This window comes from Mesocricetus auratus, unplaced genomic scaffold (genome assembly GCF_017639785.1).
Source record: "Mesocricetus auratus isolate SY011 unplaced genomic scaffold, BCM_Maur_2.0 Super-Scaffold_100006, whole genome shotgun sequence".
In the NCBI taxonomy this organism is placed as follows: Eukaryota; Metazoa; Chordata; class Mammalia; order Rodentia; family Cricetidae; genus Mesocricetus; species Mesocricetus auratus.
The window spans coordinates 41,603,399-41,747,577 of record NW_024429190.1 but is presented as its reverse complement, the minus strand read 5'-3'; the positions used below and the strand labels follow the sequence as shown (position 1 = coordinate 41,747,577).

The 144,179-nt window shown below is 38.0% G+C and overlaps 1 protein-coding gene across 2 annotated transcripts; it reads right to left on the bottom strand.

Moving 5' to 3' along the window:
* Positions 1 to 72,028: 72,028 nt before the first annotated feature.
* On the bottom strand, positions 72,029 to 142,040 carry Dthd1 (death domain containing 1). Of its 2 annotated transcripts, XM_005074390.4 has the most exons (11): positions 141,637 to 142,040; positions 139,330 to 139,942; positions 134,373 to 134,703; positions 131,837 to 132,016; positions 130,434 to 130,669; positions 121,893 to 122,057; positions 114,870 to 115,159; positions 107,295 to 107,533; positions 81,851 to 81,908; positions 75,853 to 76,130; positions 72,029 to 72,775 (listed from the first exon to the last, which is right to left on the bottom strand). In XM_005074390.4, the coding sequence occupies exons 1-11, from the start codon at positions 141,905 to 141,907 to the stop codon at positions 72,758 to 72,760; spliced, it is 2,679 nt and encodes an 892-aa protein (XP_005074447.4). In that variant the 5' UTR covers positions 141,908 to 142,040; the 3' UTR covers positions 72,029 to 72,757. The 2 variants fall into 2 exon arrangements, with proteins under 2 accessions (XP_005074447.4, XP_040603029.1); XM_040747095.1 differs by having other exon boundaries at positions 72,029 to 76,130.
* Positions 142,041 to 144,179: the final 2,139 nt, after the last annotated feature.

Sequence of the window (144,179 nt, the reverse complement as noted above, 5' to 3'; positions counted from 1 at the left end):
TTTGATCATCACGTGTTGTGGGGACTTTTTTTGTGGTGCACTCCATTTTGTGTTTTGTAAGCTTTTTGTACTTCCATAGGTATGTCCTTCTTTAGGTTGGGAAAGTTTTCTTCTATGATTTTGTTGAATATGTTTCCTGTACCCTTGAGCTGTATTTCTTCACCTTCCTTTCTATATCTATTATTCTTATGTCTGATCTACACAGTGTCCCATATTTCTTGGATATTTTGTGTTATGGATTTTTTGGACTTAATATGTTCTTTGGCATACCAGTGCCTGGGGATTGTCTGGGGACTGGCACAGAGCTTCCCATCCCAGGGGGAACCAAACAACCCACATCCCAGGTCTTTTCTTCCACCAGGAAGACCAGTGGACGAGCTGGTCCTGCAGCACCAGATAAAACAGGCCCTGCATCTAGGCCTGCATTCCAGTGCATGGGGATTGCTTAGGGACAGCCACAGAGCTTTCCATCCCAGTGGGAGCCAAACACCCCAGATCCCAGGTCTTCTTTTCCACCAAAGGAAACAGGGACCCAGGTGGGAGACTATGGGCCCCAGATTCCTGGGCTTCTTCTCCACCCACGACCAGAACTAGTACAAGGAATAGAAGAACTACCAGAGTATTGGACTTGCTTGCACCAACCGAAAGAAACTTTGGTCCCCTAACCACCAGAAAGTAAGGGACTCTTTCTGCACACACCAGAAGAAGAGATGGGAAAGAGACAATACAAAAACACACTCAGCAACAGAAAAAAAATGATACCACCAGATTCTAGAGACTCCACACCAGCAAGACATTCCAATGCAAATGAAGCAGAAGAGAATGACGTTAAAAACAACTTCATGAAAATGATAGAGGCCCTAAAAGAGGATATAGGAAAATCCCTCAAAGAAATAGACAAAAAACCCAAAAAATGCAAGAAATGGAAGAAAATACAAATCAAAAAATGCAAGAAATAGATGAAAAAACAAACCAAAAATGCAAGAAATGGAAGAAAAAACAAACCAAAAAATTTAATAAAATGCAACAAATGGACTAAAAGATAAACCGAAAATTGCAAGAAACAATTCAAACAGTGCAAGGGTTGAAAACTGAAATAGAGACAATAAAAAAAAACACAATCTGAAGAAAGGCTGGAAATAGAAAACCTGGGCATATGGTCAGGTACAACAGATACAAGCATTACCAAGAGAAAACAAAAGATGGAAGAGAGAATCTCAGGTGTTGAAGATACACTAGGAGAAATGGATTAATAAACCAAAGAAAATCTTAAGTCCAATAAACCCCTAACACAAAACATCAAGGAAATATGGGAGAGCATGAACAGATCAAAACTAAGAATAATAGGTATAGAAGAAGGTGAAGAAAACCACCTCATAAGGGCATAAAAAATATTCAACAAAATCAAATAAGAAAACTTTCCCAACCCAAAGGAAGACATGCCAATGAAGGTACAATAAGCTTACAGAACACCAAATAGAGTGCACCACAAAAAAGTCCCCTCTCCACATAAAAATCAAGATCCCAAATATACAGAATAAAGAAAGAATATTAAGAGCAGCTAAGGAAAAAGGCCAAGTAACACATAAAGGCAAACCTATCAGAATTACACCTGATTTCTCCATGAAAACTCTGAAAGCCAGAAGGTCCTGGATAGATATTCTACCAACATTAAGAGACCATGGATGCCAGCACAGACTACTATACCTGGCAAAGCTCTCAATCACTATAGATGGAGAAAACAAGATATTCCATGACTATAATAGATTCAAGCAATACATATCCACTAAGCAAGCCCTACAGAAAGTTTTGGAAGGAAAACTCCAACCCAAGGAAGTTAACTACAACCAGAAAAACATAGGCATTAGAGAATCCAACACTACCAACAGCCAAAAGAAAAAAGGGGTGAAATTCCACACATAATTCCACCAACAACAACCATTCCAAATCAAAGAAGAATGAGCAACCAATGGTCATTAATATCCCTCAACATTAATGGCATTAACTCACCCATAAAAAGACACAGACTAACAGAATGGATTCAAATACAGAACCCATCCTTCTGCAGCATACAAGAAACACAAATCACCCTCAACGACAGACATTACCTCAGAGTTAAAGGTTGGGAAAAGACTTTCCAATCAAATGGATCCAAGAAATGAGCGAGTGTAGCAATCCTAATATGTAACAAATTAGACTTTAAAATGAAACCAATCAAAAAAGATGAAGGAGGTCATTAGATACCCATCACAGGCAAAATCCACCAGCCTGAAATGTGTATCCTGAACATTTATGCTCCAAATACAAAGGCATCAACATTTGTAAAAGAAATATTAGTAACTTAAATCACATATAAAGCCCCACACACTTATAGTGGGAGACTTCAACATCCCACTCTCACCACTAGAAAGGAATACCAGACAGAAACTCAACAAAGAATCAAAGGGTCTAATAGAAGTAATGACCCAATTGGGATTAACAGACATCTATAGCACATTCCATACACATAAAAATAATATACCTTCTTCTCACCACCACATGGAACCTTCTTAAAAATCGACCACATACTTTGCAACATATCAAACCTCAGCAGCTATTAAAAAATGGAATAACTCCATTAATCTTATCAGACCACCATGAGTTAAAATTAGAATTCAACAACAACACAAACTGCAGAAGCCCTACAAATTCATAGAAATTGAATAATGCACAACTGCATCATTCCTGGTCAAAGAAGAAATTAAAAACTTCCTAGAATTCAATGAGAATGAAGACACAACATACCCAAACCTATGAGACACTTTGAAAGCAGTGCTACGGGGGAAGTTCATAGCACTAAGTGTCCACATGAAGAAACTGGAGAACAGTTATACTAGAGAATTAACATCACAGCTGAAAGCTCTAGAACATAAAGAAGCAAACTCCGCCAGAAGGAGTAGACCTCAGGAAATAATCAAAGTGAGGTCTGAAATCCATAAAGTAGATACTAGAAAAAGAATACAAAGAATCAATGCAACGAAGAGTTGGTTCTTTGAGAAAATCAACAAGATGGACAAATATTTGTCCAAACTTACCAAACAGCAGAGTGTGAACATGCAAATTAACAAAATCAGAAATGAAAAGGGGGACATAACAATGGACTCTGAGGAAATTCAGAGAATCATCAGGTCATACTTTGAAAACCTGTACTCCACAAAATTCAAAAAATTTAAAGAAATGGAAGACTTGCTGGATAGCTATCAGTTGCCAAAATTAAAATAAAAAACAGATAAGCAATTTAAATAGACCTATAACCGAACCAAAAAAAGCCTAGGTCCTGATTGTCTCAGTGCAGAATTCTACCAGAAATTCAAAGAACAGCTTATACCAATTCTTCTCAAAGTCTTCCACACAATCAAAGCAGAAGGGTCTTTTCTGAACTCTTTCTACCAGGCTTCAGTATCCTTGATTTCAAATCCACACAAAGACACAATTAAGAAAGAGAACTTCAGGACAATATCTCTCATGAACATTAATGCAAAAATACTCAATAAAATACTGGTAAATCAGATCCAAGAACACATCAAAACAATTATTCACCACGGTCAAGTAGGATTCATCCCAGGGATGCAGGGATGGTTCAACATATGAAAATCCATCATTGTAATCCACCATATAAACAAGCTGAAAAACAAAAATCACATGATCATCTCACTAGATTCAGAAAAAGCCTTTGACAAAATCCAACACCCCTTCATAATAAAGGTCTTGGAGAGATCTGGGATAACACGAACATACTTAAACATAATAAAAGCTATATACAGCAAACCAACAGCCAACATCAAGCTAAATGGACAGAAACTCAATGCAATTCCTCTAAAATGAGGAACAAGACAAGGCTGTCCGCTCTCTCCATACCTTTTAATATTGTACTTGAATTTCTAGCCAGAGCCATATGACAACAAAAGGAGATCAAGGGGATACAAATTGGAAAGGAAGAGGTCAGCCTTTCACTATTTTCAGATGATATGATAGTTTACATAAATGACCCAAAGAACTCTACCAGGGAACTCTTACAGCTGATTAACAACTTCAGCAATGTGGCAGGCTACAAGAACTCAAAGAAATCAGTAGCCCTACTGTATACAGATGATAGAAGGGCTGAGAAAGAAATCAGGGAAACACCCCCCTTAACAATTGCCACAAACAACATAAAATACCTTGGGGTAATGCTAACCAAACAAGTGAAAGACCTGTATCGCAAGAACTTTGAATCTTTAAAGAAAGAAATTAAAGAAGCCCTCAGAAAATTGAAAGATCTCCCATGCTCTTGGATAGGTAGGATCAATGTAGTAAAAATGGCAATCCTGTCAAAAGCAATCTACAGATTCAATTCAATCCCCATTAAAATACCAGCACAATTCTTCACAGACCTTAAGAACAATAATCAATTTTGTATGAGAAAACAAAAGACACAGGATAGGTAAAACAACCTTACTCAACAATGCAACATCTGGAAGCATCACAATCCCTGACCTCAAGCTCTATTTTTGAGCTGTAGTCCTGAAAACAGTTTGGTATTGGCACAAAAATAGACAGGTAGAACAATGGAATCGAATTGAACACCCTGATATTAACTCATACATGTATGAACATCTGATCTTAGACAAAGAAGCTAAAAATATACAATGGAATAAAGAAAACATCTTTAACGAATGGTGCTGGCATAACTGGGTGTTGGCATGTAGAAGAATGTGGATAGATTCATGTCTATGCCCATGCACAAAACTTAAGTCCAAATGGATCAAACATCTCAACATAAATCCTGCCACACTGAAACTCTTAGAAGAGAAAGTGGGTGGTACCCTTGAAGGAATTGATACAGGAGACAGATTCCTGAACATAAAACCATTATCACAGACAGTGAGATCAACAATTAATAAATGGTACCTCCTGAAACTGAGAAGCTTCTGTAAAGCTAAGGACATAGTCAACAAGACAAAAAGGCAGCCCATAGAATGGGAAAAGACATTCACTAACTCCACATCTGACAGAGGGCTGATCTCCAAAATTTACAAACTCAAGAAGCAAGTCTCCAAAAAAAAAGGATCCAATTAAAAAGTGGGCTACAGAACTAAATAGAGAATTCTCAATAGAGGAGTCTAAAATGGCTGAGAGGCACTTGTGAAAGTGCTCAACGTCCTTAGCCATTCGGGAAATTCAAATGAATACAACTCTGAGATACCATCTCACTCCTGTCAGAATGGCTAAAATCGAAAATACCAAGGACAATTTATGCTGGAGAGGATGTGGTGAAAGGGAAACACTCCTCCACTCCTGTTTGGAGTGCCAACTTGTACAGCCACTTTGGAAATCAGAATGGAGTTTCCTCAGAAAAATGGGAATAAACCTACCACAAGACCCAGCAACTCCACTCTTAGGCATATATCCAAAAGATACCTATTCATACAACAAGGATGTCTGTTCCACTATGTTCATAGCAGCTTTATTCATAATAGCCAGAACTTGGAAGCAACCTCGATACTCATCAACCGAAGAGTGGATAGAGAAAATGTGGTACATCTACACAATGGAGTACTATTCAGCCAAAAAAACAATGGAATCCTGAAATTTACAGGTAAATGGATGGCACTAGAAGAAACCATCCTGAGCGAGGTAACACAGTCACAAAATGACAAACATGCTATGTACTCTCTCATATATGGATTTTAGACATAGATCTGGGGAGTGCCAGCCTACAATTCCATGGCCAGAGAGTCTGGGAAACAGAACCTTCATTCAGTGGCTGATGGAAGAAGAGGCAGATTCCCATGGCTAAGCACTGAGCTGAACTCAAGAAATCTAGTGACAGAGAAGGAGGACTGATGACCAAAGGGGTTAAGACTGGGCTGGTTTTACCCCCAGAAACAGCTGACCTGACAAGGGTTAACTCTTGCATTCCCGACTGATGCCTCGCAATCCAGCATAGGACTGATCAAGACCCCCTGAATGTGGGTGTCACTGAGGAGGCTTAGGTTATCTATTGAGCCTTGGGTAGTAAGTAGATCAGTATTTATCCCAGGTATAAATGGTCTTTGGGCTCCCATCCAACAATGAGAGATGCACTCTCACTCTGGACTCTTGGGGGAGGGTCTAGGCCCTGCCCTGGATAAAATGACAGACCATGGACACCCCCATGGAGGGCCTAACCCTCCCTGGGGAAATGAGGGGATATTGGGGGGGGGGGTTGGTGGGAGTGCACGGGAGGAGGGGTGGGAAAAGGAGAGGGACCTTGTTTCTAATTTAAATTTAAAAACAAAACAAAATAAAATATTAAACACAATAAAAAAGTTGTTCTTTGGTTGCTGACTATTTATTGTAGTGAATCTTCAATACCTGAGATTTTCTCTTCCATCTCTTGTATTCTATTGGTTATACTTAAATCTGTACTTCCTGATAGTTTATCCAGCTTTTCTATTTCCAGTATTTTCACATTCTGTGTTTTCTTTATAGTTTCTATTTCAGCTTCCAAACCTTGATCTGATTGAATTATTTCCTTCATTTGTTTGTTTTGTTTTGTTTTGTTTTTTGCTTTCCTTGCTTTCTCTAAGAGATTTGTTTATGACTCTGGAGATCCACCATGGAGGGCCTCATCCTCCCTGGGGATCAGAGTGGAGTTTGGGTGGGGAACTGGGCAGGCTGGTGGGGAGGGACTGGAAGGAGGGGAGGGAGAGGGAGCTGGGATTGACATGTGAAACAAACTTGTTTCCAATTTAAATAAAAAAGGGAAAAAAAAGAAAAGAAGGGAAAAAGTTTAAAAAAAAAGAGTGCAGTGCTGAAAGAAAAAAAAAGATGTAAGTAAGCAGCTAGGTCCAATGGTACAGCTGTGTAACTCTAACTGCTCAGGAGGGTTAGGTCCAGTATCATAGTAGTACAAAGTCTATGTGGGATGAACAGATTCAAGGATGGCATGAGTGACTTAGTGAGAAAAAAAAGATTCAAAGAAAAAGGAAGTGTTTGTGGATCCTATGAAACTAGATGAATACAAAGAGAGAAGCACTATATGATGCCGAGTTACTCTCTCTTCAGGACACATATACAAACACTGACTGTGCCCCTCTAGTGGGTTGGCATCATTATTAAGGAAACTCTTGGCTGTTTGTGGAGATAGTCTGGCAGTCCTGGGAACCTGCCTGGACAGGACAGTGAGAGTTTCCCACACTCAGCATGTGCTTGCCTACCTCCTCTCCTTTGGTATCAGAGTTCTGTAAACCTGTGATTGGCATCTTTTGGTTCGAAGTATCTTTATTACTTCATTGTTGGATGAAATTCCATTCTTTTGGAAGCTATCAGAAATAAGCCAGTTACAGGCAGCAGGCTATTTGTTACTAGAATGCGATTGATTTTATGCAGATTTATCCAGAGGTTTCACCTGAGGCCTGGGAATCATTGGAGAGATATCCAGTGCTGTTCATGGCATCAGACTTCTGTCCCTTTTACCATGTCTGTATCTGGTCTTCTGCACATTCCCACCAGTTTTTTGAAACACTCAGTTTTCGTATTATCCATATTTTCTCATTCTATATAGACTCCTGTGAAACTACTCATTATCTTAAAAACAAAGAGGCAAAACAAATCAGCCAACGTAATAGCACCAACAAAACCAAAGATGAAGACATGACGTCTTTTCCTTCAAATGGTCAGCTTGCTGGCTTCTTAAAATAATCGGCTGCTTTATCTCATCCAATATGCTTGCTGTTGCTTAGAAAGATATTGTTTCTGTCACAAAGTAATTTACGTACATGGTGTGAAACTTTTGTGATATTTGTTAACAGAAATGCACAGAAGCTACAAATGATGAAGAGGAAGCCACAAGCCTTAGTTAGGTTGAAAGTAATCCAGTTACAGCCAAGGACGCGATCAGGTAGATGTCAGCAAGTTAGGATCAGCATGTGAAGCAGCAAGACTAGTGGAAGTAGATGCTGAATGCTGACTACATACAAAGGTGTAGTTAAAATGTGTGGTAGGGAATTACAGATGTATTTCTACTTCATGCAATGAGATTCTACAGCACCATTAATTATCACAAACTGAAATAATATTATGTTATAGCATCATCATAAATTATGTTGCTATCTAAGAAATAATTTAATACAATATGAACAAAATATAACATAACCAATTAAAAGAATATATTAATCTGAAAGAATATTTTAATCAAAATATAATTATTCCTCTTTCACCTTTCCTTCTCTAGCCTCTCGCATGGACCCCATGTCTTGCTTTCTCTCAAATTCATGGTCTCTGACCTCTTTATTTCTTAAAAAGAAATTACTATTAGTAACCTGAGAGAAATAAAGGAAATTGCTACATTTTTCTAAAATGAAATATAATTAAAAAGTAAAGCAGAGGTGGGAATAAAATAAAAATGTAGAGAATAAGAAATAGATAAAATATGATAGGAAAAAAGACTCATAGGATATTGAGGAATAAATTTGAAGAAAACTGTCAGAAAGTAGAGTCAAGGTTGATGAGATAAAAGAGAAGATAATGAGAGAACAAATCCAGAAAAATCCTTTGCAGGACTGCCAGAAATAAAGAACAGGGAAGAAAAAAAATGCAGAGAACACAAAGTCATCAAAAGAATTTCAGGATTATTTCCAAGAACATGAAATTTTAGTTTCACAGAGCCCTTAAAATGTTCATAAAAATGGAAGAAAATAGATCTAACCCAAAGAGCCTATAAAAATGGAAGAAAAAGGTTCTCAAGGGAAAGTTTTATGAGTTGAAACAAAGAAAAAAAAGGAGGGAGAGAAGGAGAAGAGGGAGAGAGGGAGAGCACTCAGGGACCTTACAGTCTATAATGACATTGTCAGTCACATGACATATTTCAACCTGATGTCTCACGACACCATTCTTGAGAAGAGTAAAAGAGCCCTCCCAACTCACAGAGTGGAAGAGGAAATACTGAAAAGTGTGGATAACCCAGAGAGAGAAAAGAAATTTCCAGGAGAGTGATGGATTGACCACCCATGGAAACAATGGCAATCCATGTTGCCACCACAGATGAATACCTAGTCTTCAGAAGTGATAGATCATTGCACTAAATATAAAGAACAGTTGATACATATGGGTATGTTTTGATAAGCAATAGGAAATATCTACTTCAGAATACTGATCTTTGATGTCCAAATTTTTGGGAGTAAAGACTTTGGATAGAAAAAAACATCCTGGGTGAGGTAACCCAGACCCAGAAAGACAAACACAGTATGTGCTCACTCACAAGTGGATATTAGAAGAAAAGCAAAGGATAACCAGACTACAATCCACACCCCAGAGAAGCCAGGTAAAAAGGGGGCCTTAAGAGGGACAAACCTGAAGGACCTCAAGAAGGCAAAATAGTTAACATCTCCTGGGTAAAATGGGAAAGGAGTAGAAAGGAGGGAATGGGAGACGGAAAAATGAGGGATTAAGTAGACCAAGTTGGGGGAGAGATTGAGTGGGACAACAATGAAAGAGATATATTGATAGAGGGAGCCATTAAAAGGTTAGGGAGAAACCTGATACTGCGGAAATTCCCAGGATTCAACAAGGATGGCCCCAGCTAAGAATCCTAGCAATAGTGGAGAGGGTGCCTTCATGGGCCTTTCTCTTTAATCAGATTCGTGACTGCCCTGATTATGACCATAGAACCTCCAGGCAGTAACTGATGGAAGGAGATGCAGTGACCCACAGCCAAGCCCTGTGCTGAGCTCCTGGAATGCAGTTAAAGAGAGGGAGAAGGGATCATATGAACAAGGGGGCTCAAGACCATGATGGGGAAAACCACAGAGACAGCTGACTCGAACTAGTGGGAACTCATTGATTATAGACTGACAGCTGGGGAACCTGCATGGGACCAATGTGGGTTACAGTTATGTGACTTAATCTATGGGGGCTGGTAGTGGGACCAGAACTTATCCAAAGTGAATGAACTGACTTTTTGGTTCCCATTCCCTATGGTGGGATAACTTGCTCATCCTGATAAAGGGGAAGGGGGTTGATCTTGCCTTGTGGTATGCCAGACTTTTCTGACTCCCCAAGGAAGACCTTAACCCCTCTGAGGAATGGGTGGGGGGTTGGAAGGGGAGAGGTATGGGTGGGAGAAGGGGAACAAAGGGGAACTGGGGTTTGTAAGTAAAATGAAAAACATATTTAAATAAAAAGAAGGTAAATAAAAAATTTAAAAATGCTAAAACTGCTTGTCTGTATGACGTTCTATAAATCATGGTACAAGAAATAATAGAGAAATGGCAAACTAAAGATGACAAGAGAATAGCAAATAAATGATATAAAGCATGAAATGGAACAATCCATAAAACCCATTTACCATATTTGGTTCTGAAAAAAATGAGAAATTTCAAAATTAAATTTATTTGAGGCAACATCTCTGTTAAGTGCCCCAAAGAAACTTTATTTCTGAACAAAGTCCAAGCATGTCCGGCGTCATTTAGATGGTGTTATCAATGGTTAGAATACATGGAGGAGTGACAAATAAAGAAAGCAAATTAGAATAGATTAGAACATTAACTTTCCTTAAGAAATGATCTCATTATTTTAACAGATTATATAGAAAACAATGAAATTCCAGAATTAGTGTCCTGATTTACTCATCAATGGAAGGTGAATATGATTAAAACCACTATTTGCCTGGCAGTGGTGGCACATGCCTTTAATCCCAGCACTCGGGAGGCAGAGGCAGGCGGATCTCTGTGAGTTCGAGGCCGGGCTGGACCAACAGCCTCCAAAACAATACAGAGAAACCCTGTCTTGTAAAAACAAAACAAAAACAAAAACAAAAAAACACATTTATGAATTCTACAAGTCACTCTAAACACTGAGGAAGAATCATGTAAGAGTCTTAGTATAATCATCATCTCATTTCTTTTACTTTCTGTCCTTTGTATTCAAGGGAAAAGAGGATCAAGGCTTAAAATACTTGCAAATGATTAGCCACATGTGGAGATGGAGAGATGGCCCAGTGACAGAGTGGACTTGTTGATCTTACAGAAGACACAGGTTTAGTTTCCAGCACCTATGTCAGGCAGTTCAAGAACTAGAGTAACTCTAGTTCTGCAAGATCTTATGCCCTCATCTGGCCTCCACAGGCATTGTACACATGTGGTGCAAATAGAATCCACACAAACACAGTAATAAAAATAAGTATTTTTTTATTTAAAACAAGAGACTAACTACATAGGAGCTAAGGAAATGATGTGGTACTTAAGAATGCTTACTGCTCTTCCAGAGGACCTAGTTCAGTTTTCTCATCCCCTGTCAGGTAGCTCACAACCACCTGTACCTCAGAGATTCCAACACCCTCTTCTGCCCTCTACAGGCAACTGCGCTCACTTGGCATACCATCACACACACACACACACACACATAAAAATGACAAAAATAAATCCTTCTTGATTAGGTACAAGGCAGAATAAATTGTCAGTCACAACAGGTATTAACAATATGTTAATTATCCATTAAAAAGAAATTTCATAACACTGATATGTGTTATGAATCAAAGATAATATAAACAGCAAGGTGTCTTTCTTTCAATAACTAATGAGATGTTGATGAAGACTTTTTAACAGGAAGATACATGATAATTTGTTTGTTCCAGATATTAGCAAAATTTGGTGCATGAACACATAATGAAAGCAGCTATCTAACAGCATGTTTCCTTTTATAAAAATGACACATGATTTTGCTAGCCTAAGAATAGTGTACCCTTCAAGCTTAACCCAATTCAGGATGAGAGAATTCTCTTCATTTTCCACAAAAGCACTCAAATTTCACAACTCAAATCAAAATCATGGAACTAATGAAAACAGTTCAGACTGTGGGGAAATATAAGATTTTATATGAATATAAACCTTTATGCCAAAAGGAAGAAAAACTGAACACTAGGTAAATCTCTTTGTATAAAAATTCTGGAGTTTAAAGAAGATGAGGGAGGTAAACCATGTTTTTACATGTCTTCAAAGTTGACAAAGAAGTGTACTCGATCAGTGGGCAATCTCTCTAGCCCAATATGTGGTTAATCATTTGCATGTAAAAATAATATAAATGTAAATAAGATGTCTTTCTTAAAAAGAAAACATTAAAATCACCACAGGCATCCATTCTTTTTTACTTAATTTTTATTAAATTTATTTATTTAATTTAGAAACAGTCTTATTTTACATATCAATCCCAGTTCCCTCTCTCTCCCTCCCTCCCATGCCCATCACCGATCCCCCCATCCCACCCCTCATCCACTCCCTAATGACGGTGAGGCCTTCTACTGGGGAATCATCACAGTCCAGACATCCATTCTTTCTGTTACAAAGTAAAGTTGAAATCTGTTAAGCACAGGAAACAATTTCTGGGTTCTGGAGTGCCCCCATGTGGAAGTAAGTAACCATTACTCTCTTACAATATAGGTCCATTTGCTTCTTCTCACACCACTGCCTAAGGACTTACAAAGATTTCTTTTTGTGCATGATTTCTGTTGAATTTACTCAATGTCAACTTCATGCACATACAGTGAACTCTAATTTTTCTCACTCTCCCTCTTTTCTCTGTCACCTTGACAAATCCCTCCCACAATTACCTCTTCCATACCCATGCTTTGTTTTGTTACTTACAGTGATTAACCAGAGTCATCTGTGTAATCATGGCTTTAGACTATTAACGGAAACTGTCCAAGTCATCACAATGAAATTATTGCAGCTTATCATGATTTCTCTTTTATTTGATTAAACTCTTAGTAGGTGCACACTAACAATATAAATAAAATGAACAATCATTGTGTGCATCACTGAACCACAATGTTTATCATAATTCCTGGCACAAGGCAGTATCTTAGTTTCCTTTCGGTTGCTGTGATAAAATACCCTGACCAAAACAAATTAAAAGGCAATTTATTTAAGCTCACAGTTCTAGCTGACGGTCCATTATTGTGGGGGAAGTCACAGCATCAGAAGCTAGTCACAGGGCACTCAGAATGAAGACCCAAAGAGCAAAAGCTGAATGCATGCTTGCTGCCCAAGCTCCCCTTCTTTACTCATACAGTTCAGAATCCAAACCAGGGAATGATACCACCAACGGTGATTGGTCATGCTGATCAAGCATTCATTGGCAGCAGAGGTTATCTGAGTCAGAAAGCCTACTAATGTTTCTCCTCAGGAAATAGAATTGAGGGCCTGGGAGAGTGTGAGAGAGGAAGTTCTGTGAAGAATAACATTTCTAGTTTGCTGGCATATGAAGTATGGTACACTTTTCCTCCCCCTTCCCAAATAGCTGAAATTGTGTAAAATGTTTAAGATGGCTAAGACGCAATGAATGGCAATAAGATGAAATGCCTTTCTCATGGCTGCCAATGCTTCATGCTGAAGTATTCATTCTGGTACAGATTCGTAGAAATAACCAATAATAGCATGGGGTCAGACTGGAATTTCCTAAAGTATTTACTCCTGTTTTCATCAGCTGTTACTTTGACAATGTTAAGACCTAAATATTTTGATAATTTTAAGTCACAAAAAGCATTTAAAAACTAAAATTATTTCTAATAATAAAACTGAGGAACAGTAAACTAAAACTTTTGCCTGCCTTCAATGACAATAGACTCCTGAGAGGCCTCAGTCAAGGCCACATCTTCACCTTGCTTCACTACATCATCAGATAAATACAAACATGAGGACATAGCTCATTCTTCACCTCACCCGGCTCTACTGACCTTAGAGGGTAGTTAGAGTCAGTTTGCTCTTTTCTCTAGAGAAACTATCCTCCTTTTCCCACCTCACAACTCTTAAGCCAGTGATGACTCTTTCCAGACAGTGGGCCATAGGCCTCTGTAACTCATGCTGATTTCTCTTCATAACTCCTTTCTCTAATTCTCACTGTATTCTCTTTTACCTTCCTGTTACTATATCTGGAAAATTATTAGTACACAGGTCCCCTGTAAGGGATGTATAACTTCCCACTCAGGGAAGAACCCATTATACAGTACTATGCCTGTAGTGTCTTGTCCATAGGACTATTACCATTCTCATAGTTGATGCATTTGCTTATACTTCTATCTCATAAGGCAGCTAGGAAGCCATAGAGATAAGGAACAACACAACCAACATTTGGCAAACATCCTGAGATATGAGACATTTGGGTTTAAAATAAATGTTTAGAGAAAAGAAAAAGTACAGAACTTTTAAGCACAGAATCCCACAGAGGTTCCCATGTAGGAACTAAGCAGGAAGGGCTGATTTCTTTTGGAAACTGCGTCTGTAGTCAGAATGAACCAACGAGGGCAGAACAATATGAGGAAAGATGGACACTGGATCCTGGAAATTCAAGAGGCTCCATATGGCTACTCAGCATAGATTGTTTCCCTTTCGTATGTTCCTTACTTTAGTCATAATCGTTTCTAGTGCCTTTACTACATTTGACAAGCATACATATAAAATATTTTCATAATACACTTGCTTAAATTGACTCATATTTTCATTACACTTAGTATAATAAGAACTTTGTGTCATTACTATATAGAGAAAATTAAGGATTATCTCAGTAACACAAATTACATATAAGCATAATGGGAGTTCGGTTGTCGTTAATTTCATAGTAGGTAATTAGGAACAACTAGAAAAGCTAAAGTAGATATTTTTAAAGTAGCTTGAACACATGAGAGATCTCCCAAGGCTAGGACAAATTAAAAAGAAAATCTTGGAGAATGCAGGAAAACAAGGAGCTGAGTCTCACACCAAAGTGCCCCTCCAAACCCCTTCCCCCTGCAAATCTCAATTCTGACATGCTTGGATATTCAGATGTTGTTGTCTAATGAAGAAAAAGAAATTAAGTAACCTTCCATTTTTATTCCACTGCTGTGATAAAGTCCTTAACCAAAAGCAACTCGTGGAGAAAAGGGCTTATTGCAGCTCACAAAAGCAGACCACACTCCATCACTAAGGGAAAGCAGGGAATGTATTCAAGGCCGGAACCTGGAGGCAGGAAGTGAAGAAGTGACGTGGAAAAGTGGTACTTGTTTTGTTTTTGGCTTTTTCAGTTTCCTTCCTTCCTAGGGCAACCTGCTCAGGCAGTGGCGCTGCCTACAGAGAGTCTGACACTTCAACATCAATCAGTTAAAAAGAAAATGCCCCCACAGGCTTGCATGCAGGCTTCTGATAGAGGCAATCCGTGGATTAAGGTTTCTTCTTAACTGACTCCAGCTTGTGTCAAGTTTAAAGAAAAAAAAAGCAACACACAGGCTTTGATAGAGACGGAGTCCATGGCAACAGCAAGCTTTCACAACACATAATCTCTTCCCATAGCAAAACTGCTCAGAGCTGCCCAAATTAAAACACAGCCTTATTTGGAATGGTACTTTCTTCCTTTGTCTGCATATATTCACTCACTGTTTCTCCCACTTTCTATTGTGTTCACACAGTAACACCGCCTGTCTCTCACAGTTCGCCCTTCAGTAAAGATAAGGTAGAACCACAGAGGTCCAGAGGAGATGGTTTCAGTTCAAACTCTTCAGAGTTCCAGAACTTAAAGAGGACAATATTCTCTTTTACAGCAGTACTAATCTCTGGACTATGTGAAAGTTTCTCAGTCAACTGAATCTATCATAAAGGAGGAGAAAAATTAAAAAGTTGACTTTAGAGCCTTAACAATTCTAGAGGAGCACGTATGGTAATTGGTTTATGGAGATTAAAACACTGCCCATAGCCACTCTTACCTTTTCAAGGATTTTTGTCAATGCTTTCCTCTCTAGCATTTGCAAATTTTCAGTTCTTACATTAAGATCTCTTATTGATTTTTCATTTAGTTTCATTCAGGGTGAGGAAAATATGACCTTGTTTTAGTCAACTACATGTAGAAATGAAGTTTTCCAGCATCATTTGCTAAGGATGCTGTTTTTTTTCTCCCAATGCATGCTGTTTTGAGTCTTCATTGAAAATTAGGTGTTTGTAATCATGTGTACTTATTTCTAGACATTCTATTTCTACTGGTCTATATGATGTTTTTGTGCCAATAACAAACAGTTTTGTTACAATGGGTGTATAGTGTAATTTCAAGGAGATGTTATGATGGCTCCATCCTGGTTTTTCTGCTTTGGATTACTCTGGCTCTTTGTAGTCATTTTGTGGATCCATAAATCCAATTTTTGTCTAGTTGTTTGAATACAATAGAAATTTTGGTAGAAATTGTTACAAATCTGTAAATTATTTTCAAACTATATATATTTTTACAAAATTGATTATGCTAATCCATAAATAAGAGATTTTTTCATCTCTCAGTGTCATCTTTATCATTTAGTTTTTTTTAATAGTACAAGCTTTTCTATCTCCTTGGTAAGGCTTATTCCTAGCTATTTTTCTAATTTTGTAGCTATTATGGATGAGGATTTTCTTTTAGCAATTTTTTTTGGTTTTTCAAGACAGGTTTCTCTGTAGTGTTTTGAAGGTTGTCCTGGAACTCGCTCTGTATACCAGGCTGGCTTCGACTTGAGAGATTTGCCTGCCTCCAAATTATTTTCTCAACAAATTTAGTATTGTTACCTGGGATGGTTATTGATATTTGAATGTAATTATGGATTCTGCTGAAACTTACTTACTATGCTGAAAGTGTTTATAGGGTCTAAGACTTTTCTGGTGGAGCTTTTTGTACCTTTATGCAAAATCTCTTGTACTCTACATAAGAATAATTTAACTCCCTGCTTTCCTTTTTTGTATCTCATTTTACCCCTTCCTCTTTCCTTATTGCTCTAGTGAACACTTATATTGGGTAGGATTAGAATAACAACCAATGGCTGTCACTCAGTTATTAATGGAGACATTAATCCTGTACTGATCAGAATGCTTCATTCATATTGACAAGATTCCAATCGAACTCAAAGGTATTGTGCATTTTATTGTAGGTGAAATGCAATCATTAATCTTTCCCAGTCATGAACACTTTGAGCTACAATAATGACTCGTGTTGCATGACACATCCACTGGTGAATAGTGCCATGAGCATCACAGGAAGTAACTAACTGCATTCTGATTAGATTTACATTCCACTCCATTAATGAAACCTATCCTTGGTATCATCATTGGGCCAAGAATCTATGGCTAGATATATTATTATTATTTGCCAAATGGACACAGTATTAAAACCAAGTCTAATGACTTATTGTTATAATACATGATTGTATATTAATATATTAATGTACCCCTAAACCCTCATAAGAGAAGCTTTGTTTTTGGTAGATGATGCTTAACACAAAGACCCACAACTGTCCAAAGTACATAGAATAAGAGATTAACGAATGTTCAGCTCTAATTGGAATGTATACACTACACTCCTTTCTCCAAAGACTCCAGTATAATTGTACAACATGGGTGGCATAGAGTATAGGGCCAGGGATGGTGAATGACCACACGAAACAGTGTTTTCTGGACATAGCAGACATAAGCTCACAGCTGTTGTCCAAGTCTAAGCCAAACCAAATCTCAGCATGGAGAGGGGAATTGGTCATGAAACCCCACCCCTAGATGAGGAGCTATTGGCAATTATCAGTTAGCTTCTGGTAGAAGGAAGATAAGTTTTCTCTACTAGTGTAGTCTCTGATAAACCATGCATTCAAGAATATTTGGGGTTGCACAAATTAATCTTGATGGGAATACAAAACAGGTGTGAAGTTAAGTGGGTCAAAGGAAGAATGGATATGTGAAAACTTGGGAAAGAGAGAGAGAGAGAGAGAGAGAGAGAGAGCAAAACATGTTTTATAAAATACTCAAAGAACAAAGAATATATATGCTATCTTTAATTAAAATATTTAACAAAATGACTACATTTTTAATGAAATAGTGATTAAAACTTATTCCTGAATACCATAACTGATTTTGAGTACATGAAAATTATAGCATACAAAGAACAATTAATTACAGTGTTGTCATACCACTTCTTTAAAAAATTTTATCCTTGCATGTATAAGTATACATTTATATTTTTGTGTATAAACATACACTTGTATCAATGAATGCTAAATAAAAGTGATAAATTAAGTTTTACATGTGCATATTTTCTATAGAAACAAGTATACTCTTAAGAGTCAAAACTTTGCACTTTATTGTTATCCTCGAACATTACACAATATCATTACAGTTTATGTTCCCATAATATTACACCATAGCAGTAAGTAAAAGTCCTAATTATAACAGAAATTATCTATGAAATTGAAAATTATGGTATTATACAGCTAGTATTGCATGTAAGAAAAAAGGCTAGTGTTCGACTACATATTTCACTCAGAATATGAAAATGTGTGTTGTCCTGTATCATACAGACAACTATTTCAAAGGAGGTTGACAGTGTGCTTGCATTCTGCCTCTTACTGGTCTTTTAGGTTGTTTTAAATAAAGCAGCAAGAAAACTCCACTCCAAAAAATATCTAGAATTTTTAATGTGTGTTATGTTAACCTTTGTACATTAGTTTTAAGCACTGTATGAAGAAGCCAACCAAAAAATCCATTGTCTGATTAATATAAATCCAACAACATTTTTGATATTGCCTTTCCTAATTCTAGTCCAAGATTCACTGAAATGAAACAACAGTATTGTCTTTTAAATATCAACAGTGATTGGTGTTCCTTGGATGGCCTATGAGTAATCATAAATCAGTTCATTGAGATTTAGAAATGGCTATTTTTATTTCAGATTTTATTTAATGCAAGATAATTTAAAATTCTTTTGTCTACCAAATATAGGCACTTCAAAAAACCATCTGACAAACTAAAATAGATGAGTCTTCTAGATTAATTATATATAAGCAGCTTGTGTGTGCATGTTTGGTGATTATGTTCTTTCTAGACTGAAAATAGGCCTCTCATACTCATACAGGAAGAATTTTCCTGGGTACAGCATTAAAGTATATAAAAACAACAACAGTTTCTGTATTTGATAGTTGACAATAATCACACAACTTGTATTATGAGTGTAAGAAGAGTACCACCTCTGACATTCAAGGAATGGCACAAAATCAGGGATCCTTTCAGGAGCTATTGAAAGTTTCTCTTGTTTTTCCTTAGTATCTCACTCTTTCCACTCTCTCATCTTTCTATAATAACATTTTATTTTTGTTGTTGTTGAGAACAAAGAGAAAGAACAGATGATCTACTCAATGTGGTCACATTGGAAAGAAGGACATTCAGAGACAGATTGGGAAGAGGGACAAAGAGATCAAGGCCATCTCTGGGAGCTTAATGTGACATGTTGAGTACTGAAATTACACAGATAGAAACAGCCATTGTCAAGATGCTCTCCTACTCAGCCAGCAGTTCATCATTGTCTCTTTAGACATGATAGTCTAACAAGTTGCAAATATCTTAATTGAGAAGGTCCTGCTCTGTGCTAGCTCAGGCTTTATGCTTTCTCTCTCTCAGAATGAGATTCCTGAGAGAATTCTGATTTAGTGAGGCCCGTTGCTTCAACAGTCTGTTAGCCAAAGTGAAAGGTGTCCCTTCAAAACATTTTTATCCATTCTAGAACTGTTTTATTTCCCTGCTTTCTGTTTCAGGCCCTCAGTCTTGGGTTGTTAAACATCTATCATCAATGTCTGAAAGAAATACTACAAGAATACCAATAGAAACCAAGGTTGGAACACATTCAGTTAGATGCCAGCATTACAGAATCATTTTTCTATAACCACTTGGATTTAATTACTTTTGGAAGGGCTGTCACAAACAATTCAATCTTGTGAGGACAAGGTTTTCTCACAAAACCTAAGATAGTATCAACTATATGATTCCCTTGCCTCAATATCTTAGGTAAATTCTGGAATTCTAGACAAGTATGACTCATCATGTCTTCATCACAATTCTGCCAGCTTCCCGCCTTGTTTCTGAACAATATTCTCCAAAGACATTGCTGATTATCCATTTAGCACTTTGTTCTTTATTGTCCCTCCTTACAAGGATAAAATTTGTCCTGTTATAATTTTAAAACTCTTCACATAGGTGGAGAGTGGCAAGTACAAGAAATCAGTGCAATAAACCCTTTATGGCCAATTTCAAGCAACTAGGAAGTATAGAAGGAAAGACTCTTAGGCAAGTCATACCTGGAGTCCATTTCATTTGTCCTGTGGGTATTATTTCAAAATTATTGTTCAGGTTCCTTCGTCAGAGGCTGTGTTTCTCCAGAATATTAACAGACACTTATAAAAAAGAAGGTCAACAAGAAAATCTAAGGAGTTTAGAAGTGTCCTTTCTCCTTTTTCAAATAATTTAAGAAGTATTAGTTGCATATCTTCTGTGAAAGTGTGATAGATTTGTGGTACTAATAGACATGGGCTTATACCAGTTACAGCTGGAAGACGTGTTATTGCTTAAAACTAATTTAAAAATTAAGTATTGCTCTAGAGACTTAGCAAAGTTCAATACCATTTAGTTATCAGGAGTTGCTGCTAAGGGTCAGAGACTGTCTAGTTGTCTTTGCTGATGGGAGTAGTCATAATTTGACTAGGAATACATAATAAATAATACCTGGAAAAGGTTAGCAATGTTACTAATTCTAATTTAGAAGTTGTGATCTCTGCACAATCTTTACTTAAGCTTTGTATAATACAAAGATTATATACTGCATATTACAAAAGAGGCAGCAACAATAAACCTCAGTATGTAGAAGAATTGCTCAAATTTTCATATGTACAATAAGCTTCACAAATTGAAGTAATTTCAGCATCATTTTAAAGATTTCAAATTTTTAAACATGTTTTGGGGAACTTACATATATAATTACTATATTTATATCATGTTCTCTTCTGACTCCCCTGTCTTCTCCCACACCTCTCTCAAAGTCACTGTCTCTTCTTCTTCTGACATATCTTATGAATGTATATTAAATATATAATATATTACATGCATATATATGACCTACTGAGACCATTTTGTGTTACTTGAAGGTTATTGCTTTTAGTGCCGGCCACTTATTATTGAGTAACTAACTAGAGGGCTTATCCCTGAAGTAGACTGATTCTCCCTCTCTTAATAGAATCTTTAATAGGACTCCAGCATTTGCAAACTCAAAATATTTTATTATCTCCTACAAACTGACAGAATATTATTAGCTACTGCGAATGAGTTATTTACAAGACTGACCTATACAAATAATAACAAGATATTTTTCTTATTACAGCAAGCAGATATATACCAACATTTCAAATAGCAAAGTTGTCTAAAGACCAGGTTCTTTATTTGGGCACTTTTAGTCTGGATGATACTAAGAGGTCAGCATTGTATCCACATATGCAGTTAAACCTTGCCACAGAAGGTTAGTTGAATCTCTGAAGTCCCATAGTTAGCTAATTTAAGTAGACATCTGCTGGTTTCAGGAGTCAATAGCTAAGGGAACTAAAGAAGAATGTTTGCAAATGTCTAATACAAAGTAGAAAGATTCAATCACTTTTTGCAATTGTTCCTCTTAAAAAACAAAGTTGGGTACAACCCTGTAACTGAGAGGTGTCCACTGTTAATTCTTTATACCTTTCCACAAGTTGCCCCTCCTGTCTCCAAGGATGCTGCCATCAGCATATCACGTGCTTCTCCATTCTTTTTTTTTAAATTAGAAACAAGCTTGTTTTACATACCAGTCACAGTTCCCTCTCCCTCCCCCTCCTCCTCTGCCCCCACCAACCCCCTATCCCACCTACTTTCTGTTCCCCAGGGAAGTTGAGGGCTTCCATAGGGGATCTTCAAAGTCTGTCATGTCATTTGGAGCAGGGCATAGGTCCTCCCCCATGTGTCTAGGCTGAGAGAATTTCCCTCTAGGTGCAATGGGTTCCCAAAATCCATTCAACTGCTTGAGATAAATATTGATCCACTACCAGAGGGCCCATAGATCACCCAGGCCTCTTAACTGACACCCACTTCTAGGGGGTCTGGATCAGTCCTATGCTGGTTTCCCAGCTATCACTCTGGATTCTATGAGCTCCTACTTGTTAAGGTCAGCTGTTTCTGTGGGTTTCTCCAGACTGGTCTTGAATCATTTGCTCATCACTTCTCCCTGTCTGCAACTGGATTCCAGGAGTTCAGCTCAGTATTTAGCTGTGGGTATCTGCTTCTGCTTCTATCAGCTGCTAGATGAAGGATCTATGATGTCATATAAGGTAGTCATCAATCTCATTATTGGGGAAGGGTATTTAAGAAAAGCCTCTCCACTATTGCTTAGATTGTTAATTGGGGTCATTCTTGTGGATCCCTGGATATTTCCCTTGTGCTAGATTTCTCTTTAAACCTGTAATGGCTCCCTCTATTATGGTATCTCTTTTCTTGCTCTCCTTTATTCCTCCCCTGACTCAGTCTTCCTGCTCCTTCATGTCCTCTTCTCCTCTTCCACCTAACTCCTTCTCCCCTCTCCACATGCCCCCAATTTGCTCAGATCTTGTCCCTTTCCCCTTCTTAGGGGAACCATGTATGTCTCTCTTAGGGTCCTCCTTGTTCCTAGCATCTCTGGCGGTATGGATTGTAGGCTGATAATCCTTTGCTCTATGTCTAAAATCCATATATGAGTAAGTACATACCATGTTTGTCTTTTTGTGACAAACATTGAATCTGTAGATTGCTTCTGGCAAGATTGCCATTTTTACTATGTTGATCCTACCTATCCAAGAGAATGGGAGATCTTTCCATTTTCTGGTATCTTCTTTAATTTATTTCATTAAAGACTCAAAGTTCTTGTTATATAGGTCTTTGACTTGTTTGGTTAGCATTACCTCAAGGTATTTTGTGTTGTTTGTGGCTATTGCAAAGGGTGATGTTTCTCTAATTTCTTTCTCAGTCCATTTATCATCTGTATATAGTAGGACTACTGAGTTTTCTGAGTTAATCTTGGATCCTGCCACTTGGCTGAAGGTGTTTATCAGCTGTAGGAGTTCGCGTGTAGAGTTTTTTTTTTTGGGGTCACTTATATAAACTATCATATCATCTGCATATAGTGAAAGTTTGACTTCTTCTTTTACCATAATTATCCCCTTGATCTCCTTTTGTTGTCTTATTGCTCTAGCTAGAACTTCAAGTACAATATTGAAAAGATATCAAGAGAGTGGAAACCTTTGTCTTGTTCCTGATTTTAGAGCATTGAGTTTCTCTCCATTTACTTTGATGTTAGCAGTTGGTTTGCTGTATATTGCTTTTATTATGCTTGGGTATGTTCCTGTTATCCCTGATGTCTCCAAGACCTTTGTCATGAAGGGGTGTTGGATTTTGTCAAAGGCTTTTTCAGCATCTAGTGAGATGATCATGTGATTTTTTTTCTCAACTTGTTTATATGGTGGATTACATTGGTGGATTTTTGTAAGTTGAACCATCCCTGCATCTCTACTTGATCAAGGATTTTTCTGATGTGTACTTGGTATCTATTTGTCAGTATTTTATTGATCATTTTTGCATCAATGTTCTTGAGGGATATTGGTCTGTAGTTCTCTTTTTTAGTTGTAACTTTGTGTAGCTTGGGTACCAAGGTAATTGAAGCATTGTAAAAAGAGTTTGGCAATGATGCTTCTGCTTCTATTGTGTAGAATACTTTGAGGAGGACTATTATTAGTTGTTCTTTGCATTTGTTGTAGAATTCTGCACTAAAACCATTAGGCCCTGGGGTCTTTTTGGTTGGGAGACTTTTGATGACTGCTTCTACTTCATTAAGGGTTGTAAGCCTATTTAGGTTGCTTATCTTTTCTTGATTTAGTTTTGGTAAGTGAAATCTATCCACAAAATTGTCCATTTTCTTTAAACTTTCTAATTTTGTGGAGTACACGTTTTCAAAGTATGACCAAGTTTCTCTCTATTTCCTCGGTGCCCATTATTATGTCCCCCTTTTTATTTCTGCTTTCATTAATTTGTATATTCTCTCTCTGCCTGTTTGTAAGTTTGGATAAAGGTTTGTCTATTTTGTTGATTTTCTCAAAGAATCAACTCTTTGTTACATTGATTTTTTGTATTATTTTCCTAGTTTCTACTTTATTGATTTCAGTCCTTAGTTTGTTTATTTCTTGATGTCTACTCCTCCGAGATCAGTTTACTTCTTTTTGTTATAGAACTTTCAGTTGTGCTGTTGATTCTATGGTGTGATATTCTTCAGTTTCTTCATGTGGGCACTTAGTGCTATGAACTTTCCTGTTAGCACTACTCTCAATGTGTCCCATAAGTTTGGGTATGCTGTGTTTTCATTCTCATTGAATTCTAGGAAGTCTTTAATTTCTTTTTGTATTTCTTTTTTGACCCAGGAATGGTGCAATTATGCATTATTCAATTTCCATGAGTTTGTAATGTTTCTGTAACTTGTGTTGTTGTTGAATTATAACTTTAAAGCACAGTGGTCTGATAAGATACAGGGGGTTATTCCAATTATTTGTACTTATGAGGTTTGCTGTGCTGCCAAGTATAGAATGTTCTGTAGATGTCTGTTAAACCCAATTGGGTCATAACTTTCATTAACTCCTTTGTTTCTTTGTTATGGTTTCTGTCTGGTGGTCTTGTCTAGTGATGAGAGTGGGGAATTGAAGTCTCCCACTATAAGTCTATGAGGTTTTATGTGTAATTTGAGTTTTAGTAATTTTCCTTTTATAAATGTGGCTACCCATGTATTTGGGGCATAGATATTCAGAATTGAGACTTCATCTTGATGAATTTCTCCTGTGATGAATATGTGATGACCTTTTTCCTCTCTTTTGATAGATTTTTTAAAATTCTAATTTGTTAGAATTTAGGATTGCTACCCCCTCTCGTTTCTTGGGTCCATTTGATTTGAAAATCTTTTCCCAACTTTTATGTCTTAAATACCATCTGTCTTTGAAGTTGAGATATGTTTGTTGTATACAGCAGAAGGATGAATTCTGTCTTCATATCCATTCTGTAATCCTGTGTCTTTTATAAGACCATTAATATTGAGGGAGGGGATATTAATGACTATTGATTGCTCATTCTTGTTTGTTTTGGATTTGTGGTGGTGGTATTGTGTGTGGATTTCCACACTTTATTTCTTTTGGCTTTTGGTAAAGTGGGATTGTCTATTGCCTATGTTTTTGTGGGTGTAATTAACTTCCTTGGGTTGGAGTTTTCCTTCCAAAACTTTCTGTATGGCTGGGTTAGTGGATGGGTATTGTTTAAATCTGGTTTTGTCATGAAAAATATCTTGTTTTCTCCATCTATAGCTATTGAGAGCTTTGCTGGGTATAGTAATCTGGGCTGGCATCCATGGTCTCTTAGTATTGGTAGAATGTTTATCCAGGACCTTCTGGCTTTCATTCTGTATTCTGTATGTTTGGGGTCTTGATTAGTATGTGTCAAGGGGACAATTTTGTGGTCTGCTCTGTGTGGTGTTCTGTAAGCTTCTTGTACTTTCATTGGCATGCCTTCCTTTAGATTGGGAATGTTTTCGTCTATGATTTTGCTGAATATGTTTTCTGCACCTTTGAGGTGGGTTTCTTCGCCTTCTTCCATACCTACTATTCTTAGGTTTCGTCTTTTATGGTGTTCCATGTTTCCTGGATATTTTGTGTTAGGGATTTGTTGGACTTATGATTTTCTTTGGTTGATGAATCTAATTATCCTAGTGTATCTTCAATGTCTGATATTCTTTCTTCCATCTCCTGTATTCTGTTGGTTATGCTTGCATCTGTAATTTCTGATTGCTTACCCAGCTTTTCTATTTGAGTTTGTGTTTTCTTTATTGTCTCTATTTAAATTTTCAGGTCTTGAACTGTTTGAATTGTTTTCTTCATCTGTTTGATTTTTTTTCTTGACTTTCTTTAAGAGATTTGTTGATTTCTTATTGTTCTCGGTTTGCTTTTTCTTCTGTTTCTTTAAGTGATTTTCTCATATCCTCTTTGAGAGCCTCTATCATTTTCATGAAGATGTTTATAAGGTCATTCTCTTCTGCTTAATCTGCATTTGGTTGTTCAGGTCTTGCTGGTGTAGAGTCCCTAGACTCCGGTAGTGTCATATTGGTTTTCCTGATGTTGAATGTGTTTTTATATTGTCTTCTTCCCATCCCTTTCTCCAGTGCATGCAGGTTGTGTCTCTTCCTCTCCTGGTGGGTACTGGTCCAATATTCTTTTCAGGTGGGTACAAGCGGATCTAATACTCAGATGGCTCTCCTTTTCCCATGGGTGGAGAATCAAAATGTCTACATGTTAATTTTCCTGCTAGAGATAACAAGCAATTGATGTCAGATAAAGGGGAAAAACAGAAAAATGTACATGGAATGAAATTACTCCAGCAGCTTTTGAGATTTTCCAATCTTTCTTTCCCCTCTGGGATTGCCTTCCTGCAGGAGGCAGATACCACAGATGTGTCATCATGATTATTTCAGGATTAGGATCATAACTTAAACCAATAACCCAGGTTCAGGCATTCATCATCTATAAGGCAAATAAAACATTATAATTAATAGTGAAAAGCAGAAACAACATATTTACCCAATGTGACCATATTGGAAAGAAGGACATAGATGTCATGACTCTTAAGCCCATCTTCCTCTGTAATATTGTTCACTAAGTCCTCTTTTATTTCGTATATTCCCAATAGAGTAATCACACTAATCTTTATTTGTATAAGACAATGAACTTGGAATCACTTGTAACAGTGAACCAATCCCAGTTGATCATTTATGACTGTGAGTATCTGGTATGTCTTTGTGAGCTATGAAACCTTAGTCTCAGGAGTAAAAGCAGCAGGCAATGTGTGAGATATATTTCAAGGAACTGATTTATGTTATCATCATGATAAAATGGGAAAGACCAAAATTTGTTGGCCAGGTTAGCAGAAAGGACAGGATGGAACACTTGGGCTCATGCCTAGTTGATATTCAATGGTGTATACCTTCTTTATCATACGTTTTTCTATTGCCTTTTAGTAGATTGAATTGGGCTCATTCACATCATCTAAAATGTCTCCCTTACTTGAATTTAGCTAATTGTAACAATGATGACATCTTCAAAATGTCCTTAAGGCAATGTTTACATCTAGATTTATAGCCCAGTTAAGCTGAGATATTCATCAACACTGGTCTTTAAAGATTGAACATATGCCATGCTCCAGCTGAAAAAAAAACAGTATGCAATAATACAATACATTTGTCTAGAATCTAATCTAATATTTTTGCCTTTTCTAATGGCCTATGTTCACACTTGGTCCAGTCTCTACATGTTTAAACTATCAAAGACTGGGGTGTAGTATAGAGTGGAGTTCTTTGGGAGAAGTTCTAACTGATGCAGTTTCCAAAGATAACCGTGCTCCCCTAAAATGATAGTTTGCTCTTTCAGAATATTTTCTTTGAAGTCTGAAGAGTTCCACCATCTTTTATACATTAAAGTGATCAGCCTGGATCCTAAGATTTGGGTGAATAAAAAGTGTACCATGACTGATCAATATTATAAAGAAACATTCATGTTTGAATCAGTACAGGGATATTCCAGTTCTATACAACATGACACTGCTGGGGAAGTTCTTTGTCAATAAAGTACTGTTGAGCCAATAGGAATCTAGATAGGTGGGACCAGGAGTCCAGGAGGGTTCTGGGAAGGAGAAACACAAGAGAGTTCGAGATGTAACCGCCATGGGGTAGGAAACCCGGAACTATTCTCCGGTAAGAGACATACTTAGATTAACAATTATGGGGTAATTACTTAAGTCAGAGCTAGCCAGTAAGAAACAAGCAAGGCCAACAGCTTCATAATTAATATAGCCTCCTGTGTGTTTATTTGGGGACTACAATGCAGCAGAGCCCAGGCGGCTGGCGGGGGATAAACCAAAGTGGCTAGCAAGGAAAAGCTTCTCTTTATATAATGGTTGTCAGGAGCGGGATTGAATTTCCATGCAAAACAACAAAAGATTTAAAGGAATTTTAGAAACAGAAGAACGGAGAGAAGCACAGATTTTTCATAGCAGCATTTTCTCAGGTGGGCTCTGTTTTGCTATCGACAAGCCGAGATTCATGTGGCTCGCTTACCGAAGTCTTCCTGACTTGGCATAAAAAGAAAAAAAAAAAGCAAGGTTGTTTTAAGAGACTCTGCTAATGATTAAAAGGTGTGTACGTACAGCTGGAAGTGGCAGCTTTTGCTGGATGTCAGCATGGACTGAGGTGGTAAGCTGCAATCACGCTTACGCCCGCCATCTTGGAAACATCAGTTTAAAACAGCCGCAGTTTTACACGTGGCCAGAAAAACATAAAGATTTACAGTAAAGTCAGACTTGGATGAAGAAAATCTCTAAAGGTTTACAGTGTGTTTAAAAATATACGTGTTTACAGTGTGTTTAAAAATATACATGAGACAGAGAGAAAATAAAACGACAAAGTGGTAAATAAATAGAAAAGCCGGCATTGTGGTGGCCCACGCCAGTAGGATTTACTCCAGAGGCAGAGGCAGGCAGATTTCCAAAGAGAAACCCTGTCTCAGAAAAAAATAAAATAAATAAAGTAATAATAGATAAATAAATAGGCCAGGTAAAGATGAAAAATACACAGAGCGTCTGGACACTGTACGCTATTGTGTTTTTCAGTTTTTTCATTGCTCAGGAAGGAACTGCTGCTAAAGTACACTTCATTATAAATGCTGCTAAATTAATCCAACTTCTATCTTTTAAAAATGCCTTAACTTCAAAATTTAAGTATAATGATATGTTACTTGGGAAAGGAGATTTTACTTATGTTTCTACAGAAAATGAAAAGCTGAGGATTCCTTCCAGGCTTCTGTGGTTTGATGAACCAAGACCCCCGGAAGCAGTGGACCAGGTGTTCCAACAACTGAAACAGCTAAGATGATGGAGCTTTACAGACCAGGAAAATAAGGACTTATACAGGTTTCTGAGTTTTGTCATGGTATGAATAGCGCCCCCCTTCCAGCATGAAGCAGTTTGGAATGAACGACGTCCTAATTCCCATCTTGTTTATAAATCTTTGTTTTCATTTAAATGGGATTGTTTATAATTGGCTAGTGATCACAGCCAATCTTTTTTAATGGTAAAAAAAGGGAATTATGGTATGGGTATTGTTTTTCATTTATTGATACAAATTCAAGGTCAATTTTGTGGTGTGTATATTTCTCCTCTTGATTAAGTATTGTGCTTATACTGATCTTTTACAGCGTAATGCATAATTGAATAAGACTACAGGTAATTACTTATAATAGAATTTATAGTTTGGTAAGTTAGGTTTTCTAGATATACAGAAATATATTTGAGATAGATAAACAGTCTTCAAACCTCTCAAAGACCTTCAGAAAATGGCATTTAAAATGGTTTAGGGTTTTTCTTGACAATGAGAAATGTCTGCTCCTGGCAGCACCAATTACATCTGAGAGGAAGATGGGCATTTAAGAAACTCGTTATGGAGTTTGCTTTCAACATGGCAAGATTAGCCATTTGGGCAAGAAACTGCTCTTGCCTGTACTGCTTGACTGTTGTTGTATAATCTGGACATGCAGGACCCACAGGAAAGTGACTGCTGAACTCAGTCTTACAGGGTTCCTGCTTCATGGAAGAGTCTACCAGACTTTCTGCAGGACACAGAAAAATGACTGACAGACTGCCAATGCAGATGGACAGTTCGAAATTTCCTGCTTTGCTGAGAAGTGTTCCAGACACATTGTGGCCTATGGGCTGAAGATGGATGCCCCAACGTTACAGAGGAACTTCAGGTGACTGTCCAGACAGTAAGATATCTCTGTCAATCCTAGTGATTGTATATTATCCTTCTGTGGTCTTTGATGGAGTTGAAGATAGATAGTTATAATTATAGTTTTCCTTAGTTATGATAAAAGATAAGCTACATATAGAACTTTGGACTCACAAGGATGGGATAGATGATATTTTCTTTAAATCTTGCTAAATGTTAATAGACAAAATGTTGTAACTGTGTTCTTACTTGATAACTGTTCTGTTATATACAATTTGACTATGCTAAAGTTAAGATCTTTCTTGTTGTTTAAACAGAAAAGAGGAGATGTTGGGGAAGTTCTTTGTCAATAAAGTACTGTTGAGCCAATAGGAATCTAGATAGGTGGAACTAGGAGTCCAGGAGGATTCTGGGAAGGAGAAACACAAGAGAGTTCGAGATGTAACCGCCATGGGGTAGGAAGCCCGGAACTATTCTCCGGTAAGAGAAATACTTAGATTGACAATGATAGGGTGATTACTTAGGTCAGAGCTGACCAGTGAGAGGCAGGCAGGGCCAACAGCTTCATAATTAATACAGCGTCTTGTGTGTTATTTGGGGACTCCAACGCGGCAGAGCCCAGGCGACCGGCGGGTGATAAACCAAAGCGGCTAGCAAGGAAAAAGCTTCTCTTAACATGACACTACAGCAGTCTTTCTATTTTCTTGGAAGGAATTATTTCCACAGCAAATTCAATTATATTAAAGGCAAAAAAGTGAAGTCCCTTTAACATATTTTATATCAATTCATTTTGCTCTATAATCCTGCTTTGTGTATGTCATGTTCCAAATAGCTGAACAGAACGATTTTAAATCACTTTCCCCATTCACAGAGATTCATTTTTCCAGGAAATGTCTTTCCTTTCTCTTTTCATTATAAAAGAAATTACCAGCTATTCAACCAGCAATTTTCAGTGTTCTTGGAAACAAACTAGGGTGACTTCTTTTCAATAAAGAACCAAGAAAAGCCACATGTGCTCTGAAAACAAATTTATCTAAATTTTTTTAAAAAGAAAAAAAATGCCAGTCTCCTCTTTAATCATACTGTATAGAAACCTGTCAAAAACACAATAGAAACAAGCCATATTTAAATGAAGAAGTAATTTAAAATCAGGGAGAAGAGTCTACATGGCAAATAAGATAGAGGACACACTTATTTTTATTCAGTAATTATCAAACAGGAAGCATTTTACTCCTACTCCCAACATTGTTGGTTATCCTGTATAATATTTTCTTCATTGTCAAAAATTAAATGCACAATCTTCCTTGTGTAAAATTTGTTTCTAAAAGTCACTGATATGAATGGACATTTCCATACTTGACCTCAAAGTACTTGTGGGAGGAAACTGTATGTATTCAATTGGATTGTTTGTCTTCTGTGTTTGAAAGCACTGGGTGGAGTTTCCCAACTATTGAAGAAACTGATAGATGCTAGCTTGAGTCTGTAAAAGGGCACTACATTTGACTTTGTCTCTAGACTGATTATTCCTAGGATGGATGAGGTTAACCAAGAAGTCTTTAAGATTCCTTACAGTCTACAAATCTTGTCCTTGCTTCATTGTACTATTTAAATGCTTAAGCTTGATTTTCATACTACTGCTGATAATTCTATAGTGGTTGAATATTTTAAAAATTGAATCCAAGGTCCTAGAGTATTTAGCTACATTTCTTACTATGAATTCCATAGATGATTATATGAATGAATTTGTATTCCAAATTATATGTCATAATACTTCATTACAGAGATGTAATTGTCAACCTTGAGGCATACCTTAGTTGCCCCCATCCTTGGCTACTGGAACAGTACTTTACTCTCCACACAAGGCAAAGCAGTACCATAGCTATACACAGGTGCAAGAGGTCCCTTTAAGAGAGTAGCTCCACCTATTCCCACTCTCTCTCTTCTGTAGCTTCTTTGAAGAGGCAGACAGCTCTCTGTCTGTCTCTGTATCTCTGTCTCTGTTCTTGCTCTCTTTCTCTCTTCTCTCTCCCCTTTCTCCCTTCCCGTCCCCCAATAAATTTCCCACTAAGTTCTGCCTACATGGCATATTTGTCTCTCACCCACCATGGGATATGTCAAAGACCCCCTCACACCACATATCATAGCAGTAATAATTTACATGTTTGAGTCAGATGGCTTGGGGTTGGATAATCTACCAGAAGGCTCAACTTTGGGAAGACTGAATCTCCCTCTCAGAAACCATTAATTGCCTGTAGTTCTTTATTTGGGAGTATGGCCTGCGAGATCTCTCCCATCAATGTTAGAATATCAGCCAGTACTGTTACCATTCAGGTCATGTTTAGGCACCACACTGTTAAGATATGAACAGTAATAAATGTACTAATCAGTCTATATGTATAAATCTATGCACCTAAACATGTATGTATGTATGTATGAGCAACAATTATAAAGAAGTCATGAATTTGAGAGGGAACGGGGAGAATATGACATGGGAGGAGTTCGGGGGAGAGGAAAGACTGGAGAGAAAGGATGTAAATATAGGACTCATGAATGAGACAACATTTTTTTTTTGGTTTTCACGAGACAGGGTTTCTCTGTATTGTTTCGGAGGCTATCGGTCCAGCCTGGCCTCGAACGCACAAAGATCCGCCTGCCTCTGCCTCCCGAGTGCTGGGATTAAAGGCGTGCGCCACCACCGCCCAGCTGAATGAGACAACATTTAAGGAAACATGGATAATGTAAGAAAAGTTATATAAATCCTGGGAAAGAACCAAAAATTCTCCAAATAATTTAAATAAAAAGAGAATTTCCATGTTCCATGGATTTTTAGAGGTCTGGAGGAAATTCATTTTGTAGACAAATATAGATACAGAAAATAACAAACTAATGTGAAGAATTAAGACTAGACATCCATCTTCTGATATTCGTAGTAGTGTTGTAACCATTAAACTTTGTGCACCTTACAGTCCTGATTTTGGATTTCTCACAGGGAATTTAAAACAATACTCCAAAGACTCTAATAACCTAATAATGTAAAAGATAGAGGTGTCTAAGGAAGCTGGCAAAAGAAGAAGAAAGATGTAAAATCAGATTGGAATGCTAAAGAACAACAACAAAAACACTATGGAAGAAATGAAGATGTGATGGTTCATTAGTAGACTGCACATCAGTGAATAAGGAATCTGAGCTTGGGAACAGTTCTTAACGCATCTGATAGTAAAAAGTAATAGGGAGAAATTAAAGTATGTAGCATTACATCTAAGATGCACGATGCCATCACAAGGAAACAATACCTATGCAATAAGAATAGTATATGGATAAGAACAAGAGAAAAGAAACAAAGAAGAGAAGCAGAAAGGAAGTGAAGTAGGGAGAAAAGAAGGAAGGAAATATGTGAAGTAATGACTGAAAATATACCCAGAACACTGTCAAATCGAAGACTGTAGATTCAAAGAAGCTTGCTGTCTTGCAGAGGACTCAATTCCTATAAACAGCATACATGGCAGGTCACAACTGCCTATAACTTCTGTTCCAGGGGATCCAACCACACTGGACACATACTCTCCTCTGGTCTTCTTGGGCTCTAGGTAGGCATGCCATACATACAAGGAAAAACACTCAGATACAGAAAATATAAACAAATATTTTAGAAAAAAAGAGGAATAAGTAAAGGTAAAACAAAAGTCTTTTATTTTTATTTTCAGGAGTCTAACAAAGGACGCTTCACAAAATAAAAAAGGTGTATTTGGTGTTTGATCATAATTTACATGTAAATCAAATAAGTGACAGAAGTGGTATGATATGAGAGGGAGAAATTCTATGTGCATGGTTATTAAAAAGTATTTTACTACCCATGGAATGCACTGGTGCTACCTGAAAATACAATGGATTGGTTAGCCATTCTTACTCACTCTTTGCCTCTACTGAGAGCTTCTTCCCAATGCTAAAATTCACAGATGCATTGATATATCCCTTATGAATTCACTCTTGGTCTTACTTCCCAACTCTCTTACAATGTAGAAGTGCAGACTACTATTATTTTTATTTCATCTTGCAGATGTCTTTACTACCATGTTTATCCATATTCCATTTATTTTTTTAGAGGTTAAGGTATACATATTACCCTAATGCTATATGGAGGTAAGTTACATGACTGTGAAGGTATTATTTATTTTTATTTAATTGTCTTATACAATACATTTTATCATATTCTTTTTCATTCCCCAACTTCTTTCAGATTATTTTCACCTTCCTAGCTACCCAATTTCCTCTTCAGTGTATCCAAATAAATAAATAGTCAAAACAATCAAACTTCCATAAGACAAACAAGAACAGGAAGTTTGCAGGCCAACCACTCGGGGCATGGACCCTGCCCTGGAGTGCAGTTGATATACCCAGTGACACTCCAGTGAAGAAAACTGGATTTTCCTTTGCCCAGCAGCTATCAATTGCAATTGGTTAGGAGTAGGTCTTGGTTGTCTCAGATACTCAACATTCACAGTGGTAACTTTTCGTCACCAGAGGGCACCACCTACTCAGAAGTTGGTGTTCTAGTGCTGTCACCTGAAGCACATCTAAAGTTTCTTAACTTCTAAACGACAACTGAAGACAATGATTGGTCTGTCCCCCATTAGTAGCACAATTGATCCTGGTTGAACCCAGTGAATCTAAAAATGAAGGAGAAAGAAAAGAAAGGAAGGAAGGAAGAAAGGAAGAAAAAGAAGGCTAAGAAGAGCAATACTCAACCAAAGTCAATAGTGTGTGTGTGTGTGTGTGTGTCTGTGTCTGTGTGTTTGTGTGTGTGTCTGTGTGTGTGTCTGTGTGTCTGTGTGCATTATAGCTTTACATTGAAAAAATAGACCTAAGAGATTTCTATCCAAATCCATTTTGGGTGTCTATCTTAAATATAATGTTTTATTAAGATGGGATAGTTTTTCTTGTTTGTCTTTCTAAGAAAATTATTTTAAAACTAAACAAAATACAAAGAACTTGACTTAAAAGAGCTGGAGAAAACAGTAAAATAGCATAGAAGTAGCAGATCAATGGAATAGTAATATCTAATTAATATAATTATCATTTATCTAGTTCAATACTGGATTAGAAAATGTTACTATATTAAGAAAATATTGTCAGTGTTACATCACAAACATGTTATGGTTTTCATAGAGGCAGTAAATATGAAACTAATGAGGCAATGTGGTACATCATAATCAGGGAAGGGAAATTTAAGGAAAGACTGAAGAAAGAAAAGTAAGTAGGATAGGGTAACCCCCATTATTTTTGCCTCTAGTTCTTCCCACTGTTTTCTCTCATGAAAACATGTCAGATTATGTATTCCTCCCTGGAATCAAGAGGATGGCCTTATAGCTAAACCAACTGAACATGGCAATGTAAAACTTTATCACTCAGCCTGGTAATGTTTTTCTGTGAGCCAGTGAGCTAACTAACTTACCTTTTTGTGAACATTTTTTAAAGAATTATTTGCAAAGGCCAAAGTACTTATTTCACTGAGAATACTGAAACTGAAGTCACGAATTCATGATTTCTGATAGTCATTTATAAAGTCTTTTGTATGGACCAGACAAAATGAGAGAAACAGAATCTGATAGACTGGTAAGGCCTTGTTATCCCTGATATCAGCACAGGCCCATAACTGCTAAGTACTGTGAGGTCTTGTCCATCTATACAGATAAAAGAAATACTGTTGTGTAAGAGAGCATACTATAATGAATTGTTGGCATAAGCATTTTAAAGGTCTTGATTTTGAATCTCAAGTCAGAATAAATCATACTCTTTGCATTTTGGCCAACAAATATGGATTTTTCCCAGTGTTTACTAAATAATGCTAGATACATCATAAATGTAAAAATAATGGCAAGCTCATGAAACAGATTCCTGGGTATTCAAGATTATGTAAATAACACAAAGGCCTCTATCAGAATCTAAGGTCATGAGTTTGGCAAATAGACAAAAACACATGAAAATGAAGTAGGATAGTGAGTGATTAGAGAGAAAGAGCCATATATATAAAACCCATTATAAAAGTTACCTAAGAGCATTTAGGACACTAAACACTCAGTCATAAGAGTATCTTAGCCAATGACAAGACAAACTAGTGTGAAATATCTTGTCCCTAGCAGGAAGCTACTGCTGATGACATGTTCAATTTTAGTACTGAAGTTTAATGTCCTAAGCACAGCAGTAACTTAAGATACAAATAGAATATTTAGGAAATAGGAAAGATGAATGTTTAATTGAATTTCTTGTGCTATTTCATTTTGAATTTTTTGAATGGCTGGAAAGAAAACCTTTAATGTCTTTCTCTTTACTTTTTAAAATTATTTATCTTAATTATCTTCCATGTTGTGTCAAGCCATTGTCAAGACGAGGAGACAGGCTTAGAGCTTACTTTAAGTCAGTCAGCTACACATGAGGCCAAACGAAAAGGTGCCTGTCGTGTGTGTGGGGATCAATCACAAGTCAACGTCATAATGAAGGTATTGTTAATTCTCCAGGTCAACCAATCCTTGTCACACTAACATGGCTTGCATTTAAACATAACATATAAGTGAGAAGACATCAGTAAGCACCAACTAAACTTTAAATTTGCTGTTCTTCCATAAGCCAGGAGCCACCACATTTTGCCCCTGATACCCGTGTCACTCATCACAGCTATTCTACTCTTAAGACAAGCTTACTTAAAATCTTTGTTGAGAATTAGGAGGAGATGGGCTCTGGGGAGATTAAATCCTGTAGGGTGAGGGATCATATATGGAATTAGGGCTCAAAGAAAAAACAAGCGTGAAAGACAGTCTTTGCCTTTTCTAACATGTAAGGTTACAAAGAGAAGATAGCCATCTGTGAACCAGAAAAGAGATAAACTTCAAGATAACAGTCCATCAGAGGGATGTCAGGGCAGGAAGTTAAGGCAGGATCTGAAGCAGAAGCTACAGAGCCATGCTCTTTTATTCTCTTGCTCACCCTGCATTCTTATTACATCCAAGAACTCTTACCGAATGTGGCACCACCCACAATGGATTAGACCCTCCAACATAAATCATTATCAAGAGAATGCCCCACCAACTTGCCTACAGGCCATGTGATTGAGGCATTTTCTCAGGTGAAATTTCGCTTCCCAGATGATTCTAGCTTGTGTCATGTTGATAAAATTAACCAGGACAAAGACAGCGATTGTGAAAAAACACATGACATAAAATAACTTAAAGGTAGAAAGTTTTATTTTGCTCATGAGGTAAGAGGTCATAATCATGCTAACTACTGTAATGAAATAGCCACCCTGCCTACACCCGTTGCACTGACCAAGGCCTTTTAGGCGTAGTCACAGGTGCGAATGTGACAGGGGAAGGCTAGGTCTGGGGTCCCAGACCCCAGCTCTCTCTCTTGGTTCCCATTGGGTCACTGAGAGCAGCCTGGGTGTGGATCCTTGGATCAGGAACTTGCGGGTCATAGGTGTCTTATGTCAGTGACTTCTCCCTGAATAAATTTAACCTATATTTAACCTAGTCCCGAGTATCTTAATCTGTGCATCTACAAACTATTTTTCATCTTCCTTTCCTTTTTATCAAACTTATTCCATGGTTTTATGGAATACGTAACCCAATTTATGCAAAAATAAAATTAAATAAATTGAAAATTCTACTGATACAATATATTTCATGAAAGGAATATAAATTTTTACATGTAATAGTACAAATATTATGTTTCACTATATTTGAGATCATTAAGATTATATCATTATAACCTTTATGGCATCATGAGGGCTTTTCATCTCACATCAAAAGCTAGATAATGTAGGGAAAATATGTTTTGTGTAGCCTTGTATTATATAAAATCTTTATTCAATAAACTTTCTGTTTCTGAAGTGTCTATAATAAAATATTGTGACATTTGTGCATACAAATTATAGGTGTCTAAGTGTGTGTGTGTGTGTGCGTGCACGCACACGTGTGCTGTATTCATATATACATATGTATATATGTGGCAAGAAATATAACGGATTTTGTAATTTCCTACTGTGATTAGATTATGATTCTGATGTTTATGTTACTTGTTCTAATTGGGTAATGCATGTTTTAACATTGCATTAAACAAAAGTCACTTGTACTTCACTAATGGCTCTGTCCTCATTAACAATGATCCAGAGAAGAAATCATATTTCATAAATTTAGTCTGCAGCTATTTCTAGGAAATGTGAGCCATTATTGTGTGTAATTTGTGTAATTAAATATTTATAATTAGTTAATAAATATTTATAATTTGATAATTTTGTAGATTAAAAACAAATGAAAGCTGCTGTAAATGTGAGTTGGATGTGAACAATTAAGTAATGGGCGGCAGGTGGTAGGAACCAGGTTTCTTGTTGCATTGGTGGGGAATTACAAGATAAGAAAGAGGGGGCTAAAATAACCTACATGGGATACATAGAAAGTGGTGATATATTATTTATGATCTAATAAAATTTGCCTGAATATCAGAATGCAAAGCTAGCCATAGCCATAGAGGCGGCCCTGGTGGAACACACCTTTAATCCCAGTAACCACACTAGTTAGTCATAGAAACTGGGAATTGGTGGCACACACCTTTAATACAAGTAATAGAGAGGTATATAAGACAGGAACACAGGATCTCACTTCTGGCAGTTATTCTGCAGCCATGCTGAGGACAGGATTGCCTCAGCCTTGGTAGAAGTAAGACCTCTCTAGTGGTTGGTTGCTTTGCTTTTCTCATCTTCAACTTGAACTTCAATATCTGCCTCTGGTTTTTTTTATTATGTGTACTATGATAGAGTTTGTGACTTCAATGACAACCTATGCTATACTATTATAGATTAAAATAGGTATGTATTTAAAAATATGTACAGGTATGTGTATACATATACAGGAAACATATACAAATACAGCTATTTGCTTCTTTTGCTGAAAGGGTCTAAAAGTGGCCTACAAGTCAGGGTCATTAGCATAATGCTCAGATCTTATAGTGATTGAAGAAATGGTTGACTATAACACCGGATAACATGTAAGTTGTACCAAGAACATCTTAGTGTCTGACAGTAAGCAACTTCTGGGAAAGAAAAGTCAAAGGAAGCAATTCTATTATGGGGGTATACAGAAGCCAACTGATAACACTGTAAATAGACAAAGATAAATAGTTTGACTACAAAAGTCAATAAGAAAAATTTAACTACAACCCCAAATATTCCTTCGTACATACATAAATGACACATAACAGTCACATTTTTCATACAGTAGAATTAAAAATAACCTACATTGCCATTTTACTTTCATGAGATTGATCACAACTCTCCACTGGTAAGTATGGGAAATGATTTATAAATGTTATATATTACACTGAATCTTCCTAGTGTTTATCCATTGCAGATTTAGTTGCCAATACCTCAGAATATGACTTTACTTGAAAACAGAGTCTTTGCAAATATAATTAGTTAAGGTGAGGTCATAGAAAAGTGAGCCACTGGTGCAGTCTGACTCATGTCCACAAAATATAGACACATATACAACTATGTTTGCCATGTTGACCTGAAAGCAGAAACAGAAATAATTCATCTTAAAACCAATGAAATCTTAAAATTGGCAGCAAATTGCCAAAAGCAAGGTGAAAGTTCTAGAATAGGTTCTCATTCACCAAGTTCATGAGTCATCAATACGACTTGTTGGTCTTAGCTTTCCAGCCCAAGTGTGCATCTGTTTGATTTTCTAAAGACTCATGGGGTCAATATTTGTCCTCAGCTTGGTGGGATTGGAAGCAGATGAAATACGTATTAGCTAGGACTTAGTAGAAGGAAGCTAGGTCATCAGGATTTTGCTGTTTAATGGTATATGGGGTGTAAAGGGAAGCCTTTTCCTTGAGAGAAGCCTTCCCGCCAGCCTGGTTCCAGAGCTGCATCAGTCCCAAATAAACACACAGGAGGCTATATTAATTATGAAGCTGTTGGCCTTGCTTGTTTCTTACTGGCTAGCTCTGACTTAAGTATTTATCCCATAATTGCTAATCTAAGTATTTCTCTTACCGGAGAGGTTTCCAGGCTTCCTACTCCATGGTGTTACATCTTGACTCTCTGTGTTTCTCCTACCTAGAGTCCTCCTGGATTCGTAGTCCCACCTATCTTGGTTACCTATTGGCCAAAAGTGCTTTATTGACATATACACAGGACTTAGCCCATCAAATGGGATTTTGACTTCTCTTTCATTTCTGGGAATGTATAGATGAACATTTTTGCTTCTACCCAGGCTCCTCCTACCTTATTTGCTGACTCACAGTAGGTTCAATGGTGATTTATCAGCCTAACATGAACTGAAACATTAGAAACTAGGAGCCAAATTACGCCAATTATCCTTATAGTAACAATCTCAGACATTTTGTCACAATGCTGGGGACCTGAATCATATCCCAGGTGAGATAAATTTTTGTAAGCCACATATCATGTGGTTCTTTCTTGTATCAGTTCTAAGTAACTAATATATTCACTTCCAAAAGTTCTGGTATGAAAAGAAACAAAAATGAATAAATAAAACTGCCCAGTGGAGAAACCTGGTTTAAATAGGAATGGCCTCTATAGGCTCATATATTTGAATGCTTGATCACCAGGGAGTAGCACTATTTGACATGATTAGGCGGTATGGCCTTGTTAGAATAAGTAAGTCACTGAAGGTGGGCCTTGAGCCCAATTCAAGTCCAGTGGGTCTTTCTTCCTCTGCCTCTGGGTCCAGATGTAGTCTGACTGCATGCCAGCATGCTTCCCATCATGATTACATTGTGTTAATCCTCTGAATCTGTAAGTAAGCCCCAATTAAATACTTACCTTTACAAGACTTACCATGGTCATGGTGTCCCTTCACAGCAATAGAATACTAAGACACTTCGCAAACACTTCTCAGCTAGACTGTCACAGTAATTACAAGAGGGGTATGTCAAACAGAAAGCATGTACCTTTAATATGAGGTGGTAAAAGAAGAGGTTAGCTGAAGACCTCTTAGATATTTACAACTCAAGGGAAGGGAGAACCTTATAAGATTCAGAAAACTAATGAAATTTACAGAATTTGAAAGCTTATGAATCACGAGAATCATAAACCCTCTCCCCCAAATATATGTAAACTATAATGATTGCTAAAAAAGAGGAGATACACCCATGAGTGTGAGTTATACAGACAGCTCCAGATTTTGTGCTTTTGTGGGACCTTAGTCATGTGGAGGTAGGCCTTTGGTGATGCAGCTGGCTTTAATTCATCCATGTTCTTGTTAGTAGTTCCCTCATACCTGTAAGCACCTCCTCTCCCATATTCATGTAAATAACATCTTACACATTCTACAAAATACCTGATCAGAATTTCCTGCAACTGACAAGTCATGAAAATGTAGAGAAGTCTGGGGGACTATTGGAACCATAAGAAGGAGATGCAGTAACAGAGTGTAATATATTCTAACTAGAATCTAGGAACAGAAAATAAACATTAGGTAAAAGTAATTAAAATCCAATTGATAATAAGTCAATATTGATTAATTAATGTGTCATAGTAATATAATGCATTAATAATGAAAGCTAGGTGTGGAATACATAGGAATTCTGTTTTATATTTGCAGATTTTATGTAAATCTATTTTATAATGATAAATTTACTTCAAAATACATTTTTAAATGTGTGATCTGAACATAAATAATATATTTAAAATGCATAAGACAGGCTATTTAAAGCTTACGTATATTTCATATGAAATAGAGTTCACAAAAATCCCAACATGCTCATAAAAGTTAATGTGTATATTTATTAAAAATGCTATGATCATAAATACCTCACCCAAATCATGGTGTTTGATGAAGTACAATGTATATTTTCATCTTTTTGAAACCACAAGGAGTAAATTTTCTAGAAACAAAACAATCATTGATACATTGCCCTCAGAGAAGTAAGTAAGCAACTTGTGCCTCATTAATTTCAGTTGAGCAATATTTTATGCTCTATAGTAATGACAGAAAACATTAAACCATCAAAATTTCATCAGTAGGCTTTATCTTCTGTATTACATGCAAAATCAGAATTGCCTGAGGGTCTGACACTGAACTGCCCTGTCATACCTCCCCTTGGGCATGTCAAACTATCACTTCTTAAATCACTGAAGCCAAGGTAGACCACTTAGAGAAACATTTGAGGCATTAAAATTCCAAGTCATGTCTGGCATATATCCTCTGTCAGTAGGTGTGATGGTGTCTTGGTTAGGGTTTCTACTGCTGCAATGAAACACCAAGAACAAAAAGCAAGTTTGGCAGGAAAGTGTTTATTTGACTAATACTTTAGCCTTGCTGTTCATCCCTGAAAAAAGTCAGGACAGGAACTCAAATAGGCCAAGATGCTGGAGGCAGGGGCTGATGCAGAAACCAGGGAATGGTGCTGCTTGCTGGCTTGCTTCCCATGACTTACTCAACCTGGTTTCTTATGAACCCAGTACCACCAGCCCAGGGGTGGCACAACCCATAATGGGCGGGACCCTCCTGAATTGGTCACTAGGTGAGTAAATGCCTTACAGATGGATCTCACAGAGGAATTTCCTCAAATGAGGCTTCTTCCTCTCTGATGACTCTAGCTTGTGAAACACACACACACACACACACACACACACACACACACAAATGACCCGGTAGAGATTGCTATTCTTGATTGTCAGTTTAACTACATTTGGAATTAAGTAAAACTCAAAAATGGAGAGCACACCTGTGAGGGAATTTTGCATAATTTGAAATAGAAGATCCATTTCTCATTGGAATCATTAAGATAGAAAGACACCTAGAACTTTTTTTTTCTTTTTGCCCTGTAACTTGCCATATTTTCCTTTTTGCCACATTTTCTTTTTATCTTATAGAAAATTACATATCTGTCCCCCAATTCTCTCACCCTCCCATGATTCCCACCAGCCCCCCCCACCCTCCCACTACCCACTCCCTCCACAAGGGATCATCAAAGTCCATCACATCATTTGGGGGTGGTCCCAGGCCCTCCTTTCTGTATCTGGGCTGCAATAGTATCCCTCCATTGGGAATGGGCTCCCCAAGTCCATTTGTGGCCTGGGAATAAACCCTGACTCCACTGTCTGAGGGTCTATACACTGCCTCAGCCTCCTAGCTGGTACTCATATTCAGAGGGCTTGGTTTGGTGCAATGCTGGTTCCCCTGCTTTACACCTAGGGTCTGAGTGATCTCATTAGGAGCAGTCAACTGTTTCTGCAGGTATCTCCAGTTCTGTCTTGGTTCATTTGGTCATCATTCCTCCCCTTCCACAACTGAATTCCTGGAGTATGACTTATTTCTCAGCTGTGGGTGCCTGTTTCTGCTGTGAGACACCCAGATCTTTTGAGCTGGGAAAACCCATTAATCCAGATCTTTTGAGTTGGAAAAGCCCACCTCTAATTTGGGCTTCACTTCTACTGGAAGGCTATATAAAGGACCTGGAAGAAGCAAGAGTTTCCTCTTTGTCTGCTTCCTTTCACCTCATTAACAAAACCCTTCAGCCACTGACATCAGAGCCTACTTCTGGGATTCTATCTGAGAAAGAGAAGGAGTGCAATAGGGGGGAGGGAGAGGGAGAAAGAGAGATTTATTCTGTAAATTCTGTTGCTCTAGAGAACCCTAATTATTACATTAGGTAAACACTGCTTTAAAAGAGATTGGAAATGTTTTAACTTGTAATTCTATAAATTCTGCCTGGGAATAATGAACACATCACGTCCCATTTCACCAACTATTAGCATTCTTGTTTTGTTGATGAGTCAACCAAGATCTAATCAGTAAGGAAGTATCAGTCTGAAAGTTAGAGGAGAAGAAATTAGTACAAGAAATAGGCCTTGCATAATAGCAGGGAGTATGGGGCCAGAGCATAGACTCCACCAGAGATGAAATTTCAAGGCATGTCCTGCCAGATTCAGATAGTGAACTTCAAATGATAGTCCTATGGAGAAGCCATTATCCCCAGGGTGTTGTGGTGAGCAGTTCTAAAAGTTAGAGAAATAAATGAACAGAAAGTGAGTTGTCTGTGACCATCTCCCTCCCAAGAAAGTTTGTCGAAAAGGTTTTGAGAATAATGGGCACTCTCAAGTTTCTGCCTTACAAATTCACATAAATACTTCTAGGCAGCAGTAGTTTTGAAGAATGCGGTAAAAGGAGTCTCTCAGGCAGAATCAGCTTAACCACAGTAAGTGCTGTCTAAATGCACACCCAGGGAGCTTTGCAGGGTCCTTGCACCTGACATCATCATCTCCCCTTATCTTTTTATTAGACAAGTGAAAATCATATTTTTGAAAAGTTCTTACTAACTGGAGCTTCCCAATGATGTTGACTAAGATTCAACTTTACAAAAAAATATAAAAAATGAAATAGACAATGTCAGTGATGTGTTATGAGTGTGTGTGTCTGGATTGAATAAGTAGATACATGACATTTGGAGGCCAGATTTGTCATGGGGCAGAAACACCTTGGGAGAAAGCAGAGGTGACAAAACCAAGATAGTGGTCTGGGGTTGATGACACCGGGACAAAGAATTCACAGGACATGAAAGAACATAGCAAAAGACCACACAAGCACCTATCACAGAAAGCATCACACCCCAAGAGCTCTGAGCCATAGAAGTCTGGAGCACACAACAGCATTCAGCACTGGTGCTGTGGATCAGGAATTCAGTCTTTCTAAGCCTCATTCACCTCATTCTATAATTTGAAGCTACTTCACAATAGAGAAACCATTTCAAACTAAGAGAAACATTATTATACATTGAAATTATATTAATTAATTAGTTTATAATTTGAAAATTAATAAAAAATAAAACACATGGCTATGAAAATTGAGCACATGGCTATGAAAACTGTCAACGTCACAACAGTAACCCCATATTAAAAAATCCCTTTTGTTAATTTTAGGGACTCAACTCCTGACCTTGAAAACTAGCTTTTTGACAAATTAAATTGTTAATTACTGGCAGGTAATTGCATTTCTGTTATATATATTAATAAATTTGTTCACTGTGTGGTATTCACAACAGATATGATATTCATATGATATTCAGTTGATTTGTTGGATTCATCTATTACCCATACATACTCAACCCTGAAAATATTTAGGAAGGTGGATTTGCTGTTGATTTTCCAATGTTCTAGAACTCTCAACAGCTTGAGTATAGTCTCGGGAATTAATCTTCTATAAGATGCTCTTTTCTTAACAATACGTTTTGCCTACAAAACTCTTCACATGAATGTACCTTTAAAGGATTTTAGTGATCCTCTTTGATTTTTATTTTTGGCCTTGGGCACTGTACTGTATCTTTGCAGGACAAGATGCTGTAATTTTCCAGAATTGCTTTGTAACACTAAAAGTCATATGTCATGTTGCATCTGTTTTTTTCTTCTTAGATTCTAGAAGTAGCAAATGCCACTGTTGTTTCATGTAACCTTTGCAGTATCTTGCATATAAAGTGGGGGTGTAAAATGTACCCTGTTAAAGGCTAAGCCATCTCTAAATTCTAGGGTGAATGTCAACATCCTCTCCTTGTTTCTCTGGGGGAATATGCGGTGACCCTATTTGCCATATAGACTTAATAAATTGAACAAATGAAAATGCACAGGCCTCAGACCAAGACAGTGAGAATTTGATTTTATTATTTAATCACATAAGAGGTTCTATTGAATGTTTGAATTGAGTTTGTCTTTGCAGAGATAGTGTTGTTAAATATATTGATTTCTGTAGCTGAGAGCAGGTGATGAGGGCAAATAAAAAAAGGAATTCACAATAAAATATAGAGAATCAAGCCCCTAAATTTAGATAAAAGGCCAGAAGCTTTAAAAGATATGCCCTATATTCAGAGAACTCAAACTAATGAAGATGCCCAGCATCTGAGAGATAGAGAATTATCAACCACTTTCAGCTTTTCCTTGTCTACATTGTAATCCCCTTCCTGTTCAGAAGATAGATCCTAGAATGTGATGATTAGCATTTAAATCCTGGTTAATTACCTATAAGTTCAATATCACTTGGGGATTTATGTCACTTTTTAGCTCTTCACTGACACATCTATAAAATGTGGATAATCATTCACCTATCAAGATGGTCATAGGGTAATTAAGCACACATTGTTAGAAATCATGTTACTGCACTTACTATGTATTTGCTGCTTTTTTGTTGCTGTGATGAAAGACCATGATCACAGCAAACTATAAAAGAAAGTTTATTTGTGTATTTTGTTCTGGCAGGTTAGCATCCACGATGGCAGAGTGAATGCATGGCAGCAGGAACAGGGAGCTGAGGTCCCCTATCTTAAGCCGCAAGGACAAAACAAAGAACAAAGGGGAATGACATGAGTCTTTAAACTCTCAAAGCCCACTCCCAGTGGCAAGCTTTCTCCACAAGGCCATACCTCCTAAACCTACTCAAACAGAGCCAGGAACTGAGGACCAAGTATTCAAATTCCCAGGAATATGGGAAATATGAGGAAACATGAATTCAAACCACCACAGAGCAGGTGATTGTAATCGAAATCACAGTGAAGTTGCTGAAGTTAGCTATTTTTAGGGATAAAGTATGCTATGGAATGACAGTAGTCATTGGACACCCTGAGGTAACGTTAGGAATAAAAAGTAGCAAACAAAACAAGATAGGTTTCAGCAACATGTTAAAGGGGAAATCAGAAATCCTGAGACCAAAGAACTAGAGTTCCTGCAGTTACTTGCCGTGGGATCTCAGATTATGGTTGCTTGTGTGTTCGAAAGCAATAATCAACCCACAGATCTAGAGAACTTCATACTATTGGGACTGTCATTTTAGTTTAACAAAGGATTAATTATAACTTGTATTGGCGGTGTAGTCCTGTAATCCCAGCTACTCTGTGGTTTGAAATCGAGTTCCACAGTTACCTGGAGAATTTAATGAGATCTTTCCTCAAAAATCAACAGAAAAGAAGTCAGAGAACACAGCGTAGTGGTAGAACTCTCTTGAATGCAGAGTACCTTCTGAGCCTACAGGTTTCTTAAGGGATATCTGATGAACCAGTTAGAACAATATTTATATATAGGAGAAAGAAGAAGACAGGAAGAAAACAAATTATTAACATACTAGGCAGAGGTCAAAGTTCAAGTGTTTTGAATGAAACAATGCCAAGGTAATCTCAAGCACCCCGAATTTGGCTATATTCAAACCCCAGAGTGATAGAGTTAACACCAAAAGAAGAGCCCTAGGAGATAATAGATCAAAAGGAAGAGGGTACTCTTTCTCTTTCTTAAAGGCTGGAAGTGTAAGGACTCTGGTTTTTTTTTCTTAAATGAATGAGAAGAAGTCACAAGTTTCTCACAGCAAAACTAAATGAAGAAGATCTCCTCAAAGTACTGTGCAGCTATTAGTGAAGATGATAGACCAATCACTCCAAAAATCCTTCCCAAAACTTTCACTTTTGCAGCTTCCCTTTCATTTCCAATCATGACCTTTTTTCTCTTGGTTCTTTTTCCTCCAATAGTACACAAATATCATGCTGCCTTTCTAGCATATTTTAGAATTTCCCATGCTCCTCATGATGGTTGATCTTGTATGGCAACTTCACCTGATTTAAGATCAACTAAAAATTAAGGTTCCTGGAAACTCTTACAAGAGGTTTTTGTTTGTTTGCTTGTTTTGTTTGTTTGTTTAATAATCAGACCATGTGAAGTGACAAGGCCCACCCTGACTGCCTTTACTATTTCTAGAAAGTTCATCCATCCTGTAATGGCTATATACCTCCACTGAGAACCATCTTCTGTTGGGCTTCCATCATAGACTGAAAAACAGTCATTACACACACACACACACACACACACACACACACACACACACACACACACACACACACACACACACACACAGGCTTTCAGTACAATTCCAAACAGCTGAAACATCTATTCTCATGAGCAAGAGTAGAGAAGAGGGGAGTGTAGAGGAGAAAAAAGAGAAAGGATTCTCTTTCTCTCTTTCTTTCTTTCTTTCTTCCTTCCTTCCTTTCTTTCTTTTTTCCTTTCTTCTTTTTCTTTTTTAATTTTTTATTTAACTCTTTACACATATTACTCTCAGTTCTCTTTCCCTAACCTCCTCCCCCAGCCCTCCATTCCTCCCAACCTCCCATTCCACTCCATCTCCCTTCTGCTCCCCAGGAGGGTAAGCCTTCCATGATGGATTTACAGTCTGTCATATAATCCCAGGTAGGGCCTAGGTCCTCCCCATGTGTCCAGGCTGAGAGAGCATCCCTCCATGTGGAATGGGCTCCCAGAGTCCACTTGTATGCCAGGAATAAATACTGATCTACTCTCCACAGTCCCATAAGTTGCCGAGGCCTCTTCTCTTACATCCAGGTTCAGGGTGGTGACGGGGTGGGGGAGTGTGTGTCTGTATCAGTCCAATGCTAGTCTCCCAGTCATCAGTCTGGGGTCCATGAGTTTCCCCTTGTTTAAGTCAGCTGCCTCTGTGGGTGTCACCAGCCTGGTCTCGATTCCTTTGCTCATCACTCCTCTTTGCAACTGGATTCCAGGAGTTCAGTTAGGTTTTTAGCTGTGGGAGCCTGCCTCTGCTTCTGTCAGCCACTGAATGAGGGTTCTATGATGGCATATAAGGCAGTCATCAATCTCATTATCAGGCGAGGGCATTTAAGGAAGCCTTAATGCTAGTTGATGTCATTTTTGTAGATCTGTGAAGATCTCACTAGTGCCAGATACCTCCTCCAATTTATAATGGCTCCCTCTATTATGGTATCTCTTATCATTCTCTATTCTTACCCTGGCTCAACCTTCCTGCTCTCCCGTGTCCTTCTCTCCTCTCCTCTTCTCCCCCTCTCTTTCTCCCATTTCCTCCTCCCTCCCCCAGTTTCCCCCCCACCAGCTCCCAATCCATTTAGGAGGTCTCTTCCCATAATCCTTCTCCAGGTTACCATGCATATCTCCCTTAGGGTTCTCCCTAACAATCCCCTGCCCCATGTCTAAAATTCATAAATGAGTGAGTACATACTATGTTTGTCTTTTTGTGACTGGGTTACTTCACTCAGGATGGTTTCTTCTAATGCCATCCATTTGCCTGAAAATTTCAAGATTCGATTTTTTTCTGCTGAGTAGTACTCCATTGTGTAAATGTGCCACATTTTCTCTATCTACTCTTCAGTTGAGGGGCAACTAGGTTGCTTCCAGGTTCTGGCTATTACACATAATGCTGCTATGAACATGATTGAGTAGATGTCCTTATTGTATGAGTGTACATCATTTGGTTAAAATTCAGCAATTCTTTCTTTTCCTTTCTTCCCTTTTTTTTGAGACAGGATTTCTCTGTGTAGTTCTGGCTGCCTGGCTGTCCCATAACTTGTTATATAGACCAGGATGGTCTCAAAAACAGAGATCTGTCTCCCTCTGCCTCCCTCATGCTAGGATTAAAGGCATGTGCCACTACAACCCTTGAGAGATTTTTCTAAATTTTCCACATTCTCTGTCTGGAATTGGTCTCTTTTTATTTTCTTTAATTCAGCTCCTAATTGGACTTCAGGTGTACCACTCTCTAGTGAACCATGAGTGGCTATACCCACCTTTTTCAGTTGATCTATGAGAACTTTTGTCACTGCTTGTCACAATCTATCTGGGAAATCCTTTTATTGTTGACTTTCCCCATACTCCCTTCTACTAGTGTCCCTCCTCTTTTCTTGGATACTTTCTCATTTCTTGTTTCTTCTCTAGCTCCTTCACCTTTCAATTTAAACATTTGGCACATCTCTGCTCTAGATATTTTTTATCCTGTGTTATGGATTTAAATTTATTCTGTACTATGATGTGTCTCCGTCAGCTTTCAGTCTGATGCATTTAACCAAACAAGGAGACAATATAAAATGTGAACATAAAATCCCAGTAATTGGTAGGAGAAATATTTCATCAGAACCACTTGATTCCTGGAATCCTTGAAAGAAAATGAGTCTAAAAGTCTCTGGGGAGTACCAGGCATGGGTGCTCAGCTGATTCTGGAGATAATTTGGTGGAAAACCTCCAACCTAAAATGAAGCCTTTGTATAGGCCGAGTTTTTGTCAGATTTCCAGCTCTAATTAATATAAATTCTCTGCCAACAGCTTAGTTTCTTACTAACCAGCTGTTACAATTTAAATTAACCCATCTCTACCAGTCTGCATTCTGCCACACAGCATTACTTCTCTTTCGTCTTGTACCTCCTCTTTCCTCAGGGCTGTCTCTTACTGGTGACTCCTCTGACTCTGCCCTCCTTCTTCCCAGTATTCTCCCTGCCCTGAAAATACCACCTAGCCATTGACCAATGAGCTTTTTATTAACCATGAGAGCTACACACGTTTACGGTGTACAAAGATTGTTCCACAGAATTTTGTCCCTATTGTCTAATTAAAAAGGAAGGCTTTAGCTCTTTAACTTTAACATAGTAAAATTATATACAACAAAAACAGTTACCAAGTAAGAATTACAGTTAACAGTACCCAGCCCATTTGTTTTTGGCAAAATTATAGAAAGCACTCTATTATTTATCATATCATTTTGAGTCTAAAGTTTTATACCTAAATTTATCTTTTATCATAACTAAGGAAAACTTTCAGTTTATCTATTTATTTTTTAAACATCATCAAAGACCCCAGAAATGCAAAATGTTACCTAACCACAGGGACATCTGGCTGCCTGGACAGTCACCCAAAGTTCCTCTGTAGTGTTGGGGCATCTATCATTGGTCCACAGGCCTACTATGTCTGACAGTCTTTTCTGAGAAGCTTGGAGTTTTCAAGGACTGTCCTTAAGTTTGGCAGTCACTGTTTATTTATTTAATTATTTAATCATTTATTTGCATCCTATTGGTCCAGTTTGGACAGTATACTGTCAGCAATTGAGGCATAGGCAGTTTCTTTGCCCAAGCAGGTGCCTTTTGCCATAAAGAATACAAAACCTATATAGAGTTTCTTTGATACTCATTAATCAACTCTGAAGCAAATTTGTTATTCCAGGAGAGATATGCCTCACTATCAACAAAAGTATTATGTCATTAAAATAGTTTGAAATTAGTAGTTGTTTTTTTAGTTAAAGTAGATTCAATAATCTATGCTTTCTCATTATCATTACTATGTTATACCATCCTTTTTTGCTTAGAAAGAGATTTAACTCTTTAGTTTTTTCTGACTATGTCTAATAATAACCCTCTAAAGCAGTGACAGACATTCATAATCAAATTAACAAAACATGCCTATAATTCATCTCTTGGGAATGTGTGCATCATTTTCTAGACTAGTTCCTATTGTCTATGAATGGTAGTATTTTTGGGAGAATCTTGAGAAAATTAGGATAATTTTTAGGTCTTGGCATGAATAGTTTGTGAGGGTGGACCATCTCAGCTATCACCCTTGAAGCAGTTCTGGATACAGAACTCTGAGAAAACTGAAACAGAGGCATTTTGAAATGCTGCATCACCTAGGCCATTGTCTTCACTGGTGTTTGGTCCCCTTGCTCTGAAAATACATAAACTTTTAAAAATAATATGCTTATCTGTATTAGTACTAGTATAGACTGTGTGTTGTATACAAATTAGCCAAAGATGACTTTTTACTTTATGTTTGAGTAGTTACAATGTACATCACATGTTTTGTGGTTGTTTTGGTTTATTTCTTTATGATTGGAGCCAGGATTTTCAGGGGTCTTCCTTGATCAAACCTGATTATCTTTAACCTGGAATGAATCCATAGCCTTTTATTTACCGTGGAAATAAAAGTATAACCCCACTCCCAAAGAAACACACCTTTTGATTTCCATTTTGAAGTCAGGATACTTTTAAAATATATTTGTTTAATCCTGCAGATTTTGTAATCCTATGTGTCTTTGCAGAAGTTGTTCCTTTATTAGCAATCAGAAACTATAAAGACAATAGAATAGCAAAAAGAATGCAGACTCTCTGTGTATTTCCCATCTTTATTCAGCTCTTTTAAATTACCTTTTTCCCCCTTTAAGAACTTGACTTATTATTTTAAAGTTATATTTATACTTTTTTATAACTGACTATAGCATTCCTTTTTATCTCCCAAGCCTATGTTCAATTCAAAACACACTGTAGCCTATTTAGAACTTTCCCATCTGGATCTATCTTCACTATGAATCTATATGAGCAAAACACCCAACCTGCCACACTGAATGCTGGTGGGGTTCTCACTGGAATATCAAACACATAGGCAGTGGCTTGGAGAGACCTCTCTCTACAGTGGCCATGTGGGAACCTGTCATACAACTTAGCTCATGATATGCTGGCAGCTGCAAGGAGACAAGTCTCTGTACTATGCCTGGCATGAGAGACATGAGACTAGGAAGCCCTGCTTGGCTCCATTTTTGTGTGTTTGGAACCTCTTTTAAGCTTTCTCAGGTCTTACGTGGATGTTAGTGCTGGACTTTTGGGTGCCATTTGTAGGCAGAATTTTTCTGTGCCACAGCAGTTCCTCCCAAATAATCACAAGAGACCATATTAATTATAAATGTTCAGCCTACAGCTTAGGCTTGTCTCCAGATAGCGCTTATATTTTAAATTAAGCATGGTCTTGACCCCTTTGCTCACCACTCCTTCATCTCTGTCACTGGGTTCCAGTTCAGTTCAGTGTTTAGCTGTGGGTATTTCTTATCCACCCTCTGCCACTGGCAGTACCTTCTTTCAACAAGTGATACTAATCATCTTGCTTCCCTCTGAGTCTGTCCCTCTGAGACTCTACCCTTATTCTTCCCAGCATTCTCAAACCCTAAAGTCCTCCTTGTCTGCTGACCACCAGCTTTTTTTTTTTAATTAACAAGTTTACTAAAGTTCTTTCTTGATAAACGTGTTAGTATAAGATTGTTAAATAAGTAAAACAAAATAAGCCAAATTCCAGAACAGGAAAGTACAGGATGACAAAGAACGCATAACAAATAAGCACAGATGAGCTGTTTAAGAACAAAAAAGTACATAGAATACTAATTAATTTTAAATGATAGTTTTGTTTTGTTTTTTTCTCCCACCCCTCCTCCCTTGTCCCTCTCCAACACCCCCAATCCCCACATCAGTCCCCAGGAAGGGTGAGGCCCTCCTTGGGGGGGATCTCCAGAGTCTGTCATTTCATCCAGGGCAGGGGCTAGGCCCTTCCCCATGTGTCCAGGCTGAGAGAATATCCCTCTATGTGGAATGGGCTCCCAAAGTTCATTTGTACGCCATGGTAAACACTGCTCTTCTACCCAAGGCCCCAGAGATTTCTGAAGCCTCCTCACTGACACTACATTCATGGAGCCTGGATCAGTTCCCTATTGGCCTCTCAGCCATCAGTCTAGGGTGCAAGAACTTCCCCTTGTCCTGTCAGCTATCTTTGAGAATTTCACAAGCATGGTCTTGACCCCTTTGCTCACCACTCCTCCATCTCTATCACTGGGTTCCAGGAGTTCAGTTCAGTGTTTAGCTGTGGGTATCTGTCTCTGCTTCCACAAGTCACTGGATGAAGGTTCTAGGATGGCATATAAGGTAGTCATCAACCTTATCATCAAGGAGGGGCTATTAATGTAGTCTCTCCACTATCAGCTTTTTTATTAACAATGAGAACAATACATATTTACAGTGTACAAAAATTGTTCTGCGGAACCCAAGTTTTGTAAAGTAATGTAGTGTGACTGATGATCTCTAACTCTGAGGTTCTCAATAAATATAAGAAAACAAAGTAATAGTTAACATCCAAAACCTTTGGCACCACAATCTCTGTCTGCTTAGCAAGGCCCAACTGTTCTTCCATAATTGTTTATTCGCCATCTGTGTGATTAAAACCAAGGATTAATTGTGTGTTTTACAATAAATTCAATGAAAGTCCACTCAGAAGTATTTGATGAAAATGATGCACTGTGCTTTGTCCAGACATGCTGGGTGGCTAGCCGAGCATCACAAAACCCAGCATTGAGTCTGGTGGTGTCAGGCATGATGTTTGACACCTGAAAAAGAAATATGGCAGTCTTAATGCAATATATGTATGGCATAGAGATTGAGAGTGGTCATGCTGTTAACAAAGTTACAGATAGTGTGTTACTTATATAGAGTGAACAAAGTGGGCTTCCGTGTAGAAAACCCCCATCTCAAATAGCATAAAATATAAATTGTAAAGTAAGACATGAGCAGAACCAGATCAGATTGAAACTGAAATTTCATGTTCAATTGACAAAACAAATATTTGTATTTAATAAACAGATTTAGCAGTAAATAATAATGATTATCAGTTGTAGGCATTGAATCTTAAATCTTTATGATTTACTTAAAAAATAATCTAAACAATTTATCAATGGGACACACCCAGTGTTGGTGAAAGAGGTTCTAAACCTACTCTATCCTCTGCATTTAGGAACAACGCCATCATTAAACAATGATTTGCTAAACCAATGAGGTGCTAGAACCCAATGGAAAAAAATCAGAGAATATTATATGTAAAAAGAAGATACAAACCTGTGCATGTCAACTTAGGTACCCCCTGTGTTAAAAGTTACTTTTGTTAAGTTTGTGATTTAGTCATAATGACAAAGCTAGTTTTTGGTGAAAAGATTCTGTGAGAATTTCCCCCTGAATTTCATACTCTGTTCCACTGACAACAATAAGCAGAGAAGAAGCCCATGTATTGGACTTCACATGACATCTGGTGGTTAAGCATGTGCATGGTAGAAAAGTTTGTTTTCCTTTTCTTCAAATATATAAATATATAGCTTCCCCAAGTCCACCTGTGTAAGGACAATTTCTCAATAGCTTCCTTCTTTAAATAAGATTTTGTTTTCATAATTTAGCACTAACAAATTCTAGAATGACAGTACACTTGAGATGAACTTTTTCCTTGTGGAGGGCCCTGAATAAGGAGAGCATAATAAAAGCCATCTTACTATTCCTACTGTATTCTTAGAAACTAAAACTTAGTTGAGTTTCTATTTCTCTCTGTCTGCTTATCTTCCTGTAGAGCATATTTTCAAGGCCTGCTGTCCAGGCTGTCCCACCCTTCTGCCACATGGGCTGCAGTCCAGACTCCCCCAGCTGCAGACTTGTGTCCTTGGAACATATCCTACCAAGGAGAAATTCTATTCCCCTGCCATTCTGCTACCTGTCCTACTTAAGCCCTGTTGGTACTTTTAATAAACTTGATCAGAATCCTGTCTTGTCTCTGTCTCTCACATCTCTTGTTCCCTCATTCTCACTCCCTCCCCTAGGGGCCCAGTTGGCTGACCCTGCAGGCTAGGGCATCTCCTGTCCTATATATGATTAGCCTTGGATATCTGGAGAGTGCTGAGCCTCTGAACCACTTTAACTAGGTATATCATAGAAAGGGAATAGCTTGAAAGATTTTTATTGATGTAAAGCAGGAGCATATTTTAATAACGTGGAAGGTTTGTGCTAAGGTTAGCAACTTGTAACAGGCTCATAGTCAACTTAGAGGAAAACATCATCAGCCAAAAATATATCTTAACATGTTCATTCTTAAAATTCTTGTTAGACTGAGAAGAATCAATAAAACAAAGAGTTGGTTCTTTGAGAAAATCAACAAAATAGACAAACCTCTGTCCAAACTAACCAAAAGACAGAGAGAGAGAGCATGCTAATTAACAAAATCAGGGATGAAAAAGGGGACATAACAACGGACTCTGAGGAAATCCAGAGAATCATCAGGGCATACTTTGAAAAATGTACTCCACAAAATTTGAAAATTTAAAGGAAATGGGCAATTTCCTGGATAGATATCACTTGCCAAAACTAAATCAAGAACAGATAAATAATCTAAACAGACCTATAACCCCTAATGAAATAGAAGCAGCCATCAAAAGTCTCCCAAACAAAAAAAGCCCAGGCCCAGATGGCTTCAGTGCAGAATTCTACCAGAAATTCAAAGAAGAGCTAATTCCAATACTCCTCAAAGTATTCCACACAATAGAAGCAGGAGGCTCACTGCCAAACTCTTTCTACGAGGCTACAATTACCTTGATACCCAAGCCACACAAAGACACAACTAAGAAAGAGAACTATAGACCAATTTCCCTCATGAACATCGATGCAAAGATACTCAATAAAATACTCACAAACCGGATTCAAGAACACATCAGAAAAATCATCCACCATGATCAAATAGGCTTCATCCCAGGAATGTAGGGATGGCTCAACATTAGAAAATCTATCAATGTAATCCACCATATTAACAAACTGCGAAAGAAAAACCACATGATCATCTCACTAGATGCTGAAAAAGCCTTTGACAAAATCCAGCACCCCTTCATGATAAAGGTCCTAGAGAGATCAGGGATAACAGGAACGTACCTGAATATAATAAAAGCAATATACAGTAAACCAACAGCTAACATCAAACTAAATGGAGAGAAACTCAAAGCAATTCCTCTAAAATCAGGAACAAGACAAGGCTGCCCACTCTCTCCATATCTCTTCAATATTGTACTTGAAGTTCTAGCTACAGCAATAAGACAACAAAAGGAGATAAGGGGAATACAAATAGGAAAAGAGGAAGTCAAACTTTCACTATTTGCAGATGATTTGATAGTTTACATAAGTGACCCAAAAAACTCTGCAAGGGAACTCCTAGAGCTGATAAACACCTTCAGCAAAGCGGCAGGATACAAGGTAAACTCAAAAAAATCAGTGGCCCTATTATATACAGATGATGAAGTGACTGAGAAAGAAATCAGAGAAGCATCACCCTTTACAATAGCCAAAAACAGCATCAAATATCTGGGGATAATGATAACCAAGGAAGTGAAAGACCTGTATATCAAGAACTTTGTGTCTTTAAAGAAAGAAATCAAAGAAGATACCAGAAAATGGAAAGATCTCCCATGCTCTTGGATTGGTAGGATCAACATAATAAAAATGGCAATCTTGCCAAAAGCAGTCTACAGATTCAATGCAATCCCTATCAAAATTCCATCACAATTCTTCAAGGACCTGGAAAGAACATTAATCAACTTTATATGGAAAAACAAAAGGCCCAGGATAGCCAAAACAACCCTATACAATAAAGGAACTTCAGGAGGCATCACCATACCTGACTTCAAGCTCTATTATAGAGCTATAGTCCTGAAAACAGCTTGGTATTGGCACAAAAATAGGCAGGTAGAGCAATGGAACTGAATCGAAAGTCCTAATTTTAACCCACATACTTGATTTTTGACAAAGAAGCTAAAACTGTACAATAGAAAAAAGAAAGCATCTTCAACAAATGGTGCTGGCATAACTGGGTACTGGTATGAAGAAGACTGCAGATAGATCCATGTTTATCGCCTTGTACAAAACTTAAGTGCAAATGGATCAAAGTTCTCAACATAAATCCAGCCACACTGAAACTTTTAGAAGAGATACTCTTCAACGAGTTGGTAGAGGAGACCACTTCCTAAACATAACACCAGTGGCACAGGCACTGAGATCCACAATTAACAAATGGGACCTTCTAAAACTAAAATGCTTCTGTAAGGCAAAGGACACAGTCCAAAAGACAAATAGGCAGGCCACAGAATGGGAAAAGATATTCACTAACCCTACATCTGACAGAGGGCTAATCTCCAAAATTTACAAAGAACTCAAGAAACAAGTCTCCAAAACACCAAAGGATCCAATTAAAAGGTGGGGTACAGAACTAAATAGAGAATTCTCTATAGAGGAGGCTAAAATGGCCAAGAGACACTTAAGAAAATGCTCAACATCCTTAGCCATCAGGGAAATGCAAATCAAAACAACTCTGAGATACCATCTTACTCCTGTCAGAATGGCTAAAATCAAAAACACCTAAGACAATTTATGCTGGAGAGGATGTGGAGAGAGGGGAACACTCCTCCACTGCTGGTGGGAGTGCCGACTCATACAGCCTCTTTGGAAATCAGTATGGAGATTCCTCAGGAAAATGGGAATTAATCTACCACTAGACCCAGCAATTCCACTCTTAGGCATATATCCAAATGAGGCAAACTCATACAACAAGGGCATCTGCTCCACTATGTTCATAGCAGCATTATTTGTAATAGCCAGAACCTGGAAGCAACCTAGATGCCCCTCAACTGAAGAGTGGATAGAGAAAATGTGGTACATTTACACAATGGTGTATTACTCAGCAAAAAAAAAAAACAATGGAATCTTGAAATTCGCAGGTAAATGGATAGCACTGGAAGAAACCATCCTGAGTGAGGTAACCCAGTCGCAAAAAGACAAACATGGTATGTACTCACTCATATATGGATGTTAGACATGGATCAGGATTGTGCCAGTCTGCACTTCCACTGATAGAGAGTCTGGGAAACAGGAAAGAACCTAAAAGATACGCACATATGCATAGTACCCAAGAGAAGAGGATTGAGACAAGATCCTCTGAATGGATGGGGAACAAGGCGAGGGGTGGGGGGGAGTGGGATCTGGGAAGAAGAGAGGGGGTGTAGAGGAAGAGAGTTGGTCATGGGGGAACAGGAAGTTGAGTGGGTGGGGGTAGAATAGGGGAAAGAGGGAATCATAGGATAGAAGACAGATCAGGCACCAGAGTGACCTCGAGTGATCTAAAGGGATAACACCAATTGGCAAGCTAAGCAATAGTGGAGAGACCACCTCGAATGCCCATTCCTGATAATGAACTTGATGTCTATAACCATCCGGGAACCTTCATCTTGTGACTGATGGAAGCAGAGGCAAACACACAATTAATCACTGAACTGAACACAAGGAACCCAGTGATAGAGAGAGAGGAGTGATGAGCAAATTGGCAAAGAATGGGCTGGCAAAACCAGCAGAGACAGCTGATCTGAACAGGGGACAGCTCTTGGACCCCAGACCGACAGTGGGGAGGCCAGCATGGGACTGATCTGGACCCCCCCAAATGTGAGTGTCAGCGAGAAGGCCTGGGCAACCTATGGGGCCCTGAGCTGTGGATCAGTGTCTATCCCTGGAATACAAACAGTCATCGTGTGCCTATAGCACAAAGAGGGATGCTCTCTCAGCCTGGACTCTTAGGGGAGTGTCTGGACCCTACCCAGAGTGAAATGACAGACTCTAGATATCCCCTATGTGGAAGGATTTGGCAATAGGGTGGGAGGGTTTGGAGGAAGGGGAGTGCGGGAAGAGGGGAGGGAAAGGGAACTGGGATTGACATGTAAAACAAGCTATTTAAAATTAAAATAAAAAATGATAAAAAATTCTTGTTAGAAGACTTTTTTCATTTAGGTAGCTCCCTAGCATTGAATATTGAAATATTGAAGAGTTTACATCCGAAGCATTATTTTAATGTGTTTCATTTAAAAACTTGCTATATAAATCCTATCTAGATCTGTCATCTGCTTTACTGGCTCTTATGTTGACCTGGATCACCCAGGTTATTTTATGGGCTGGTTTTAGATTGTAATGGCTAATCTGAGGCAATGTAGGAAGCAGGTGTCTGGATGATTTAGACACAGTATTGCTTTTGTTCATTTCTATCCTGCTCAATGTTGCATCTCTCAAAGGAGCCAAGTGTCTTCATGACTAAAGTTCCTAACGATGCTCTAGGTCAAGCACTTCCTTCTGTTCTAGAAAATCCTCTGTCTAGGTCTAGAACTTCTTTCTGCTCTAAGAGTTCCTCTGCCTAGGTCTAGAACTCCCTTTCCTGTTGAGGAATTTGTTGATAGTTTCTAAGCGCTTCTGCAGCCCTTTGTTTCAGGTAAAGTTTGTCCTATGTCTCTTCAAGAATTGCTTCAAACACCAGTCCTCATTTAAAACTTATGTGTACTTGACCAGACTTTTGGGGGTATCTTTCTATAGATGAGCTTGTTTACATAAGAGGAAAAAACATAAAATGTGCAGCGTAAAAAGGAAGAGCAGTAAAGGACCAGAAAGCTACCAGGCTGGATGCCACGTGTTTTAAATAAACAAGGACTTCTTCAAAGTAACACATTTAGGTTCAGAAAGCCCCTAACCCACAAAACAATATTATTTCTTTGGCCAGGGGATGTTGTGTGTTGTTTCTTTAAAATTGGGCTTTCAGAAAGTATGATGATTACTACTGTTTTATAGTTAATGTTTGCCTCTTTAGTTCATCAATATCCAAATACCTAGTACTTAAAATACAGTCAGTTGAAGAGGTGTCTGCATCTTTATTTGAAGACACAAATTAGTAGATGGTTGGGTCAATGGTTTAATTTATTATTCAGTTGATAGAAATTGTTCAAATTAGATTTCTATTTCTGTGATGTACACCATGACCAAAACAATCTGGGGAAGAAAAGGGTTACTTCTTCTTACAATTGGTGATCCATCATGAAAGGAAGTCAGGGTAGGAACTTAAGGCAGGACCCTAGATGCAGAAACTGAAGCCATGGAGGAAAGTTGTCTATTGGCTTGCTCAGGAATTTATGTTCAGCTGTCTTTCTTATATCTCCCAAGGACAACTGCCCTAGGGTGGCACTACTTTCAGTGGGTTGGATACTCCCAATTCAATTATCAATCCGGAAAACACCATACAGGTAAATCTGATGGAAGCATTTTCTCCATTGTAGTTATCTTTTCCCAGTTGACCATAGCTAGCCAGGGGTAGTTGCACATGCCTTTAATTCCAGCACTCAGGAGGCAGAGGCAGGTGGATCTCTGTGAGTTTCAGGCCAGCCTGATATACAAAACAAGTTCCAGGAAAGCCAGGGGTATTACAAGGAACCCTGCCTCAAAAACTGAAAACAAAACAAAACAGCTAACCAGCACAGAAAGAAAAAATAGTTAAACTTCTTAGTCAATGCAAAGATTAAAAACATGCTTATGCATTAATTGCTATAAATATTTTATGAAACAACTGAATTTCTTTCAATTCTGTCTTTTTATATTATTTATCTTCTCCATATTTCTATTTCCTTACAACTTTTATTAGAAAACACTATAATGTGGCCAGACATTGGTGGCACATGCCTTTAATCCCAGTACTCAGGAGGCAGAGGCAGTCTGATCTCTGTGATTTCTAGGTCAGCCTGGTCTACAGAGCAAGTTCCAGGACAGCCTCCAAAACAATACAGAGAAACCCTGTCTCGAAAAACCAAAAAGAAAAAAGAAAAAAGAAAAGAAAACACTATAATGTGGTATAAATTCTAGCTCATTCACTGTAAGATTTCCATAGTGTAGCAGTTCTCTCTTAGTTTGCATCTCTGACCATGATCCTATTTTCATATTACTGTCTCTTCCCATAGGTGGAAAAGCCTCTCCACCACTAAAGACTCATTGATTAGAGTAAGTCTTCAGCATATCTTCCCTTCAACATATCTTCAACGTTCCCTTTGCCAGATAAAGTGGTGTAGTAAGAAGTGTTGGACACTCAAACACTGATATTTTAGTTAGAATTGATAAGGAAGATAATACATGTAATTATAAACTGTAAAAAGTCGATAGATGGTAACTTCAATTTTGATGTTCATTATCATTTTAGGCATTTTTATGTTTGATATTCAAAGAACAAATGTACACTTACACAAGGAAGCTAAGCAGCAAATCCCTGTACAAATAGTGATCAAATATTTAGAAAACTCAAAGCTCATAGTTTTCTCCAAGGCACATATGATTTATTTTCACAATGATTATTATAAAATGTATCAGCAGGATCATAGGCTTCTGAAACTTCAGAGACAGATGCGATCGATCTGCTGTGTTACTGTTACTTCTACTAGCCAATTTCCTATGTGCTGTAATTAGAATTTTCTAGTGACTCTAGTATCAATTTTTAATAAGGAAAGGTGCCCTAAAATTTAACAGTAAAGTGGCTTTGGATGCAGGGGAAACAATAACTCATGTTAGGAACACATTCTGCTGGATAAGAATGTAAGTGAAACATAAGCAGGGACAAAGGAGACAGACAAGAAGCTTCCTCTGAGTTCAACAGGATTCTCAAATAGAAAGTGGAAAGAGCAAGACAGGAAGCAGGACCCTTTCCCCATGATCTAGTTCCTCAAGCACTGTTACATCTCAATTTTAGAACCTCACAAATAGTGCTTTGTTTGGGGACTAAATTCTAATCATGAGCATATGGAGGGCAACACATGTCAAACCATAATGTGGGGCTTTCTAATCTCATCATTCACCTTTCACTAGGAAATACACATCATTTGAACCTCAGAATCAGAGGATGGATTTCTAGGCAGTAATCAGTAAGAGAATAACAAATTCGCCTATAAAATGATCCTCGGTTTTTTCCTACCTCTACACAGATTATCTCAGACCTGCTAGAGATTAAAGGATTCATCTTAATTTATCTTACTATAAGACAATGTCTGTGATCACAGAAAAAGTCTCTGACAACTTTTTAAAATCAATATTGAGACTGTTAGAGTGACTAAAAGAAAAGATCATCTTTACCCCACATCATCAACACTTGATTTTCCTGATTACCAACATCTTTAGTTGATGTGATATATTTATTATCACCAATAAACCAAAACTGACATAATATTGGCCTATAATTTCATAGGATCACAACCAGATTCCACATGTTACAGTTAGTCATCATGTGAATAGACTTTTTTCCCTCAATTTAATTTTGATGACCTTGTCAGAGTTTGAAGAGTTTTCTTAATGCATTCCCTACAATGCCTCTTAATTGGGATTTGATTAATGTTTTCACATGACTATACTAAGTTCTGGATTCAATGAGAATCCCAAGGAAATAATTCCCCTCATGACATTATATCATTGCACACATGATCAAGATGACTTGTCTTTTTTTGTAACTAATACTTACTTTTCTCAGCATGACAATTGTAGGATACTGTTGGTATTTTCTGATGCATATTTGTTCTCCCTCCCTTTGGATTTCATGCTGAACTAGCCTCAAATGTACTTTAGTTTCCTCAGTCATGTCAAGTCCAACCAAAAGTCAGTGAATATTATTCTTCATCTGCATTACTGTTCTTTTTCTTCTGTTTGACTTCCTTCTATAGTTTCCATCTCTGCTGAAACCTTCCATTTTTTCACCAGTATTGCCCAATCTTTCCTCATGAGTCTTACAGCGTCACCAAGCAAATGTTCTATGGTGTTTCCAGTAACTCGATCATAATCGAGCATTGTTTTCTGAATTGCTTTCCTTGGTCTGCAAGATTCATCTTCCCAGACAAATCCCTTGGCTCTTGCTATGATATGCTTACTAACTAGTGGTGATAGACAGAAGTAGAGTTTCTGAAGTGACCTGACATCCCTGAGTCGCTGAACTTTCTAAGTGATCTCTTCCTTACTGGTTGCAGATCTCCTGTGATAAGACTCAGATGTCCTGCTCCTGTCACAGTGCACTCTTCATTTGCCTTTCCCCAGCCTCAAGAGGACTTGGCCTATGTTCAGTGTATTGTGAGGTTTACTGCAGGTGACTTAAAGCTGTTTTACAAGAGAGATATCATGTAGACTTCCTGCCTTTCCCTCAACTATAATTTCTTACTTTTTCTAGGCATTACTAGTGAGGGACCTGTTCTGTCTTGTTGTATCAGCCTCTAGCCTTTCTTGTGAGCTCCCAGTGGAAAGCCACAGAGAACATCTATCAAAATGGTACAAATTGCTCTTCTGCTTTCAGTTGTAGCAAGTTTTATATTCTCACACTTTATCCCACTCCCCTTTAGGCTTTTTCTTTAAAATTTTGACTTTAACTATTCCTTAACAAACTTGCAGCACAGCCCTATGTCAAGCTACAAACTTTTGTGCATACTGTTGGGTGTGGTTTGCATATTTTTTCTTATAAATAACTGTCTTTTGTTCAATTTCATCTGTTTTTATAACCTAAGATCTATGTTGCACTCAAGAAGATTTATAGTTTTCCTCTGGCTTTTTGGATATAAGCAATGCCTTTTTCCACTTTTTATCCCTAAGCAGAAGTCAAAAATTTCTGTTAATGTTTAAGTGGACGCACAATAAGGATTTAAAGATCCTTCCTTTTCACTGAGACTCTCTGAGTATATTATGAGCATTCTAAATACTGGACTTACTGGGGGAAACAAAAAGTGAAATAGACTCCAGGAAACCTGGACTGGACCACTGTTAGTTGAGTACGTGGAGTGTTAGTCCAATGCTATTAACTTTCTTATCTATAAAGGAAGACATTCTATTCCCTTATTTTCCCAAGACTCTCCATCATTTTCTTCAGTAATGGTTTATAATTATGTTAACAAAGCACATATTTCACATGCTTTTAACTATATGTCTCCATTTTATGTAATGGAGGATTGAAATGAAAACCAAGAGATACAGATTTTTTTGGGGCAGCAAATTGAGGCTTGATCAACTACACAAGATGCTATTACTTAGGAACTGGTGGTAGAAGTATTGAAAACTATCTGAGCTTTGCTCGATGAAGAGTAGTACATTAACCCAACAATTTATCAAGGCTGTTAGCAAAGTTAGAATCAGCTGCTAATGGGGAGAATACAGATTGAGAAACCACGAGCCTTTCTCTAAATAACACCCATAGACTTAAACTTCAAAAATTTTAATAGGAAGTGGAATTTTTATTTCACAGAAAATTATTTCAGTCTGTAATAGTTCTTTTTCTACATATGTTTTAGTCATTTTAAATTTCAAAACAACATTTTCTCATTTTACATACCAATCCCAGTTCTGTTCCCACTGCCTCCTCTCCTCCCTCTCTTCTCACCATCCCCCCACCCCATCCACTCCTCAAAGAGGGTAAGGTTTCCAATGGGAGTCAAAAAATGTGGCACATCTCTTTGAGGCAGGACCAAGGTCCTCCCCCATATCTAGGCTGGGCACGGTATCCCGCCAAAGAGAATGAGCTCCAAAAAGTCAATTCTAGCACTAGGGCTAAATCCTGGTCCCACTGGCAGTGGCCTCACAGACTGCAAGAGAGGGAGGAACAATAATATGAACAAAGGGATCAAGACCATTTTGGAAGAATCCACAAAGACACCTAGTGGGATCTCACTGACTCCAGACTGACAGCTGGGGAACCTGCATGAGACCAAACTGAGCCCCCTGAATGTGGGTGACAGTTGTGTGGTTTTTAACTGGAATAGAACTTTATCAATTTTCCCCCTCCATCAGATCCCTCTAAGATGCCCTGACTATAACCCATACATACTCAAACAACTCTCGAGTTGATGGACTCCTTTCATTATTATTTTACATATATATGTATATGTATACAAAATACATATATACAGCCTGCTGAAGTCTATTTTTGTTGTTAGTGTGTGTATGTATTTTCAAGGTTGATCCTTCTACATTGGATCAATAAGATGGATTATCTCTGGGAAAATCTAATTTTTGTTCCAACAGTTGGTTGTTGCCTTTAATTCTTTATCTATGGCTGGAACACCATAAAATCTCCTCACTTTGATGTTGTCGTGTCCATAGATGCCGCCCTCTGCGCCAATGTTTCTTATGTAGCTATTACTAGGATAGGTTGCTTTATTGCCATAAAGCAACCAGACTTTCTGGTATTCTGTCATTTGCTGTTTTTAATGTCTCCTCTTCCTCGGTATCCTTCAGCCACAGATACAGGAACTGCAATTTATTGATTGGTGATGGGCTCATGGTGATGCATTGACTTCTGAATTCTATCCAGTTGTGGTTTTCTGTGATAGTTTCAACTTGTTGGAAAAAGAAGTTTCTTTGATGAGGGGTGGTAGCTACACTTAACCATTTGTACAAGGATAAGAATTTACATGTAGTATGGAATTTGTTGGTCTAGCAAACTCGCAGTAGTAGATTTTTTTCCGAAGGCCCATGAACTCACTGGCCCTGGGAAGCCTCCTGAGTGGAACAGTTTTGATCAAATATCATGACCAAGGCAATTTCTAGAAGAGTTTATTTGGGCTTATGGTCCCAGAAGATTAGGGTCCATGATAGCAGAGCAGGAGCATGGCAGCAAGAGTAGAAAGCGATTGCCAGGAACTGTGTCTTTGTGATTGTAAGGCTGCTGTCCATGGATTTCTTAGTTGTCATCTCCTGGAAGGTTATACTTAGACATGTGCCACAAAGTTTCTTCTGTCTCAGGAATGGAGACAGTTCCTCCTCTGGAATCTCAGTGTTCCAAATTCCTCTTACTTTTCCTGCTGAGACAAACCAATTAAAAGCAATACATCATGATCAATAATATAGATTTTAGTGTCAACTCTGCTATATAGTATAACCATGAGTGAAGTTCAATATGTTCATGGAGTAGAAATTATACATCATTTATGACAGAGATTGGGAAATCGGGGTTAATTTTAAAAATATGCCTATGGACTTGTGAGAAAACAAGCTATGGAATCAGAGACAGAAGAGTTAAAAATATAGTCTCATAATTTGACTTAAAATAACTATTTAAAATTTATTTATCTAACCATAGCCGGGCGTTGGTGGCGCACACCTTTAATCCCAGCACTCGGCCTCTGTGAGTTCAAGGCCGGGCTGGACCGATAACCTCCAAAACAATACAGAGAAACCCTGTCTCGTAAAAACCAAAAATAAATAAATAAAAATAATAAAATTTATTTATCTAACCATGAATGAATGGTTAAGTGGACAAATAATAAAGGACACATGCAAATAAAAAAATGAGCATTTTAAAACGTATTTTCTTTGACAAATAATAACACCAAATTGAAGGGTACCTAAGGGATTGCACATTAAAAGCTATGGAATGTTGCTGGAATTTAGTTAATTTCTGCTTATTACTAATCTTTTATAGTGGGACTATATGGGCATAACATTCCAGTAGAAGTCAGTTTCCAGTCCGGTAAAGGATTTGAATCTTTGTATGTCACTTCCATTTGTGTAACTTCTAAAGACCCCGTGTTTACTCTTTGTTCAACATTTCTTAAAATCTGACAGCCTTAATAGCCAATGTATGATTTTCTTCCCTGTGCATGATAAATGAATCCAACGGAATACACAGGGATAATGACAGGCAATAACAGCAAAGGTGATTTCACACATTTTCTGACATATTTCCTATGTAATATACATGGGTAGTGGATCTTTTTCCACTCTCAGCACTGAGCCTGGTGAAATATCACTTACAGACATGATGTTGTTATCAAAGAAGGAGGAAAAGGAACTGGGAAGAAACACTTAGTGGTCTTAAAATTCTCACTCATATATGATTTTTTTATGTCATTACACACTTTGAAACACATATCAAAGCAGGACATCACTTAGCAGGAGAATATCACTATCCCACAGTAAGGAACAGCTAACAACTCTGACACACCTTTGTATTGCAGTAGTTCTTAGACATCCAGATGCTGTATTTGCGTTATTGTTTTACCTTCTTCTCAGGCATATCTGCCATCACAACATTGGCTTACAGTTGTGAGATGCAGTGTGAAAGAAAACACTGGTGCTCAGTAATAGGTTTTCTGTACCTTGATAGTAGGTTTCTCTGCCAATGCAGTAAGTCAGGTCAAGCAGATTTGAAAAAGTAAAGGAGCAGGTTTATTTTGAGAAAACAACTACTGGGTGAGTTCCCCAGTCCCCAGGGGCTGAGGCAGAAGAGGCAGCAGAATTTACATGTCCAAACTAAAGCAGGGAGCTTAACTGTCCTGCAGGCAAGGGGTGATGCCATTTCCTTTTGTGCAGCTTTAGATGGGGTCTTGGGCTGCTGGCAACTTGAAGGAATTAGCTGCCCAAGTCTCCAAGATAGCAGAACTGGGCTTTTTGATGCCTTTTCTTTGTTGGAGGTTTTCTGAGAGGGCAGAGTTTTGAGAGAAAGAAATGGCAATTTCTAAATGAAGCAGAAGTGAGTAGGAGATTCCCAGACAAACACTTAGCTTTGTTTAGAATTATCTTGGGAAATACAAAATCACAACTACAAATAATATGCTAAAATCCATATGGTCTATTAAAGATGACTTCATAGTAAGAAAGAGATTTTAATGTATAGATGTTAGCCAGTTTCACTCATTGCCAAACCATAATAACAGGAAATGGTTCAAAGTATTTCAAAAACTAGAAATGAATTCTTGATTCCTAGGGATCAAATCAAATTAGTAAACATCTACTGAAAACTGAACGGATCTCAGAGTGTATTTATTTCTTAGTGTCATCAATTATACTTTCATTTGCTGTTTCCGCCCCCAAAATTCAAAAAGTTATACATTGTTCCCGTAACCAATCCTGTATTACATTATCAATTAAATTTCCTTTATTAAAGAAACACAAAAATGCATTCCAACGTAAAATCCCTGTCCAGCCAGAAATTGTTGCGTACCTTGCTTTTTTATACTGAGTGTTAGACTGCTGACACTATTGTTACTATTAGAGCTAAATTTAGCAAAAATTAATGTTGCATTATAGTATACTGACTATATGTCATATTCTTTCCTTTATTCTAAAATGTTATTTACATACCATGAAAAATGTTTTTTCCCATATGTACAGGAATTTCTTTGTAAGGACTTGCTCTTATCCTCGATTTTGTGTGAGACATGGGTTCCCCCTTGTGGCTATATCAATGCATTTGCATTTTCTGTTTATAAAGTAAAGTTTCCTGATGTGGTATAGACAGTGAAGCAAGGCAGGGGTCACTTCATTGTGGAGACCCTCGGTGTCTGAACAAATGACCCCAAATGAATCTAAATAGAAGTGTAGAAATAATGTGTTGTATTTTAAATCTTTTAGTACATAGAAAACATTGGAGCACAAAGTTTATCATCAACAATGAAGCAATCTAATTGTTAATTCACATTAGCTATACAATAAGCAGCTCCCTGAGGAGTCAGCCCCAATGCCTGATTAAAGTCAGCTCTTCTCATTTTAACACTGCAGACCTGAGTTTCTCTCTTCCTGGGGGCACTGGGTGAAGAGTTCTTCTCCTGCTCCACCCTCTTGGCTCTGGGCTCCACTCTGCTCAGTTTGTGAACAGATACATCTTCTCAAATGACCTCTCCAAAGGAAAAGTCTTTGTAGTCAGCATAGACACAGTTTCTCTCTGTTCTCTTTGTTCCTTCTTATTACTCTTGGCCCAGTGCTAAGCACAAAAATTAAAAATTGCAAGAGTGCTCTGGGCAGGACGCAGAACATAGTGAACAACGCCCTTCAACTTTATGGGCAAACACATGACCTGAGGTACTTGATGACTACCCGTAGTCCAAAACTGATTTAAAGGGCCGAGTTTCCATCTTATGAAACTGATTTTAACATTCATTCCACATATATCAGAGTCTATTTGACCAGAAAAGAAATCGTTCTTAACCCAGCTGGATTTGTGGAACTTAGCCAGTTTTCTTCCTAGGACCCACCTGAGGCTAAATCAAGCAAGATTTATCAAAATCAGCCCCTGATTTAGTCTGACTTAACATGCAACTAGTTTGAAAACTATTGTGTTGAACACAAGAGGATCGTACAGGTAACACAGATGGGGAAGTATCACCAGGAGCATACCTGGAACACAATGAAATTGGGTTTACTGATTCCTTTCAATACAGGAGACTGTGTATCAAAGGAATGGTCAGTGACTCCTTACACAAAATCAAGGAGACTTATTTTAGTATATGGGAGGAGGTTTATTGTTTCAACTGGCACAGATGTACAGCACTATATCTAGAGGCCTTTTATCTCCACAAAGCTTGGCACCTCAGCTTGTAAATCGAGAATGCTTTTCTGTGTCAAAGTAGTCTCAATCCTGCAGGCAAGCAAGGGATTCTTTCCTAACTGATACAATTTCAAGTGGCAAGTTTTTCTTATATCAGATGATTTGGAGACCAAAGATTCTCAGTACGTAAAAAATACAGCAGTCACTTGCAGGGGACACTTTAGAGCTGTGATGTGTAGGGCAGTATTGATTCCTATTAAATTTGTGACTGGCTTTACTGAGCATTGTGAATGATAGGGATGCCTAATAAAATCCACGCACATTTTTTCTCTTTTTAAACATGATATCTGCTCCACAAAGTTGTCTTGGGGAGAAAGAAGGAACAGTTAGAGCCCAGATGGCCTGTCAGTGTGTTCATGTGTACTTGCTCATTCATTAGTTCAATAAAGAATATTTGAGTGCCTACTATATGCCATATCCTTTGCAAAACTTTGGGACCCCACTTATGGGCAAAAACCATGGAAATGTGCTCAGGAAACCTACAAGGTGATTGGGAGAAAATATTCATCAATAGACAATTATAATCATGTGCAGACAAGTTGTGGCTGCACTTGCAGATGGCGTTCAGTATGCTTTAATCCTATCCTAGGAATTCAGGAAACTGAAAAACAGTATGCAGAAGGGGTTGCTGACTCAGAAAATGTAAACAATGGTACCAAATGAGTTAACTACTTAATATGGTAGATAATAAATTGGAGAAGATTGGAAGCGTTAGGGAGTCAAAGGTCAAATGACTGACATGACATCTCAGAAAATGTGCAGACCATGCTGTGACTTTCTGCGGGGTTAGATTACAGAAGCAACACTTGGCTAAGCTGCTGGGAATCCCCCAGCCTACATCCGCCCTGACATCAACCTCACCCATTATTTCCTTCTTCCCCCACACAGTTGCCTTTTTTAATTTGAGGGAGCATGACTTTTTATCTTCCATTAACCTCTCACTCCATGACAGATCTGGACTTGGTACTGAGATAGAATCTTTCTGAACAAGATTGATCATTTTCCTGAAGACACTGGTAGCAGCTAGAGAGTTTAATTTGGAGCCTTCCGGACATAAATATTTTAGATTTCCCTTTCTCTACCCATGCTCTACATCGAACCAAAGCTTGAGTCAAGGACCTACTTCTTACCATACTCACTTTCTCACCCACCCACCTGTCCTCGTGGGTTTCTTTGTGGAAACCATTTTACTAGTCGCGGGTTCTAGGGGGGCTTTAATCACTTGGTATGGAGAGGGAGAGATGTTCAATGTTCTGAATTCATGAGCCGGTTCAGGTTGTTTTATTTTCTTTTTTAAATTAATTTATTCTCTCATATATTATATCCTGGTTGCAGTTTCCCCTCCCTCCTTTCCCCCAATCCCCATCCACTCCTCTTCCATTTCCCTTCAGAAAAGGGCAGGCCTCCCAGGGATATCAACCAAACATGTCATATCAAGTTGCAATAAACTAGGCACTTCCGGTCCGGTCATATCAAGACTGGAGGAAGCAACTGATTAGGAGGAAAACGGTCCCCAAAACTGACAACAGAGTGAGAGATAGCTCGCGCTCCTACTGTTAGGAGTCCCACAAAAAGACCAAGCTACACAACCGTAAAACATATGCAGAGGGCTAGGTTAGACCCGTGCAGGCTCCCTGGCTGTGGGCTCAGTTTCAGTGGGCCTCTATGAGTCCAGGTTTGTTGACTCTATATGTTTTCTTGTGGTATCTTTGACCTTTCTGGCTTCTACAATCCTTCCTCCCACTTCCTTCCTCCTTCACAGGACTCACTGAGCTCAGCCTAATGTCTGTGGGTTTCTTTGTCTGCTCTCATCAGTTTCTGGATGAAGCCTCTCTGATGATAATTATGCCAGGCTCTTGTTTATGATTACAGAAGAGTATCATTTTTCTAAGCTAGCACTTCTCAGAAGGATGTAATATTCCATTTAAAATATCCTAACATTCTTTTGAGAATTACTAGCTTAGAAAAATAGGCCTTTGCCCACTGAAGTTTGTAGAGAGCTGCGAAGTGCCTCACCCTTAAGATGGCGCTGGCTTCTGCCTTCTGCTAGCCCAACAGCAAGTGCTCTTTGTGATAAACAACTCCTTATTTGGTCAAGGCTGGATATCAGGCTTGCTTCCGCGTATGTGGACCTATCTGTTGTCGCCACATGACTTACCAGGGTTGGCCGCCCAAGGGCCTTTTTAAGCTGTGGGTGGGCACTCCCCAGGGTCAGAAGATTGTTCAAGGTTCCTGAATAAACTGCTTAAAGAAGACTCCGAGCATTGCATCTTCCTTGCTGGTCAAGGCGGTCGCGACAGAAGTTAACTCTTTTGAAGACTTGATTATGGCATGCCCAAAGCATTCATTCCTTATTTAAGACCTTCCTAATGTTCTCTGAAATACTTCAGAATTTTATACTTACAGACACAACCATTTCATGAAGACTACTATGATTTAGCACCATGAGTTTGTTAGTTTGAATAATAAATATTAATTTTATCTAATTTGTAAAACAAGGTGCTTAATAATTAGCAAAATGACATTGATAACAGGCTTTTCACTGGTGAAGTTGGTGATTAACATAAATGGTAAACCATCCTTAACCCTGTCCAGTATAAACAAGTATCAAGGCTAAATTAATCTTGCAAACCTACCATCTCACTCTTAGGTAGAGGAAAGAATGAATAACATATGTATGTACATATCTATCTCTCTCTCAACACATATATATATATATATACATATATATATGTAAAATTAGAAGTGTTCTAAAATAAAAATATATGCATATATATGTATATTTCAAAAAGTATTCCAAGAATTTTTATTATAGCGCTGTATATGACAATCTGAAAGTATAATTTATTTCAATGCCAATTTACAACAGAATATATGAATAATTTTCCAGGTGGTGGCGATGCATGCCTTTAATCCCAACATTTGGGAGGCAGAGGCATGTTGATATATGTGATTTAAGGGCCAGCCTAGTCAATGAAGCAAGTTCCAGGACAGCCAGGGCTACACAGATAATCCCTTGAAAAACAAAAAAATAAGTATTAGCAAAAGAATATATGCATAATTTCATTTTTTCCCATAATGAAATATTGTCAATGAACAAACCATAGCCATATATGGCAAAATTAATGTATTTCATCAACATAAAGGTGAATTAAAAACTCAAATCTCAATGAATACATGTTGCATTTTGGTTTAAACATTTTAAAAATTAACTATGATATGATGTGATCTTTCATGTAAAACACTTAAAGGCATTGAAAATGTACATAATTAAATAAGACATTAATTTTTGAAACAATAAATTGTGTATGAAATACATGACTCTTCTTGTTGTAGAAATATACAGGCAGGTTTCTAGAGTGGGAGGTGAGGTTGTACAAATACATTGGTTCAGATTTCAACAAGACACAGATGGGACAACTGAATAAGTCAAGAAGCCTTGTCTTAAAAGAAAAGAGGAATGCGTGGCAAGCAGGCGGGATGGTGCAGCTGTTCCTCACAAGGAAACTAGTGCAAGCTCCAGACCTAAAGAAAGGAGCAAAACAATTACCAAAACCCAGGGGAATATGATTTCCTGGAGACCAGTTTAGATAAGAGACACAGCTTTACAGTCATGACCACAGGAAGGAAAAGAGGGTCATAGTGTAACTCTCTCCTGTCCCTCGGTCCAGTCTCTTCTAGCTCTCACCAGTAAGCAATCCCAAATGGAAGCCAGTGATTCTACTAATGTGATCCACATAGGTCAGCACATCAGACAGATGGCAGGTGCATAAGGCTGGGGTGTGGCTATAGGGATTTGTGGAGCACTGTTTTATGTGCTTCCTTATTGTTTTAATGCTACAATAGTGTGAGAAATGTTTTAACAGTGGAAAATCTGTCTTCATGTATGAAGTGATGTATGTATATATATACATACATATATATATATTTCCCTTTCAAATGTGTATTTAAATGCATGCAAGAGAAAAAGAGGTAGAGCAAAAGTAGATTTTGTAGGAGAGTGTGTGAAAACATAAGTGTTCAGGTCAAGATTGTGTGTGTGAGACAGAGAGAGAGAGAGAGAGAGAGAGAGAGAGAGAGAGAGAGAGAGAGAGAGAGAGAGAATACATGAATATGTGTATGAGCTGTGGGAATAGTTTACATGTGAAAGGATATGCCTGTGATTCTACTGTGACTCAAAGTATCCAAGTACATTTGATAATATAGCCATGTGTGTATATGTGATTATGTATATGAAAAATGTGTTTGAATAGGTGGAAGTTGTATGTTGTTTACAGTATTCAGACACAGGTGTCAGACTATGAAGTAAATGGTATGTTAAAGAGTGAGATTGTGAGAGGTGTGAAAATATGTGTGCTTGTCATTGGTGTTTTACTCTTTGGCTCTTTGAGGGGGCCCATCACCAGGCTCTCAAATAATGACATGGAGGTTTATTCTTACTTATGAATGCACAGCCTTAACTTGACTTGCTTCCATCCAGCTTTTCTTATCTCAAATTATTCTGTTTACCTTAAACTTCTGGGCTTTCATATTTCTCCTTTCTAAATACCTTTTTTACTTCTTACTCTGCCACTTGCGGTGTAGCCGAGTGGCTGGCCCCTGATGTCCTCCTCTCCTTCTCCTATCACTCCCAGATATTTCTCCTCTTCTTTTCCTCCTATGCATACTCTCTGCATTCCAGCCCCACTTACCCTTTCTTCTATCTAGCTATTGGCCATCATCCAGCTCTTTATTAGACCAATCAGGTGTTTTAGACAGGCAGAATAACATAGCCTCACAGAATTAAACAAATGCAACATAAAAGAATGCAACACATTTTCGCATCATTAAACAAATGTTCCACAGCATAAAAGAATGAAACACATTGTCAACAAATAGTCCACAACATGTACTTATGAATGTTCTTGAGTGTGTGTGTATGTGTGTGCAGACACTGGTGAGATGAGTAGGGTTAAGGAATGAGTGAATGAGGTCATGTATATTAGGAGACTTGTGTGTGCATGGGGGTTTGCATAAGCATGTATGAGTGTGCAAAAATAAATTCCTATGAATAAAAGTAAAATATTTTTCTTGGAAGAGAGTTGGACACCTGAAACATTTCATATCTGTGACAGTAAGCTCTAGTGGCAGAATAAAACGGACATGAAATCTTTATGAAGTCAGAAAAGCACTAAATATTTCACTTTGTTCTCTTCACTTCAAGAACACAAGAAAATACACATTGCAGCTTTTGGGTGTTCTGCAAAAATATTTCTTGACTAATAAAATTGAAGGCAGTCAATTGTGACTATCTTAGAGAAGTCCTCATTGTGCTATCTGGGTTGCTTTCCTCCTGGGCACTTCTCTTCTCTCTTAATGCTCATGCTAATGTCTACCTTAAAGTATCTTAAGTAAATGCCACTTTTGCTTAACACTGGCTAGTTATGAACTTCTTTGCTGTGTTGAAGTTGTGAACCCCAGTTTGACCTGACTCCAGGTCCTGAATGAAGGGAATATCTCAGTCTGTAGTATTGTGTCTCCTTTCCTGCCCTGAACCCCAGCATTTATGCAATAAGATTTCTCTGTGTAATAATCACCCTCTTTAAAGAACTGAAAGAGACTTTGGGTTACTTTTCACAACTTCATTTTTTTCTGTATTGCTTCATTTCCTTAATAATGAGTAAAAAAAAATCACCAATTCTAAGCGAACTTGTTATAAAAGAGATTTTGGCAGTGAGAGTCTGAAGTGATTTTATACTATTAATTTATTTTAAGAGTTTCCACTTCATAAAAGAGACTTGTTACTGCCTGCCCATCACTGGCACCCTTTATTTCACATGTCATATGTGGGCTTCTATCATCATGTAACTGGAATAGGGTGCATGTAGTCATGAACGACTAGTTGTTTTATATAACAATTGTTTAAAGGTCATTCAGTATATTATATATTTACCGCACACTTAGAAAACAACCTTAGCTATTGAAATGTAAACTGGGTGTGGTGGTTTGAAAGTAAGGTGCTCCCAAAGTGAGTTGCACAATTAGGAGTTGTGGCCTTATTGGAGTAGGTATGGTCTTGTTAGAGAAAGTATGTCAGTATGGAGGTGGCCTTTGAGATCATATATATATATCGTAAGCCATGCCCAGTGTCTCAGACCACTGCCTGTTACTTCTCCAGCATCATGTCGGCCTACACACCACCATGTTGCATCATGAGGATAATGAATTAAACCTCAAAAAATATAAGCCACCCCAATGAAATGTTTTTCTTTGTAAGTATTGCCATGGTCATTGTATCTCTTCTCAGCAATAGAAAACCTAACTAAGACTCTGGGAAATCTCTACTGCAAATGCCTTTAAGCTTAGCTGAACCCATGATGCTGTTGGTTGCAGAAAACATGTCAGTCATCATTGAAGGTGCAGAAACCCCAAATGTCTTTTAGTTAACAGAGGATTCCCCTTTGTTTCCATAGATTTCTCAGTAGTGAGTATCAAACAGCCTCACTTCAAACAGTCTTACTCGATAACTGGAAAAAGCTGACACCCTTTTCTAGGGTAAAGGAATGGTGAGGGCACCATTATTCGTCAGTCACATCAAACCAGGGCTGAGGTTCTGTGAATACCTTATGTTCCCACTTAAGTTTGAGCTCTTCTGCAAGATCACCCCGGCCCAGTTTGCGAAGATGACGAGCCAGGAGGCGAATTTTGTCCATGGAAGTCGGGAGCGATCGTTTCCAGGAGCAAAGCAGTTCATGGATCTGCTCTGTCAGATCATCGGGGTGCTTGAGTATGACGAGCTGAACTGTGCTGCGGCGCAGAGGGAGGGACGAGGCGAGCACCTCAACACCTTCTTCAGAGAGCTCCTCAGCCAGCCAATGAAGTAAGTTATCCCAAAGAGCCTCTGTCAGGGCACATGCAAGGTTAGGTGAGGATAGTAAGTGCTTAGGCACTCTCCAACTCACATGATGTCTACCTGCTTTCAGGTCAAGTCTCTGAGAAAGAGGAAGCTATGAAACCACCCACAGGCAGTTGAATATCTCACAATCTCGAAGTTATCTGAATGAGGGTACTAGATACTGCAGAGGCTTAGCAATGCTAATGTCCCTAGGAATCAGAAGGTTTGTTAAAATGATTTTTATGCCCCTTCTTCATGATTGAGAGGTACTAGTGCAAGGAGGCTATTTGATATTTTTAAGGAGTTCTTGATAGATGCTGATGCTGGAGCCCAGACCACTCTTTGAATAACACCATGTTAGAGGATGCTTTACAGGTACAGACAGTTCTACTTATTAGTACTAATGAGAATGGATGCATGCATCAGGTAGTCAGTTTTCATAGAAAAAAAAACGCAATTCAGGGTTCCCGGGATGCATTTCTATGGAAGGTTCTTCACACTAAAATTTCCAGTGACTTCTGTACCATTTAGATGTGCAAGAATCTTGAGTACATGCAGCATGCTCAATAAAGCCTCTATCAAATGTGGGAACTGCCTGCTCATCTCTTGCATTTCTGATTCCATTTTGCAGTCATTACTGGTAATTATGGTGTGTGGTTTAGACTATCGTTCTATATAAGGTCCCTTTGCCCTACTCTCTTCTATTACAGCCATTTTCATCCTGTTATGCAATCACTCCACCTCCTACTACCTGGATGGATTACACTCTCAATCAAACTTCTTGTGAAGATTGTTTAGGAAAAGGGGCAGATACAGTCTCACTGGTTTTCCAAACAGCATGAGGCAATGCACTCATTTTGATGTCCATTACACTTTCTAGATCTTCCTCTCTCCATGTCCTTCACCCTTCTTTTGAAATGAGTAGGCAGTTTCATCACCAGCCTTGCTGATAACTATTTACTCTGCTAACCACAATGCTGTTGTCCTGTCTTGTGTTTACAAAACAAATAAAAGCCAATGCTCACATTTTATAGTTTTCTTTCCTTTCCTTTCCTTTCATTTTTTGCATTGCTAAACATCAAGACCAGAGTATGATACATTGTCAGTAGTCACTCTACCACACTATAGAATATAACTCTACCATGGAGCTACATCTATCCACAGTCTGAAAAATCTAGTGCTTCATAGTCAATGAGACTGATTCTTCCTATGTGGCCTAAATTTCTCAACATTATCTCTTTCCTCTACATCATAGACTTCCATGTCTGCAATCCCTCTGCCCCTCTGCCCTTGTATAGTAAGTACTTGCCCCCATCACTAGTGGCTATCCCCATTCACTCACTCATCCATGCAGAGTCCCACCTGCCTCTGCACCAGTACTACTCTAAGGGCTCAGCTCTTATCTATGATAGTGTGAACCAACTTAAAGTGTGTTTCCTCATTATCTTCATTATTTCCCAATTTCCAACCTTAATCCTGCTTTTTAAAAATACTTTCCTAACTACTTGAGCTTTCCAGAGTCATGAAAAGTTTGTTGAATGCAACCAGCTATGCTAATTTCTATCAAGTATACTATTTGAGATATTGACAAATGCACTTAAAAATATCTTGCTTTTCTAAATTCAGTTTAAAATGTTCTATGCCAATGACAAACAAATCCTTTCTTCTGCCTATAAACTTACTTAAACTGTCCTAGAATCATTTGGTTACTTCTTACAACAACTGACTATTACTCTGCATCTTCTATAACACCCATACTGTGTCATTGTTTTGTTTGTTTGTTTTTTACTAGCAGTATTTCATGTTTCTTCATTTCTCTTTCCTTAGTTAATTCATGTCCCTAGTGTGACTCGGTTGAGCCTTCCTGTGTCAGTTCATTTGAATTTTTTAAAGGAACTGTGATTTTTTAAATTTACTTTTTATGTAGTACAGTGTGTGTGTGTGTGTGTGTGTGTGTGTGTGTGTGTGTGTGTGTGGTACATAAGAGAATGTGGGTATACATATGCCATGGTGTTTACATGTGGGTTAGAAGATAATATTTGAGATTCAGAGTCAATTCTCTCTCACTGTGGAATTCATGGATTAAACTCCAGTCTTTAGGTTTATGTGAAGAGCACTTTTACCTACTAAGCTATCTTACCAACCCCAATTATTCCATTTCCTGTGTCTCCCCTCAATGAATTCATATACTCTTGCTTACTTACCTCTCTCCTATATGTAACATACCCCAATCTACTATACCTTCATCTTTGTTATTTTTCCTTAAACCTACTATAGTATTGATTTGCCTCTTTGTGAGAAATTAATTCATCTATATGACTGCAGAACAGGCATCTGAAATACTATATTTATAAAATTAAAACCATCACCTTTGGCCTTTCCTTCTTTCCAGCTACTTGGTCTTCATTCCATATGCTTGCTTCTTGGATTTTTAATGTAGTAGTTTGGTTGAGTATGCTAAAACACTTGTTATTATTCAAATTTCTCAAAGCCCATTTCACATACCCTTGTGTCTAAATACTGTCTCAACTTTACAGATCTCAAGCATTTCTTCTATTTTCCAGCCTGGTTGACACACTATTAAATATTCTTGCTATAGTTGGGATCTTGAATATTGTCCTTATAAGACCCATGTTTCTCAGCCTGTGATGCTATTTGGAGATGGAAGGATCCTTAGAGGGTGGAGCCGGGTGAGAGAAAGGTAGTTCATTGGGCCTTTCTTGTTGGGTGAATACTATGATCCTGAAGTCTTCCTGTTTCTTTCACAATGCTAGAAAGTCATGGTGAAACTGAGCCAAAATAAGCTTTTCTTATTTTAAATATTTTAATGTTTGTTTGGTTTTACAAGTATTAGTGTTTTAGCTGTGTGTGTGTGTGTATGCATGTACATGTACATGCAGTAATAACAGAGGCCAAAGGAGGTCATCGTGCTCCTTGCAACTGGAGTTGCAGATGGTTGTGAGCCACCATGTGGGTCCTGGGAGCAAAACTGAGTTTCTTTGCATAAGCAACAAATGCTCTTAACCACTGAACCATTTCTTCAGGTCCCTTTTACCATTTAAAAAAAATGATTTCCTCAGTTATTTTGTCACAGCATTGGAAGACTGACAACTGAAATGTTCTATCTACTTACTGAAAAGAGTTAAGGTTCTCATTCATATTGTTGCTATTAATTTTTACTTGTTTTTGTTTTCAACACAACTAACAAGCATTTATGATTTGATCTTGTTAATTCTTTTTTTAAAATCTGTTGAAAGACACTCCTATTATTTAGCCTTCTTAATTTGGCATTTTAAACATTGTTATGTATTATGGGTGTCTGTTCGAGGAAGCTGTGAACTTACTGTGAACTATGTATGGGGCAGAGTATAGAAAGTTCTTCCCAAAAGCTAGCCTTTTAGGAAGAATTGCATAAACTCTGATAAGTGAATACACTTGAAAGCAAGGTCGTGGAAGGAATACCCTGGTATCTCCAAACTAACCCCATGGGAAACACAAAAACCTAGGAGAAATATTCTTGTTTCTTTTAACATGCACAAGACGACAAGATATATTCCCTTGCTGTACTTATATTTGCTTAATCTAACTATAAACATCACCTTATGTTTTGCTTGCCTTAATAAAAATGAGAAGTGTCTTGCTTGCACTACTCTTTTGGAGATTAGAAGCCTATAGTCCTAGTTTGTCTCCACTCAGTTCTTTGCAATATATCATTCAGTCTTTCAGACTTAGCCTTGACGATCATGGGATAGGTCAACAAACCAAGTCTAACTCCATCAATGATCATTCTTCCATCTGAAGCTGTGATTATAGCTGGAACTTCCTAATACATTCATGGAGGAGCACCGGGTTGTTGTATAGTCTGATTGTCGTTGACAACAACAGCTATTGTGTTTTTATTTGAACATAAAATTCTTTAAAGGTTAACATGGTTAGACTTCCTGAGATTTCATCTACATCAGTGCAACATTTGACCTGCTGTCTTTTAAAAGTGTTTATCTGACGCACAATTAAACACTGAACTGAACTCCTAGAACCCAGTTGCACAGAGGAAAGAGTGATGAGTAAAGGGATCAAGACCAGACTGGTGAAACCCACAGAGACAGCTGACCTTAACAAGGGGAAACTTATGGACCCCAGAATGATGGTTGAGAGGTCAGCATGGGACTGATCTAGACCCCCTGAATGTGGGTGTCAGTGAAGAGGCCTTGGCCGTCTATGGGACCTCAGGTAGTAGATTAGTATTTACTCCTGGCATACAAATGGAATTGGGGAGCCCATTCGACATGGAGGGATGCTTTATCAGCCTGGACACATGGGGGAGGTCCCAGGCCCTGGACTTTGGAGATCCCCCATGGAGGGCCTTACCCTCCCCGTGGAGCAGAGGGGGGATGGGGCAGGGGGCTGGGAGGTTGTTGGGGAGTGGGGGAGGAGGGGAGGGAGAGGGAGCTGGGATTGACATGTGAAGCAAGATTGTTTCTAATTTAAATAAATTTTTTAAAAAGTTTATTTGATAAAGTATGTAATACTGAAGTTCATTTCTATTCTCTATACAATGCAGTTCAGGGGTGCCTACGTTTTCTGCACTAACCCATGAGGACTCCTAATCAGGATTCTGTTTGGTTTCTGGTGGATCTAATAAAGTGTGGAGAATAATCTGATGCCTTTGAAGAGCACAAGTTACAGAATTAGTTGTTTTAACATCATTAAATAATACATTTAAAAGCTCAAATAGAATAAAAGTGTCAAATATTATCTGGAAATTTGCATCTTTGTTAGGTAGCTACATACTTATTAATATAAAGCCTAACTAATTATGCATAACCACAATCAAATCTTTACCCTCTGGTTTCAGAGTTCAAAGTGTTCAGTATTATACTATCGAGCCTACTCTCTCTTGTTTCAAAGGAATACACACCTCAGTTTTCTCCTCTATTGACTGTTAGTATTCAGGCATCTGTACTAGCCTGTTCTTGGGGTTCTGACAGGATATACCCTCAGCTGCACTCACTAAGAGTACCTGTGCACACTCACTATGTTCCCTTTTAAAAAAGCCCTGCCCACCTCCCCTTCTCTTCCTCCTCCACCTCCACCTCCTCCTCCTCCTCCTCCTCCTCCTCCTCCTCCTCCTCCTCCTCCTCCTCCACCTCCTCCTCCTCCTCCTCCTCTGCCGCCCCTTTCTATTACCCTGTCTCTCTTCCTCTTTCCTCTACCCCTTTCCTTTCTCCCCTCTCCTGCTGATGCTGTCTCTGGAGATCAGTCTCCCTCCTTCCCTTTTCCCTTTTTATGATCCTTTTCCCTAATAATAACAAAAACCCTCTGCTTGAACCCTGTTGAATGATACCTTTCTCTCCATGTTGTTTTTCTTGCATTAGGCCTTAACTGACAACATCTAGATACTGACAAATGAAAGGAAGAGTTGGAATTGCACAATTTTGCAATAGTGCAAAACTATAGTGTGTTTACCAAACTAAGAAATTCCGTGCAATCTGAGCAAAATGCTTTCTACAGCTCATATTCCTGTGAATTACAATGTAAGTTTAATTATATTTGTTTGCAAATGCTATTTTAGATTATATGAATATGAATTCCCAGAGAGGTCCACTGATGGGCTTTCAAGCAATGATTCTCACCCTATCATTCCTTTTATATAAAAGAACTCAGATATATGTAAACTTTATGACAATAAAAAGTAGAATGACCAGGACAAAGCCTAAGGTCCTTACCTAGCGGGTCTGTAGACACTCTTTTGGTACTCTGTGGACGGTTGATTACTTTTTCATGCTGCTTAGAGAAAGGAAAGCAGAGTAAGCAGAGGAATACTGATGAACAAGCTACAGTTTCCATTCAAGACTTATCCTTATTTGAAAGACTCGAACTGCATACCATGTAAAGTTAAATTGTGTGTGTGTGTGTGTGTGTGTGTGTGTGTGTTCAACAGCTGTTTTCCTGTGTTAGAGCAAAGTACAATAACCCAAATGTACAGGAAATTTACACTTAGAAATACATATTTAAGTATCACCATAGCAACCGCATGAGCTCCAAGCAATTGAAGATAATTTAAGAAGCAACTTGTGTAAAGCAGCACACAAACCCTATCCCTTAACCACAATATTTCATAAAATCAATATGGGTCAGGAACTGGACCTCAACACTCATCTAAGGACTTGGTACCCAGCAAAGACTCAAACAACTGTGTGAATAATGCATGCACAGGATCCAAAAACCAGTTAAGTTTTTATACATATAGTTTTAAAGCATATTTTTCCAGAACTAATTACATAGTTAATCATTACTTTTTGAAACTACCTGAAGAACAGCATGTACACCATGAGTGTGGAAGAGTGAAAAACAGCTTAAGACATGAATCAAAAGTCTGTAGTATGAACAACTAATTGGAAGCTGAGAAACAAGGCTTCTGTGGAGCATTTGCCACATCAATCTCTGTAAAATGATTTATGAATTTTGTGATATTTATTAAAACTATCACAAAACTTGAACACAGTTCAGTACAGTTTCATCTATAGTGACACAAACACATAACAGACCAAGATAGTTTAAAATAAGTGAACACTACATCCACATCATGGAACAGTACTTATTAAAAATAAAAAACAAATAATTGAAGGCCAAGAAAGTCAAAAAATTGAAACATCAAACAGTTTCTAAATAGAGATGCCAAAGAACATTATTATGCTAACTGCAAAATTTCTGTTTCAAAATTATATATTCTAGTTTCTCTTAGATCACATTCTTGAAATGACAGATTTTTTTTCAATATGGGAAATATTGCTAGTGATTTCTGATAGGTGGGGATCAAGGGGATATGAATCTAAAGGGGAATAAAGAGTTTTTTGTGGTAAGGAACCAGTTCTGCACCTTGATGCTATACAATTCATTGAGCTACAAGATAGCATAGAGCTGCACACAAACATATCGATGTCACCTACCTGACTTGGATGGCATGGTACAGTCACATGGGATGCAACTGTTAAAGAGAATTGACTCAAGAAGACATAATTCTCGCTACTACTTTTCCAACTTTGTGCAAATCTACCTTTCCTTCTCTTGTTCTTCTTTGTGTGTGTGTGTGTGTGTGTGTGTGTGTGTGTGTGTGTGTGTGTGTACTGGGGTGGAACCAATGGCCACATACATACTAGCAAATGGTCTAGCACCAAGACAGAGGTACCCTGCCAGCACTCATTTTTAAAACTGCATCACAACAATGATAAAAGAATGATAAAATATCAGGTAGACCAATGGAATCGAATTTAACACCCTGAGATTAATCCACAAACCCATGAACAGCTGAATTTTGACAAAGAAGCTAAAATTATACAGTGGAAAAAAGATACCATCTTCAAAAACTGGTGCTAGCATAACTGGATATTGGCATGTAGAAGACTGCAGATAGATCCATGTCTATCGCCATGCACAAAACTTAAGTCCAAATGGATCAAAAACCTCAACATAAATCCAGCCACACTGAACCTCTTAGAAGAGAAAGTGGGAGGTACCCTTGAATGAATTGGTACAGGAGACAGCTTCCTGAACATAACACCAATACCACAAACACTGATATCGACAATTAATAAATGGGACCTCCTGAAACTGAGTAGCTTCTGTAAGGCAGAGGTCACAGTCAGCAAGACAAAAAGGCAACCCACAGATTGGGAAAATATATTCACTAACCCCACATCTGACAGAGGGCTGATCTCCAAACTTTACAAAGAACTCAAGAAGCTACTCTCGAAAACACCAAAGGACCCAATTAAAAAGTGGGGGACTGAGCTAAATAGAAAATTCTCAATAGAGGAGTCTAAAATGGCTGAGAGACACTTAAGAAAGTGCTCAACCATTAGGAAAATGGAAATCAAAACAACTATGAGATATCATCTTACTCATGTCAGAATTGCTAAAATCAAAAACACCAATGATAGCTTATACTGGAGAGGATGTGGAGAAAGGGGAACACTTGTCCATTGCTGTTGGGAGTGCAAACTTGTATAGCCACTTTGGAGATTGGTATGGAGAAGGAAAATAGGAATCAGTCTACCACAGTTGTATACAGGGAGGAGTGATGAACAAAGGGGTCAAGACCATTCTGGGGGAACCCACAAAAACAACTGACAGGAGCAAGTAGAAACTCATGGACCCCAGACAGACAGCTGGGGAACCATCGTAGGACAGAACCAGGGCCCCTGAGCTTGGGTGACATTTCAGAGGTGTGGGCATTTTATGGGGCCTGTTATGTGGAACCAGTATTTATTCCTAGTACACGAAGGAACTTTGGGATCCCATTCCCCTATGGAGTAATACTCTCTCAGCCTAAATACATGGGAGAGGACATAGGTCCTGCCCCAAATTATGTGACAGGCTTTGATGATCCCCCAAGGAAGGTCTCACTCTCCATGGTGAGTAGATTTAGAGTGGCATGGGAGGATGGGAGGGAGAGGGAACTGGGATTGATATGTAAAATAAGATTGTTTCTGATTTAAATTTAAAAAGTTAAAAAAGAGAAATATAAAATGAATGATAAAAATACCATATGTTAATATGTGGCATATCCTATGTATTTAAAACAAGAAGCTCACTGAATCTGAATAGCTGTTTTGTAGGAATACTTTTCATAGAAGTTATATGGAAGAATATGAAAAACATTAAGATGTTTCAATAGGAGGAAATTAAGAAATGAGTACATTTTCAGGTCTATTGTACTATAGTACTACATGCTAAATTAATTTGGATTCATCAACTATATGACAGACTCCTTAAGCCTTAAATATGTCAATTTATTTATATTATTAATTTAATTCATGTTTTTGTGAGTGTCTGTGTGTGCTCAGTAGAACCTGCCTGTTTCGCCTGGCATTGATGGCTCAAGTCTTTAATCCTAGCACTCTGGAGGCAGAGGCTGGCACATCTCTGTGAATTCAAGGCCAGCCTGGTCTAAAGAGTGAGTTCCAGGACAACCTCCAAGGCAATACAGAGAAGCCCTGTCTTGAAAAACCAAAAAAAAAAAAAAAAAAGAAAAGAAATTACCTGTTTCTATCACAAAAGTTTGGAAAGAATGGGTGTAATTTTTACATGTATAGATGGTTTCTACAGCACTAACATTGTTATAGATGAGTGCCCAATGTTCCATTTGTAATTACGAGGTAAGTAGAGGCTTGGGTAGAGAGAAACCCCATCACAATCAATGTCACCATAGATTTGGAAATAGTGTCTCACAGCATCCCTGCACTAAGCTGTTGTGGAACATCTGGTCTCTGAAAGTACTTTGGTCTGGAAAGAACTCAGCATTTCAGTATCAGCTAGGACTCACAGACACTGTAATGTGCTCTCAGGGAGCTTATGATGATGCATTCCCTAACCAAGCTGATGTCACTACAGAAGTACATGTGTAAGAATAAAGGGAAAAACAATGCAAAAGCAACGAGAGCCATTGTGGGCTGGCTTCAGTGTGGTTTGCTTGCTGACATCATGTCATCATTGGACCCTTCACCCTTCCAGCCTAAATGATTGAATGTGGGTCATAGTTGAGAATACAGCAAAGACCCAAATCCAGGGTCTGCCACAATAACTGGTTAAACCCAAAAGGATGCTTTAAAAGAGAAAATTTCAGGGAAACCAAATCATTTAGACTTTCACATATTTCTTAAGTGATTAAGTAGAAACAATGAAATAAAACTACATCTTTGAGACCTAGAACAATAGTCTATTTCAAATTATACCTTAGGTGGTAAATTCATTTCAAAGGCAGCTATGATAATGTTGTTGCACTTTGGTACATACACAAGAAATAAATAATAATTATCGTATTTAGTTTCTACTGCATTCCAGTATGCGGGTCTCCAGAGAAGAATCAGTTTCTATTAGACAATCATGCTGGAGATTTCCTGCTCTTTTAAGTATTTTTACACATGAATGTTACATAGTATAATGACAAAATAATACTTTCATGATAACAGAAAACAAGAAAGGTCATAATGTTTTTAACATGTATCTTGGGTCACTTAATCATGAAGATAATTTTGCAGGTGCTTATTGTAATATCTTGTGGTAAAACTCCCTCACCTGGTTCTGCCCCACACTCCACGCATTTCAACCACCTTGCCATAGATTTCTTTCTGGTGACCAGGTTATTTGTTTTGTTATTAAAATAAACTCAAATATATTTTTCCATTACATAAAAAATATATCGAGTATTTGTCTGCATATCTTCATTATACCTTTAATGGATTAGCAGGAGACCTGAAATGTCTGCATAGCTTTAGCAAGAGTTTTTATAAGAAGCATTTAAAATACCACAAGTGTTCTGGCATTCACTGTTCTGGTAATTTGAATGAGCATGGCCTCCATAGTCTTATATATTTGAATACTGGGTCCGCACTGGGTGGCTGCTTGGGGAGGATTAAGAGATGTTGTTTTGATGGAGGAGGCAACAGGCAGTTACAAAGCTTCAGATGCTTTCTGTCCTTCCCAGTGCTCTCTGTCTACCTTCTGCTGTGGAATGAGACATGAGCTCTCTGCTGCTGCTCTAGCTGCATGCCTTCATGTCTTCACTCTGCCATCATGAACTTTAACCCTCTGAAACTGTAAGCCCAATTAACATTTTATTTTATAAATTGCATTGCTCATAGTGCTTTAACACAGCAATAGAATAGTAACTAATACAACTACTAAATATAGTCTATTTTGTGTGAAAGATTCTTTAATAATAGTTATCATTTGCATTTGAATGTATTTATAGCAACATAATTGTAAACTACTTTCCTAGTTTTATAACACATGGCTCACATTGGTTTCTTAAAGGTTTCACATTTATAGGCAAGCTAGATAGAATATTAATCAAATAATAGTAAAACTAATACTAGCATAACTTCTATTATATTTATAGGTTCATCATAAATGTAAATCAAATTGGAGCTTATCTCAGTATAGTCTCATTCTATGCTTTATGGCATCATTTCGTTCCAAAGATAAAAAAAAATAGTTTGACTAATTATCATGGCTATTTCACCAGTGTAAAATCACCAAGGACACATGGATAGGATATTCCAAAACTAGATGTAAAACCTAGGTCTCTTTAAAACTATAATTTAGGAGATAATAATGTTCCCAGATAGCAACATTAGCCAATGAATTTGATAAATAACCATGCACTAGGAATTCCTTTAAAAAGGTATATCCTGTGCACATTCATACAACAAGGATGTCTGTTTTCCACTATGTTCATAGCAGCATTATTTGTAATATCCAGAACCTGGAAAAACCTAGATGCCCCTCAAACGAAGAGTGGATAGAGAAAATGTGGTACATTTAAACAATGGAGTACTATTCAGCAGAAAAAAGCAATGGAATTCTGAAATTTGCAGCAAATGGATGGCAGTAGAAGAAACCATCCTGAGTGAGGTAACCCAGTCACAAAAAGACAAACATGGTATGTACTCTCTCATATTTGGATTTTAGACATAGATCTGGAGAGTGACAGCCTACAATTCCACAGCCAGAGAGTCTGGGAAACAGAATGGCTGATGGAAGCAGACGCAGACTCCCACAGCTAAATACTGAGCTGAACTGGAGGACTCCAGTGACAGAGAGGGAGGACTGATAAGCAAAGGGGTTAAGACTGAGCTAGTTTAACCCCCACAAACAGCTGACCTGACAAGGGTTAGCTCTTTAAATCCAGACTGATGCCTGGGAATCCAGCATGGAACTGATCAAGACCCTCTGAATGTGGGTGCCAGTGAGGAGGCCTAGGCAATCTATTGGGCCTTGGGTAGTAGATCAGTATTTATCCCGGGCACACAAATGGACTTTGGGTGCCCATCAAACAATGAGAGATGCACTCTCACCCTGGCCTTTTGGGGGAAGGTCTAGGCTTTGCCCTAGATGAAATGACAGACTATGGACACTCCCATGGAGGGCTTCACCCTCCCTGGGGAAATGAAGGGATATTGAGGGGGTTGCTGGGAGGGTGTGGGAGGAGGTGAGGGAAAGGGAGAGAGACCTGGGATTGACATGTGAAGCAACCTTGTTTCTAATTTAAATTTAAAAATAAAAATAAAAAATAGGTTAAAAAAAAGTATATCCTGCCGGGCGTTGGTGGTGCACGCCTTTAATCCCAGCACTCGGGAGGCAGAGGCAGGCGGATCTCTGTGAGTTCGAGGCCAGCCTGGTCTACAGAGTGAGTTCCAGGACAGCCTCCAAAGCCACAGAGAAACCCTGTCTTGAAAAACAAAACAAAAAAAAAGTATATCCTGTAATCTTTGTAGTATGTATTCCATGTGTATCCCATGAAATAGTTATTAGGTATACTTTACAAATGAAGAGAATGGATGTAAAGAAAGAAAACAATTTGGCCAAAAAATATGTATTCAAAACGACAGACACACCATTCAACCTAGTATCTACAAGAAAATAAGATCTAATATTTATAACTGTAATCTAAAACTTGTATATAAATGTATGTAGGATATGACTTTGCATTTAGCTATTCTATTGCCTCCTACACGATATGCACCATTCATATATGCCAACTTTGCTCCTCTGGACTTGGAAGTATGAGATGGAGGTAAATAACCTGATTCCTGGCCTATGTTTTCATTTAGTTATGACCAAAGCAAAACACTTCCTCTTTACCTCTTTTCTCATTTAACAAGCAAGAATAATAGCACTTGTTCCCCAGTGGCATGGAAAGGAAGCAGTGAATTACATCACATTCCTTTAAAGCATGGCACAATGTACAACAAAGTGCTGAAAATATTACCAGCAGTTGCTTATTTATTTTAAAAATTACTACTTGTTGCCTACTTAAAAGGAAGTTCACTTATATAAACAAAAATAAACTCTAAAAATAAGTGAAATTAAAACAAAATACCATTGCTATATTCTGTTTCTAGCCAAGATTTCTGAACCAGAGAGAATTTTTCAGCTAAGAAGCAAGTTTTGCAAGTGGTAGAGACATTAACACCAGCCTAAGTTGTGTTCATGAGATCAGAGAAAGGGACTAAAAAGAGAACAACTGCCTCACCACATGAATCAATTTTTTATTTAAATGTGATCTATGTATTAATTTAAGAAATAGATGGAAACACTACCAGTAACTCCAAAATTTGAGGACAAGCATTGTTTCAAAGAAGCAACCTTTTACATATTCTGCGAAAGACATCACTCAGGTTAATATGTATGGATAGTGTTTGTGTCTTTCCAAGCTCTTGAGAAAACACTTAAATGGCATGGGAGTGATGAGTCATTAAGGGAGCTAGACCCCTCTAAATCAGAGAAAGACAGATACAGGTGGGGAGGGAGAGAGATGGCTACAGTATCTGCTCAGCAGATGTAAGATCTGTGAACCTATCACAATAGAACAGAAAAACCTTACCAGCGTGTTCATATGCCACTAAGCCTTTAAAATCAACGTGATAATGGAAGACTGTTTCTGCTGTGGGAGCTAACAATATCCAGGTGCACAGATTAACCACCATTCAAAACTCTACTCCAAAGCTGAGTTTCCACAAAAAAGTTTGGTTGTTGTTTCTTGGAGGCCTGCTCTTTTCTGAAGGGAAATGGAAGAGAAGTAGATCTGGGGAAGAAGGGAGGTGGAGCAGAGCTGGAGAGGATCTGGGGGGGAAGTGGTGGGAGGGAAAACTATGGTTAGGTTGTATTATATGGGAGAATAATCTATTTTAAATAAATAAATAATAAATAAAAATTCTCATTCCTTTCTCAAGAGGAAGAAAAAGACTTCAAAAGAGGATGGCAGAAGTCAAATGCTGTGATTGGATCCTACTAGGACCCTGTCTTTTACAAATCTAAAGAAAAGAAAAAATTTATGTTAGTCATTGACTATAGAACATAAGCTTGCTAGTGCTCATTAAGGAGGTAGCAATTGTCCTCACCCTTCAGAAATGTATTTGGAAGTATTTATTTGCATATGGAATGATATGACATATTTTATTTGCTCTAAAATATTCTTAAAAGAATAAATAATACCATCAAACCTAAGCATAAAAAGATAAAAGGAATGTTCATTAAAGTTCCTTCTGTATTTTCTCCATTTTGGTGCATATTTATGTGATTACACACCAGCACAGGCAAAGGTTTTTGAATAAAGTGTGCTAGTATCCTATGGTTGCTGTCATATAGACAGTCTGCTAACTCTATAATCAGTGTAGAACTTCTTGACAGTCTATAAAGAGATATTCTGCAGTCAACAGTAAAAGTAGCATCCTATGGAGGAGCATAAAGGCAGCATGAACCTACAGACAAGTAAGATCACTAAGGAACAAAATATCAAGAGTTCAGAGCAATCTTTTTTCTTTTAACCTAGATAGACCTCACAAGGAAATAAATTAAGCAATTAAGCAGTTAATTTTGTAAATGAAAGACAGGTACTTCCAGTGTGGAAGTACCATGGATCCTAACTTACTTAACTCAGATTGGCCTTTCTTTTAAGCCTATGCTTTTTTTGTTCATTCCTTTGTTTGTTTGTTTTTTCAGACAGGGTTTCTCTGTGTAGCTTTGGAGCCTGTCCTGGAACTAGCTCTTGTAGACCAGGCTGGTTTCGAACTCAAAGAGATCTGCCTGCCTCTTCCTCCCAAGTACTGGGATTAAAGGCGTGGACCACCACTGCCCAGCTGTCGATTCTTATTTCTGTGCAGCAGATTTTACAACCCTTTCTTCTTTACCTTTACCATTGCTTTACACTGAAAACTAATTTCATTATTTTTAAGGCATTAACGTGATTATGCTTTTCTACTAAGAAAAACATGAATATATGTTGATAGATCAAATCACAAAGGGAGACAGCTTTCAGGCCCTGATAAGCTGGTGGATCAATTCAGGAAAGACCCAAGAAATCAAGGAACTTGGCAGTAAGAGACACCTCTACCAGTGGCTGCATTTGTAAGGTGAGGAGAAACCTATATAGTTCAGAAAACAGATGAGTACTTAAAAGCCATCAGAAAACATAATTGCTGAGTCTGGAATAGAGCAATCTGAGTCTTAAGTGGGTAACCATGGCTTCAGGGTTTCTTGTTTGTTATCAAACAAATGAGAAAAACAGGAGATAAGCTACATGAATTAATAAAACACTTCGCATGTACTAGAACTTCATACTTTTTCACTCTTGTTAGTATGAGCTTATAAAATTGCTCAGAATTCCAAGCTGCCCTTGCCAAAAGTAGATCTCACTGACCAACAAATGCAGCTATGGGAAGGTGCCATTTGTTTCTAGGACATGTACTGCCCCCACCAACTGCTTTTCTGACGGTCTCACTTCACAATTATGCTCCTTGTAGAGTTTGTCATTCAGAAGATCTGCCAAGGTGACTAAATTCTGAGAATAATTATTTCTAGAATATTCTAAATGATATCTTCGAGGCTTTATTTTTAGTTTATTTTGTCTTGGGTGAGCTCACAGCTATGAATAGACTTTCTGACATCAACAGAAATGAAAGTTACCAGGAAGGCCGGGACATCCACAAAAATAGTCCTAGGTCTTATACAATGCAATAAATTCCAAATAACCATAGCTTTCCAGTCATGACAGGCTTTTGCTGCTTACTAACTGAGTGGAAAACAGGCTAAACTTTCATCAATTATGAAGACACTTCAATTGTTCATGATTGCTATGAGTACACATTGATTTATTAATCAACGAGTTCAGCAAAATGTTATGGAAAGCATTTGATGATATGTTAAATTGAATGAGGTCCTCTAGCCCCAAAAACCTTAGTCACATAGGGTGAAGTTGGGTGTCATGGACAGGTGTGCTAACACTGAAATCAGACCAATCTGGTCTGTTATACTATTAACCTACATGTGCTATTTCTCCCGAGGGAAAAGGTTCTTTTTCCTTTATTTCTTTTTCAGAAAAATAATTTAACATGGGTAAATATTTTATCAAATTTCTATCAGAATATAGAAATCAATTTCAGTAATTAGTTTACATAAATAAAAACTGTGATGGGTCATACATTAGTATATGTGCAATACTTTGGTTATAGCTACTGATCAGCACCTATAACCAAATTTCCTTGTGTTTCTTTAGTAAATGTAAAGGTTTCTCTAAGGAGGTGACAACAGAGACAACTGAAAGGGTCATTGTTGATATAAGAACAAATGTTAAGAGACCCATGATTACAATGAGTAAGAGAGATGGAACAAAGGATGTTCCTTGGGGCAAGGCATCATGAAAAGGCTGTAGGGGTAAAAGGATGGGAATTGTAAAGGACTGTCTATGCCAAAGTAACATGTAGATACCTACTGCCTATTGAAGAGTCTTAAAAGTCATTGATTTTTGAGAAATCCCAAGGTTTCAGTTATATGAGAGCTGACCTAGAGTAGAAAACGTCACTGATCACAGGTCCTTAAGGGAAAAAAGGGTTCCAATGGGTCTGTATTAAGAAGAATAGAAATGCATACAAATCTGTATAACACTTCCAATATAAGTCAATAAAACACTGCAGTGATCATAAGACAATAGTGACACCAGTTGCCAAAAGCCCCTTCCCACAGCTTCCTCTATTTCCCAATGTACTTCTGTCTCCTAGCTCCACCCATATCCACAAGTCTTGTTGATTCCATCCCTAAACCTCTATGTTATTGTTCTCTTCTTGCCAACATCATGATTTCATACACAAGTTGTTTAAGTGTCTCTTTGATTTGCTGATAGTGACTCTTCTCCTGAATGTGTCCATCTATTACAATGATACTACAAACAAAATTTTACCATTTTACTCTCCTGCCTAAACTTTTCCATGACTTATTAATTATTCCTATGTAATTAAGTTCCCATAAAATTCCTATAAAATTAATTTAGTTATAAACTAGAAACCTGGTATTTATTTGTTTCCTATGTACTACATACTGTCTCTCTGGGTGGATCTTTACCTAACTGCACTTATTCTCTATGTCATAAAATCTGTCACATCCTCCTGATGAAATTAGATATTCAGGGGCCCAAGCAAGGAATTTAAATCCCTCCAAATTCATTCCTCAATTTATTTCAATATGAAGTTTTCATGTCTTCCACTCAAGCCTCAAAAAAGGACTCATTATACAGTCTTGAAATACACCTGGTGCTTTCCCATTTTGACATTTCTGTTCACACTATGCCACTTTCTCTGAAGCTCTCTAGATTTAAAATTCTTCTCCAATCACCATGACACATCCCAAAGTTACCTTAGCACATGTTGTGTGACAAACATTTTCAGAGGAAACGCCACACACATGACTATTTACCCCAGATAGGGAACCCATGACAACCCGAAGTACAGATACCACCAAAGTCCAACTTGGTGAACCAATGAGATTTACTGGGTCACACAGAGGAATATGAGTGAGGAGTTACTTACAGCAGCAAAAGGAACTCAAAGACAGCTGCATCACCAAAGCCCATCCCTGTATAAGTGACAACTCACAAAGCTGAGACCCTGGAGAACACTGCACAGCCTTCAAGCAGCTAAACAGGTTGGAATGTCTTTTTCCGACACCTCAGTTGGTCCAAACTTCTAGCAGCTTGACTGATTTCTATTTCTTCCAGACAGGTTGTTTGCTTTGCAGTTTTGCTTATTTGAGAGTCTTCTTTGCAGCTCAGCTTCCTCCTGTAACCAGGACTCTCAACTTTCATTGCTTACTCTGGCAGGAAGGGGCCTAATGAGTCTTGTCAGTTTCAGGGAATTTCTGAAGCTGTTAGGACTTGTTTACTTTTCTGCTTACAGAGCTTCCCTGCAGGATACAATGTTTCAGTCTCAGAGAGAACTGTTGCACATTTGCACGCAAGAATTAGCACTTCATTGAAACAGTCTATTTCAGTCATAGGGGAGGTTATTATAAGTCCTTGTCCTTGGATTTTGTTGTGTTGTTGTATTTGGTTGTTATTTATCTCTTACATTGTTTTATAACTTTTCATATTAAGTAAAAGCTACTTTGAAGTTTTGTTTTATACCACTCAGAGTGACCAAGAGCAATAAATAAATGACAGTTCTTGCTGATAAAGATGTAGGGTAAGCAGAACACTAATCCATTGCTAGTGGTAGTGTAAACTTCTACAGCCACTATGAAAATCAGTGTGACAGTTCCAAGGAAGTTGGCAATCTAACATAAGATCAGCTATACCAATAGTAGGCATATACCTAAAGGACATTTCATCCTACTACAGAGACATTTGATCAACCATGTTTATTGCTTCGTTATTCATAATAGTCAGAAATTGAAAAGAGCCTAGTTGTCAATCAAAAGATCAATGGATAAAGGAATTAAACATTTTCATAATGGCTATTACTCAGCTATAAACAGCAACAAAACAATGACTGAAAAATGATATCCTTAAAATTCACAGTAAATAGATGGAACTAGGAAAAAATAATCTTTCAAGAGGTAACACAGACTCAAAAGTACAAACATGGTATGTATACGCTTATATGTGGATGTGGTTGTTAAGACTTCAATAAGCAGGCTATAATCTGTATAACTACAAAGATTTGGTAGAGTCAGGATCTGGGTAGGGGAATCTCTCAAGAAAGGGAACATAGAAGAGAGAGTTGTGGATAGCTGGGGGGAGATGACCTGCAATGGGGGAAAATGGGGAGGGGAGGGAAGAGAAGCGGGTGTGAAAGGGTTAATATGGTGATGTATAGCTAAAACTAAGGGCCACTGGAAGGGTTGAATAGAAAAATAATACAGTGGAAGCTTCTTAAAATGTATATATATGTGAAAGAAATCTAAATGGAGTTACCAAAGAGACAAAGTCCAATGAGACACTTTTCACCACCAAATGAAATCTGCATTGCCAGAGAATCAGTTACGTATAATTGAGTTGTTGACCAAAGGGGCCCTATGGAAACCTCCAACCACCCAGGCTATTGCTGAAACTATTGGTTGCTTTCCATAAATTGATTATAAGGCCCTATTGCTGAAGATGACACCTACACATCTCATTGAACATAGAGAAGTTGACCTGCTGCCTATCTAGAGCCTTCACCTCAGTTGACTACTGTTCATGGTACTGGAGGCCACTCTGAATGCTACAAGAGGAGAAAGATAAACACAAACATAACCAGAAACCTTTGATCTGAAATGGTGACCTACCTACAAGATACACTGGTGCAATAGTGTCAGGAAAACTAGGGGAGTAACAGCACTATCTAATTGGATTTAAGGACCATGCCATGAGATGGAACTCATGGTGGAGACTGTTTAGGTGGCCAAGAACCTGAGACTAGATAGGTGAGAGATCTAAGGGAAAACCAAATATTAATGTTCTACTTCAGGAATGTAACACTATAATGACTCATAATCACATTCTGCTATATTCACAGATTAATGTCTCACTTAACAATCATCAAGAGAAGTTTCCTCCTGCAGCAGTTGGGAAAAATACAGTGACCCACAACTTGACAATGTATAAAGACTGAGAGACCTTGGAACACTCAGTTCTAAATGGAATATCTTCCTCAAATTCCTCCCTCAAGGGCGTAGAGAACTCTGTGCAAGTGGATGTCACTAAGAAAAGAAGGCTTTCTGGACACAACAGAAGTGATCTTCTTTATCAGAACATTTTAGCCCTACAATATGTCTTGTTTGCATTAGAACATTATCATTTGCTGATATTTTGTCTGGCATGTCTAAAGAAAGAAAAAAACAAAGTGAAGTATGAGAATCATAAACAAGATAACTGGTTAAATTAATAAACATCATTTTTACTCATTAAACACAAACTTTTTTCATTTCAGGAACAAACGGTCCCCAATTCCTGGCTATTATTTTTCAGTCTTCTGATCAGATTAATCTTCTGTGTGGACAGAAGCTAAAGAAGGAGGGTTGATGGAAGAGAAGAGGACAAAAGGAAAAAGGGAGAAAAAGAAGAAGAAAGAGAAAAGGGGGAAAGATTGAGAGCAAGGAGCTTAAGAAGAAGGGAGAATTTTTTCTTCTGATTAAATAGGCGAGCAAAGCATTTTCCAAAATGTATTACAGAAGCCTGTTGGTGATTAAGTCAGCATTGTTCATGTCTGTTCCTGGTGTCTTTTAGTGGCTCATGAACAATGGTGTCTATCTCTGAGGGTCACACTGATGGGTGACAGGCAAGCAGGACCATAGGGAGAGTCAGAGGAAGTCAGAAGAAGCTCAAAGGATAAAGTTTAGCTTACATCTTAAAAAACACATAGTATTTCTTATTTATTGTATTATTATATTTTTCATTATTTAAAACAACTGGCCATATTCTTGCCCTCCCTGGAGTCCCACCAAATCCTCTTCTCTTCCTTCCCTACCCAATTTTAAGTACTTTCTCAAAAAAGAAACAACAACACCCAAAACAAGAAAATAAAATAAAACCACATTCAAAAGGGTAGGATGGGGGGAAAGACAAACAAAGCTGTAACCAAAAAAAAAGCACACACAAAAAACTGTGGAGTCCATTGTATGTTGGGAAACTGCTCCTGAGCATGAGGCCTGTCCTGGAGTGGTTGAGATACACAGTATCACTCAATTGGAGAGAATTGATTTTTCCTCTCCCAGCAGGTCTAAGTGAAAGATCAGTTGTTAACTTTTACCCTAGCAGCTAAGTTTTCATTCATTCATTCAATCATTCATTTTTAAAATATAACAAAAAATATAATCAGATAAAACCAAAACTATCATAGTAGAGTCAGACATGACAAACCAATAGAGGGGAAAAAACCCAAGAAAAGTCACAGCAATCAGAGACCCACTGGTTCACTCACTCAGGAATTCCATACAAACATTAAACTGAGAGGCATAATACATGCACTGAAGACCTGGTGCAGAGTTGTGCAGGCCCTGTGCTTGCTACTTCAATCTATGAATTTATATGAGCTTTGCCCATGCCGATTTAGAGGGCCTTGTTTTCTTGGTGTTCTCCACCCTGTTTACAATCTTTCTGTTTCCTCTTCTGCAAGGTTCCCTGAGTTCTGAGGGCAGGGATTTGATGGAGACATGTGATTTAGGACTAAGTGTTCCAAGCTCTCTCATTCTCTGAATAATTTAACACAATATTTCAATTTATCAAGATCTTAGTGAATTTGTTCTCTAACTGACAAACTGTAAGCAAAGCCAAAGTGACTGTGACCATAAGTATTTCTCCCTCTCCAGAATCTGTAGCACCAATAATAAAAACCCAGAGACAGATACTGGGGCTCAAGCTGAAGATCAGAAAACCAAAGCAGCCAGCCACTAGCTCTTACCTAAGACTGAAAGAGCCATCTCCATGAATCCTCAGACTCCTTCTACCTAGACTGCCCTGAGACTGCACTGAGCTCTTGTCTTATATTCTTTTCTAGTGCGTAGAATAAAGGTATGCCATCCTAAGTTCTGGGATCAAAGGGGTTAGCTCTGTGTCTCTTTAGACTTATTCACTCTCATGTAGTCTGTGGTGGCCTTGAACCCACAGAGATCCATCTGCCTATGTCTCCTGAGTTCTGGGAATAAAGGTGTGGCCACCACTGTCTGTCCTCGATGACTAACTAGTGGCTTAGTGTGTATCTGGCTAACTAGTGTCTTAGGTCTTCACTGATCTTCAGGCAGTCTTCATTTGTTAGATTACAAACAAAATATCACTGCAAGAATCCACTAATTTATTTAGTTAAGATTACCCAGTGACATAGATGGAGGAGTGATGAGCAAAGTGTTTAAGACCATGCTGGTGAAACCCACAAAGACAGCTGACCAGAAAAGGGGGAGCTCTTGAATCCCAGACTGATGGCTGAGAGGCCAGCAAGGAACTGATCCAGACTCCTTCAATGTAGTTTGTCTCAGTAATGAGGACTCAGCAATCTCTGGGGTCTTAGGTAGTAGACCAGAGTTTACCATAGTGTATAATGAACTTAGGGAGCCAATTCCAAATAGAGGGATGCTCTCTCAGGCTGGACACATGGGGAAGGGCCTAGGTCCTGCTCTGGATGAAATGACAGACTCTGGAGATCCCCCAAGGAGGGCCTCACCTTCCCTTGGGAATGGTGTGAGGATTGGGTGAGGGGTTGGGGGAGCTGGTAGAGGGACAAGAGAGGAGGGGTGGGAGAGGTAGCTGGGATTGACATGTGAAGCAAGCATGTTTCTAATTTAAATAAAAGCATATGTATGTATATATATGAAATACAAAGTACTTTTATATTATATTTCTGCTACATCTTTATGTTAAGATTACCTTAGAACTTTATGTTGAGTGCCTTTGCTGTTTCATATTAACTCTCTAGAAATGTAATATAAATGTAATTAAACATTTTTATTCCAAAGATTAAAAAAGATTATTTTAGCTGTTCTGGTTCTTAGAAAAAAACTTTAATATTATCCTTAGCAGCTTAGGGAAAATGCAAACAACGTCCAAAATCAAGAGAAAGTGATGCTACTGACAAACCAACTCTTGCAGTGGCATCTACGCACTTCCTTCCTTTAACATGGTGTGCTGTTTAATGTGGTGGGAGAGTAAGTGCTGACACAGTACCTTTTTTTCATGGTGTGATAACATGTCATGAGTTGAGAGGGGTTTTTTGATTGTTTGTGTTTTGTTTTTAAGGAAGTTAAAGCTCAGCTGAACTTGGTCTGTGTTGCTTAGTTAAGCCTGTCATTGAGGTATTACTGGGAATTCCAGCCTCAGATAGACTTCAGCCAGGAGACTGAAGCCCTTTCTGTATTCAAAGCAAAACCACCAAACAGGTGGGAGAAGTACAAGGCAGTCACAGCTCAAGCTGACGAAAGTAACCAAATGTCATCTAGCCAGCCATCTGGGTGACTTCAGAAGCACATGTTCTGGCACCAAACATTCTAACCACTTCCTTCCACTAAAAAAAAAAAAAAACGCTTCGGTTTTTTAAAGGTGCTTTCTTTCTTCTAACATTCAAATGCCTGTAATATCGACAGAGTGTTCTTGAGCATCTCTGAAAAGAACTGTTAAAGGCACAACTGAGAAATGACTTACAGTCAATTTGTTGTTCTTTGAGGTCACATATTTTCACACATATTGCTGGCATGGCCATTTTCAAAAGGACATCTGGATTACCAGGTACCACTAAGACCCTCTGGTCTTTCTTGCCACCTTGACCTACTTGATAACCACCATTGTACATTATCCCTGATGATATTTCTTCAAAGCATCACAGAGTCTAGCCATCTCCTGTTTTCCTTCCTCATCTGGGAATAGGTAGAGAGGCTTCTTGTCTTGTGTTCCTCCTTAGGCCCCAAGTTGACTCAATGTTGGCCTTCTTTGCTGTCCTACTTTAACGTACATGCCACCAATTTTGTTTATCCTCTGATGCTAATTTGTTTCCTTCCTTGACATTTCTAGATTCCCCCTCTCATTTATGTTATCTGTAATACAAGCTGTATTTATTAATTCACACATGCAACTGGCATTTGTTTAGCATCTAATCTATGCCAAGGATTGTTCTACATCAGTGCTATTAGATGATGAAAGAGTAGAACAAAGCTTCCTGTGGTCATGTAGCTTACTTCCATTTTTGTTGTGTGTTGGTTGGTATTCCTGCAATATACCTAACACATGAGCCTCTGATGCTTTAGAGGACAACAAAGTTAAAGCAGGTCAAAGAGGCACTAGAGTGTTGAGTTAAGAGAACAGAAATATATTACCTATTAAGCAGAATCAAAGGAAGCTTTAGAAAGAATGTGACATTTGACCAAACAATGAAGACTGAGGTATTGGCATACAGGTAGATATTAGGAGGACCATTAACGTCAGAGTAATCACTAACACAGATATTTAAATGAGAAGATTGTGTGGTGTGCTCTAGAAGCAGGAACAGGGTAACTGTGGGGTTGAAACTGAACAAGTGAAGGAGATAGGATACAAGGATTTGGAATCAGTGGACATATAGGTCATATAGAGACTTCTGCAGTAGGTGTCCCTTATGAGTGGTTTGTATTCTCTGGACTCAGCATCCTTCAGCTTCCATGGTAACACAGTTAAAAGTATTAAACCAGAATTTACAGAAATAAAAAATTCATAAATCTTAAGGAACTTTTATTAAAGTAAATTATCAATTGTTCTCTTTTATTGTTTGTTGCACTTGTTAATATCTCACTCTACCTAATTTATAAATTAAACTTTATCATAGCTATATATACATAAAACATCCATTACCTTAGGTTTCAATGATATCTAACACCTACTGGGAATCTTAGAACATGTTTCCTGCACATGACTGGAGCCCTTACTCTGAGGGGAACCAAAATCAATGCAGGGTTTGAAGCATGTGATCTGAATGTTGCTTTTAAAGATATCTCTGTCTGCAAAACAAAAGATGGATTACAGAGAGGCAAGTGAAGGTTTAGATTGTGATAATTATTGCAAGGATTCAGGTATTATGCTACTCTGCTCTCTGTCACCTGGCAGAATGAACTCAGGCAGTACTTGGTCAACCCAGGGTTCCATGACTATGTAATCTATACGGAGGTACAAAGGACCTTTTAAAAGAAAAAATTCACCCACTTTCATCCTCTTTCATGCTGTTCCTATGAAGGGGCCAGACAGAGCTTTTCCTGTCTCTCTCTTCTTTTTGTCTCACTCTGTCTCTCCTCTTTCTCTTTATTTCCTACCCCCTCCCTTCCCTTTCTAACAAAACTTCTCACTTAAACTCTGTATGCCTGGCAAGTTTGTTCCTTGCCCACTATGGAATCCACCAAGGTCTGCCTCACACAATATTATAACAGATATTCTTCATTGTCATTATAGGGGAACTTGGGGTTGCCTGAAAGACACACCTGTGGTGTCTGACAGAGTATGGATATTGAAGTTAGACTGAGAATGGAATACTCACTCTGAATGTGGGCTGCAAACATCACATGAAACAGGGGTACCAGACAGAATAAAAAGGATAAAAAGGAGAAAGCAAATTGAATCCCAGCCTTTGTTTCTCAATGATACCGGAAACACATCAATGTTAGAACACCCCAATGCTGCACCTGCAAACCACTCCTGTCATCAAGCCTTCCTGACACAATTGCCTTTCCCCTCTAACTGTAAACCAGAACAAATCTTCTTAACTTGCTTCTTATCAGGTATTTGGTCACAGTGACAAGAAAAGTAAATATTATACCATCCGCACAGGAGTACTATTATATGTTAGGTCCTTGGCATACGTAACATGGTTTTTGAGGGAGTTAATATATGAATGAACAAAATATCCTCACAAGCAGGAAATAAATAGACAAAAGTTATAAATAATGTTCGCTTTTGAGGAGCCTCATGGTACATTAACATTATACCTTGTGATTACTTGTGTGCAAATATGTGTGACTATGTATACTCACACAACATATACTGATCGCCTGATGACACACTGTGTGTTTGAGATGCTTATTTTTTAAATATTCTTGAAGTATAAAATACACTCAAATTGTATTTGTCCTGTAACAATCACTATGCTCTTTAGAACTTCCCAGGGTACTAGGATGGACTTGTTTGTGGTGGAGGATAAATGTTAGTATATTTTAAACTGGACTCATTTAAGGGGAAAGTGTGTTCACATTGTTTGCTCTAAGTAGTACTTAACATTATAGCTTCTTCTATTTATGAAAATTAAGCCACAGTATTTATTCCGTTAAAAGTATTTACTGTTTTCCTTCTGTGGGCACTTCTACTTAGTGAAAGGTAACACATTTTGATTATGCCTAGCCAAGCTGGAGGTTTTTTCTTATTCCAAACTTTGAGGAAGTAGTCTGTTCTCACTAAACAAAGGTCATGGTTTCAATTCCCATTTAGGTGTACATTCATTACAAAAGAGGAGAAACGCTTCCTAAACCACATAATCTTTCTCAGGCCCAAGGAACTTATTGCAGAGGCTTTTTGTAAAAGCTATGGCCAAGAGTGAGAATCTGGAAAGCCCTGTACAAACCCACCCAGGAGAAAAGGAAAGTACAGATGGCATATTGATAGTGAAGTAGTATACGAAAAGCAGCAGATATTTTAAGGCATTTTATCTTCAACATGATGGTGTAGTTTCAGAATGATAGGTTTCAAGGTTGGACAATTTTAAGATTAGTAGAAATGACCTCATTGGTATAGTAATTCATAAACACTCTGAAATTGTGCTATGTATCAGATGCGTGGCAGAGTTGAGTAGAAAACTTGTTAAGTCTGCATTTTCATTTATGTCTTCCCAGATGGAGAAACAATGTCCTCTAGGAGAGATGACTTCTCCTAAATTTGACCAAGAGAGGAGAAGGAGGGAAGAAAGAAGGAAAGAAAGAAAGAAAGAAAGAAAGAAAGAAAGAAAGAAGAGGGATAGGAAGGAAAGAAGGAAGAAAGGGAGGGTGGGATGGAGGGGGGAGATTCAGAAATATTCAGAAAGCAGTTTCACAATATATTTTATTTAGGGAAACACTAGTGTGTTCCCCAGTTGGGCAATGTCTTTTCTAGCCATGTTCCTTTGATCAACTTTATATTATGAAGTCTCTATTCCTTCCTATGGAATGGAGTTAACATCTAATTATAGAGCAGTTGGTTGATTATCTCCAAAATAGTAGGGGTAGTAGCACTATTGAACCAGTAGGTATCTTGCCTAGCAGGTCAGTATTGCAGCAAAGATGGTCTTTAGCTAAGACCATTGGTGAGTTTACTTTCCTAGCAACTTGAATAGCACCTTCCAGCATTATGAATTCTAGCTAGCAGAGAGAGAGAGAGAGAGAAAGAGAGAGAGAGAGATCCCACTCAGTTCCATCTGGATCTCTTTGTTCTATAACCAGAGCATGTATGTCTCTTCAGGTTAAAGTTTTATTATCATGTTCTGTTTGGGGTGGTGGGGAACTAGAGCAATGGCAATAGATTGCACTGTTCTAGAGCCTCTGAGTCCTCTCTGGCCAACAAAACATAGTGAGGTATTCCACATCTTATTCAGGTTTTGCCTAAAAACCCATTGCTTCATAGAACAGAATTAATCTTCCATAGAGGAAAGTTACCTCCATTCCAAACTTTTGTAAACTTACTTTTTAATTGTATGCATCAAAGTCTAGACCTTTACATACATACGTACATACATACATTCATACATGTAACATACATACGTACATACCTACATTCATACATGTAACATACATACGTACATACATACATTCATACATTCATACATGTAACATACATACGTACATACATACATTCATACATGTAACATACATACGTACATACCTACATTCATACATGTATCTTTAGCTTTTGGCAGCCACTATTTCGCTAATCCCACTTAAGTTTTATTAAGACTGAAGCAGCACATGCTACTTATTATTTATTTTGTATTTATCAGTCCCCTGCCTGATTGCTCCCCTCCCAGTGCTCCTTTCTTTTCTACTAGTAGATAGTTTTATTTCTACCCATAACTAGTTCTACTTTCAGCATGGGGAAGAGATACAGATTTTTGACGATGGTGGCAATTAATGCAGAGACTCATATTCATTTAAAATGCTGAGAATAAGGGACAAATGGGTCCTCAGTCTTAAACAAGACACACACACACACACACGCACACACGCACACACACATACACACATACACCTACCTCTGAAGGCCCAGAGAACATTGCAGAAGAGAGGTCAAAAGAATTTAACAGACAGAAATGGGGGAAGATGAGTACTCTATTACTGTCATTCAGATCTGACATTGCTCTTGTAAGCATGAGCAGCAGCTATAGACACCTGCATGAGATTGGGCCCTCCAGATTTCCACCATGGATAAAAAGATACTCTGGAGGTGGCCAACAGGAGCAGACAAATGGGTGAGAAGTGGGTGTCAGAGTAGGAGTAGGAGAAGAGCTCCTGACACATTTATGGTGATCACTTATAAACTTCTACAGAAAAAAAATCTATATAAACTCCTAAATTAGCTATCTTGGCTAATCCACCTAATTATTTCAAGAATCATACAGGCCCCAGAGGAAATACAGATAACTGAAAGTTCAATTTATGTCACGTTTGTATTGAAGTTCCTTTTTCTGTACATAACATATCTTTTCTCACTGTCTGACACATTGGCTGTAAAGTCCTGGCGCTTTCTACTAGAAAGTCCTACTGTGCTCGGTCTTGTCTCCCTCTGATCATGCCATAGCTGCAGAATAAGAACACAGCTCCCTGGCAGAAATAGGCTCAATTAAGCAGTCTGGGGAGCAGCCATCATGTATATTTTCCACTCCAAATCTTTATGTATATATGCAGATCAACTCCTCAGTCTGACAGGCAAGGGCTCATACAATTAAGCTCTAAAATACTAATATGAGAAAGTGTGAGTGTTCCATCGAGTCCACAGTTGCGATCCTCAGGGAAGATAATGGGAGCAGTGTGTACTGCAACTCTCCCATGTCATCACACAAATTTAGTGCCTGGTCTGAGTCAGACTCTGTTCTCAGAATTTAGGACAGGACCTGGCCAGGACAGACTAGGTCTAAGTACAGCAAATAAATTTACAGAGTGTTACAGGTTAAAGACGACTAGTAGATGGAAAATACGGACTATAATTAGCATGTGGGCAGGGATTGAATGTTAAAAACCAACCTGTAGTTGGAGAACATTCAAACTCTTCCTTTCTAGGTACTCTGAAACAATGTTTGAGGTGATGGCTATGTTAATTATTGCAACTTGATTACTTGATCATTACATTCTATGTATATGTCAAAAAACTCTGTTTAATAAACATGTGTATTTCTTGGTAGTTTCTGGTGGTGATTGAACCCATTACCTCACATGTGCTAAGCATATCCTCTATCACTCAGTTATATCCCAGGCAATCTGTAAAATGTTGTTTCTATTAGACTCAAAATAGGAGCTAGACAGACTGCTCAGTGAGCAAAGGAAAGAACAAACTTCTGCAAATTGTCTCCAGACAATTTATATATTTATATATTCACACAGGCATATACCACACACAATATATATATATATATTAATAGTAAAATCAAATTTAAAGTATGTATACTCTTTATTGGAGGGAAATTATAAATTAACATTGAGGCTACTTCGGTTTGACTGGTGTCCATGGCATGTTATTTGCTAACTTTTTCAAACAGTCTGTCTTCATGCTTTCCTTTTTCGACCTGTCCTACAATTTTTAGGGAGAATCTAGATACCAGCAGTTCTATCCTGTTTTCTGGACTAAGAATAGAAGTTTTATCTGCTAAATGGCAACAACACAGAGGTTGCAGAACACCTGGGGAACAGATTTCCTGCACTGGAGTCCTTCCTCTACACTTAGTTGTAGGACCTCAGACAACTTGACTGAACATGCTCTGTCTCCACTTCCAGTAACAAAGAACAATGCATTTCCATCAAAAGAGTCTGTGAAGATTTAATGACACAGTGCATGGAAAAGCATTTAAAGGGATTTCTGTATTTTAGAAATTCTGGTAATGGCTTTCATTGAAATGTGAATTTCTGCTAAGATGTTTCTATCATGTTATCAATCAAATGCACCCATTTCCTTCCGGTAAGCCACTTTTCCCTTCATGTCTGGTGGTTACATTGCCAAGAACAAAAACAGTTTAAAAAGAAGTGATGTAATCACTACAACGGGATTACTGTTTTCAGCTTCCTGAGATGCTAGTTTCATCTTCTGAACAACTATTAATGCATAATCAATTATAATCTTATAATGAAGTTTTAAATACATGTTTTACATACTCCATTAGGGTTACATTCATTTAGGAAACAACTATTCCACAGAGAATTTGAGATTTATATTTCAATGTAGCAGTTACTTAAAGAAAAATAAAATTGATTTATAGAATGTGTTATTTAATCTGATAAAACCATAATATTACACATATGCCATCTCATCATTATAAACAAATCATGATTCATTCCATATCTCTTTAATGGATCTATCTGTCACAGGATGTTTCCTTTGAGACATATCTTACATGTCTGAGGATAGCCATGGTGGACAGTAGCTACCATTCCTGACAACACAGATTCTGACTACATTTTGTTTGCATAGTTCTGCATTTATGATAACAAATAGAAGAGCCCACCTCTTTCAGAAAACAGTTAATATTTGTTATTTAAGGACAGGTCAAAGGCTGGCTGTGATGGTTCACACCTGTAACCCTAGCACTTGGGATTTAAGCAAGAGGATTTGGAGTTCAAGGACATCCTCAGCTACGTAGTGAGTTTATGTATAATCTGAGAAACATGACACCTAAAAATTGTAAAAAAAAATGTGTATATGGAAAACATGTTTTGAGATTCAAAGCACAGAAGGTAAGAACAGAAAAATATTAATGTATCTTTCTTTAAAAGTAACAAGTGTCTTTTTGCAAGACAGTAGTATGAATTTTCAGCATTATTTCCCATTAAGAATAGAGGTTGCCGGGCAGTGTTGGCGCACGCCTTTAATCCCAGCACTCGGGAGGCAGAGGCAGGCGAATCACTGTGAGTTCAAAGCCGGGCTGGAGTGATAGCCTCCAAAACAATACAGAGAAACCCTGTCTCGTAAAAACAAAACAAAAAACAAACAAACAAAAAAAAGAATAGAGGTTAAGTGAGGCAGTGGTGGCACACAGCTTTAATTCCAGCACTTGGGAGGAACAGGCTGGCATATCTCTGTGAGTTTGAGACCAGGCTGGTCTACAAGAGCTAGTTCCTGGAAGGCTTCAAAGTTACACAAGGAAACTCTATCTCAGAAAAAAAAATAGAGGTCGGTTATACTTATTCATGGAAAGAAATTACTTTTACAATAATAAAATGTTTATATGTTTGACTTTTCTGGAAAATAATTTAATCGGATTTTCTGGCATGAGGTAGACTATTAGATATGAATATCTTGTAATAATAAACATGCTGAACTAATTGATTTGTCTTGGTGAGGTTATTTTGATGTTAGTCCCACGTTCAGAATGCTCTGTCATTCAAGAACAGTCTGAAGTACACTCAGTGTGAGATGTAGTTACAGAAAATGAATGGCATTGTTTGTACAGTCATTAACAATTTGATGTGAAGAACAAGTCAACATCCATTGCTCTAGTTAAAAAACTAACATCAGCAAAGGCAAACCCAATGCATGTTCCATTGCTCTAGAATTGGACCTACCTACTCCCTCTTATCAGATTTATTGTTATTATGTTTTTTAATCTTCTGTATCCATTGGCTTGCAGAACTGATTGTAACAGGGAATTATGAAGAAGCAACAAAAGTTGGTAGGCAGAAACTTACCTTTGGCAGTTTCAAAGGTAATTTACAAACTGGTGACTGGTAAAGATTTTCAGGAAGGGATTGATCCAAGTTGGGGACAATCTTCTCTCTTGGTATTTTATAGACCACAATGGTGCCTTTATAATGGGGGCAGCTATAGTTCCCAAATTCATCCACCTCTTTGATGTGGAGTTCTAGCCTGGGTTTCCTTTGTAGGTGGAAAATGAGTTTGTAGTCTTTCTCATAATCCTTCCCATTGCCTAGAAAGGAGATGCATTCGTCACCAATAAGATAATTGATTTGCTTCAAATTTTGAAAATCCCAATGACCTTTCCTTTATCAAATCTCATTAAAGTGTCCTGCTTGCTGTCACCCCTTGTGGACACATCACCTTACAGCAACAGTAAATTATTGTAGATTAGGCCACATATTCTTTGGAAGCTCCTACAGGGAACAATTTTTGCTTTTCTTTTTCTTCTCCATGATTTTCTAGCAAGAAACTTTTGGAAGTATTCATGTTTTATAGTATTTATGACTTCACATTGGATATTTTAGTACTGCATTCTCCTGGGATATGTGATTGCTTAACTGTAAATTAAAATTAAATTAAAGACCATATAAAATGCAACTCTTTGACCTCTCAGATGGCTCAACAGGTAGAGGTGCTTCCTTCAACCCCTAGATCCCACATGATAGAAGGAGAGAACAAACCCCTGCAAGTTGTCATCACACACACACACACACACACACACACACACACACACACACACCCCTAAATGTTCAAAAATGCAACTTCTCAGTCACTCTACCATGCTGGATGACTATGCTCAGTGGCTACCACAACAGTCTCTCAGCTTCTTTAGTCTGGTTTGGTTGTTTGGCTTTGGTTTTTCAAGACAAGGTCTCTCTGTATAGCCTTGGCTTTCCTGGAACTCACTCTATAGGCCAGGTTGGCCTTGAACTTAGAGATTCATGCCTCTGCCTCTGCCTCTAATGCTTGGATTAAAAGTGTGTGCCACTACTGCCCAGCTGATGGCTCCCTTAGTAAAGAGAACAGAAATGTTTACTCAAATATAGAAAAAGACAATGCTATCATGGAACTTTCAAATAGAATAGTTATTAGATTTGTTGAAATTATTAAGGATATATGGTGATGATGCTCTGAAAACAAAGGCATAGCTAAGTCTGTTCTTCAAAAATAACGAAGCATTTTGAATAGGAGTTTCCACTTTTGCAGGTTTTAGGGCCTCATATTGCACCAGTAGAAGAGATACTGTTGCTTCCTAAAACAGTGCCTACCTGCATCACCACTGAAGCATCTTTAGGAGGTTCTGGCAGAGTAGCCGAGGTGGCATGCTTGGGATGTAAATGTGTAGTGTCAAGTCCAGCCTATACCATTTATTGACATGGTAACATCTGCCCAGTGCTCTCAACTTGGGGAACCTTGAGGCCCTTAACTTCCTCATCTTTAAAACAGAAGAAACAGTGATTGCCCTCTAAGATTATCCTTAAAAATGACCTAATGTAATATAAATAAAACAATTACCCCAATTAGTGGTACATATAAAATGCTGGAGAGATGACAGCATGGTAGCAAATGGTGAGAAAGAAGGATTCTGCTGTTATACTGCATCTGTATGCTAAACAAAACAGTTGCACTTTGACTAAAATGCCAAACAGCAGTTCTGCTCTCTAGGAACCCATAATGGTGGTGGTCCTCTGCCATCTCTCACAGAATGAATGCTTTCTCTTTTGCCTGGGGGAAAGAATTCACTAAAAGATTTAGACAATATTGCTGATTCCCTGCTGTGACGGCTGAAAAGCATTTTGGTAAATTTCTGAACACTTAAAAACAGGAATAGACCGGTTTTCAGTTATAGAAAGAACAGGCATGATCCCCTTTATATGAGATTGTGTTTTGACAATCTGGCTCCTTGTGTTAAGCAGACCTCTATGAAGACAATGATTTATGGGGGCAGGGGTGTGTTTCTTAAGAAGATTTCATGTTAGCATTTTTCCCCACAGTTCTCCCTCCCACCCCTCCTCCAAATTCCCTCACCTCCTCCCACCCTCCCTTACCTTCCCCTGGCCCACCTCCAGTCCACTCTTCCTCACAGGTAAGAGCTCCTATAAGGAGTCAACATAGTCTGGTACAATAGACAACCTGCATTTTTTAAAGACAAACTTGGACACAGAATTGTGTTGAGACAGTCTGAAAATGTACAACAATCTGGAGTATTATTCATAGGGTATTAGGTATTATGAGACTATGGAGAAGGGGTTGAGCATAAACATCACAGAAGCAGAATACAAGCAAGGATAAAGACAAGAGAGCATAAAGGACACCCTGAGATTAGAGGCACAGTCCTTCCTCTCCAACCATCTCAGCTCTTTCCTAACTCTGGTTAGGCATTTGCTCAGAACTACCTGCTGGAACCACCATAGCAGAGGTTTTAAAAATAGAGCTTTGTCCTCTCACTGATAACTCTAACTTCATGGTTGTGAAATGAATAGCCATCATCCTAGAATAACATCATATTACTAGATGCATGTTAGCATTTTTAATGATAAATTATTTTTGTGTGAATAAAATGTGATCTACATTGTAAATGAAAGCTTTCAGATCCCTCAAGTAATGCCTGGTTAGGTCTCTGTTTCTTGCCCCAAGAATTATCAGAAGAAACATCAGTATGTTGATAGTAATAAACTATGACTTAGGAATTTTCTTTTTTTTTAAGTCTCTTCTTTGTGAAATTTATAATTACTTGTAAGTGATGATTAATTTGCAGGATACAAGGATTTGGAAGTAAGTCTACAATGGTTAAGTTCAGATCTAGACTTTGCAAACCTATCATTGCCATCAAACACCTTTTTAAAACTCACAGTATCTGTAGTGAAGCTCTAAAAGTCACATCAGTAAATTAAACAGGCATGCAATTAGTGGGGATTTATCAGTAACAGATGGTTGATCTTATAAACAACTGGAATATATATTCTTTTAAATGTGAGCTTGCAATGTTGCTAAGAGAGAACACTCTATTTTGAGGGCCATCACTCTAATAAAAAAGAACAAAGGATTAAAAAACGAAGGACTTTGGGAGCCCATTCCAATTAGAGGGATACTCTCTCAGCCTAGATACATGGGGGAGGGGCTAGGTCCTGCCCTAAATGATGTGACAGTTTTTGATGATCCCCCCATGGAGGGCCTCATCATCCTTGGGTAGTAGGATGAGGGATTGGTGGGGTGCATGGGAGGATGGGAGGGAGAGGGAACTAGAATTGATATGTAAAATAAGATTGCAATTTAAATTAAAATTTATAAAAAATGAAATTTAAAAAGCCAAAATAGTAAAAAAAAACATAAAAGAAAAACACAGTATTTTTCCTCTTCCGATGACACATACAAAGAGGTAAAAATGAAAGTGACATTTCAAACTCAGAGAAGGACAGCTTTGACTAGCTGACCTTTGGGGAGTGTTTCCCCTTTCTCACCATGTAAGACACACAGTCCCTAGGAGAGAAGTGAGATAACCACTATTGGACAAATACTTGCCATGTCAAAACACTATTTATATTTTGTGAATAACCAGAGGTTTCTTCTAGCAATGCATATTCTTCTCAGAAATGAGAACTAAATGTTTTTTATTGATGTCATAGGCAGTACACATACATGAATGAGAGTTTTCATTAGAAAAGTCAGATGAGGAAGTGGAAGTGCCAGCTACACGAGGAACCAAAATATACCAAGAGAAACAGAGTCTCTGGGTATTTTTGTGATTCTTACCCACTATCCACAGCTTCTTCTCGAAGGTCTGTCAAAGACTCACAGAAATAGCTCAGTTACAGAAATAGCCCATTAACTGTTCTCTTGCATTTAACCCGCACCTTGCAGCTTATTCTCAACAGAGTTGTGATCTAGCTTGAGTCGTGTTACCCTGTGGACCACTCATCTCAAATGGTATCAGGCACAATCTTTGCAATGGCCCTAGGAAGGGTCAGTCTTCATCTCCCATTACCTTTCCTCATGCCTTATGATCCTGTTTTCTTAGCCTTTGCTGGTCCTCAAGCACACAATTTGTATGCACTTTTAATCCCTGTGCGTGAGACAAACTTCCTCAGATGGGATTAATGCTCATTCTCTCATGTCCTTAGAGAATTATATAAATGTCACCTACATAATGTGTTCTTCCATGATCATTGTTTAAAATCCTAACTCTGCCTCTTCTTTGTCTTTTTCCTTTTTTGGTTTTTCTGCAGTACATTTTTAGGCCAGCATTATATTGTATATTGTAGTGACTTAGTTACTTACTTTGTCTTGTCTGTAGATGACAATATACATAATAGTAGGCAAGTTTTATAGAGTGAATAGAAAATGGTTAATTTAATATGCTACCCAAGGTCATAGCAGCTTCACTTCCCAGAGTTAAAGGGCATAAGACACTGACAACATGTTTAAAGCAACAGACTTGCAGAGAGTCTTTCTAGACATTAGGATTAAGACTAAGGTATCATTATAGAAAACCTTCTCCAAGAAATTGCTAGCATTTTCTGGATTTTGTTTGCACTAAAAGGGGTCTTAAGGAGCATGCATCAAAAAGTGTAAGTGCTGTATCAACAGCTCTGACAGAGAATAAAAGCATGCTCTAGGTCTAACAGACAAATGATGAAAATCAAGACACAGAAACATCCCTTTGATTTCATCTCAGAAGTAGGAACAGTGTTTATTTCTCATGAAACTTTCTCATGAGTCATCTGTGTTGTATCTGTAGGGCAGAATACTTTGGGGTTCTTAATGGACAGTCATCTAAATTCAATAATGAATTAATGAATTTACATACCATTAATCCATTCAACCATCACAATTACTAGTACAATGCTAAGACCTTTGTTTTCATTTGTAATCCTAGAGGTCCTTCTATCTGCCCTGTATTAATCTAGGTCATGGGGGTTACATGGTGCCCCCAACAAGACTGCCCACTTCCAAGGAGAGTATACAGAAACTGGCATTAAATAAGTAAATAGAAAGTGTCGTCTATATCAGGAGACACAAAAGAAAAGGTGAATATCTGTGAAATTAAAATAAGGCTCCTAAAGAAAATGTTATGATAAGGGAGAATAAGGAATACTTCTTTGAACATAAGAAGATGAAATAGGGCCAGGTGGTGGTGGCGCACGCCTTTAATCCCAGCAGTCGGGAGGTAGAGACAGACAGATCTCTGTGAGTTTGAAACCAGCCTGGTCTACAAGAGCTAGTTCCAGGACAGCCTCCAAAGCCACAGAGAAACCTTGTCTTGAAAACCAAAACAACAACAACAACAACAACAACAAAGATGAAATAGGAGACATTAGAGTGGGAGAGAAGTAGGAGTGGAGATGAGGGCCCAGCAAGCAGAGAACACCTGAAGTTATCTCCTTCACCTTTACAGGTTCTGATGGAGTGATAAGTGTCAATTCTTAATGGAGAGTCATGTTTCTCCTAGATCCAGAAAATTCCAGTGAAGATCTAGTATGAGCAAAAATCTCCAGAAAAAGGACAATAGAAAGAGTATGGGCATCTCACCTACCTTTGAATGAAGATGAGATCATCTCCATCCTTTATAGACAGGCTAGCATGCACGCTGCCAGTCTTTAGGCTGTCTTAGTTTATCAGCCAAGACAACAGGTTCCCTGCCTGTGAAGACAGCAGCTCAGTCCTGTTTAGGAGAGTAGGTGAACATAGCTGCCTTTTCAGTATTACAGAAAAATCATTTGCATCATGAGTTTGAGTGGAGTACTTCTGAGTTCTGACTCTTTAGAGAGTTTCCTCGGGTGTGTAGTGTGGTTGTTGCTTCAGAACTTAAATAGGAAGGCATTGTTCCCATTCTTCCTTTCTCCTCTCTTCCAATGTCTGAGATGTTGTATGTAAGGGTGGAAAAGATAATTTAGATTGGGAGATATTGGGTAACATTGGATCTCACTTATCCCAGTGAACTTTTTCTTTGTGAACTACAAATACCATGTGAAGCCTTAGAGTCATTTTCTGAATGAGAGATAGTAGGCATCATGAATTCAATGTTATGCAAGTTAACTTATAAATATACAGAGAGTATTACACCAAGTCAGTGCACATCAAGGTTCCTGGTTCAGAAATCCCCACAAAATCTACCCCTTAGTCACACCCCATCATTATAAGTATACCTTTGATATTTTATTTTACTAAAGGAAAGGAATAGGAAATAGTTGATGAAAAAGAAATGCCCTGATGGTAATTCCTTTGAAGGCCTTCTGTTGTCCTCTTTTAGCTATCTCTTTACTCTTGTTCTTTTTTTCTTCTTTTCACTTCCCCTTTCACTGTCTTCCTCACCTTCCTTAGCGACTCACTTCTCCTCCTCCCCAGAACTTCCCATTGCCATCATCTTGCTCATTTTCTTTAGCACTGTCATAGTTTTATTCATTCACTCTACAGGCATTGAGAGACAGTGTTCTTAGGCTCAGAGGACATCAGACAAGGAAGACATGCTCACTGTCCCATGAACTTTCATTCAAATGAAGAGTGCCTCCTGAGAATATGAATAAAATCCAAACCTAGGAGTCAATAATTTCTGATTTCTAATATGATTTATAATGGGAACAAAAGTAACCCTGGGTAAAGGTGGGAATGAGAAGTCTTCAGAGTATAGCCCACATATAATATTCTTAAGCTCCTTTTGTACCTCAGACCAATTTCCAAATGTAAAATATATTTCTGAGAATATATCTTAAAATATGTAAAATAAAACACATGTCATTTAAAATAAGGAATTACATGGCATACTTCTAAAGCATATCTTTTGGGATTCCACTGACCAATGTTAGCTTCTTGAAGGACACATTAAACAATTTGTAGATAATTTTAGATACAATGAAGGCTAATACAGTTCTATCATAAGAGTAACATGCAGATGTTCCTGGAGTTATGATAGTCACTTTCTTACAAAGGCAACACATTGAAAATATCTTGTCAAAAACACACTTACTATACTTCAAATACTTGACACCATGGCTTAGCAACCACACTACAGAATATTAGGTTTTTACCCTTGAGACTGGGTGGGCAACTAGGGGTTGCAACATCACAGAAAGTATCATTCTGGAAAGAGCTAGGCTGAAGAAAGATCAAAACTCAGAATGTACAACTTCTACTTGAACATGTATTGCTATTGTATATCATCAAGCCAACTTTTCTAACTCAAACCATCATAAGTGAGGGGCCATCTGTCACATGACATGCTTCTCCACAAATTACTATGACTGTGCAGAAACAAATTCATATTGCCAAGAGGATTCAGGGAGTGTTGAGAAGCTAAGGAGTTGCAAAGGGAAGAGATGATGCTAGCTTGAACACAGGGAGCCATCATGAAGAAGACTGTTTCTAAAAGAATGTCACTTTGAATCTGTCCATAAAGACACATGTGCCTCTGTGCAGAAAAAGACTGGTGCCTAGACAGACTACTCTCTAAATATTTCCTGAAATTCTCTAAAGGGAAGTCTTCCTTCGTAATACAAATTTGGGGTGTTAAATCTGAGGTTTGTGGCTTATAGTCTGTAGAATACATGATAATAGTTCCTCATACTTACTTGAGCCAAATATGTTTCCAGTAAACCTTAAAAGAAGTTGTTCTCCTTCTCTTACTTGGAAATGTCTAGATGATTCTGGAAGTCCTCCAAACCCTTCTGAGCGCAAGTTCTTCAGTGCCAGATTTAACTCCTTAGAAGGTACCACTAAAATAACCACTCTATGTGGATTATCCTTCTGGTGTGACAATACAATGCAGGCAGTGATGCTGAGTGAGGCTTCCTCTAAAGACTTCACAAAAGACACCAAGTGGCTGTTGTCCACTGTGGAAGACAACTGTAGCACAATAAACCTGTGCAAAAGAAAGAGGCAAGACCCAAGGGGAATATGAAGCATTCAAACACCACAGACCTAAGGAAAAAGCTACTTTTCTTCATTTTCACTTAAAGCAAGAATTCTGATGATCAACTACCTATATTAACACAGGACTTTAGTGAAATACCAGGCAGTCAAGAAATTAGTTTATATTAATTAAGTTCTTTGTTGTCTTTGTCTGTGTGTTTTGCATACATGTGGTTTGTGTGGACGTAAACATCTGTACATTTGGGTGTGGGGCCACAAGTATGTGCATACCTGTGGAGACTATGTTAGCTGTTTGTATCTCTTCACCTCTTTCCTCCTTATTATTTGAGATAGAATGTCTTATAGAGGGTCTCAGTGAACCTAAGAGAGCTCATCCAGTCCCCTAGACTTGCTGGTCAATGGGTTTCAGAGATCTTCCTGTCTCCGTTCTCAATACTGAAGTTGGAGATGTGAGATATCATGTTAAGGTTTTTGAGTGCTGGGAAGCTTAACTGAGACCCTCTTGTTTTCATGGCAGGAACGTTACCTGAGACCTCTCCCTAGATCTCAAGCTAAATTCTTAAGCACGTTTTTGGTTGTTATTGGGTGGTTTGTTCTTGCTATGTTGCCTATCTAGCCTTGAACTCACAGCAGTCTTCCTCAGTCTTCCTCAGTCTTCCATGTAGTGAGATTGTAAGTGAACACTGCCATATCACCCTCTAAAACATATCCCTCATGTAACCATCCTGTCTCAACTGAACTCTAAAGGTGGTCCCATCTTTTAATTATAGTCATGCATTCTATGTCATTTCAATCAGTGACTGAATGCACCTACCCGGGTGGTACTATAAGAATATAATTGAGCTTAGGAATTCTATTGCTTAGTGATGATGAAGTCATAATTTCACAGTGCAAGCATATTACCCATGTTTGTGGTGATGTTGGTATGAAAAAACCTATTGCCCTGCCAACTGTGTGAAATTGCAACACATATAATTATGTCCAGTACATGATTTTTGGTGATAACAACTGCCTGTTGTATTTATTATTAGTTTGGAATGTATTCTTATCTACATAAGATTTGTTATCCAGAGGGGGTCCAGAACAAGGCACTAATGTCACAGGAGATGACAACTCAAGCTATGTTGTTGCCCCTGAAGACTTTCTAATGGGACAAATAAGGAGGTAAAAGACAGTATTTGGGTGATTCTGATGCAATTTAGACCTAGAATAATGTCCATTTGTGTCTTGAACCTTAACAACAACAACAAAATTTAATGATCCAAATGGAATTGTTTATATCTGTAATTCTAGCAGTAAGGAGGTAGAGGCAGGAGGATTGCCATGAACTTGAGTCCAGCCTTCTCTAAATAGAAATTTCCAGTTAGCAAGATGCTGTCTCAAACACTATGAAGTAAATAAATAAGCAACAATTTGTATGAGGAAAACAGAACTCCACCATTAGCCATGTGACTTATTAGAGGCACATACAGATGAGGTAATAATGGGGCAGTTTACCACACCACTAACCACACCCACTTTAGACATGACTAAAGACGTATACGGACATAGGCGGTGAACTACGTCACTAGCCAGGCCCACTTTTAGGCATGGCTAGGGGCGTTTCGGAGGAAGGTATAAAAGACTGAACAGTGGAAGTCTAGCTCTTTTTTTGCGGTTTTCCGGCTTCCAGTTCGGCGGTGGAAAACTACTTGGATCACCTGGGTTACTTGTTTGGTCTCTTGTGAGTAATTTCTACAATAAATACTTATTTTTACTTTCATTAAGTATATCGTTTATCGTTGCAGCATCAACAATTTAAAATGGAGATGTGCAGAGAAGAAAATGCAAACAAGGGCATATAGAGATGTCTCAGCAGGTAAGATCCGATTCTCTTTGAGCATAGGACTCAAGTTAGATCCCTAGCACTGCTGGTAGGCTGCTCAATTACATCAGTACCCTAAGCCCCAGGGAACCTTACACTCTCTTCTGCACTTTATAAGTCCCCGTACTCTTAAAAAAAAAAGAAAAGAATGTAAAGGAGATGGTTTTATATAGCCAAATAATATGTTTCTGTTTTAAGCTAATTGACAGTACAAAGGTTCTAAAACCCACATTTTAAAAAAATTTTATTAAAATAAAATTATGTCTAACAAACATACATGCATGCTTCACATGTCAATCCCAGCTCTTTCACCCACCCCTCCTCCCTTGTCCCTCCACCAGCTCTCCCCCAGCTCCTCAGTCAATCCCAATATCATTCCCCAGGGAGGGTGAGGCCCTCCCTTGGTGGGGGTCTCCAGAGTCTGTCATTTCATCCAGGGAAGAGTCTAGGCCCTTCCCCATGTGTCAAAGTTGAGAGAGCATCCTCCATGTGGAATGGGCTCCCAAAGTTCATTCGTACACCATGGTAAACACTGATCTACTACCCAAGGACCCAGAGATTTTTGAGGCCTCCTCACTGATGCTACATTCATGGAGTCTGGATCAGTCCACTGTTTGCCTCTCAGCCATCAGTCTGGGGTTCAAGAGCTCCCCCTTGTCTGGTAAGTGGTCTTCAAAACCAACAATTTTTAAATATATGAAAAAATAAAAGTAAGAAATATTGTTATTATTGAAGAAAAATATAATAAATTTAGTCTCTCCAGTGTCAAAGTATTTATAAGTCCTATCAAGGGTAGAGTAACAGCCTTGGTCTTCAGATTCAGTGTTCACTGTCTCACTCAGAACCATTTACTGTCCTGCAAGCTCAATCCTTGGTAAATGCACCATAGAGATATACTTTTTTTCCTGTTTTTTTTAAATTAATTTTTATTTAAATTAAAACAATCTTATTTTACATACCAATCCCACTCCCCTCTCCTTCCCATCTTCCCATTTCCCCCACTCTCTCCCCATCCCAACCCCCATCTACTTCTCAAATAGGATGAGGCTTCCAATGGGGGATCATCAAAGTCTGTCACATCATTTGGGGCAGTACTGGGGCCCTCCCCTCTGTATCTAAGCTGAGAGAGTGTCCTCTCAGAGGATTTTTATTTATTATCAAAAGTTGTTAGTTTAGATAGAGTATTGAGCAAGGAATGACTGTTCCAGAAAGTTAAAACTAGCCCAAGATAAAGTAGTTATCCTCTGAGCCTACAGAATTCCACATTCTCTGCAGTACCGAAATTTCAATTGGTCCCTCAGTCTCAGCAGTCACAGAAATACCATCCAGGAATTTGTTGTTCATAGGAAGACAGCTTCTCTTCAGAAATTTCATTACCATGTCTCAGGACAAAGGGTATTACGTAGCTGCTGGCGGTGTAGAAGCTTTTAAAGGACCTAGAATATCTGCGCACACCTTTATGTTTTAATTATTTTTTTATTTAGGTTAGAAACAATCTTGGTTGACATGCCAATCCCAGCTCCCTCTCCCTCCCCTCCTCCCCCGCACTCACCACCAGGTCCCCCAGTCCCCCAGGCAATCTCCACTCTGATCCCCAATGAGGGTGAGGCACTCCATGGTGGATCTCCAGTAACTGTCATTTCATCCAGGGCAGAGCCTAGGCCCTCCCCCAAGAGTCCCGAATGAGAGAGCCTCCCATATTGTGGCATGGGCACTTAAAGTCTATTTGTGCACCAGGGATAAATACTATCCAAGGCCCCGTAGATTACCTAGGCCTCCTCACTGGGTCAATCCCATGCTTCCTACACAGCCATCAATCTGAATATCCAAGAGCTCTGCTTTGTTCAGGTCAACTGTTTCTGTGGGTTAAACCAGCCCACTCTTAACTCCTTTGCCCATCAGTTCTCTCTTTCTGACACTGGATTCTAAGAGTTCAGTTCAGTGTTTGTCTGTGGGTGTCTGCCTCTGCTTTCATCAGTCACTGGATGAAGGTTCTGTTTTCTAGACTCTCTGTTAGTGGGATTGTAGGCTGACACTCCCCTGATTCATGTCTGAAATCCATAAATGAGTGAGTACATACCATGTTTCTCTTTTTGTGACTGGGTTACCTCACTCAGGATGGTTTCTTCCAGTACCTCCATTTGCCTGCATATTTCAGGATTCCATTGATTTTTCCGCTGAATAGTACTCCATTGTGTAAATGTACCACATTTTCTCTATCCAATCCTCAGCTGAGGGGCATCTAGGTTGTTTGCAATTTCTGGCTATTACAAATAATGCTGCTATGAACATAGCGGAACAGACATCCTTGCTGTATGAATGGGCATCTTTGGGTATATACCTAAGAATGGAATTGCTGGATCTTGTGGTACACTGATTCCTATTTTCCTGAGGAATCTCCATACTAATTTCCAAAGTGGCCGTACAAGTTGGCACTTCCACCAGCAGTGGAGGAGTGTTCACCTTTCTCCACATCCTCTCCAGCATAAACTGTCCTTGGAATTTTTTATTTTAGCCATTCTGACAGGAGTGAGATAGTATCTTAGAGTTGCTTTGATTTGCATTTCCCAGATGGCTAGGGATATTGAGCACTTTCTCAAGTGTCTTTCAGCCATTTTAGTCTCCTCTATTGAGAATTCTCTATTTAGTTCTGTACCCCATATTTTGACTGGATGCTTTGGTGTTTTGGAGACTTGCTTCTTGAGTTCTCTGTACATTTTGGAGATCAGCCCTCTGTCAGATGTGGGGTTAGTGAATATCCAATATGTGGGCTGCCTTTTTATCTTGCTGACTGTGTCCTTTGCCTTACAGAAGCTTCTCAGTTTTAGGAGGTCCCATTTATTAAAGATATGATCTTATCCTAACTTCAATATACTGTACAAATACAGAAGTAATATTTTTTAATTTTATTTTTAAATTTAAGTTAGAAACAAGGTTGCTTCACATGTCAATCCCAGGTCCCTCTCCCTTCCCTCCCCTCCTTCTATGCCCTCCCACCAACCCCCCAATATCCCTTCATTTCCCCAGGGAGGGTGAGGCCCTCCATGTAGGGCAGGGCCTAGACCCTCCCCCAAGGGTCCAGGATGAGAGTGCACTTCACATTGTTGGATGGGCACCCAAAGTCCATTAGTGTGCCAGGGATAAATACTGATCTACTACCCAAGGCCCAATATATTGCCTAAGCCTCCTCATTGACACTCACATTCATGGGGTCTTGATCAGTCCCATGCTGGATTCGCAGCCATCAGTCTGGGATTAAAGAGCTAACCTTTGTCAGGTCTGCTGTTTCTGGGGGTTAAACCAACCTAGTCTTAACACCTTTGTTCATCAGTCTTCCATAGAGGTATAGTTTTAAAGACATTTTTATCCTATATTTTTATTATACTGAAATACATTTTGACAAAGCAGATAGTTTATGTTTAAATCAGCTGCAACCATATATCTTAGATTTATTACAGGCTCTGTCACCAAGTTTTGTGTAATTATGCTGTGTTCTTTGTATGGCAGTGCAATTGTCATGGTTTGAAATTTTTGTTTTTCCATCATTAAATAGAGTCAGGCTATAGAAAAGTATCAAAGTAAACTTCAAAACATGGAAGCAGACTATGTTCAAAGTAATCTATTTCTTTAACACATGTAGGTGGGGATGAAACACTAACCTCCATTTCTGTGATGTGAGAATTTTCATGATGGATCTTGTTTTGGGTTTAATTGTTCCACCCCAAATTACATGATCAAGTGCTAATGTTAGTTTATATAAATTAAGGTGAGGTCAAAGGGATGACCCTAATGCAGTGTTACTAGTGTGCTCCAAAGGAGGAGTTTTCAACCTAACAAGGAACACTGTGAGAACCAGGATGACCATTTATAAGCTGAGGACAGGCTTTCAGAGGGTTCTTCCTTTGAAGTCCTCAAAGGAAACAAACCCTATATATGCTCTGGTTGGAGACATTGAGTCTCTGAAACTATAAGATCATAAATAAATCTGTGGTGTTTTGTTACCACATTGATCCTCAGAAACTGATACAGATTTCGATCCCCAAATGGAACAAGATAACTCTTGCTTGTTTTCTAGAGAACAGAAACCTTCATTCAGAGCAGCCTTCTCTCACAGGCAAGGACTGTCAGGTGTAGCCATCAAAGTCAACCACCACAACATTCCAGAGCTTCCCTGAGGCAACCGGCTGGGGAAAATCCAACCCATACCAGCTTTCCCATCATCTTCCCTCAATTCCTCTGCTTCTTTCATTCCCTCGTAGAATGTTTCTGAGAGGTCTCCCTCAACCAGTTACTTGCCCTCTCTTCTTACACTGAGTTTCTGGGATTTGGCCTGGGATAATCATAGAGGTAAGGTTGTCATTACAAAATGAAACCTATCTTTAGATGTGTGATTGCCTTTCTTCATGAGTGCCTAATCCTCATGTACCTTAAAACTGTCTAAAACAGTCCTTTAATGGGCCGTCTAGAAAACATGGAAATGAGAAAGCTAAATGAAGGAACTGAAATAACAAATTCAGTTTATATCTACATAATTATGAGATGAGCATAATACGAATGGTTAATTACTATCCTGTGGAATTTAAGAAATGAAGGTGCTGTTTTGAAACTATTTTGGTGTGAAGAGAAACCTATAAAAACAAACCTATGTTGCAAGTAGTTTCGAAAGTCCTACTTAAACTATCACAGGCAAAATTGCAAACAGAGGATCCATGTCAATTGTGGTTTGCCTTTTAAGTACACCCTAAAAAGAAAGATTATATCTGAGCAATAAAAGTATAATCCTATGACTCCATTCCTACATATTAATTACAGACTGTAGAAGAGTGCCATTGCCTCTGATGGTTTCCTATGGCCTTACCTCTCTAAGTGTTCACACAGTTCGAAAGACACCAAGCCATTCTGAACAGTTCTCACCACAACATCATCAATCCCAAACCAACCACCATCTCTGCTTCTGAATCCTAGTAATTTCAACGTTTCACAAGCATTGTTACCAGGTTTTCTGATGGAGGCACTCTTGGTCCTATAAAATGGTAACAGAAATGGGGAAAATTTTACATAACACAGATCACATTTAAAAATTTACTTTTTATTAAGTGACTATCCATCATATGTATACTATGTATTAGTAATTATTTCTGACTTCAAGAATAGGAAGGTGGAGTGGTTATAGCCTTTACTTCAAGAAATATCCATATGTTGTCATAGTATTATCTGTTTACAACACGGGCTATCTGCATCATACTAAGAAGAAAGTACAGATGATTTAAGCGCAAACATAATAGTCAAGGATATTTTCAGAGTAAAAATGCTGATGTGAAAATATAGATTTGAAGAATGAAACATACTTTACCAATGGCACAAAGAGGCTTAAGGGACCACTTGGAAACATGATGAGCTCAGAGATGCAAGCACAGGCTCTCTAGTGATACTCCAGAATGGTTGTATAGCATTCTAGGTAAACTCATAGACTCCTACTTCTTCTCCTGACTCAGTTCTGCTGCTTAAACAAATGATTATGAATGTGAAAAGTATTTTATTTCTGTGTATCTCAATTTCACTGGTTATCACATTAGAATTATATTACTTATAGGGTTATATATACAAGTGTTGATACTTGCAAACCATTCATTGAAAGTTATAAAGTTTATTAATATTATCATACCACTTCCTACAGCAGAAGATGGCCAATAGACTTTGTCAAACACTTTTCCTACTTATGTAACATGTCCCACCCAAAGCCTAGCAGTGTTACATACCACATGATACTACTTGCCAACTAGAGTTCATTCCATAGACCAGTTTCTAAGAGACAGTCAATGTAGTCTCTTAGATATGTAGGAGTTCAGAGACTGTGGCTCATCACTTTTCTTTAGTTGCAAAGTTCTGGATTAAGGAAATTAATTAATGGTGTGCATTTTAGGAAAAAATCTAGACATTAAGGGAGAAGGAAAATTAATATGAAATAGACAATGGAGTCTTCAGAGACTCAATATCAGGTCTTTCGAAGAATTTTCTTCTCGAATTCTTTTAAGCAGCTTCTGTTCTTCACAACCAATGATGAAAAGTTTTTGATACTGAACATCTTTGGGGGAAAACATCCTGCACCTTTCTTGGGGACAGAAACAATCTAGCTAGCTATTAAAATCAAGATCTCTCTCTCTCTCCCTGCATTTGTGTGATGTGGGGTGTGTTTAGATAAGGAGAGGTGTAAAATTTACCTCAGTTTCACAAACTGATATTCCCTATGACTCAGAAACAAAAAATTGTTCTTAATTAAGTGATAGTTTTTAAAAGCCTCTATTGTTATTTCAGGCACTTGAACAGAATAATATCAAGAATTAGGGAAATTGGCTATGGGATGCTAGATTATTATCATAGATGCAGTAGATTTTAATCCTTGAAGCTAAAAATTATTTACATTGAATCAGAATCTTGATCATTCACTAGAAATCAATTTCACTAAATACAGTGCTGATCCTTCCCTAAAGCCACCATGTTATTAACTATTAACTTTTTCCTTCCAATGCTCTGCATTTCATTGAGACTGTAATATGTAATGAAAACCCATACTCCTTGACTCAAGACAGACAATAACTTAATTCAGTCAAATAGTGCATCTGGCACTCCAGAGCAACAGCCACTAAAATAGTGGCTAACCCTTTGTTTTATTTGTACAGTGGGGTTGCATGTCTCTGTCACTCTAGTTGAGTGGGACCATTTGACTAGCCCCAGCTAACTAATTGGAAATTGAAGAAAGGTTTGTCACTTTGAGGCAGTGAAGATAATTGCTAATGGGTCTACCCAAAGTTGTTCTAAAGCCATGATGACAACCACCAAGTATTTGTTCTGTGCCTAAGTACAGACTTAAGAAGTGAAAAGCAGTCTTTCATAGCCATGGAATGAGATATGAAGATTGCTGTTATATATGTATAATGAGATACACAGACTGTTGAGAATTTGTTATTACCTTATAACACAGCCTCATCTGTACTGTATATTTCTCCTGTGACAAGTTACGAGTTTCTGACAGATACGAGATAGAAGTTCATCTCTAAGCTTCTATGCATATAAATGAGGGAAATATTCCAATTTCTCTCTAAACTTGGATTTATGAAGATGCAGTGGTACCATCTGCATGAGGTATAAACATGTCAGGGAATATAATTTGCTCAAGAAAACACAAATGAGAGTCTACTTTATTCACAGTATACAAAAATATAAATGAATAAAGTAATAGCACTGTTTGATTAAAAACTTTTTGTTTTTTTTCTGTGACATAACTTGTCCTTAATAATAAAGACTAATAGCATGCATCTGTGATCTTAGGACTGGGGAGGCTGATGTAGAAGCTGAGTGCAAAATATGCAGTCAGCTGGGTTACACAGCAAGTACCAGAAGAGCTATATAACAAGAGTCTGTCCCCAAATACAAGAAAGATAAAATCCTGAATTATCAAACAGAATGCTCAGTAATAGACACTACTTATCTTTAAGTCAAATAACCACATGATACATCCATAGCTCCTAGGAATAATAGCTCTCTAATTAGACTATGCCCTATTTAATGCACTATTAGCAAACTTTGACAAATAATGTTGCCTATTAATGACTAGTATTTGGTCAAGATAAAAAATGACATTTGATTTTATGACAATTCTCCAAAATAAAATAAACCAGTACTGGGGATATAGTTCAGCTAGTAAAACATGAAGCATGAACATAGAAATTTTGACCCCAACAACTACATAAATAATAGGTATGTGGGTGTGCCTGCCCTCTTATAACCCCACTGGTCAGGAGATGGACATAAGGAATCCTTGAAGCAAACTGATGAGACTGACCAGTAGAGCCAGTCTGTTCCACATTCATGGAAGTACCCTGTCAGTCAATAAAGTGAAGAGTGATTGAGGAACATACCCACCATCAACCTAGAATCTCCGCACACATGCCCACATGCATACACACTCTCACACATATACATAGACACACACATACAAAAAGTTAAAATAAATAATACATAGTACATCTTTCTAAAGTTGACTTATTTAAAAATGTTCATCTCTTCCCCCAAATAGAATCAGGTTTTGTGAAGATGCTGACTAAAATAACCATGTTATTAATCTCTAAGAAAACACGTGCTGAAAGCAATCACATTACCAAAATTCTCATATCACATTTTACTTTCAGAACATTCCCTTCGTGATATACATAATGCATGTGCCTTTAAATGTGAATGTCATTAACATTTTAGGATTAACTTTTTCTCAGAAAACTAATTTAACCATTAAAGTACTGATTTTTGCATAGAATCTCTTTACTCAAAAATTTAAAACAATCCCCATTATACATTATGCATGTTTTGATGGAGCTGTTTTAAAATAGAAGTGTTTCCTTACTATTTTTTTGTCAACTTATCACACAAGTTTGTGTTAGTTACCCAGGAAGAGAAAACTCAATTGCAAAAAAAAAAGCTTCTGTAGAGCATTTTCTTAATTCATGATTGATGTGGGACAAAGGACTGTGTGTGGTGCCACCCTTGTGCAAGGGGTCCTGCAATTGTCTGCAAAACAGGCTCAGCAAACCGTGGAGAGAAAGCCAGTAAAGCAGCACTCCTTGATGGTCTCCCTCTCAGTTCCTGCCCAGATTTCCTTCAATGGTGATGCACTATGATATGGAAGTGTAAGTCAGATAAACCTATTCCTTCCCAAGTTGCTTTTGGTCACAATGTCCACCCCAGCAATAAAAACTCTAAAGCAGAAAGTAAATGTACAAGGAAACTATGCATAGTCACATTGCCTAGGGTCCATGGCATACTGAGGAACTTCTGGTGGCCTATTTTCTACATCGTTTTGTATTTAGTTTACAAATTGATGAACATTTTATGGGTGAAATTGTGCACTCTGAGTTTGATATTTGTTACCACTATAATCACTTTGGGATTTCAATTCAAATGAGTGATAATAAGAGAAAAGCTTTTTTCCCCTGATCCAACTATCTTGTTTAAACTATCAAGTGATAAATTTTTGGGGTCTTGCCTAATTGACAATGTCCTTAGTCCCAGTTACACTTATCATAGACTCCATAATCTAATCTACTGTGTGTGTGGATATGACAGCTGAGGATTTCTCATAATCTTTCAACATTAGCAAAATCATCAGCACATGCCTCTATTCCAAAAGTTATTGTTCAAAAATATAGGAACACTCTTCACTGTTAAGCTCATATGTAAATTAGGTACTATGCCTTGAGAGTGTACTCCTAAAGACACTGTGCTTTAAAAACTAGAATAACATTTGTTTTTTCAAAAGTGAAAACATACACATTGCTAACCTGTCGTACTGATCAGCATGATCTACCCTTTCAAATTCCTCTCTTCGTGTTTTTGTTTCTTTACATCAGGATTCAGAATAGCTAACTCAACAAAGAAGAAATATTTACATAATGCTGTTCTTCATGGACAAAGAAGGATGATGACTCCCATCAATTTCCATTCAGGAGGCTTTTATTTCTAACCTGACTACTTATCTATCCATGAACAAAGCAATGGACTCCATATACCAGGGAGCAAGTATACAAATGAGAATAATACCTGTTAAGACTCTTTTGGATAAAGTAAAAGATGCATCAATCCATTTTTCCCAGTTATAAAATGAAACAATTAATAATAATACATGTTTGCTAATGGAGCAAATAAAGTAGAAACACCATATATAGAAGACAAATATCATCTTTATCTGTTTTTCCTCTTCATCTTTACTTTCTTTTTCTGTATTACCAGTGAAGAATATATTTCTAAGCAACAGAAAATTCACTTTATATGTTAAACTGTGATCAAACCAAGAAATTGATGTTGCTATTTCTTGAGTCCACAGCTCTTCTCTTGTCAGTGGCTATGCATTCAGAGGACAGGATCAGTCCAGTTAGGGTTAAAAGTTTCCTTCTAGCAGTGACACTGAGTAACATGGAAATCTCCTATTGAGTCTGCTTGAACTCAAAAGGTGATCTCTATAAACTAGGTTTGTTTCCCTCAGATAATCTACCAGGGAGACAGGATGACAGATACACAGCCCAGGATGCACTGGCACAGGCCTGGCAATCACCTATTATGGACATTTGTCACCTTTTTTTTTTTTTCTTAAGGGTTAGTATGTGGCAGCAGGATTCTACAGTAGAGCTCCTTGCACAAATCTTTTTTTTTTATCGTTAGTTTTTTTTTTAATTTTAAATAGCTTGTTTTACATGTCAATCCCAGTTCCCTCTCCCTCCCCTCCTCCCGCACTCCCCTTCCACCCTCCCCCCCCACCCTATTGCCACATACTTCCACATAGGGGATGTCTAGAGTCTATCATTTTACTCTTGGTAGGGTCAAGGCACTCCCCTAAGAGTCCAGGCTGAGAGAGCATCTCTCTTTGTGCTATAGGCACATGAAGACAGATTGTATACCAGGAATAGACACTGATCCACAGCTCAGAGCCCCATAGGTTGTCCAGGCCTTCTCACTGACACTCACATTTGGGGGGTCCAGATCAGTCCCATTCTGGCCTCCCCACTGTCAGTCTGGGGTCCAAGAGCACTCCCCTGTTCAGATCAGCTGTCTCTGCTGGTTTTGCCAGCCCATTCTTTGCCAATTTGCTCATCATTCCTCTCTCTCTGTCACTGGGTTCCTTGGGTTCAGTTCAGTGCTTAGATGTGTGTTTGCCTCTGCTTCCATCAGTCCCAGGATGAAGGCTCCCGGATAGTTATAGACATCAAGTTCATTATCAGGAATGGGCATTCGAGGTGGTCCTTCCACTATTGCTTAGCTTGCCAACTGATGTTGACATTTGTCACCTTTGCTTGATTCTTTTAGTACCACATAAAAGACATTTAGAAGAGTGTCACTTGTTTAAAAATGCTGCCTCAATATTTTGTTTCCTTGAGTGGAAAGATATACTACTATGGTGTCTTCAAGAGGGGACTCCTCATGATTTTCCAAGACAGGCTTTTCAACCTGTCAGGAACTTGCTCCTCTTGAATGCAATAGTATATGAAATATTTGAAGACTTTACAAAACAATAGGTTCAGGTTTAGCAAATGGGATACATTTTATAGCTGTCTGAACCCATGTTTCACTGCAATTGTGTCATTCTGATAGGTAGGATTCTCCTGTATGGACCAGACAATACTAGCACCAAAGGATGGTACAACAAATGTAATGTTATAATCTATAACATTACCATATATGTCTCCATTTGATTCCCTAAAAGATTATAATATATAAATATCACAGATAATCTGAGGGTCTTTCCTCAATAAAGCAAGACAGATGATAACAGATATGATTTATATATATATATATATGTACACATATATAATATTTTGATTTGCATAAGGCAGGAAATTCTGCAACAAATTCCCCAAACTTTTCAACAATAACAAAAAAAATGTGTATGGTCAGAGTTACAGCAGAAGGGACAGTCAGACTGGAATGAGCGATTTCCATCAGGACAAATACCCTTCCAATAATCAAGAAACCAGAGCCAGCAGCAGTAAGCAATAATCAAATGACCAGAGTGTGAAACTGTTCCTCCTTGGGACTACAGGCATACTGGAAAGATGAACTTGCAGGCTTAGCATATTGAAACTGTTGAAAATAGTCCCTTTGAAGTAGGAGTTGAATCTCAACAGAGACAGAAATAAATGCCATTTGTGGAAATCAGCTCCATTTCATGCTCACAGAAATCCTGTAGTACTCAAAAAGGCATTAAAGTTCCCAAATAAAAAAATAGAGCCACTAATGAAAGTTAACTGAAGAGACAGTCACAGATAGGAATTCTCAAGACAAATCTGTAAGAAACAAGAGGCTATCAAGAATCTAGGAAAATTTAATAGGTGAATTATACAAATAAGAGAATTTAGAAGAAAATATTTAAGACAATAATTCAAATATCACCTTAAAAGTTTATTTTAAAGGTCAGGATGTTTTTTTTAACATTGGGGTGTTTTGAACTAGAATGTAAAGAAATTATATGGCACATTGTCATAGATATATGATGATGGAAATATGTTAGAGAAGAAAAGAATTGTGAAAGTGAGTTAAAAACTGACTCAGCTTGTGAAGTTGAGTAGAGATTTGTGCACAACTAATTATGTCTATTTCTATGTTCTCCATATTTATCTGACAGTAAAGAATGTTTAATTTCTTCCCCTAGCCACAAATCAACATAGTGCTGCTCCAAATTTCCTAAGCTGCAAGCATAATAGGAAGGAGAATGTTGCCCTTAACACAGACAAATGAGAGGAAATGTGTGAACTCACTTCATGACTGCATCACTCACTAGTTAGCAGACTTGCAGAGGGTTTTGGGGGGGGGAGTTAGTTTCAAGATATGGTTTCTCTGTATTGTTTTGGAGGCTGTCCTGGAACTTGCTCTGCAGAGCAGGCTGGCCTTGAACTCACAGAGATCCGCCTGCCTCTGCCTCTTGAGTGCTGGGATTAAAGGCGTGTGCCACCAACACCCAGCCTTGCAGAGGTTCTTAATGTCCCTACACCTAAGTCTTTACATTGATAAAATGATAATGTAGGCTACAGTATACAAAACAAATCTACCACAGAGTGACTTCTAGGGTAATAGTAGCTATTACTCAATTCTTGTTTTTCAAAACAAGTCCTTTCATGTTTAATGGATGGGAATATCCCCTTCTGCCTCCTCTGTTAGGAGAGAAAAATTATCTTAAAGTAAAAGATAAGAATTAAGATAAGGTTTACTGTCTTACATTGTATTTGCCAGCCCCTCACTTTTTGTTTATTTTGGCTGGTGAAAATGTATATATTTGACTTTACTCATGAATATGTTGTTTGATTATGTAATGTCGGGGAAGGAATTCACTAGTAGGTAAATATAAATTCAAATTAAACTAATTAACTAATCAATTTTGAGGCATGATTTCTCTCTGTAGCTTTGACTGTCCTGGAACTCACTCTGTAGCCCAGTCTGGTCTTGAACTCACAGAGATCTGCTTGCCTCTCACACAAGTGCTAGAATAAAGGCATCACACAAGTGCATCACATCACCACCTCCCAGAAAATTTAATTTATTTTTAAAAGATCAAATTTATCTTATTTGTACATTGAGTTTAGAAATTATAAGTACCATGTTCCATTCTCATAATTAACCATATCATAAATTCTTGAAATGTTTGATCTTATATCTATATTAAAAAGCACCACTTTTTTAACATGGTACAGTTTCGAGTCCATTAGAACTAAAGCTCTTCCCTATTGTGTGGGTCAACAATGAGAATATGTGTCATATTATTTTACTCAGATATTTACATTCAAGCCATCTGATTACAGTTAATCATGGAAAGTTCTTTGTCTCCCATTAAATAGTTAGCAGTAGTAGTTCTCTGACTCACCTGTTGAAGTACGAGGGTGTGGGCAGGCTCCTGTGCATGGTGGTACTCTCTGGTCTTCTGTGATCCTTCTCAGACTCAGGGAGAGGAGAACAAGGGAGGAACACTGTTACTGGCTTCTGAAAGGAATGAGTTGATGGATGCTGGGTATGGATAAGAGGACTTGTGGACTGAACTAAATAGGAAGAATCTTGATGTGCTTTTAAATATGACACCAGAGAAGGGTCAACTGGCTGGATCTAAGCAAAAAAGAAGGAAAACTATGTTCATGTATACACACTCCAACACATATACATTCAGAAGACACAAGTATTAGTATGCCCTTAAAACAATTTTCTGAAAACTTTAAAGAATGCAATTTTATGTGTTTTTCTATACATCCTTGCCTATAAATAAAGCTTTTTATATAGAAGAACACAATTGAGTAACATATTTTAAAACGTGGTTTCTTATTCATATGTATATGCACACACTCTCTCACACACACACATATACACACATACACAAACTCATGCATGCACACATTTATGCATACTCACAAAACACACATGTTTGTTTATGTATGTATAAAATTGTGTATGTGTGTGTGTTTTAGAAATACTCTTAATTATAGACAACATAATCAAGAAAACAAAAGTGACATTTTATTAATTTCTAAATATTGCTCTTCTTAGATCATGTAATGAGCACAAAGTTGAAAACAAAACAAAATATTTATTTCAGTTTCTCTCACATAAGAATAATTAGTAATATAAATGTTAACACAAATCAAAATTTATAGAAAATATTTTGAATGAAATACTACAGTTAGGCTTTCTTTCCAGTTTTTCTCCTTGACTTACTATTTGTGATAGGAACTGGGAAAAATAGGAAAAAGAGAATGGGAAAATAAAACTAAAATGAAAAGCAATATCATTGGATAAAATAAATCTTCTGGCATATATATTGATACATTATTACATTGTATGAAAATAGTGTTTGTGTACATTAAATCATTGTTCCAAAAAAGCTAATTTTCTTTAGTAAATAGAATCCAAAAATCATAGTAATAACCCTTTGAATGTACCTGCAGCTTCTTATCTTTTTCTATCAATTCATTTGGAAATCTAGATTTATATGAATGCCCCCAAATTAGTCAGTAGTTGTTTCGTAGATACTCAGCATATGTTTGCCAACATATTAAACAAGTAATAATACAGAAGGCGATTTAGGAAAGCTTTGCAAACAAAAGCAGATATTTTTTTATATGTGTTCAAAATGCTTACTGTTATTGAATGCACTATAGATGAGTCCAAATACAAGAGAAGATGAGCCTTATGGCAATATGAAAAACCTGTATCTTTTACATCTTTAGGACCATGACTGACACACATAAGATACAATTAATTTCCCTTTTGAAATTTTACCTTTAATTGTACAAGCACTGGTGAGCTGAAAACTCCTGCAGGATAGCTGAAGGATACCCGGGCATCCACGCTTGACTTCAGAGTGAGCCCCTTTTTTGTCACCGTAAAAGACTGTTTCTTTAAACACGACACTACTGAAAACATACCCAACTTGTAAACATTCACTGCAGCACAAGTCCCCTATGTGGAGTAAAAGACATTGCTGAAGCAAGCAATGAATAACACATATTCTATGGGAAGTCAAAACAAACAAACAAAAATGCATTTGCTACCCATAATTCCTCATGGTGTGGAAAGATCACATTTTCTGAGCATGGATGGGTCTTTCCTATGGCAAAGCATAAGTAGATGTTAAGAGTTTCTTAAGCTTGGAATTTCCAATTGAGAAATGAATTTGTTTTGTAAGTTAAATTAAATTTTCATACATGTGTAATAGTCATAATATCTTCACAAGTTTTAGTTACTTCTGGAATCCTAGCCATTTTTGACTGGAATGATTTTTTTGATAGAATGAATTTTATATATAGATCTTGTCTAGAACTTTCTGGGCTATTTTACAGAATTCCAAAGAATAGAATTTTAGTACTTCAGCATTTTACTTTAACATTGCAGCAAATGTGCTGTCAGAAAAAAAAATCTTCTTTCTGACAGATCGCAACATCAGATGTCATAATAAGGTCATTGTCTCCATTTCTTTCTGCAGTGGAAACAGATAACTGAGGAGTAATGCATTGTTCCTTTCTCATTTATTTATATTCAAATAAATAATCATATATCCAAGCACACACTCAACAGTATTTATCATGCAAAATGGGAGCAAAACGATGGATGCGTGTAATCACCAATGCTTAAAACAAGGAAGCAGACTTAGAAGTAATTTGCTCTGCTCATGTGTCCCCTCATACCAGCTAGACTCCACCCAGCATGAGTGGATAATAGCCATGCACACGCACAAACATCTCTGGGTTATTCACAATGGAAAATAATCTTCATTTGAAAGCTGACTAAGGGAAACATTTCACAATCTCACGGTTGGGAAAATACTGAGCACAATGATCCTCCTTCAGTGGCCAGAGGGAAAGCAGCGAGAAGAAAAGGTCTCCTGGGAACAAATGGTGGTTGCTGAGCACCGAGGCCACATTTGGCAGATACTGGGGAAGCTAAAAAGGCCTTTGAGAATTCGAGCGTTTAAATGTCATAGGACCCACATAAAACTTTGGAAGGAATCCAGAACTCAAATGTCCCTGAACTAAAATTAGAGATAACTCTCATTAGTCTCCTATGTAAAGAAAAGTACAGTTTTTTAGTAGATAATAATCCTCTTAATCTTTCTTGTGTCTTGATTATTCATTTACAAAACATCATTGGAACCCATTTGGGAAGGCACTTGTACTGTGAGCAGTTTCTAAAGTACTCGTTAAAAAGGGCACACACACTTGCCAAGATTAAGACACGCCTACTCTAGAGCAATGCTAATCAGACTCTCACATTCACAGGCAGCTAGTCTAAATCTAACAGGTACTGGTGGCACGAATTGGATTAACGAGAAGCGACTTGGCTTTGTTATTTATTTATATAACCTCGATTTGATTTGTAAACAAACCAAAAGGATGGAATGTATTATGGAGATTTTAACAGGTAGTCTTTTCTGTCCTCATCTAATAAGAAACAATCACATAAAAAGATAAGCACAAATTGAATTAAAAAATGGGTTGCCCACAGAAAGCCCTAACCTGAGTCCTCATCAACTCTTTAATATTAAATTTAATAATTTAGATTCTGTCTCAGCAACATTTGAATTTGTGACATAGGTAGCCTTGATATTATTACAATAAAGTCTGTTTCAAACGGTGAAAACTTATTAATAACTTGCTTGTTTAAAGATTTTTTTCATCTTCTTAAGTGGTTTGTTTAATTTTTGCTGTCTTATCATGGAGACATTACTATGTTTTTTTTCAAATAAAAGGTTTTAGTTACAGAGAGGTGTCTTGATCCATTCTAATTAACAATGTTGTCAAATGTGAAAACTGATTTCTTCCTTTACTGCCCACATTCTAACTACTAGGTACATAATCCTCAATATTTGGACTAATTTCCACTTATAGATTTATCAAAGCACACACACACACAGTTTCATTTTATATATATTCTCCAAACCTATAAATAATAAAAGCTAAACTGTAACATCTGAAGATTCTGGTGTTTCTGTGTGGGCTGCAAACCAGCACATTACACACATTAATATGAAGTTACTGCAAACCATGAAGTTAATTAAGCTATGGTGTTGGTTGTTTTCTAGAAGAAAAAAGGTAACATTTGCCAAGTCCTAGGTCTATTCTCTATTACTGACTTGGGCAAGTAATCTCTGCTGTTTGAACTTTATAGATAGTGTTTAGAAAAAAATCATGAATGTTCTAACACAAACGTGTTCATACTTATACAATGGAATAATTACGATTACACTATAACATAATATTCTGAATTATAAGAAGAAAAGAAAAACATCAAATACAGTTATAGCTCAGGTTCTACTGACCTTGTAACTTCCCCTCATTCCTTCCAATGAATTTGGAGTTAGGTAACTTGATTGAAAGTTTGTGTCAGACATTTTCACCATGATGTCTCTATAATTTCCCTTGTAGCTTCCCTTGAATGGAATTGCAATGCATATTGGGAATGGAATTTTCTTTTTCTTATCTGAGCATTGAACAGTGATGACATTGCTGACCAGCTCTTCACTATCACTCACTATAAAAGAGCTCATGCTGTTAGCTATCTGGCAATCTAACTGATGCAGGACATGCGATGGTGCTGTGATGTAACAAGACACTTGAGGGTCAGTCCCACCACGGAGCACATCAAGATACCTGCAGAAAAAAAGAGTGAGCTTCATTTTCCAAGATTCTATCAATGTTCTTTACAGACAAATGCAGGTCGCAAAGTGTGAGGTGCATTGCTTTTATGTGAGCTTTAGTTCTCTCCCTTATTGACTCTCTCAGCCTAGATATACAGGGGAGGGCCTAGGCCTCCCCAAATAATGTGACAGACTTTGGTGATCCCCAATGAAATGCCTCATCCTCCCTGGGGAATGGAGGAAGGGTGGGATGGGGGGTTGGTGGGGGCATGAGAGGATGGGAGGGGGAGGGAACTTGAATTGATAAGTGAAATAAGATTGTTTCTAAATAATAATAATAATAATAATAATAAACCTCCATATACCACAATTTCCTGTAATATGGGGTAAAAAACAATATCTGCCTCACAGGGAAAATCTGAATTAAAAGTATTATTCTACAGTAAGTATAAAGAGCTATACCTTCACGTTGTAAGGAAATTGCCTATACTGTATTCATTGTATTGGCTAAGTACATAAGCTATAATTGTTTTTAACTAATTTTATTATCACAGTGACTGATTTATTCCTGACCATTATCCACTCTATGTTAAAATTCAAAATTATTGATGTTCATAAATAAGCTAACAGTTTGCCTAACTGTGAGGACAGTGATGCCTGTATGGTGAGGTTCTCTTGGAAGGAAGAATAGATTTTTTTTCTGATTATTTAAAAGTGAAAAGTCAGAAAAAAGGAAAGTCCCAGTATTTACTTGCCCATTCCTTATTGAAAACAAAAGTAAACATGCATGTGCATGCACACACAGCACTCTCCCTCCCCTCCCCAAACACACACACACACACACACACACACACACACAGAGAGAGAGAGAGAGAGAGAGAGAGAGAGAGAGAGAGAGAGAGAGAGAGAGAGAGAGGAGAGAGACAGGCAGGCAGGCAGGCAGAGATAAAGACAGAAAGAGACAGAGACAGAGAAACGAGAGAAAAAGACAGAGAGAAGACAAAAACAGTGCAAAGGTTATTCAGACTCTTTACATAACTAGGGATGGGGTGGATCCCCTTTCTTCCTCAGAAGTGTCTAGTTTGGGAGATTGCAGGACACCGAATAATCCAGACAAAGAAGAAAATCTAATTGCTATTCCCTTCTACAGGTGCTCATTCCTGACTCCCCACCTGTCCTGGGAGACTTGAAAATTCTGAATGGTTCTTTCTGCAAGGAAAAGAGCCACGAAGTCCTTGATTTGGAGAGGAAGAAGAACAAGGAAGTTGCCTATCTTAAATGTTTAAGTATAAAGGGCATTAATCTACCTAAGACCTCTTATTTGTTTGCCTGTCTGCCTGCCTGCCAGGGAATTATCTGTATGACTCCTACTGCCTCAAAAGGAAGTGCTGAATCTGAGACACAGAAATTGCCAAAGTACACTAGATCAAATAATGATATTTATTTGAGCTTTTTGTATATTAACTCTATTAAATAGGAATACATTGTTTCTATTCCTCAGATTATCATTTGAAAAGTTTATTTTAACTACTTTATTTTTCCTCAACCTCATCTTTGTAAAGATTTTTAGAACCTTATAAATTTGAATTTAAATTTGAGACCAGGTGTTTCCTATTTGTTTGTCCAAAAATATCACAACCTCTCAAAATAGGCTACAGTTTAATGCTTTCTGTGGGTCAGGTTTTAGACACATAGTTTTACTTAATTTTTATAGCTTCTGTGTCCCTATGTGTATAGGGAAACAGAGGCTGAGATTTTTAACTTAATACAAATATCACAGATGTTCAGTTTTAGAATTAAGAGTTGACTCCATGCATCTTAAGTGTGGAAGTAAAAGCTCTCAAATATTGCCATGCCTTTCTCAAATCTTCCCTAAGTAATGATTACTCCATCTATTACAACTTGAAACTAACATCTAATCTATGATCTTGGGAAGTTTGAATGAGATATAATATTTAAACCTCTTTAATAGTAGTGGATCTGAATACACTGCATGCTCAGTAACAATTTGATCTCTGTGTTAAAACCATCCGCTTGAGGTTCTGTTGATGATATATATTTCACAACAGAAAAATAATGGAAACAAAGTCAATGCTGAAGAGAAATAACTGGATCAATGAATAACACAGCATTATTTTCTCAGTTATGTATTAGTGAAGGTTTAGCTGTTTTTCATTTGCTGCTAATATAATTTGGAGTTTACTGTTTTATAAAGAAATATAATAAAACATTTAACTTATAGAGGTCTTTAATTTATGTATGCAGTCCTGAATTAAAAAGAGGTCTCCAGCATCCAGAACTGTTTTTCATTTTTGTTTATAGAGATAATGGTAATTCAGAAAAAGAAACATTATTCAGCAGAAGATTCAGTGAACCATCTTCATATAAGTTAAGGAATGTTCTCTTCTGTATCCCACCTCTACTAGATGTAGTTCCCAAATGACAGATACAGTGTAAAAGAGATTTGTAAATGAATTCATTCTTCATAGTCCTAATCAAATATGACTTTTTCTTGTTATTAAATAGATTACAATGATTTAGTTCCCTCCTACCTTTGTGCACACATTAATATAGCTTCCTTCTGGTAAATTAAAGGTTGAGGAACCACAAAGGATACTAAGCAAGGTTTTGTTTATTATATATACTTTTGTGTGATATGATGGCTTCCTAGCCTGGGGAACTTCAACGAAGAGTCATCTTAGTAAATATGCAAGCCAAGCACAATTGGTTCAATGCCACAAAGGAAGTCACTAACCAGGGAACACCTAAAGGAGGTGTTAGAGGGAGTGGTGCAAGCAGTGACTCACTAGCTGATGTTTCGAGTCATTTCTGAATGGGAGGATATGAAGTGTCAATGTTTTTCTCAAATGATACGGAAAACCACATATTGACAACTTTAGAAGTTGTTTGTTAGAGGAGGTAATGCTTGCAAACCATAGAGGTCTTCCATGCAATGACATTCATCTACAGAATTCGTTAAATTCTCTTTGCTGTGAATATATTGCATTCTTTCTTTTTTTTATAGAGTTCCACAGTCAATGTATGCAAAGTACTTGCTAAAGAACAGACACTTGGTGATGTTTTCCTGGGAATGGTGTTGTGAGTTTACACAGCAGAGCATCAGCATGTTATGCAGAGACAGATACAGGTGAGAAACAGCAGTGAGGAGGGGTAGGATAGTCGAAGTAGTTGGCCGTGACTGTGAACACTGGCAGAGTAGCCCAACACTAGGCCCCTCTGTGACTGTCTGATTTTCTATCACATACTCCAAGAAGGAGATAGTACTCATAGATGAGAAAGTGAGACCAAAAGCAAATTCACAAACAAAAAGAAAACATGAAGCAAGTTTCCCAGTGTCAAAAAAGCTGGCTAATAATAAGAAAGCAGATAAAAATAATTTTGCTCTGATCCCCAAATATTTCCCCACTATATCACATTGCTAAGCAAGATGTTGTATTCATATGGGAAAATATAATGAGAAACTGTCAATTTAGACAAATCAAGCAGTATTGTTACCATGCAGTATGGGAGTTGGGGGATAGCTCATAAATTACATCATGCTTTCTGATGGTTTTGTTCCATGGGCTTTTAGAGAATCTGATAAAAATAACTTGTGATAATATTCTGAATTAAGTAGGTGGGAGCACATTTACCTTTAAGAACCCTGAAAAGCCTACCCACAAGTCCCCTGGAGTTCTAAAGACAAAGTTTAAAGACTGATGACAATTATCACGGAGATATACATAATATATATCTTGAAGATGTCACATATATGTCTACTGCTTACAAAATTATATTAGCAAATTGTTTTTAAATTTTTTGACAGTCTGAAATCTTTTTTCTTATTCAAAATTGAATTTTGTTATTTAGAAAAAGTGTTCTGTTCTGAACAATTGTAAATGTTTTCATACTAATTAATGTTTCTCTAAAACACTACTTAATATTTTGTTGTTGTTGTTGTTTCAAGACAGGGTTTCTATGTAGTTTTGGAGCTTATTATGGCACTAACTGTAGACCTGGCTGGCCTCAAACTCACAAGAGACCCACCTGCCTGTGCCTCCTGAGTGCTGAGATTAAAGGTGTGCAACATCCACTCCTGGCTAACACTACTTAATATTAAGAAGAGCAGAGTGATAATAGCAACAGCAGACACATAAGTTTCCGTGGGTTGATTTTAACCAGAATCACTGGTTTTCAGTAACTTTTGGAGACATGACACAAAAAATATAAAACTTCATTGTATAGTCCTTCATATCATATGTTGAGATTTTATCCCATAGGTGACTGTGTTAGGAGACACAGCTTTTGTTGGACCATATTAGATCATAGCACAGTCCTCATGGATGGGATTAGTGTTGTTAATAAAGGGCCTTGAACTTGGTTTACTCCTTATACCATTTGAGAATGCAGCAAGAAGGTACCATCTGTGAATCAGTAAGCTTTCAGTAGACCCTGAATCTCCTGAATCACCTGTGCCTTGTCTATCTACCTCTATAACTGTAAGAAATTAACTTCTTTAACTCAAAATAAACCAGTTTATGGTAGTTTACCACAACAAAGGGATTAAGGCATTGAGTAACCACAGAAATACATGTAGAAATAGGCATATATAAGCATCTCTCACGGTGCCTTTACTTACTCCTTTTCCATTATGTTACACTTTTGTTTTAGACTCTCTGACTCATTATGAAGACTATTCACGTCCTTACTGGAGACATCCCATGCTGTTGGGGATGTGGTAATCTCTTCTCTTTGGCTTTCTGAGATCTCTCGAGTTTCCCCTGCTGTTGTCTGGATTACATCATGAATGTCTTCCTTGTTGCCATTTATGTTCTCAGCAGTCATGTGTTCTATTTGTTTTTCATCTTCATTTTCTGCATTATCAGGGAACACTGTGCTCTGTGACTCTTCTTGCCCTATTACATTTCCACTCAATGATGCACTGTTTTCTTTTCCCCCTAATTCAGAGTATATCTGTGTTTCATTTTCTTTTAACTGGACCTGGTTTGTGTAATGACTTTCCCCTGCATTTGTAGGAGAAACAGTAGCTGTCTCCATGACATTTAGTTCCCTGCTTGGAGCAATGTCTGTTGCTTTGGTATCTTGAATGGCTGATATTGTGTGCTGTGGAGTACGGTCCGCATGCATGCTGCATAAATTACACATCTCCTTTTCTTCTTCCCTTAGAAGCATAGCAGTGTTCCCCAAATGTTCATTCACTTTCATGAGGCGGTCTGTGAAAGCAATAATTTCTGCACATGTACACACACAAAGAAGAAGTAAAAACTAAGTCAAATTATGCTTCTGCACAGGCAAAAAAAAAAGTATTTGCACAGTTTGCCAGCTTTTAACACTTATATAGCTAGAAGGAAAGAAATCTCTAATTTTAACATAGCAACCAAAAATTGAAACTGACCCTTTTTCCTCCTGAGTCTGCTTTAAACTTTATAGAAAAATGTGAGGATCCTTCTCCCAATTAAGGATGGAGGCAACAACTCCTCAGTCATCTGGTGTGTTTGGCAGTTGTTTTTTGCCTTGGGAGATACTATACTATATCAATTGTCCATTCCAAATACTGAACATAAAATTATCTGAACACCCAGGACAGGTCCATAGCAGAAATGCAACAGCTATGCTATTTACACTGACACAGTTACTGTATGTGGTGTGAAATTCAATCCTCCTCTACTAAGCATATGATCACTAAAATCTGTCAAATCGTTCTTTCAAAGAGTAACTTTGATCATATTATTCTTACTGGATCGTGCAGTGGCTAATCAATGACAACAACCTAGACAAACTGCTTTTCTCTAAGGCTAAGTATCATCAATATCTGAGTCAATCCATTTCTCACTCCACCCTGATTTCATCTTAAGCTCCACTCTGTGCGTCTCTCTTCTCTAGCTTTTTTCAGGCTGAACCTTTCTATACTCTCAGCTCTGAGCTAGGAGACTGAACCCAAAGTCCACACATTTCACTGTCCCCAAATCATCCTTTCACTAGTCTGGGCTTGCCTTTGCACTATAGCTCTGACAACTTACTCTTTGTCTTATGTCTGAGATCCCATGTTTATTTTGAACTCATCCTTTTTGGTTGCTGACTACTTGCCTTGGCTTGTTGTCTAGGACTTTGCTCAGTCCTTCAGAGACTGGTTGGATGTGAGCTCCTGCTGATTGTCCTGAGGTCACACAGCTTTGGGACAGATTCCCTAATGGTCACTATTTGTCCTCTAGACTGAACTCCTTAGTGCTATCTACTGTGGAATTCTGACTGACAAGGCTCATTTACTCACCTTGACACTGTATATCTGAGAGCTGAATTTCATAATGCCATCTAGATATTCTGAAAGCGTTGCTCTGAAGACCCCATTCTTTAGATACTGTATTCTCCACACTTACTCTCACACACACCTGGTCATATACCCAAGAATTTATATCCTGACTTCAGTGTGTAGGGATCCAGTTTCTTCTAGCTCATCCAGTCTTTCCAGTGTTTTTATAATTAATAGGACTAGGCTTAAATGACTGTAAAGTTAGAACATGCTATTCCAATTTAGAAAAACTGCCTGTTCTGCTTTAATTAGTCCTGTACTTTCCTACCCCCATAACTTGGGTCTTGCAAATAACAGACCGAACCCCTGAATTTCCAGTTGCATGGCTCTAGTTTGTTGTTTGGGTGTCAGTTTAAATACCACATATTTCCCGGAAGAGCTCTAGATTCCCTTCCTTAAAATATGAACCTGGCTACCAGAGAAGTCTGAAACACTCCATCGTGCCCAAACAGCAAGAGTGTCTAAACCTTTGAAATGTTGTCTTCCCCTATTTTCTCTATAGTAGCGACAGTCTCTTGTAACATTGTATTTCTATACATATCCCATCTTAAATACTGACCAGATGAGTGTTTGAAAAGGAAATATAAAGTTGAGTAAGCAAAATAGACTACTTGCCTTGTCTCCAGATACATTGATTATCCTTGTCAAGTAGTCCATACAGCTGCTGGCAGGTGGACTGAAAGGTGCCTGCAGTGTGTTCCAACAGTTGATGAAGGGCTGCATTGAGCCCTTGGCCCAAAAAGATCACCGTGGATATCCAAGTGGCTCCACCAGCCATCTCACAGAGCTTGTCACCCAGCAGTGCCTGCTTCAACATTTGGTTTTGTCTCCAAATCTGCTTTAATATTTGACCTAATTTACCCAAAACCATGTCTTCTGTATCCATTTCTAAGCTCCAAAAATAATATAATTATCTCTTGCCAAGAAAGCCTAAAGGTTTAGCACATTCAAACTTGGCAATGGTTATTTGTTCTAAAATCTCAGAGATGATCCAAGTCAGCTAGCCTTAACCTTGTTCTACAGCCCAAGAGTTTATTCCACTTGTTGTTGACTAATAAAAAGTTTCTAGGTGACCAGAAGAGGGGCGTTCCTGAACCCTAGTGCTATTGTGTACACAATAGATTAATCACCAGGACAGAGTTAGCTTGCATAATCATATGTCTATGTAAACTTTACTAATTCCATATGCTATGAAAACCTCACATGCTCTTTAATTTTTGCTGTAACAAAGTATGTATGCAAGGTAGGAGATGAACTTCATTAATGAAAGTAAACTGTTGGCTTATTTTTCTTTTCTCGTTCATTACAATACTGCTAATAAAATTCCTGTGTATAACTTTATACATAATTATTAATGAAAAGCATGGTTTGCTTTAAGACAATTTGGAAGTCTAGAAATAAGGATTAGATAAATTAGATTGACTAAAAAAAATAGAATTTGTTGGAACTGGATATAGCGACACATGGGTTTTTTTTTACTGACATTCATGTAAAATAAAAAATAAAGAATTAAAGCCGGGCGGTAGTGGCGCACGCCTTTAATCCCAGCACTCGGGAGGCAGAGGCAGGCGGATCACTGTGAGTTCAAGGCTGGGCTGGACCGATAGCCTCCAAAACAATACAGAGAAACCCTGTCTCGTAAAAACCAAAAAATAAAAAAAATAAAAAATAAAGAATTAAAATTGGTCCAGGCATGGTGTTTTGCTACTCTAATCACAGCATTTGAGAATTAGGGGCAAGATGATTGATTCAAGTACAAGACCAGTCAGGAGACACAGTCACAAACAACCACAGTAAGAGTTAAAAAAAATTCATCAGCTGGAGCATAGCCTAAATATCATTGTTTAGTAAGTATAATTACTACTTTCTTATAGGTAAGTGTACATCAAGATTGTGATAGGAACTTGATCTCAGTTCTGCCCTTTGATAATTTCTCTCTAATTGTGTCAAGTGCTTCTTTACAAAAAGAAAGCAAACTTGAAGAGTGGCTTCCTCTGGGCTAACAAGGAGTATTTACCACCACTATAATTAAAATTCAGATGTTGCATGTTCTCACCATACTGCCTGTCCAGTGGGCACTTTATACATGGGATCATTGCAATACAAAGCTTGGCACAGAGGAGGCTGAGGTGCATTGTGGAACAGCCTGCTTGCTCTCCTCCAATTCCCCTTTTTCTAAGAAAAGAGAACACACAGCAAAGGGAGAAGGGGTTGTAAGTTTAAAAACAACTCATGTTCCCTAGAGGACACAGGAGGAAATAAAATATTTCCATGGAGAGGATAGAATGCTTTCCTCCCACCAGCAGCATTATTTCATTGAGGTTTTCAGGCTTCGCTCAGGATATATGAACCATAGGGGGAAACAGTTTCAGGAAATAAAGAAGGAAGAATGAAAACACAGACCTGTAGCCTGCACAGACTCTCCTGGTTCATTGGAGTTGAATATTTTTCTCTGGCCTACTGGTCCTCATGGACTGGCTTCTCCCCCACTCAAGGGTCTCCACTGCTGCTTATAATTGTTGGGCCAGTGGCTCAGACTTATTACTGGCTAGCTCTTTCTTTTAAACTATTTTTAATAATCTGCATATTACCACATGGTCATGCCTTACCGGTAAAGATCTGACATATTATTCCTTCTGCAGCTGCATGTCATTTCCCTGAGTCTGCCTTCTTTCTTTTCCTTTCTGTTTCCCACCTAACTATATTCTACCCTAGCATAGGCCAAAACAACTTTATTCATTAACCAATAAAACCAAAGCATATTTGTGACATACATAAGAACATCCCTCATCAATTTATAGATTCCAAAAGACAAGGAAAAGAACACAAAATATCCTAGGGTCCCAGACTGTATTCCCTTTTATAGGCAACTAATAACAGCTGAGAGAGGGAAAAATTGGCATCCACAAGGATGTGCCTCTCTTTGGCTATCCAGTACCAAATGGTCAACAATAAAATCATATGCATACAAATAGCAGTAAATGTACCCAGGAAGCTGTATTTATATATCTATGTGTTTATATGCACACACACACACACACACACAGAAATGACAGCAATAATTGGGGAAGAGAGGAATGTGAATTTGGGAGGAAGAGATGAAACACATGGCAGGGGGAGGGGCAGGATGACGGAGAGCTGGGAAATTATGTAATCGT

Bases quoted from the DNA above. Each gene is read 5' to 3' on its own strand.
- Dthd1 (XM_040747095.1), bottom strand. From the start codon at position 141,907: ATGGATACAGAAGACATGGTTTTGGGTAAATTAGGTCAAATATTAAAG. The intron at 122,058-130,433 runs GTGAGTCAGAGA...ACCATTTTATAG, and splicing joins ACACCCTCGTACTTCAACAG to GACCAAGAGTGCCTCCATCA. The intron at 81,909-107,294 runs GTAAGTTTCTGC...TTCTCTAAGCAG, and splicing joins TACCTTTGAAACTGCCAAAG to CATGAAAAAGTAATCAACCG.